This window comes from Aotus nancymaae, unplaced genomic scaffold, assembly GCF_030222135.1.
Source record: "Aotus nancymaae isolate 86718 unplaced genomic scaffold, 86718_ANA_hifiasm-v0.15.2.pri h1tg000014l, whole genome shotgun sequence".
NCBI lineage: Eukaryota > Metazoa > Chordata > Mammalia > Primates > Aotidae > Aotus > Aotus nancymaae.
Window position 1 is genome coordinate 51,255,949 of NW_026988425.1, and position 144,179 is coordinate 51,400,127.

General features: G+C 39.8%; 1 protein-coding gene and 1 long non-coding RNA gene across 3 annotated transcripts; both read left to right on the forward strand.

Annotated features, from left to right (window-relative positions):
* The first annotated feature begins 22,255 nt into the window (after nucleotides 1-22,255).
* Nucleotides 22,256-108,335, forward strand: GPBP1 (GC-rich promoter binding protein 1). 2 transcript variants are annotated; one of them, XM_012457283.3, is made up of 13 exons: nucleotides 22,256-22,410; nucleotides 23,642-24,586; nucleotides 59,653-59,772; nucleotides 70,593-70,716; nucleotides 71,105-71,328; nucleotides 75,914-75,980; nucleotides 77,025-77,084; nucleotides 91,785-91,969; nucleotides 92,502-92,642; nucleotides 94,502-94,669; nucleotides 95,748-95,935; nucleotides 105,636-105,738; nucleotides 107,153-107,482. In XM_012457283.3, exons 3-13 carry the CDS (start codon nucleotides 59,710-59,712, stop codon nucleotides 107,309-107,311), a joined length of 1,482 nt encoding a protein of 493 aa, XP_012312706.1. In that variant the 5' UTR covers nucleotides 22,256-22,410; nucleotides 23,642-24,586; nucleotides 59,653-59,709; the 3' UTR covers nucleotides 107,312-107,482. The 2 variants fall into 2 exon arrangements, with proteins under 2 accessions (XP_012312706.1, XP_012312707.1); XM_012457284.3 differs by lacking the exon at nucleotides 77,025-77,084 and having other exon boundaries at nucleotides 22,257-22,410; nucleotides 107,153-108,335.
* A 15,256-nt stretch (nucleotides 108,336-123,591) lies between these two features.
* On the forward strand, nucleotides 123,592-137,699 carry LOC105720648 (uncharacterized). Its single transcript, XR_001108201.2, has 3 exons — nucleotides 123,592-124,742; nucleotides 126,293-126,340; nucleotides 136,216-137,699. It is a non-coding gene; the product is annotated as an uncharacterized LOC105720648 (long non-coding RNA).
* The last annotated feature ends 6,480 nt before the right edge of the window (nucleotides 137,700-144,179 follow it).

Below are 144,179 nucleotides of genomic sequence, written 5' to 3' on the forward strand. Positions count from 1 at the left end.
CCAACAAGATGATGGCTCCAAGTGGGACCTCACGAGAAACTAAAAGAGTGGTTCAGAAAAGTCCTACAACACGAGGACTCATAAATGCAGGAAGCTCATGATCTAAGGTTTAGGGCCTAATACCACTGCTGACACTGTAGGAGCATGAGGGGGCTCCTCTGAATTTGGATTCTGGGTTTGCTTGACCAATAGAATATAACAGAAGTGGGCTGGGTACGGTGGCTCATGCCTGTAATCCCAACACTTTGGGAGGCCAAGGCGGGCAGATCAAGAGATCAGGAGATCGAGACCATTCTGGCTAACATGGTGAAATCCCATTTCTACTAAATATACAAAAAATTAGCCAGACATGGTGGCATGCGCGTGTAGTCCCAGCTACTCAGGAGGCCAACACGGGAGAATTGCTTGAACCCTGGAGGCAGAGGTTGCAGTGAGCTAAGATTGCACCACTGTACTCCAGCCTGGGCAACAGAGCAAGACTCCATCTCAAAAAAAAAAAAAAATATATATATATAGCAGAAGTGACGCTACAACAATTTCTACCCCCACACATTAGGACACTAGCAGGATCCACTTTCTGTCCCTCTGAGATGGTGGTCCTTGGAATCTATCTATTATGCCGTGAAGAAATTGAAGTAATTGGAAAAAGGGCTACATAGAAGGGAATTATGGCCCGGCATGGTGGTTCACGCCTGTAATCCCAGCACTCTGAGAGATGGAGGCGGGCAGATCACAAGGTTAGGAGTTCAAGATGAGACTGGCCAGCATAGTGAAACCCCATCTCTATGGGGTTTCACTAAAATTAGCCTGGCATGGTGGTGCATGCCTGTAGTCCTAGCTATTCAGGAGGCTGAGGCAGGAGAATCACTTGAACCTAGGAGGTGGAGGTTGCAGTGAGCCAAGATTGCACCACCTCACTCCAGCGTGTGTGCCAGAGTGAGACTCCATCAAAAAAAGAAAGGAAGGAAGAGAGGGAGGGAGGGAGGAAGGGAGGGAGGGAAATAAAGGAATTATGTCCCCCAGTTCATCTCTGGCTGAGTTCTCAGCAATGGTTTGTACCATATTAACAGCCATGTGAGTGAGCCATCATGGAGTGGCTCTTTCAGCTTCTGGCTGAGCTGCTCCAGCTGACACTGCATGGAACAGACATGAACCTCCCTGCTGAACCTTACTCAAACTGCAGGCTGAAGCATCAAGTTACTGATCGTTGCTTAAGGCCACTGAATTTTCACGTTTTGTTATGAGGAAACAGATAATACACTTCCCTGAATTCTACTGAGGGAAAGACAGATTTGATGTGGGGCTCGGGTTCTACAATTTCTACCTATTAGAGGTCAGTAGAGTATAGTGGTTAGGCACATAGATGCTGGAGTTATACTATCATGATTAATACCCCCAGTTCCACTACCTTCCAGTTGTATGACTGTATGCAAGCCACTTATACTCTCTATACCTCAGTTTCTTTATTGTAAAATAGGGATATAATGACAATAATATTTTGCCAAGGTTAAAGAAGATAACGACTGGGCACAGTGGCTTATGCCTGTAATCCCAGCACTTTGGGATCACAACGTCAGGAGTTCAAGACCAGCCTGGCCAATGTGGTGAAACCCTGTCTTTATTAAAAATACAAAAATTAACTGGGCATGATGGTGGACACCTGTAATCCCAGCTACTTGGGAGACTGAGGCAGAAAAATAGCTTGAACCCGAGAGGTGAAGACTGCAGTGAGCCAAGATCACGCCATTGCACTCCAACCTGGATGACGAGAGTGAAACTCCATCTCAAAAAAAAAAAAAAGAATTTGTATTATTTTGTTAATTATGAACATTACAGATGAATTCCGGATTGTGGGAACACAGGACACAGGTAGTTTACACTTTTTTCTGCACATTTCTGTATTTTAACATCTCTCAAAGTTAAAAAAGTAAAAAATGTAATATGTGTTTATTATTCAAAATCTAGGAAATATAAAACAGTGAAACAGTTACCTATAATTTCACAGCCTGGAGGTAATTAATAGTAAAATGTCAGTATCAACTTCATATTGAGGGGAAAATGTACTGATCTTCCAGAGATTTTATGAAGATTGAAACAGTGGCATCTGAAAGCACAGGAAAATATTTGTCCAAAGACAAAATTACAACAAATTTAGTTTAAAGATATTATTGGCTTTTAGTTGTAATTCTAGAAAACAGAATGAGTACTCTGAGGAGCTGAGCAGAGGAGATTGTTCTTTTTTTTTGAGACAGAGTTTCATTCTTGTTGCCCAGGCTGGAGTGCAATGGCACAATCTCGGCTCACTGTAACCTCTGCCTCCCGGGTTCAAGTGGTTCTCCTGCCTGTCTCCCAAGTAGCATGGATTACAGGAGCCCACCACCATGCCTGACTAATTTTTGTATTTTTAGTAGAGACAAGGTTTCTCCATGTTTGCCAGGCTGGTCTTGAACTCCTGACTTCAGGTGATCTGCCTGCCTCTGCCTCCCAAAGTGCTGGGATTACAGGCGTGAGCCACTGCATGTGGCTGAGATTGTTCTTAAAAGCAGAAAAGAGCTGAAGAAAAGAGAAACATAGGAAAAAAAGGAGATAGGCCATTTCAAAGTTGTTTTACTTGTAAAGGTTAAATCAGAGATAACTTTATCTTGCTAAAACTGGTTTGCTTGGGGATTCAGCACTTCTCTCGTTCCTGATTTCTCAGAAGATCAGATAAACAACTCAGTTTTGGGTTAGTGCCATGGAACTTGAGCATGAGTAACTCCATTTTGATTTGGTTTGATGGACCTAGTATGGAAGCTCAGTCCAGTCCAATGACTTCCTTTAAGTTTTATTTAATACAGGGCATGTGAAAAAAAGATATCAGATCCTTCAAATTAAGTCAGGTGACACAATGGGATAGTTAGCACAGAGGCAGAAGAGCAAAATTCTAAACAAATCACAACATTAACACAAAAGTAATAATATACATCACACTTTTAATTTCATATAAATGCTTCAGAACTTTGCCATTTGAATTAGCAGAACGATTCATTTTATGAAATACCCACTTGCATAAACAAATTAAGTTTTCCTTCAGGTGTATAGATGGCAGAACACTTTTTGTAAACTTATTTCTTCACCTTCTTTATTAGTAATAAAATTATCTCTTGGGAGGTAGAGCAAGACGGCTGAACAGAAGCCTACACTGATTGTCTTCATAGGAATACCAGCTTCTGACCAGGCACAGTGGCTCACGCATGTAATCCCAGCAATTTGGAAGGCCGAGGCAGGTAGATCACCTGAGGTCAGGGGTTCGACAACAGCCTGACCAACATGGTAAAACCCCGTCTCTACTAAAAAAAAATTTAAAAATTAGCTGGGCGTGTTGGCAGGCACCTGTAATTTACCCCAGTTACTTGGGAGGCTGAGGCAGGAGAATTGTTTGAACCCAGGAGGCAGAGGTTGCAGTGAGCCAAGATCACACCATTGCACTCCAGCCTGGGCGACAAAGTGAAACTCTGTCAAAAAAAAAAAAAGGAATACCAACTTCTACATCAGCAGTAGCCTAACAGTACTCACCCTGTGCCTGTGGTAGTTGTGGACAATGCAAAAAACCCCCATGCCTAGGGAAAGAGGAGGGATGAGTGAGAAGGACCTTGTCTCGGGCCTTGGATGCCAGCTCAGCCATAGTAGAGCAAAGCATCAGGTAGATTCCTAAATTTCTTTCCTGAAGTTTCAAACTTCAGACTCCCAGATGGCATCACTGAACCCACCCACGGCCTGGGACTGCTTGTTGCCCTGAAGGGAAGGACACAAGCCTGGCTGGCTTTGCCATATGCTGATTGTAGAGCCCTAGGGTCTTGAGCCAACATAGCCAGTAGCCAGTTAGTGGTTACAGCATGCCTTGGGCAAGATCCAGTACTATGCCGACTTTAGGTCTGACACAGTGTAGTCCCAGTGGTGCTGACCATATGGCTGCTTGTGTTATCCCAACTCCAGCTCCTGGCAGCTCAGCAAAAAGAGAGTTCTTTTTGTTTAGGGGAAAGTAAGGGCATTGAACAAGAGTCTTTGCCTGGTAATCAAGAGAATGTTTTTAGATCTTATTCAAGACCACCCAGGGGGTACCTCTACAATTCTGCAAGGATGACAGCATTACTGGGCCTGGGGTGCCCCCAATACAGATATAGCTGCAATGACCAAAACCTTAATAGCAACACCCAAGTCCCTTCAAATACCTGAAGAGAGGCCAGGCACAGTGGCTTACACCTATACTCCCAGCACTTTGGGAGGCTGAAGCAGGTGTATCCCTTGAGCCCAGGAGTTTGAGACCAGCCTAGGCAACAGAGCAAGTTCCCCAACTCTACAAATAAATTTGTAAATGAGCTGGATGTGGTGGCTTGCACCTGTGGTTCCTACTACTCAGGAGCATCTTTTAAGCCTCAGACATCCAGGCTACAGTGAGCTGTGTTCATGCCACTGCACTCCAGCTTGGGTGACAGAAGGAGACCCTGTCTCAAAAAACAAAAAAAAGAGAAAGTACACAGATCCATAAAAGCTGAAATTGGAGATTGTAAATGTGGAATAAGGCCAATCAACATGATTCTGGGATTTTCTACATAAAAAAAACCCAAATGTAGAGATAAACCTCTGAAAACAAAACCATTATTAAGGAATGGTTGAGAACAGTCATTTATAATACTAAGTTTGTGATAGACCAGGGAGTTTTAGAATATCCAAATTCAATCAAGATTTGGTTATTATGAGATAATCAGATTTAGTTATCTTCTCAATTCATTAGCATTTCTAAAAGAAAAATACTGTAAAGAGAGTTCTTATCAGTCTAGGAATTCCCTGCAATGAGGAAAGGTAAGAGGAAGGGATAAGCAGGAACTGAGACAGCCTGAGAGAAATAGGAACGGATGATCTCATAGACCTACCCAGTGCTGAGTGGTAGAAACTTCCCCTGAGGGTAATCTGGGAATTTGTGAGGGTGTTTTTGATTGTTACAAAGATAGGGAATCTAAATTTAGTCAACTTAATTTTGTTTAATATATAAACAGTAAGTATTTCTTGCACACCTTAAATGTACATTGAATTTTCTAAGAATGCAACTACTGAATAAAACTGAAGAATTGTACTTCCTTTTATGGGAATCTTTACCAAGAAACATTCAGAACTTTAGAAAATAATACCAGTAGGCTGAGGCAGGTAGCTTGGCTGAGGTCAGGAGTTTGAGACCAGCCTGGCTAACATGGTGAAATCCTTTCTCTACTAAAAATACAAAAATTAGCTGGGCATGGTGGTGTGTGCCTTAATCCCAGCTACTTAGGAGGCTGAAGCAGGAGAATCGCTTGAACCCAGGAGGTGGGGGTTGCAGTGACCCGAGATCATGCCACTGTACTCTAGCCTGGGCAACAAGAGCAAAACTACATCTCAAAAAAAGGAAAAAAAAAAAGGAAAGAATACCAGTAATAACATGTCACCTAATTTTATTTAAGTCAATACTGTTAGAAGCAAATGCTTGTTCCTTGGTGCCAAAAAGAACTAACGCTCAAACAAAGAATTTTCTCAGCAAGGCAATTTTACTTTCTGCAAAAAGGGTGCTTCTCAGAAGCCTGATTGTCACAAGAACACCACTAACACAAAGCAGAGGTGTTTTATCCCTGACACATTGAGTTCTTACTGCTGTGTCCTATCTCCGTTGGCAGGAGCTGGACTGCACAATCTAGACTGATTACGACTGGCTAAAAACTTAAAATTTTCCTAAATAGGTAAACTCTCGATGGAGAACAAAGAAAGGAAGGGGGTTGTTTATGGGAAACTAGGAGAATAATAACATTTCCAAATAAGGAACGGGTGTAGGCTGTAAGCCGGGAAACGCCTGACCATGTTCAGACATGTCTGAGCAGGCTATAGGCCAGAACAAGTAACTTGGTTAAAGTACAAGGACATAGAATGTAATTATTCCCTTACTGTATTTAACAGCTACATAGAGCTTAACAAAGAGTTACTAGCAAAAAGCAAGGAAGCTTGAAGGTAGCTAGTTTTTAAAATAAACTATTATTTCTAACACTTATTATTTATTCTTTAACAAAAAGGGAAACTTTGAAGAGGAACATTTTTTTACTTTTCACAGTCCAGTATACCTGCTTTTGTGAACTTGTAGCTTTTCAATGATCCACATATGTGTACAGATGTATGTCTACCCCATTATGCATTCTTTGTGTGTGTGTGTGTGTGTTGTTGTTTTTTTTTTGAGATGGAGTCTCGCTCTGTTGCCCAGGCTGGAGTGCAAAGGCATGATCTCGGCTCACTGCAACCCCTGCCTCCCGGGTTCAAGTGATTCTCCTGCCTTAGCTTCCCAAGTAGCTGGGATTTCAGGTGCCTGACACCATGCCTGGCTAATTTTTGTATTTTTAGTAGAGACGAGATTTCACCATGCTGGCCAGGCTGGTCTTGAACTCCTGACCTCAGGCAATCCACCCACCTGGCCTCCCAAAGTGCTGGGATTAGAAGCGTGAGCCACTGTGCCCAGCCCCATTATTCATTCTAGTGAAACCATGACTAAGCCTTTACACATTGAACTGTGTGTTTTATCAATCACTTCCAGTTTATTTACTATAGTAAAGGGAACAACACAAATGTTTATTATTTAAATAAAAGGGAGGTATTAGATCTGTAGAGTTGGCTGGGTCCAGTGGTTCACACCTGAAATCCTAGCACTTTAGGAGGCTGAGGCAGGTGGTCACTTGAGGCCAAGAGTTCAAAACCAGCCTGGCCAACATGGTGAAACCTTGTCTCTACTAAAAATACAAAAATTAGCCAGGCGTGGTGGCACATGCTTGTAATCCCAGCTACTCAGGTGGTTGAGGCAAGAGAATCACTTGAACCCAGGAAGCAGAGGTTGCATTGAGCTGAGATCGAGCCATTGCACTCCAGCCTAAGTGACAGAGCAAGACCATCTCAGGAAAAAAAAAAAAAAAAAAAGATCTTTTGAGTTGAGACCCACTGGCCTAGAGTAACAGCTTTTCACTTTGGGACCAATAGACTCCTTTCAGGACAGAATGAAAATTAGTAACAATCCCATCTACACATAAGCACATAAACACTGCATAAACAGTCTGTGCTTTATTATGTGCAAGTGAGCCCACTCTTAGTGGGGATATTTGGAAGATAGGGTAATGAAGGAAGGCATATAAATAGTTTAATAACAGAAAACTTTTATTTTTGAGATGGAGTCTCGCTCCTGGTTCAAGCAATTCTCCTACCTCAGCCTCCTGAGTAGCTGGGATTACAGGCACATGACACCACACCTGGCTAATTTTTGTATTTTTAGTAGAGATGGGTTTTCACCATGTTGGCCAGGCTAGTCTCCTGACTTCAAGTGATCCACCCGCCTCTGTCTCCTAAAATGCTGAGATTACAGGCATGAGCCACCAAGCCCGGCCAACTATTTCATTCTTTCTCAGTTTGTACACTTAAATCTTTTCTCTAAAATGGTTCTTGTCTGTCCCAGGACAACATCTTAGGCATTTTTCTGTAGTTTTTTTTCACTGTCAGTTTCAGACAAGAAAAAAGCCAGTCTAGTCGACTAATCCATATTCCAATCTCTCACCAATTCAAGTTCTCCTTGCCTCAAGCTCAAATATATTTCATGTTTTATTGGTTGTAAGGGAGGAAGCAGAGATAAGGAACAGAAAGGTCTTACACAGTTATAGTCTAGTATTGGTGTCCTCTAGATTGAACAGGTTTTAAATGCTGATTCTTTCCCATAAAGAGCTCTTCTAGATACTCTCCCACTTTGAAAATTCCTTTGTAGAGATGAAGTCTCTCTATGTTACCCAGGCTGGAGTGTAGTGGCTATTCATAGATGGGATCCTGGTGCTCTACAGCCTCGAACTCCTGGGCTCAAGGGATACTCCTGACTCAACCTCCCAAGTAGCTGTGGTGTTTCAGGGGTAGAGTACCACACCCAGCCACTTTGAGAATTTCTAACGTTAAAAACCTTTCTTTTTGTACCTCTCTCTGCTGGAGTCACCACATCCTTAAAAGTGGTCTTCTTGGTGCAAATCCAACTCCCTCACCGAAGTCCATATTTGACTTTGGCTTATGGGTAACTCATGCATCCTTTACTCCACCAACCACTGGGTGCAGACTGTTCCCAACACAGTTCCCACCCTTAGCTCTTTTGTCAGAAAAGCAGGTCAACACAGCCTTGCTGAGTCAGGTGCTGTGTGGCTTCCAAGCTTCAGAGGCAAATGTGAACCTACTTCACTTGTTCTTCTAAAGCCCTTTAAACAGGAGGCTTGGCTAGAGAAGGGACTAAGCTCTAGCCTCCCCTTCCCCATTGCCCAGGGCATTTGGCTAGTGGGGAGAACATCACCACACTAACATGGTGTGTGTTTGAGATTCATTTCGTTCCTTCTTAGAACCAAATTTTGACTTTTATAAACAGAGATGAGGCCATGGGTGTCTTAGTCCTTGTTGCATCCTCAGCGTTTAGCCCAGTTCCTAAGTCAGAGTAGGTTGTATATGACTAATTGTTTAATGGACGAATCACTATGCCATTAGTAACTAAGTTTTCTGCATGTAAACTAAAGCAAAAAACAACACAGAAAATCTTAGGTAATTTTTCTGTTTTCGTTTTCTTTCTCTCATCCTCTAATTTTACTTTTCATTCAAATTCTACTTTTCTCTCAACCTTTGATTCACCAACTTCGTTTCCTCAAAGTGATAGTCTTTTTTCACCCATTCATTTTACACTTCTAGAAGTCTGGCTGGATTCATCTTTTTCAGTAGAAAAGGATGCTAACTGCAAGGAGATGTGTCCCAGAGTCTTTCTCAGATTCCCTTTCATTATGCTGAAGTGAAAAGAGCTTCTGCTCTGGGCAATAGAGGAAAACTGGATAAAATAAATTGCTTCCTTTTCAATTATATTCCACAAAAGGGATCCTGCTTTTAAGGGAAACTTGTTTATAAATAGAGCAAGTGAATCTGAATCTTCTTTGGCCTAGCCATGCTGTTCACACAAAAAGAAAGAAAAACACCAGAATTGTTACACTTACCTTATGGGTTGTTTGCAACGGCCAGTTTCTTTACCAAAAGCTGAAGGTCTTCCTCAATAGACTTTGGAGATCATGGATGAAAGAAAACACTGCATTGTATCAGTCACTTTATAGGACAAAGGACTTGAATTTATAGGTACTCCTTAGAATGAAGATAACAGAAACCCAATACAAACTAGTGAAGAAGTAAAGAAAATTTATTTGCTTCCATTACTGTGAAGTCCAGAGACGATGACTGCTTCAAGAAGGAAGGACTCGATTCAATGACTAAAAGGACGTCAGGGCTCTGATTATTTTTGTTTCTGAGAGCTACATGGCAGACAGAATAGAAATCCCAGATTTTGTCCACTGGCGATCCCCAATTTACATCCTCTCAGTTTTAGTAACACCAGTAGAAAGAGAGTGTCTTCCTGCTAGCATCTGTGGCAAAGTCCCAGACAAAATTATAATTGGTCAAACTTGAGTCACATCCTCAAATTGACACCATGTCCATGAAGATGGTATATTTTCATTAGGCAGGTCTAATACATATTCAACGCCTTGAATTGGAGTGGTGGGGAAGAAATTAGTAGTCAGGTGGGGTCAGTCCCACCAATACACAAAATGGATTTCCTCAAGAAATCAGCATTCTGTTTTCAGAAGAAGCAAAGATGTACTGGTCAGCACCCCCAATTTTTTTTTATTTTGTAAAGTCTACACTTTAAACTTCTTCCAAGTTTGAGGATTTAAAAGACAGCAATTCCTCAGACTGCTCTGTTATCCATTTTTAAATTTTTACTTAATTTATTTAATTTTTTTAGATGGAGCTTTGCTCTTATTGCCAGGCTGGAGTGCAATGGTACGATTTTGGGTCACTGCAACCTCCACCTCCTGGGTTCAAGTGATTCTCCTGCCTCAGCTCTCGAGTAGCTGAGATTACAGGTGTGGGCCACCATGCCCAACTAATTATACATACACTTATTTTTTAGTAGAGACTGGTTTTCACGATGTTGGTCAGGCTGGTCTCAAACTCCTGACCTCAAGTGATTCACCTGCCTCAGCCTCCCAAAGTGCTGGGATTACAGGAATGAGCCACTGTGCCCAGCCTTATTTTAATATTTAATAAATTCCCCTTTCTTTGGAGGTCTAGACCTTTGAGAAGGCTCAAAAAAAAAAAAAGGAAAAAATATTTAATAAATTCTTTTCTATCAGAGAATCACCTCTAGGCCAGGCACGATAGCTCACATCTGTAGTCCCAGCACTTTTTGTTTTGAGATGGAGTCTGACTCTGTCATATAGACTAGAGTACTGGCTCACTGCAACCTCCACCTCCCAGGCTCAAGCAATCCTCCCACCTCAGCCTCCCGAGTAGCTAGGGCCACAGGCAAGCACCACCACGCCTGGCTAACTTGCATTTTTTGAGGGGGCAGAGACAGGGTTTCACCATGTTGCCTAGACTGGTCTTGAACTCCTGAGCTCAAGTGATCTTCCTGTCTCACCTTCCAAAGTGCTGGGATTATAGGTGTGAGCCACTGTGCCCAGCCTAATTCTTCAAATTTTAAGGTGGAAAATCACTTGAGCCAGGTGTTTGAGATCAGCCTGGGCAACTTAGGAAGACCTCACCTCAAAAATAAATAAATAAATTAATTAATTAATTAACCAAAGCCGCCTTCTCTTGTACAGAAAAAAAGTCAAAATAACTTCTAATAGCATAAAGATCCCTTAAGACCAGGACCTCACCCACACTGTTTTACCTTCCTTTTATCACCATCCATGTTGTAAGCTATTACTGATTGTGTCTCTCCTCTGTTCTTTCTTCTCTCTCTAGACTCAACCTCCTACTGCTGTTCTCTCTTTCAAGTTTTTCCACTGTATGTTATTGGAATCTTAATTTCCTGGGCCATTATGAAGGGATGACTCAAGAGTGGAACTTTTTTTTTTTTGAGATGGATTCTTGCTCTGTCACCCAGGCTGGAGTGCAGTGTCACAAACTCGGCTCACTGCAACCTCCGCCTCCGGGGTTCAAGCGATTGTCCTGCCTCAGCCTCCTGAGTAGCTGAGATGACAGGTGCCTGCCACCGCACCCGGCTAATTTTTGTATTTTTAGTAGAGATGGGGTTTCACCATATTAGCCAGGCTGGTCTCCAACTCCTGACCTTGTGATCCACCCGCCTTGGCCTGGCCTTACAGGCATGCTGGGATTACAGGCGTAAACCACCTCAACCAGCCAAGGGTAGAACTTTTTTGAGCCAATGATCAGCATTAATTCAGCAGAAAGATCTCTCAGCAGATTCCAACACTGACTCCAAGATGAAGTGAAACCTTATCCTTTCCTGAATTATTAGCACTACATAAGCTACCTATTTCCAAATAAGACAACTGGAGGCAAAAGGGAAACCTAAAATTGACTGAGGTTAACACTGGAGTATACAGCTTACTGTGAAAATTTCGCCGAGTTTCATTTCTTGCTGACTTCAGTTTGTGATCTGAGATTCATACTATGTGTCTCCATAGATATAGGAAAACAAAATAAACAAAACCAAGGTGTTTTTTTCTACTGTCTCACTCAACATGACTAGACTAAAGACTTCTGTGACCTCTGGTCATGAAAAAGTGTGTGGAGATTTCTCCCTACCAACAACCAATCAATTCTGTCGTGGAATCTTCAGCGGACACCAGTACCCTTCCATTCAATTCTCACCCTGTCTACCTGGTTGTTTTATCTGTGCTTCTCACCTCCTGGCTGGCTATAAATCTGAGTTCCCATGGCCCTCTCCTTGAGTTTGATTAATTTGCCAGAGTGGTTCACAGAACTCAGAGAAACACTTACTTATGTTTACTGGTTTATTATAAAGGATATTACATGGGAATCAGTAAGGGGGAAGAAGCTTCTGAGACCTCTTTGAACACACCACTCTCCAGGAGCCTCCACGTGTTAAGCTGTTCAGAAGCTTTTAAAAACTTGTCCTTTTGGATAAAACAAATAAAAACAACAAACGAAAAACTTGTCAGCCAGGCATGGTGGCTCATGCCTGTAATCCCAGCACTTTGGGCGGCTGAGGCAGGTGGATTATCTGAGATCAGGAGTTTGAGACCAGGTTGGCCAATATGGTGAAACCCCATCTCTACTAAAAATACAAAAATTAGCTGGGCATGGTGGCAAGCGCCTGTAATCCCAGCTACTTGGGAGGCTGAGGCAAGAAACTCACTTGAACCCAGGAGGTGGAGGTTGCAGTGAGCCAAAACCGAGGTGCCACTGCACTCCAGCCTGGGCAACAGAGTGAGACTTTGGGTTTTTATGGAGGCCTCATTGGTGGGCATGATTAAATCATTGGCTTTTGGTGTTTTGTTGATCAACTTAACCTCTAGCCTCCCTGGAGGTTGAAGGATGAGGCTGGAAAATCTCAACCTTCTAATTACAAGGTGGGTTCTCTCTGCAACCAATCCTATCCTAAGGCTATCCAGGAATACCCAGCCATTAGTCAATTTACTAGTATACAAAAAGTCACTTACAAGTTTAGAGATTTCAAGGATTTTTAGAGTTGCATGCCAGGAAGCTGGGACAAGACCAAATATGTATTTCATAATATCACAATGTCCCAAACTGAACTCATGATTTCTGTCTTCCATCTAACTTGTTTTTGGGCCTCAGTTAACTCACCATTAACAGCCACCCAAGTGCCTAAATTAGAAACTGAGTGTCATCACTGACATTTTTTTTCTGCCTTGCCTTCACAAATGTTTGAAACATCACATTTTCTGAGTTCTATATCCTATTCTTGAATCGATCCATGTTGCTCCACTACTCTCTGCTCATTCATTTATTCACTCATTCAATTCCCATGAAACCTAGAGTGCAGTGGATGAGGCAGGTATTAAATAAATAATCTTATTTTATTTTATTTTACTTAATTTTGAGATGGAGGTTCACCATTTTGGCCAGGCTGCTCTTGAACTCCTGACCTCAGGTGATCTGTCTGCCTCGGCCTCTCAAAGTGGTAGGATTACAGGCGTGAGCCACCTTGCCCGGTCAATAATCTTATTTTAAGATGTTTTTTTTTTTTTTGAGAAGGAGCTTTCTCTTGTTCCCCAGGCTGGAGTGCAATGGCTCGATCTGCCTTCCAAGTTCAAGCAGTTCTCCTGCCTCAGCCTCCTGAGTAGCTGGGATTACAGGCACCCACAACCACACCACAATTGTTGTATTTTTAGTAGAGACAGGATTTCATCATGTTGGCCAGGCTGGTCTTGAACTCCTGACCTCTGGTAATCTGTCTGCCTTGGCCTCCCAAAGTGCTGGGTTACAGGTGTGAACAACCATGCCTGGCTAAGTAAACTTACAAATTATTAATAACTTTAATTTATAATTATGATCAGTGCTATAATGGAGAGCAGGGGAACTAGGTAGTCATTACAGCTGTCTATAAAAGAAGTGACATTTAGGCTGAGACCTAAAAGCTTGTAAGAGCTGGTGACACAAAGTGGAAGAGCACAAGTGTTTCAGACAGAAGCAACGGTGTGTGGATCTTTTTCATCAGGGATAATCATGGTGTGTGGGAAAAACTGAAAGGAGGCCAGGGCAGTTCCAGCCACTATCATCTTTCACCTGGATTACTGCAATAGGTTCTTAGTTTCTTTCTCTTCATGTAGTCTCATTTTTCCAGGGGAACAAGAAGACTCTTTTGAAAGCATGAATCCAGTCATGTCTTTCTCCTGCATAAAGACTTTCCAAAGCCTTCAGGATAAACATCTAATCTTCCAAGCACAGTGTTGAGGCCCTTGTGATGCTATCTCAACCCTCTCTGGGTTCCCAGCAGCCTGGGTAGTAACAGTTACTTTTCATCTTTGGAAATGCCTTGCTGTGGGGTTTTTTTTTTTTGAGAGAGTCTCACTCTGTCACCCAGGCTGGAGTGCAGTGGTATGATCTTGGCTCACTGTAATCTCCACCTCCCAGGTTCAAGTGATTCTTCTGACTCAGCTTCCCAAGTAGCTGGAATTACAGGAGCACACCACTACACCCAGCTAATAATTTTTGTATTTTTAGTGGAGATGGGATTTCTCCATGTTAGGCTGGTCTCCAATTCCCTATCTCAGGCGATTCGCCTGCCTCGGCCTCCCAAAGTGCTGGGATTACAGGCGTAAGCCACCTCGTCCAGCCCCTTTGTGGCATACTTTCATCCTTGTGCTTCTAGTTATGCAACAGTTTCTACCTGGAAGGCCCCTGCCTCCTGGAATTCTGTTTAATTTGCCAGACTTAGCTTTTAAAGCTTTTTCTTGAAAAGACATCCCACAGTACCCTGTACATGCCTCTATAATATCACCTAACAAAACATCTTGAAATGTATTCACTTGACAAATATTTATTGAGTGGCTACGATTGCTATGTACTGTAGGGTACAGCAGTGAATATAGATATTATGTCAGTTTTATCCCTCAGGTGGTAGCAATTTGGAGGCAGGAACTATATCCTAATCATTTCTGTATCCACAACAGATAGCATAGCAACAGCACCTAACATGAAATAAATCTGAACTGAAGTGAGATAGGATTCAAGCCTAGGTCTGTTTAACTCCAAAGCCCATGCTGTTTCCACTACTATGTGGAAACCATATTAATCTAAGTCTATTGAAGTGAAAATAGTAGCATTCTTAAGACAAACAGTAGGGTAGCTTGAGCAGTGGGTCACTTGAGCCCAGAAGTTTGAGATCAGCCTGGGCAGGTGAAAGTACGGTGAAACCCAGACTTTATAAAAAATGCAAAAACCACTGTATTCTAGCCTGGGCCACAGAGTGAAACTCTGTCTCAAAATAATAATAATTTAAAAAGTTTAATTTTGAAGTAGAATAGGATCTTACTTCTAACATACACTTTTTCTTGATTTTTTTTTTGAGACAGGGTCTAACTTTGTCACTTAGGCCACAGTGCAGAGGCGTGATATCCACTCACTGCAGCTTCCTTGACCTCTGAGGTTCAAGCAATCCTTCTGTTTCTGTCCGCCAAGTAGCTGGGACTCCAGGCACAGGCCACCATGCCCTGTTAATTTTTGTATTTTGTGTAAAGACAGGGTTTTGCCATGTTGCCCAGGGTGGTCTCAAACTCCTGAGCTTGTCATCCACCAGCCTCGGCCTCCCAAAGTGCTGGGATTACAAGCATGAGCCACCACATCTGGACTGAATTTTTTAAAAAGCTGGTTAGTGTGAAAACAAGTCCTAGTCTCACTAAAGTTGAAGTGGTCTATGACAATACTAGTTCTGAAACTTAAACCTCAATACTAGATACCAAAATGAGAAATCTTTTTAAAAAGAATATTTCTTAGAGGCCAGGTGCGGTGTCTCATGCTTGTAATCCCAGCACTTTGGAAGGCTGAGGCGGGCGGATCACGAGGTCAAGAGATCAAGGCCATCCTGGCCAACATGGTGAAAACCCATCTCTACTAGAAATACAAAAAATTAGCCAGGTGTGGTGGTGCTTGCCTGTAGTCCTAGCTACTAGGGATTGCTTTAAACTAGAAAATGGAAGTTGCAGTGAGCTGGGATCCTGCCACTGCACTCCAGCCTGGCAATAGAGTGAGACTCTGTCTCAAAAGAAAAAAAGTTTCTTAGAATAGAGATGGGGTCTTATTATGTTGCCCAGGCTGATGTCAAACTCCTGGACTCAAGGGATTCTCCTGTCTCAGCCTCCCAAAGTGCTGGGATTGTAGGTGTGAGCCACCCAGCCCACCTCAAAATGAGAAATCTTTAGTTTTAATTTGATCTCTATTTTCTTTGATTGGCTTTTGACTATGTCATTTAGCTTGTCTGTATCCCTATATGCTCATTAGGCAATTAGACTCAATATTTTAAGAAATATTAATTCATTTAAGTAGAGTCGTTGGGAGGGTTGCCATTTAGTTGCACTGGGAAGCTACTAATTTAATCAAGTTTCTGAAAGATATGATGGATTTCCTTTCCTAAAATGGGTAACCAAAGTTAAAAGTGGAGGATGCTATGCAAAACTGAACTTGGAAACCTAAGAGAATAAATAATAGGGAAATTCCACTACCTGTGTTTGCCCTTCTCTTCAATCATTCATTGGCCATACTTCATTCCTTTCACTCCAGAGTATATTAGACAGAAACAGGAAGTTGGAGTTGCAGTGTATGTTGCCATATCTAGAGGACATAACAAACAGAATACTCCTAAGACCTGCCCTACATGTTTATTGTACACAGAGTCAGGAAGGAGCAAAGCAGCCCAGTGCTGGACTGGGTTTCTCCTTGTGTCACCCAGTCTTTAACAAGGTTCAGGGAGTCAACTACATCTCCAGGGTTCCCTGTATTCTTTTCCATTTCCAGAGATGCAAGATATTACCTATTGAAATAGACCACAACTATTTTTAAACACTATAAAATGTATTCTTCACCTTGCCTACAAGAATTTACATGTTTATATTCTTGCTGTAGGTTCAAAATAATAAATCCACTTACAGAGGCAGTGTTTTGAAAGTAATATATTAGAAAGAAAATTTAAAAATTGTTGCTGGTAATTGTGAACATGTTGTGTGTTCTTGCATACCTCCTAGTACAGAGGGAGAGGCACAGAGGTGGAAGTGCCAATTAGGGAAACTGGGCCACCCATAACTGGAGCAGGGAGGAATATTTGTCAACCCATGCATCTCTTTGGATTAAGAAGCATGTAGTAAATCTGGGTGTGGTGGGTGACACCTTTAGTCCTAGCACTTTGGGAGGCTGAGGCAGGAGGATTATTTGAGCTCAGGAGTTTGAGCTGGTCAACAAGACCCTGTTTCTACAAAAAAAAAAAAAAAAAAAAAAAAAAAAAAAAAATGATCGCTTCAGCCTGGGAAGTCAAGGCTGCCATGAGTTGTGATCGTGCCACTACACTCTAGCCTGGTTTACAGAATGAGACCCTGTATAAATAAAAAACAAACAAACAAAAATTCATTGGCTAAAGCAATGTTAGTTCTCTTCCCTTAAACTACTATAATGCTATGTGCATTAACAGATTAAAATAATATATTATGTGATAAGTCCCTTGTTTAGATTTCACTAAATGAATAAAATAAAATAATGGAAAACATGTTACTGGTTGGAGACAGGTCCTTGTATTTATTAAGTAGCTTTTTTTTTCTTTTGTTTTTTTTGAGATGGAGTCTAGCTCTGTCACCCAGGCTGGAGTTAAGTGGCGTGATCTTGGCTCACTGCAACCTCCACCTCCTGGGTTCAAGTGATTCTCCTGCCTTACCCTCCTGAGTAGCTGGGATTACAGGCACACGCCACCATGCCCGGCTAATTTGTGTATTTTTAGTAAAGACGATGTTTCACCACGCTAGTCAGGCTGATCTCAAACTCCCAACCTTCTGATCCACCCTCCTCGGCCTCCTAAAGTGCTGGGATTACAGGTGTGCTTTGTTTCTTAAATTTTTTTTTTTTAGTCCCCTCAGAGTGGACACAGATATAGCTTTTTTTTTTTTCTATAATTAGAAAAGTAGGCCAGGCACAGTGGCTCACGCCTGTAATCCTAGCACTTTGAGAGGCCACGGTGGGCGGATCACCTGATCCTGGATTGAGTCCAGGAAGCAGAGGTTGCAGTGAGACAAGATCACGCCACTGCACTCCAGCCTGGGTGACAGCAAGACTCCATTTTTAAAAAAAGTAATACATGCTTTTAGCGAGTATGAAGAATAAAGAACTTCTATTAGTCTGCCACCTAGAAATAAGCATTGTTAACATTTTGTGTCTAGTCTGTCAAAACTTTTCCTTTGATAATACTTTTTTATTTGACAATAATGGGAGGTTATATACACAGTTTTGTAGTCTATCTCTTTTTTCTTTCTTTTTTTCTTTTTTTTTGAGATGGAGTCTTGCTTTGTCACCCAGGCTGGAGTGCAGTTGCTCGATCTTGGCTCACTACAATCTCCAACTCCGGGGTTCAAGCGATTCTCTTGCCTCAGCCTCCAGAGTAGCTGAGATTATAGGCGCGCACCACCATGCCTGGCTAATTATTGTATTTTTGGTAGAGACAGGGTTTCAGCATGTTGGTCAGGCTGGTCTTGAACTCCTGACCTCGTGATCTGCCCGCCTTGACCTCCCAAAGCATTGGGATTATGGGCGTGAGCGTCTGCGCCTGGCCCATTTTTCTTAATAGCATGTTGCAAACATCTTTTCATGTGACCATCTTTTTATAAATATCATTGTTGACAGCTTCATATTCCACTCTATGGATGTAATATAATTTACTTTGTCAATTTCTTTATTTATAGACATTTAGGTTGTTTCTTTTTTTGTGTGTGGTTTTCTTCTTTCATTTTCTTTTTTTTTTTTAAGGCTAGTCAAGTGAAATAGTGGGAGTGGAGAAGGAGCAAAAAAATCTGTAACCAGTTGTGATTAATTAGTTGAAAACACCAGTGCACTTGGACCAGCCTATTTTTTGTGTCAGATTTTAAACAAGTTATCAATGAACAGCTTCATACATTCTTGGACACCTTTCCTATTATTTTATTAAAATAAACTCCAAGATGTAAAATAACTGCTTACAGGGTATCTTAAAGACTTTAACATTTTTATGAAAGCCAAATTATCTTCCAGAAAGGCATGCTCATATCAAGAGTTTCATTCTTGATATAAATAAGTGCCTAGTCCTTATATCCTTTTTTTTTTTTTTGAGACAGAGTCTCACATTGTCACCCGGGCTGGAGTGTAATGGTGTGATCTTGGCTCACTGCAACCTCCACCTCCTAGGTTCAAGTGATTTTCCTGTTTCAGCCTCCCGAGTAGCTGGGATTAGGCGCCAACCACCATGCCTGGCTAATGTTTTGTATTTTTTCTTTTTTTGAGATAGAGTTTGAGAAGTAGAGAAAGTCTTCTTCAAAGTTTCCATCTTAAGGTCTGAAAGGATAATAATTTCTCACTCCAAAACTCTCTATCCACTATTAGCCCCTAAAAACCCCTATACTTTTCCAGTTAGCTGCTTTAGCCTACTCAGGCAAGCCTCAACAGTCCCGGGCAAGTCCCAGCCCATAGTTCATGCCATTCCTTGTTTGGAAGCACTTCCCTGATCATCTAGTGAGCAACTTCCTTTTTCTTTGTTCTCTCTTTCCCTAGCCTATTTAGGAAAGTCTTAAGCTGTTAGCCAGTGGGGTCAAGTATAGAATGTGAGGTCCCATTCCAGTCAATGGAAACCAGACACAACAGCAGGGTGGACGTGTCAGATTATAAATAATCCTGACTTCTTTGTCCAAGTGTGCTGTCATGCTCTTGTGGCAAGGCTGCTATCAGGGGCTACTCTTTCTGCATAAAGTAAAACTGGCCCCTTTGTCTCAGTGTTGATCCTTTTTGTAATACCGAGAACCCATTTCCAACACGGAGTTTCACTCTTGTTGCCCAGGCTGGAGTGCAATGGCACCATCTCAGCACACTGCAACCATCTTGGCACACTGTAACCTCCGCCTCTTGGGTTCAAGCGATTTTTCTGCCTCAGCTTCCTGAGTAGCTGGGATTACAGGCATGCGCCAAGCCACCATGTCCAGCTAATTTGGTATTTTTTGTTTCTTTTTCTTTGAGACTGAGTCTTACTCTGTCGCCCAGGCTGGAATGCAGTGGCGCAATCTCAGCTCACTGCAACCTCTGCCTCCCAGTTTCAAGCAATACTCATGCCTCAGCACCCTGAGTAGCTGGGATTACAGCTGTGCGCCACCATGCCCAGCTAACTTTTGTATTTTTAGTAGAGATGAGGTTTCACTATGTTGGTAGGGCTGGTCTTGAGCTCCTGACCTCAGGTGATCCGTCTGCCTCGGTCTCCCAAAGTGCTGAGATTAGAGCTGTGAGCCACTGCATCCAGCCTAATTTTGTATTTTTAGTAATTTTATTTCTCCGTGTTGGTCAGGCTGGTCTGGAACTCCCAACCTCATGTGATCCACCGGCTTTGGCCTCCCCAAGTGCTGGGATTACAGGCGTGAGCCACTGCGCCTGGCTGACTTTGTATTGAGACAAGGTCTCCTCTGTTACCCAGGCTGGAGTGCAGTGGAGACTGAGGTATGAGAATTACTTGAACCCAGGAGGCAGAAGTTGCAGTGAACCCAGATCGCACCTCCGGAGTAGCTGGGACTACAGGGGCCTGCCACTACGCCCAGCTAACTTTTGTATTTTTAGTAGAGAGGGGGTTTTGCAGTGTTGGTCACCTGACCTCAAGTGATCCTCCTGCCTCAGCGTCCTGAAGTGTTGGGATTACGAGTGTGAGCCAACGTGCCTGGCCTGCCCTTAACTTTTTAAGAATGGGTGTTGGTTATCTTTTCCTTAATAATTTGTAAGAGCTCTTTATATTTTATTATGCAAATAAAATATACACTAAAGATAATAACTGAATATATATATATAAACTTGCTTGTGATATATTACAATTGTTTCTCTGTTTCACTATTAGTTGTTCTACTTTATAGTGTCTTCTGTCACATGAAAGGCACAAATTGTGGGTCCAAGTTAGCAGTTTTATCCTTGTTTTGTTTCCTTTATTTTTTCTTGGTTTGACATCATGCTTACAAATAAAAGCATAAGCAGTTCCTCTCCTAACACATAAGTTGCTTCTACGGAAACAATGTGGTGTAGAGAAAAGAAAGTGGATCAAGCCCCTAACAGACTTGAGTTTAAATGGTACAGCCAAGTTGTGACGCCCAACTTCCATATTCTGTAAGTTAAATACGTCAATCCCAACCAGTTTCCTTACCTGCAAACTGAGCAAAATAGTACCCACCTCAGAGGTGCTATAAGGATTAAAATGCCTGGCTTGGGCAAGGCATCCAGCAAGTGTTAATTCCCTTTCCTTTGCTCCCCAGAGGAGCATTATTAATTGCTCAAAGTGGCCAACTCCCGATAAAGATTAAAACAAAAGGTTGGGGACAGTAAATTTTGGTGAGTTTACATCCCACCAGTTTTTCCGGTATCTCTTAGAAACATTCCATTAAACTACAAACCCGATAATGCATGTACAGGTACCATGAAGTTTCTATGTTACGAAGTCCTTGTGGCTTAGGGGAGCCAAAATCCAAATATTTTTTATTTTCCAGACTTTCCCTCTTTGAGACAACCCCCCCACACCTTCCCTCTAAACAAATACGACTTTCCTTTCTCCTGAAATGCCAACTTCCCAGGTTTAAAGGGAGGCTACGGTTGGTTATAAGGTGAAAAGGTGTCACAATTAGAATTAGAGAAACAACTGTGAACATTATTATATTATTGATTATTTTAGAGACTCGAATGGGCTATGTGCTGGTCTGAGACTCTGGCCGTCGAAATAATTAACCTACGTGGAGATGTAGTAGAAAGAAAAATAGCACGATTATATCTAGCAGCCATTTCTACCCTCGGAGAGTCTGGGTTTGGCTCCCAGCAGGTCGGCTTTCCCCCGCTGCAGGCCTCCCGTGTGGCCCTCTCACGCCAGACACAGTCCGCGTTCGCTTGCCACGGTGGAGCGTCCCCTCAGCTCGCCCGATCGCTCCGGCGCCGGCCTGACCGACGTTCCGCTGGCGCACGGCTAGGCGTAGACGCCGTGTGAGCGCAGATTCACCCAGGCCCGAGCGCGCTACCCGGCGAGGGGCGCTCGCCGCAGCGTCTTCCGCAGCTCAAAGCTCGGAGGAGCTGCAGCGCGGCTTCGGGAGCTTAGACCTGGGGGAAGACGTTGCGGCGCGCGCCACCCAAGCCCGTGCGGCGGCCTTCCGGCGCAGCGCCCCGCTCCCGCCCTCCTCACGGCCCCACCAGCCCGGGCTCTGAGGCGGTCCGGGCGGGGGGAAGTGCGGGAGGAGGGGCTCCTCAGGGAGCGGCGGGGAATTCCCCCTTCCACCGAACGTTCCCGATTGTTCACCGTCCTCACGTCAGCAGCAGGGGGTAATCCCCGACTCCAGCTGCTCCTGACGTCACCGCGCGGAGCCACCGCCCCCCGCGCGCCCCTGCTCCGGGGCCTCCTCGAAGCCCCGCCCCCAGGTATAGCCACGCCTTCTCCCCCCTCCCCCCAGGCGCCCGACGTAGAGGGCGGAGCTTCTTTGATCGGGGCGTGAGCGGTTACTTGGGCCAGAAGGTTCTCTGGTGGAGGCGCTCTTCCTGCTGTCCCGCCCAGTAGATTCGTTCGCACCGCTTCTTCCACACCCTTTCTCCCTCCTTCTTCTCCTCGCCCCGCCTTCCCCCGTTCTCAACCCCTCTAGTTCCTTCCCCGCCTCGCCACCTTCCACGATCTCGCGAGACCTGGCCCAGAACATTGCGGATCGGGTCGGCGCCATTTTGGGACTGAGACTGGTTGTGGGGGAGGGAAAAGCGGCAAAAGGGGATTATTCAAAGTACCGAAAACCTTCTCCCGGGATCGAGCGCGGCGGCACCCCCAGGCCAGGGGCACCTCTGGTGCGGCAGAAGGTAACAGCGTCCTCTAGGCTCCACGCCCGAGTCCGGGGGAGGAGGGGGGTGCCCGTGTCCGTGTTGGGGTTTGAGGGTTCGGGAGCGGCGTTGGCGGCGCGAGGTATGAGGCTGCCCGCGGACGGAGGGGCGGCGGGGAGCAGGGAGTGAGAGGGGAGGGAGGCGCAGATAGGCCCCTGTAGCTATTGCCTCGGCCCGGGTGGAGCGGAGGTGGCGGTTGTGAGGAGGGGGTGGGTGGCTTAGCCCCGGCGGCTGGGTGGGGGGGTGTTTGGCGTTTGGCGGAGACTGGGAGCGTGTCCGACGCCCTCCGTGCTCGGCCTTCCTTCCCTCAGCCTCTCGCACACGCTCGCCTGCGCTTGCACCTCTCAGGGCTGAGGGAGTCGAGGCCGAGTTGTGGCCTTCGGCGGTTTCTTCAGCAGCGCCTCAGCTTTCCCCGCCTCTCCCAGGTCCGTGGCACTTGCCTTGGACTGAGGCGAAGGCTACTTTGTTTCTCCGAGTCCTGTGGGGTCTGAGGGGGACCTGGGCTTTTTTGGGAAAGAACCATTCTTTCTGTGGTTTATGAAAAGGGCCCGGTACCTTCCACCCCCACAGTTTGGGGGGGAGAAATCTGTTTTCTGTATTCGAGGAAGTGGGAACTTACACCTTTTAGCCCCCCTGCTCCCTCAGAGGTGGGGAAGTCTCCTCAGGAGCATTTAAGAAGCGGGTTTGCCCTACTTCTCGTTCACCTTACTGGCCTTACTGGGGGAAATATGCCTCCTCTTGGAGACGTTTTCATTTGGAGGGAGCGTCTCTATGCTTCTCATTCTCTGAGTTACGTTTACTAATGCTCCGTGGCAGCACACCTGTCTATTGGTTTTCCTTTGGTACATCGAATAGGGTTGGAGAAGGTCTTTTGTAAGATTGTGTGCCAGTTTCATAGTTTTAATGTTTATCAAGAAGTCTAAGACGGTTTGCTCATATAATCCCACAATATTGGGTCTACACCCCTTCCCAGGTGAAGTCAGCCCTTGCCCTCCATAATACTGTCACCTACCGTTTTCCCTCCCTCTACTCCGATGTCTTGTTCATTCAGTAGACTTTTATCGTGTTTGCTTGGGCAAAGCGCTTTTCCCTCCTGCAGGATTGTACAGAAGTGATTTTCTTTCCAGAGGTTGACTTTTTAAGGTGGGTATTGATTTTTTTTAGCTCAAAATCAAAACTCAATATATAATTTTTTTTGTAACTTTTACAGGTGATTGAATTACTCCGATATGAAGATCATCTTCTAGGTTTTGTGTAAAAGGCCCCGGATATTTTAAGTGGCCATTTTGGATTTACAATGTTTTTGGATAATTTTGCCCCAGAAGTTTATTAAAATTGGCAAGAATCGTCTATGAAGTGAATTGATAGTAGTGAACAATTCAGCAAGCCACTTAAAAAGAGACCCAGGCAGCATTTCTTCAGTATTTTGGTTCAAACGGATTATATAACTGGTTACAGTATTTCAGCTGGTGATAATTTTTTGCCTTCCCCCTCCCCCACTCCGTTGTTGGGGTTCTTCATCCGAAACGTTGATTTGTGTACTGAGTAGTTGCAGCAGTTTCAAATGACTAAGTATTGCTGAAGTTTCATGGCAGTTTATTTTTACCTTTATTGAAAGTTTTAGGAATTTTTGACTTCAGTTCTGTCATATCACAATGGGACACTTTTTCTAAATGAAGACATTGAAAGAATCTACAGTTTTTTTCCTTTTATCTTTTACTTGCGTGGAAATTTAAGATGTTGCAGTTTCCCAACAGCATGGTAGTAGTGAGATAGCTATGTGTGTCTCTGTAAATGCTGATGTTTAGGAATGCTCTTCAGATGTGAAATTTTCTTTTTGTTTCTGCTTTTTGGCTCATAAATTGGATATTTCATCCAGAGTGGACAAGTACAACAGTGGCAAGTACATGGAATAATACAGAAGACTGATCTTAAATCTAAAGAACTTGGCTAATTCGGGAAATAGCCATATGAAAGCTTTAAAACAGAAGTATGGGTAGCTGACTTGAAGTAACTCTATGTCAAATAGTCATAGGTTAAATATCTTGAAAGAACTTCGATATTATTTCAGAGGATACAAAATAAAAATACAAACTGGAAAACAAAGATTACAGAGAAAAAACCAACACCTTCCTGTGCAGTCCTGTTGGAATTTGTAAGTACTATTATGGTGAGCAAATCAAATGTTCATTTGTAAACTGTAATGAGAGTCTAGTTTATCCTGTGTTATTCTTGGAAGCCTTTCAGTTTCTTGCAAGAGTATTGCTTGGTTTCAGTTTCCTGGACAGTCTGAAAACAGCTATTAACCATTGTCTGAGTAAACTGAAATTCAGAAAAAACATTTAAGGCTTAGGAATATTTCAGATTGAAACAGTCCTAAGCTACAAGTTTTTGTGCTTTTTAAGTAAAAAGCTAAATTCATATGGCCAGTATTCGTTAGGCTTTGATGATTCATTCATAGTGGTAGAAAGGTAGAAAAAATCCAACAAATAATTCACCACGTGTCTTCCTAGCCAATTTGCATTCTAAATATACGAGTCTTGATAACCAGTTTACTTTTCAAATGTGAATTTAGCCTGCATTCCAAATGCAGTGTAGTGTTGCGTTTGGAGTCACATAGTTGGTTATATTACAGGTAGTGGCTTTTAATATATTTCATGAACCAGCTTGTTTTAAGGCATAACTGTTCCTAACATATTAATCCATTATAGAAATTAAGCTTTTGAAACAGTTTGTTGAAATGGTTTTGTATTTCAAATTATTCCTTAAAATATTACTTTCAAAAAAAGAGGGTATTACCAGGACTAGAAGCTGAGAGGAACTGAGCAACTAAATTAAGAACCTTTAAGATAACTTAAAATAGGAGTATACTTTTTTTTTCACTCAAGTGGTAATGGTGGCCTAAGTTTATAAACAAATCTTTTTTTTAAAAAAGTGTGAATATTAATTGCTGTAATAGAAATTGTTTTGACAGGTGAGAGAGTTATCTTTAGTGTTTGTATTTTTCAGGATTAAATGGTGTTTTCAGTTACCGTTAATTACGACATTTAATTTTTCAGTGAATCACAGGCATTCAGGAGTGTTTTTTAAAGAGATACACTAAAATTTATTTTTTTCCTCTAATGACAAAATTTAATTTTTAGGCAGTTAATGCTAGTGAACACATCAGTATAACTAAAATTAGAGTATATTTCAATTAATTATCTTTCTGAGATGAAAGATTGTAATTTTTTATTTTTTCGGGGGGATGGAGTTTTATTCTTGTTGCTCAGGCTGGAGTGCAGTGGCACAATCTCTGCTTATGGCAACTTCTGCCTCCTGGGTTCAAGTGATTCTCCTGCCTCAGCCTCCCCAGTAGCTGGGATTACAGGCATTGCACCACCACATCCGGCTAATTCTGTGTTTTTGGCAGGGTTTCTCTGTGTTAGTCAGATTGGTCTCAAACTCCCGACCTCAGGTGATCCCCCTGCCTTGGCCTCCCAAAGTCTGGGATTACAGGTGTGAGCCACTGCTCCTGGCCAAGATTATAATTTTTGAACCTTTGCCAAGGTGGCCTAACATAGTAACTTGTCAGTTGCTTATTTTGAATTTTTTTTTTTTTTTTGCTTTAACTGTTGAAATTCTGCTAGCAATAGAGCCAAAGGAGGTGGTAGTGTAAAATAGAGCATTTTTCTTCTCTGAAATTGATATTAGAGAGTTCAGTAATTTCCTTTGTCATAATAGACTAGGTATTATGTGTTTTCTCTGTCAGACCTGTGTGTAGTAATTCTGAATGTCTTCCTTGATTTATAAAATTCATGAGAAGATTCTACTCCCCTTCATTTGGGAGAGCCTGTATGTTGTGCATTCCTCAATTCAATGAGTTTTCAAGTCACTTGTCTTAAGACTGCATCTTAAATATGATTAAGAAGTTGAACTGGAGTCAAATGATCATTATTCCTAGAAAACCATATAGCATTTATTATTTGTGATTGTTCTTTTTTTTTTTTTTTTTTGAGATGGAGTCTGACTCTGTCGTGCCCAGGCTGGAGTGCAGTGACGCAGTCTCTGCTCATTGCAACCTCCGCCTGTGTTCAAGTGATTCTCCTGCCTCAGCCTCCCAAGTAGCTGGGATTACAGGTGCCTGCCACCACACCCGGCTACTTTTTTGTATTTTTAGTACAGCCGGGGTTTCACCATGTTGGTCAGACTGGTCTCAAACTCCAGACCTCAGGTGATTTGCCTGCCTCAGCCTCCCAAAGTGCTGGGATTACAGGCATGAGCCTCTACGTCCGACCTTCTTTTCTTCTAAATTGCTATTACTGAAATTGTTACCTTAAGCAGTAGTGTCAGGATAAAGATTACTCCAGAGATACTTTTTTTTTTTGAGATGGAGTTTCCCTCTTGTTGCCCAGGCTAGAGTGCAATGGTGCGATCTCAGATCACCGCAACCTCTGCCTCCCAGGTTCAAGCGATTCTCCTGCTTCAGCCTCCTGATTATTTGGGATTACAGGCGTGTGCCGTCATGTCTGGCTAATTTTTCAGTATTTTTTTTTAGTAGAGACAGGGTTTCTCCATGTTGATCAGTCTGGTCTCAAACTCCCAACTCAAGTGATCTGCCTGCCTGTGCTTCCCAAAGTGCTGCAATTACAGGCTTGAGCCACCATGCCCAGCCGAGATCAGAGTTTTTAACAAATTTAATCCGTAAATAGTCCATAACATTTGTGAACAGTTCTTCAAGGACAGATTTACTTGAACATTTCGACAGATTATTTTCAGTATTTTATTTTCTGGAGATTGAAATAAATAATTCCACCCGTTAGTAATTAGAACTATTGCGGGACTGCTGCTTTTCCCCAAAAGTCACACCTACTCTTTATATTTTCCTTTTTTCTCCTTTTCTAAATGGTAGGTCTAAAAATAATAGTGGCCAACATTTATAGATGATGATGGTGTCATATGTTTTGCTGTGTAATTTATGTGGCATGTTTTACTTAATTCCTAATCCTATGAGGAAAGTACTGTTAGAGTCACTGTGATATGGATGAGAAAATGAGGATTTAGGGAGGTGGAGACTGGGAGAAAGTTAACTTTGTTAGAATTGTCATCTTGACCAAATAAATGTTCAAGCAGTCTGACTCCAGAGCACATTACTCAGCACTATGCTGTACTTAACGCTGCTTTCTTTAGGATTTTACTTTATTAATTCGTTGATTTGAACATTATCTTTGATTTTTTTTTTTTTTTTTTTTTTCATGTACTGCTCTCTGGTTGATGTTGATTACAGACTACTAATGGAGTTTGGAAATAGTTTAGGAGATACTGCTGTTTTGCTGTTTGCTCTAGTAACTTTGGGTGCTATCTGGTTAGCTAAAATTAAATGTGGATGTGTGTGTGTGTGTTTATGTTTGAGACAGGGTCTGACTCTCTTACCCAGATTGGAGTGTAATGGCGTGATTGTAGCTCAGGCAGTCTTAAACTCCTGGGGTCAAGGATTCCTCCTGCTTTGACCTCCCAGAGTGCTGGGATTACAGGCGTGAGCCACAGTGCCTGGCCTTGCTGTATTTTTCTTTCACCCGTAGCCTCTTTCCACAGGCATGGAGTATATGCATAGCTTTGTTTTACTGTGTCTCTGTTTTTTGTCTTTTTTTTTTTTTTTTTTTGAGATGGAGTTTTACACTTCTTGCCCAGGCTGGAGTGCAGTGGCTTGATCTTGGCTCACTGCAACCTCTGCCTCCCCAGTTCAAGCGATTCTCCTGCCTTAGCCTCCTAAGTAGCTGGGATTACCGGCATGTGCCACCAGGCCCAGCTAATAATTGTATTTTTAGTAGAGAAGGGGTTTTACCATGTTGGTCAGGCTGGTCTCAAACTTCTGACCTCAGGTGTCTGCCTACCTCGGCCTCCCAAAGTGCTGAGATTATGGGTGTGAGCCACTGTACCTGGCCCCTTATGTCTGTTTTTGAATTGAAATAGTTACATGAATTTTTTTGCTTTAAGCTGCTGATATGTTAAAATTGACGAAGAGAGGAATAACGGAGAAAGAACAGGAAGACTGAGCAGAAAGAAAAAATTTGGGCGAGCTGCAAGAAAGGGATAATTGAGGAGGACTTCTAATCTGAAAGTAAAATAAGCAAGTGAGGAAATACTCTAAAACCAGGCCAGATTATTTAACTTTTTTTTTTTTTAAGACAGAGTCACTGTCATCCAGGCTGGAGTGTGGTGGCATTGTCTCGGCTCACTGCAACCTCTGCGTCCCAGGTTCAAGCGATTCTCGTGCCTCAGCCTCCCGATAACTGGGATTATAGGTACTCACCACCACGCCCAGCTAATTTTTTGTATTTTTTGTAGAGACGGGAGTTTTGCCATTTTGGCCAGGCTGATCTTGAACTCCTGACCTCAGGTGATCACCTGCCTCAGCCTCACAAAGTGCTGGGATTATAGGTGTAAGCCATTGCACCTGGTCAGATTATTTAACTTTGTTTAACCAAACCATCTTTTCTGTTTCTTTTTTGATAAAAATGTTTATCAAATGCTTAGGTATTTTAGATCTATCAGTGTTGAGGTAACAGTTTAGATCCAGGTAAGGTAGTGACGTAGGAAAAGGGTAATGGCTTAGGGTTTGAAAGGGGACTTGGTTTAGGATATGGAATATCTAGAAAAAGGCCTGTGTGACTATATATTGACCTAACCTCTTTTGGCCTTGATTTCTTCATTAAACTGATGGAAATGTATATGGAGGATTTTTGTAAATTGTAAAGTGTAATACAGAGGTAAAGATTTTTTTTGTTTTTTGTTCTGAGACAATGTCTCACTCTATCGCTCAGGCTGGAGTGCAGTGGCACAATCTCATCTCACTGCAACCTTCGCCTCCTGGGTTCAAGTGATTATCCTGCCTCAGCCTCCCGAGTAGCTGGGATTACAGGTGCCCACCACCATGCCTAGCTAATTTTTGTATTTTTTAGTATAGACAGGGTTTCTCCATGTTGGTCAGGCTGGTCTTGAACTCCTGACCTCAGGTGATCCACCCACCTTGGCCTCCCAAAGTGCTGGAATTACAGGTGTGAGCCACCATGTCCGGCCAGATGTAAAGTTTTAATTGTGTATTAAGATTCTGTTTAATACATTTTACATGTCAGACCAATACTTACCATACTCTCTCAAACGAGTTCTTCCTTTTTGAGACGGAGTCTTGCTAACTGTTGCCCAGGCTGGAGTACAGTGGCCAATCTTGACTCACTGCTGCCTGCCTCCAGGGTTCAAGCGATCCTCCTACCTCAGCCTTCCTAGTAGTTGGGACCACAGGCATACACCACCATGCCCAGCTGTTATTTTGTATTTTTGGTAGAGATGGGGTTTCATCATGTTGCCCAGGCTGGTCTTGAACTACTGAGGTCAAGCAATCTGTCTGCTTCAGCCTACTAAGGTGCTGGGATTACAGGTGTGAACCACTGTGTCAGGCTTGATTTCTTCCTTCTGTATCATTTCTGCTATTGGCATTACCTTCATCCCATTTATGCCAACCTGAAGATTGCTTTGTTGACTTCTTCTCTTTTATGTTTATGACATAACATCTATGCCTTCCCATTTCTAGTTTCATTTATTATACTAGCTTGGTCCTTGATTCAGGAAGCAAGTTATTAACTCACTTCCTTGCCCTCAGTCCCATTCTCCCCTTTCCAAAGTCTCTTCCACGGCCAGAGAAACCTGCCTACAATATAGATCTTGATTGTGTTATTTAACAGCCCATAGGCTCACATATTTGGCATATTTAGAGCAGGTTGAAAAGAGGTGTATTCCCTGCCCCTCACCCTCTTTTTAAAATGTTCTCTAGGCTGTTTTAAACCCCTGCCTTAGGTGAGTCTTGTGCCTCAGGCTCCCAAAGTGTTAGGATAATAGGCATGAGCCACTATGGCCTGTCGCCCTCCTTTTTAAAAATAATGTTTTGTATGTTAGAGGTTCTTTTTTTTAATTTTTTATTTTTGAGACAGAGTTTTGCTCTGTCGCCCCGGCTGGAGTGCAGTGGCACGATCTCAGGTCACTTCAACCTCTGCCTCCCGGGTTCAAGCAATTCTCCTGTTTCAGCCTTCTGAGTAGCTGAGACTACAGGTGCCTTCCACCATGCCTGGCTAATTTTTGTATTTTTAGTAGAGGAAGGGTTTCACCACATTGGCCAGGCTGGTCTTGAACTCCTGACCTCAGGTGATATACCTACTTCGGCCTCCCAGTGTGTTGGCATCACGTGCGTGACCCACCTCGCCCAGCTGGTTCTTTTTTCTTCCTCCTCAGCCTCTTAAGTAGCTGGAACTATAGGTGTGCGCCACCACGCCTGGCTAATTTTTGTATTTTTAGTAGAGATGGGGTTTTCCCATGTTGGCTAGGCTGGTATTGAACTCCTGAGCTCAGGTGATCCACCTGCCTCGGCCTCCCAAAGTGCTGGGATTACAGGAGTGAGCCACCGTTCCCGGCTTGTCAGAGGTTCTTAGCACAGATTCTTTTTGGTGATATGGAATGGGAGACAGTGGTTTCTTTTTTTATTTGTTTGTTTGTTTGTTTTTTTTTTTTGAGTCTGAGTATCACTCTGTTCCCAGTCTGGAGTTCAGTGCCATTCCTGGCTTGTCAAAGGTTCTTAACACAAATTCTTTTTGGTTTTATGGAATGGGAGACAGTGGTTTCTTTTTTGTTTTCTTTTTGTTTTTTGAGATGGAGTCTCACTCTTTTGCCCAGTCTGGAGTTCAGTGGCATGATCTTGGCTCACTGCAATCTCTACCTCCCAGGCTTAACCGATTCTCCTGCCTCAGCCTCCCAAGTAGCTGGGATTATAGGCGTGCACCACCATGCCTGGCCAATTTTGTGTTTTTAATAGAGACGGGATTTCACCATGTTGGCCAGGCCGGTCTTGAACTCCTGACCTCGGTGATACACCCGCCTCAGCCTCCCAAAGTGCTGGAATTACAGGTGTGAGTCATCACGCCCGACCGAGACAGTGGTTTATGAGAGTTCTTTGAAATTGGTACTTTTGTGGGCATTTCAATGCATTTTTTGGAAAGTAGGTCCATTACCTTCAACAGAAATGTTGAACAACAAAATGTTAATAGTTACTGATAAACTGTTTTATGGTTGTGACTGTTTTTCCGTTTTACCTGCTGCTTGCTTTTCCCATTTTGTCAGCTCCCCACCAATCAGAATAGTTAACAGACTTTTTGCTGTATAGCCCTGCAAATAATTGCTAGTTTTTGCATCTTTCTTTTTTTGAGACAGTCTTGTTGCCCATGCTGGAGTGCAGTGGCACGATCTCAGCTCACTGCAGCCTCTGCCTTCTGGGTTCAAGTGATTCGACTGCCTCAGCCTCCAGAGTAGGTGGGCTTACAGGCATGTGCTTCCACGCCTGGCTAATTTTTGTATTTTTAGTAGAGACCCGGTTTTGCCATATTGGCCAGGCTGGTCTCAAACTCCTGACCTGGTGATCCACCCGCCTCCACCTTCCAAAGTGTTGGGATTACAGGCATGAGCCACTGCGCCCAGTCCTTTCTGCATCTTTCTATATACAAGATACGTCATTCAGTTTCTTGTTCTTTACTTTTTCTTTTTTTCATAGCCTGGTGGGTGCAGTGCTTTTGATCTTTTCATTTTCTTCCCTTTAATTATTTTATTAGTTTTTTGAGACGGAGTTTCCCTCTTGCTCAGGCCGGAGTGCAGTGGCATGGTGTCAGCTCACTGCAGCCTCTGCTTCCTAGGTTCAAGCGATTCTCCTGCCTCAGCCTCCTGAGTAGCTGAGATTACAGGCGCCTGTCCTCATGACCCCGGCTAAGTTTCATGTTTTTAGTAGAGATGGGGTTTCACTGCGTTGGCCAGGCTGGTCTCGATCTCCTGATCTGAAGTGATCTGCCTGCCTCGGCCTCCCAGAGTGCTGGGATTACAGGCATGAGCCTTTGTGCTGGCCTCTTCTCTTTAATTCTTATTTGTTTGTTTATTTTTGAGCCAGGATGTCACTCTGGCACCCAGGCTGGAGTGCAGAGGTGCAATCATGTCCCACTGCAACCCCGACCTCCTAGGCCCAAGCAGTCCTCCTGCCTCAGCCTCCCCAAGTAGTGGGACTACAGGTACATGTCACCATGCTCAGCTAATTTTTTTTTCTTAATGTTTTATAGAGACAGAGTTTTGCTGTGTTTACCAGGCTAGTCTTGAACTCCTAGGTTCATGTGTTCCTCCTGCCTTGGCCTCCCAAACTGTTGGGATTACAGGCATGAGCCACTGTGTCCAGCCTCCTTTAATTCTTAATTCAGTTTTCAAATTATATTTTAAAGACATATTTAAATTTTTTTGTACGCTTTTTGTGCAAAAATAAGTTTTTAAGACTCTTATTTTTTTTTTGAAAGTGAGAACCTGGGCTTGGCTTGTGGCTCATACCTGTAATCCAGCACAAAAAATTTAAAAATTAGCCCAGTTCTTTCTTGCAATCCCAGCTACCTGGGAGGCTGAGGTGGGATGGTCACTTGAGTCCAGAAATTTAAGGTGGCAGTGAGCCATGATTGTACCACTGCACTCTAGTCTATGCACCAAATGAGAACTTCCCATCTCAAAAAATAATTATGATCAAAGTAGTATAAGGGAAATACTATTCTATGCTTTGATACTAAAGATTAACATTTCAAGAGTTGATGTCTGCTTGCTAATATTTTTTAATATGGGGGGATATGAATTCAATTTTTTTTTCTTTTTTTTTTTTGGAGATTGGTCCTCACTCTGCCACCCAGGTTGGAGTGCAGTGGTGCCATCACAGCTCACTGCAGCCTCAACCACCCAGATACAGGTGATCCTTTCTTTCACCTCAGCCTTCTAAGTAGCTGGGACCACAGGTGAATGCCACCATGTGCAGCTGATTTTTTATTTTTTGTAGAGATGTGTTTCCGCCGTATTGCCTTGAACTGGGTTCAAGTGATCCGCCTGCCTTGGCCTCTCAAATTGTTGGGATTACAGGTATGAGCCACTGAGCCTGGCCTTGAATTTATTTTAAAATTAAGTTTATTGGTCGGGTGCGGTAGCTCTTGCCTGTAATCCCAGCACTTTGGGAGGCCGAGGTGGGCAGATCATCTGAGGTTGGGAGTTTGAGACCAGCCTGACTAACATGGAGAAACCCCGTATCTACTAAAAAATAAAAAATTAGCCTGATATGGTGGTGCCTGCCTGTAATCCCAGCTATTGGGAAGGCTAAGGCAGGAGAATCCCTTGAACCCAGGAGATGGAGGTTGTGATGAGCCAAGATTGCACCATTTCACTCCAGCCTGGGCAACGAGAGTGAAACTCCGTCTCAAAAAAAAGAAAACCCCAAAAAAAACCAAAAACACAAAAACCAATTAAGTTTATTGAATTGAAAGCTCATGTGGTGGTTCATGCCTGTAATCTCAGAATTTTGAGAGGCCAAGGCTCAGATCACTTGAACCCAGGAGTTCAAGACAAGCCTGGCTAACATGGTAAAACCCTGTCTTTACTAAAAATACAAAAATTAGTTGGGCATGGTGGTGTGTACCTGCTGTAATCCTAGCTGCTTGGGAGACTGAGGCAGGGGAATCACTTAAATCTGGCAGGTGGAGGTTGCAGTGAGCCGATAGCATGCCACTGCATTCCATCCTGGGTGACAGATTGAGACATTGTCTCAAGGTAAAAACAAATTAAGTTTATTGGGGTATGATGTACATAACTGTATGTTGCTGTGAAGAAATACCTGAGACTGGGTAATTTATAGAAAAAATGGTTTTATTGGCTCTTAGTTCAGCAGGCTGTGTAAGAAGCTTGGTATTGGCATCTGCTTGGCTTCTAGTCAAGCTTCAGGGAGCTTACAATAATGGCAGAGGTGGAGCAGGCATGTCACATGGTGAGAAGGAGCAGAAGTGAGGGAGGATGTACCACACACTCTTTAAACAGCTCTTTGGTGAACCAACAGCAAGAACTCATCACCAAGAAGATGGTGCTAAGCCTTTCAGGAGGGATCTGCTCCCACAATTCAATACCTGGCAATAGGTGCTGCCTTCAGCATTGGAGATCAAATTGTATGTATTAATGGGACAGACATCCAAACTGCATCAGTAACAAGAAAATTCCTTTTTTTTTTTTTTTTGAGACAGAGTCTTACTCTGTTGGCCCAGGCTGAAATGCAGTGGCGTGATTTCGGCTCACTGCAACCTCTGCTCTCTAGGTTCAAGCAATTATCTGCCTCAGCCTCCTGAGTAGCTGGGATTACAGGTGCCTGCCACCACGCCGGGCTAAGTTTTGTATTTTAAGTAGAGACGGAGTTTCACCATCTTGGCCAGGCTGGTCTCGAACTCCTGACCTTGTGATCCACCCACCTCAGCCTCCCAAAGTGCTGGAATTACAGGTGTGAGCCACTGTGCCCGGCCAAGAAAATTCTTTAAAGTTTATACAGTTGTATAGCTCCAAAATCAAAATATAGAATATTTTCATCACCCTAAAAAGTTACCTTGTGTTCTCACCCTTCATCCTCAGTCCCTGTCAACTCCCAGTCTGTTTAGTGTTGAAGTTTTTTCATATTGCGTATTATCAGGAATGCCAAAGGAATGATACAGTGGATTAGCCTTTCTTTTCTGGCTTCTTTCATGCATGTTGTTGCATGTATTGTAATTGATCTTTTTATTTATAACTCCCTGTGGGAACACCTGTAAAATGTAGTTGATTTTTATTATTGCTAAATAGTATTCTCTTGTGTGGTTGTACTGGTGTAACCAAGTGAGTTGTAAGAAAAGCGCCACACTCTTGAGATTGAATCAGGAGTCCTTTATTGACGGCGACTGGACCGAGAGATGGCTAAGGCTCAAAATTCTCTCAGCCCCGATGAAGGGGGTATGATTTCTTTTTATTCCTATTCTAGGAGAGAGGGGAGGGGGAGCCTAGCTGAAGCGGAATTTTACAGAGGCAGAACAAGCAAGTTAGATAAGGAAGCTGGTAACCAGGAGGCAGGAGGTTCCCAGGATTGTTGGTTACCAAGCGGGGGTATACACAAGCGGTTCCATGATTGCTGGTTACCAAGGGGGGAGGTATTCACAATAGCCGGTGAACTTGCCAAGCAGGATGTGGTTACAACGGTTACAAGGTACTGGGTACAGCATGACCCAGCTGTGTACCCGAAGGAGAAATGGCAGGGAGAGACTAAGATGGAGTTTGTCAGACTTATATCTAAAATAGTCTGTTAGACTATCACAGTACCACGATTTATTTACCTGTCTTCTCGTTCAGAGACATATTATTTCCAGTTTTTGGCTGCTGTGAATAAAGTGAATAGGAGTGCTTGTGCATAGGCCTTGGTGAGGACTTAGGTTTACATTTCTCATATGAAAATACCTAGCAGTAGGACTGCCCGGGTTATGTGAATTTTGTGCCTTCCCACTAGCAATGCATGTTAGTTATTATTGCCAGCATTCTTTTAAATTTTTTTTTGGCACCCATCTTTGGTTAGGTCTTTTTTTAGTTTTGAGACGGAGTCTTGCTCTCTCACCCAGGCTGGAGTGCAGTGGTGCAATCTCGGCTCACTGCAACCTCTGCCTCCAGGGCTCAAGTGATTCTCCTACCTCAGCCTCCTGAGTAGCTGGGATTACAGGTGCACACCATCATGCCTAACTGCTTTTTGTATTTTTAGTAGAGATGGTGTTTCACTGTGTTGGCCAGGCTGGTCTCGAACTCCTGACCTCAGGTGATCTGCCTGCTTCAGCCTCCCAAAGTGCTGGGATTACAGGCGTGAGCCACTGTACCCTGCTGGTTAGGTCTTTTAAATTTTAACCATTGTGTTAGAATTAGTTAGAATTAGCATTTTGTCTTTAATTTGTGTTTCCTTAATGATAGCATCTTTTCGTGTGTTTTGGTAAAGTGTCTGTTCAAATATTTTGCCTGTTTAAAAAAAAAACAAAAAACAAACTGGGGCCTGAGCACAGTGCCTCATACCTGTAATGCCATCACTTTGCGAGGTTGAGACAGGTGGATTGCTTCAGCCCAGGAGTTCGAGACCAGCCTGGGTAACGTGGTGAAACCCTGTCTCTACAAAAAATATAAAAGTTAGCTGTGCACAGTGGCGTGCCCCTTGCAGTCCCAGATACTCTGGAGGCTGAGGCAGGAGGCTTGAGCCCAGGAGGTGGCGGTTTCAGTGAGTGAAGAGGACGCCATTGCACTCCAGCCTAAGTGACAAGAGCAAACCCTGCCTTAAAAAGAATGGGGCTGTGTTAATGGATTGTAAGAATCTTTGTGTATTTTGGATGCATGTTGGGTAAATAATTTCTTTCAAGACTGTGGTTTGTTTTCATTTTCTTAATACAGTGTCTTTTGAAGAGCAAAAATTTTAAGTACTGAAATAAAATGCCTGGTGGCTCATGCCTTTAATCTCAGTACTTTAGGAGGCTAAGGCTGGAGAATCCTTTATGCCGGAAGTTCAGAACCAGCCTGGGCAATGTACTAAGACCCTTATTCTCCAAAAAATTTAAATTAGGTGGGCATGGTGGCATACCTCAGCTACTTGAGGGACTGAGGTGGCAGGATTGCTTGAGCCCAGGAGTTCAAGGCTGTAGTGAGCTATGATTGTGGCACTGCACTCTGGTTTGGGTGACAGAGAGAGACCCTGCCTCTTTAAAAAATAATTCTTTTGAAATTTTTTTATTTTTTATGATTTGTGCTTTTGTGTCTTAAGAAATCATTACCAAATCCAAGATTGTAGGGTTTTCTCCTATCTTGTAGAAGTTTTGTAATTTCGTTCTTAGGTTTTAGGTCTTTAATTCATTTTGAATTTTTTGCATGTGGGTGATAAAAGGGTATTGTTCAGTTTTTTGGGGGTGAGGTACACAGGGTCTTACTTTGTCGCCCAGGCTGGAATGCAGTGGCGTGATTATAGCTCCCTGCAGCCTTCACTTCCTGGGCTCAAATGATTCTCTTGCCTCAGCCTCCTGAGTAGTTGAGACTATAGGTGTGTGTCACCACGCCTGGCTAATTAAAAATTTTTTTTTGTGGAAACGGCGTCTCATTGTGTTGCCCAGACAGGTCTCAAATTCCTGGACTCATGGGGTCCTCCTGCATTGACCTCCTAAAGTATTGTGATTACAGTTGAGAGCTACTGTGCCCAGGCCCCATTTTTTTCATATAAATGTCCAGTTGTGCAAGTTTCATTTGTTGAAAAGATTTCGTTTCTCACTGAAAAACGAAATTCTCACCTTGAAATTCCTGTTATGAAAATGAATTGTGTGTCTATTTCTGTACTCATTGAGAGAGAGAAGTGTGTGTGTGTGTGTGTGTGTGTGTGTGTGTGTGTGTGTGTGTTATGCTAACTCCATGGAATACTAGTCCATAAATAAAATAGTATTTGACATTTTCTTCTTTAACATCGAATGTCTTACATTTTCTAAAATCTTATATAGGAAATTTGTAGTAATAGGGAAATTGTTTTTGTGGGTGTGTGAAGTAAGACTTGCAAAATAACGTCATCTTGAATTCATATATCAATCTTCTTTTGAGTGGCTTGAAATGTTAGATATCTAATACTTGCACGTACTTAGAAAATGACAACATTTCTATATTGGAAATGAGAAAGTAGGATGTAAAGTATCAACTTATTTACCGTAATATATTATCTCAACAGCGGATTTGGGACTCTTCTCTCTTGAGTGCTAATTATGTGCTAGAGATTTCCTTTGCCTCAGCAAATGTTTGAGTGTCTGTGGTATTATTGGTGCTAGGCATTTTCTAGTGAAGAAGACAAAAATGTAAGATTCCTTTGTCCATGTAGTTTGCTGTGAAGTTCTGTGAATAGAGAATAAAAAGAGTCCTTGAATTTGAATTATGATTTCATGCCATCTGTTACATAATATAATGGCAATGTGATATTGATTAACATAGTCTTTATGATTTAATTCTTACTCTTTAAAACGGTGCTTCACAGAGTTAATATTATTAAAATCAAGTGAAATAATGAATGCTAAATGTTTTGAAATTGTAAAACAATACAGATAGTGGCGTTGTGGCTGGTCACAGGTGGTAGTGGTTGAAGACTAACTATATGATCAACCAGGAGGGAGAGATTATGAATTGGAGGATAGGTAAATATAAATTGAAGGGACAGAAGAAGCAGAAACATATGCATTATATATGTAACATATATGTATAGATATAATGTGTATGTACATATGTATATATGATTTAAAATTATTGAGGCTGGGCTCAGTGGCTCATGCCTGTAATCTCAGCACTTTGGGAGGCTAAGGTGGGTGGATCACTTGAGGTCAGGAGTTTGAGACCAGCCTGGCCAATATAATGAAACCCCATCTTGACCAAAAAATACAAGAAAAAAAAATCCAAATTATTTGTTCTGCCTTCAAAATCTCCCAAATATTTATTTCTATCTCACTGCTACTAGACTGTCCAAGCCTTTTTTTTTTGAGACGGAGTTTCACTCTTGTTACCCAGGCTGGAGTGCAATGGTGCGATCTCGGCTCACTGTAACCTCCGCCTCCTGGGTTCAGGCAATTCTCCTGCCTCAGCCTCCTGAGTAGCTGGGATTACAGGCACGTGCCACCATGCCCAGCTAATTTTTTGTATTTTTAGTAGAGATGGAGTTTCACCATGTTGACCAGGATGGTCTCGATCTCTTGACCTCGTGATCCACCCGCCTTGGCCTCCCAAAGTGCTGGGATTACAGGCGTGAGCCACCGCGCCCGGCCCCCAAGCCTTTTGTTTTCTGGTTTTTTTTTTTGAGGCGAAGCTTTGCTCTTGTTGCCCAGGCTGGAGTGCAATGGTGTGATCTTGGCTTACTGCAACCTCTACCTCCTGGTTCAAGTAATTCTCCTGCTTCAGCCTCCCAAGTAGTTGGGATTACAGGCATGCACCACCATACGTGGCTAATTTTTTTTTTTTGAAGACAGTCTTGCTGGACTGTATATCCCCCAGGCTGGAGTGTAGTGATGCTATCTTGGTTCACTGCAACCTCTGCCTCCCGGTTCAAGTGATTCTCATGCCTCAGCCTCCTGAGTAACAGGTGCCTGCCACCGCGCCCAGCTAATTTTTGTATTTTTGGTAGAGATGGGGTTTTGTCATCTTGCCCAGGCTGGTCTCGACCTCCTGACCTCAGGTGATCTGCCCACTTTGGCTTCCCAAATTGCTGGGATTATAGGTGTGAACCATCATGCCCAGACCAGCTAATTTTGTATTTTTAGTAGAGGCAGGGTTTCACTCTGTTGGTCAGGGAGGTCTCGAACTCCTGGCCTCAGGTGATCCAGCCACCTTGGCCTTCCAAAGTGCTGGGATTAGAGGCATGAGCCACCATGCCTGGCCCAACTTTCTTTTTTCACTAGAACTACTGTGGTAGCCTTTAACTTTTTATTCCTGTACCATCATGTACTCCAGTTCATTATTACAGAGCAGAGTGATCCTTTAAAAATGATATTCAGGGGTTCGAGACCAGCCTGACCAACATGGAGAAACCCTGTCTCTACTAAAAATACAAAATTAGCTGGGCGTGGTGGTGCATGCCTGTAATTCCAGCTAATCAGGAGGCTGAGGCAGGAGAATCACTTGAACCTGGGAGGTGGAGATTGCTGTGAGCCAAGATTGCACCATTGCCCTCCAGCCTGGGCAACAAGAAACTCCATCTCAAAAAAAAAAGATTCAATATTGTTTCATTTTTGTGCGTAAAATGTTTTAATGTCTTTCTATTGGTTCTAAAAATAACATGCATACTCTGTAGCCCACCAGGATCTGCATTGTTTATTTGTTCCTTCTCTTTCTCTGGAACATTGCTTACTGTCTTCCTGGCCCGTTGGTGTTTGGCTTTCTTTCTGTTGAACACACAAAGCATTTTTCTTTATATTTGTTCCCTCTTCCTCTGTTCATCCCTTGTTAGCTCAATTTTAGCTCAAACCTTACCTTATTTGAGATTTCTCTAATCGTTCTGTATAAAGTGGGCAACTCTATTCAATACTCTTTGATTTCTTTTACTATTCTGTATCATCCTATTTCATTTAAAGCACAGTCTATAATTATCTTGTTTACTCTGCGCCTGTCTTATCGCATAAGCTCATTGAGAACAGGGACCTTGTCTTATTTGTTTACTGTTGTGGTCTCAGTGCACTTATTTGCATAGTAAAAGAGAACTATTAACATCTTTAAATAATTTAACCTTGCGTTTTTTTAAGGAGGGTATTGGGTATATGTGGTTGTTTTTATTATAGAGCTATTTTTAACTGCTTGGGGACTAGGTGGAATTTGCTATTGAATTATAGGAGAGTTGATTTATTGTCATTTAGAAGCTGTTTTATCGGCTGGGCATGGTGGCTCACGCCTGTAATCCCAGCACTTTGGGAGGCCTAGTGGGAGGCTGAGGCAGGTGAATCACCTGAGGTCAGGAGTTCGAGCCTACCAGGCCAACATGGGGAAACCCTGTCTCTACTAAAAATACAAAAGTTAGCTGAGTGTGGTGGCAAGCGCCTGTAATCCCAACTACTGGGAGGCTGAGGTGGGAGAACCACTTGAACTCAGGAGATGGAGGTTGTAGTTAGCTGAGATCCTGCCACTGCACTTCAGCCTAGGTGACAGAATGAGACTCCATCTCAATTAAAAAAAAAAAAAGAAGCTATTTAATGTACCTAGACTTAAATAATTTGTTATATGAGCTTTTTGTCTGCTAGATTCAAGACTGGCTTTGGATTTTTTTTTTTTTTCTGAGACTAGGTCTTGCTCTGTCACCCAGGCTAGAGTGCAGTGCAGTCTGTGATCATGGCTCACTGCAATCTTGACCTCCTGGGCTCAAGCAATCTTCCTGCCTTAGCCTCCTGGGTAGCTGCGAGCAGGTACATACCACCATGCTTGGTTAATTTTTGTAGTTTTTGGTAGAGGTAGGGTTTTGCCATGTTGCCTAGACTGGTCTCGAACTCTTAGGTTCAAGTGATCTGTCTGCCTTGGCCTTCAAGTGCTGGGGTTACAGGTGCGAGCCACTGTGCCAGGCTGCTGTTTTTTTTTTTTTTTTTGAGGCAGAATCTCACTTTTTTACCCAGGCTGGAGTGCCGTGGTGTGACCTTGGCTTACTGCAACCTCTGCATCCTCAGTTCAAGTGATTGTTGTGGCTCAGCTTCCCAAGTAGCTGGAATTACAGGTGCTTGCTACCATGCCTAGCTAAGTTTTGTATTTTTAGTAGAGGCGGGGTTTTGCCATGTTGGCTAGGCTGGTCTTGAACTCCTGACTTCAAGTGATTTGCCTGCCTCAACTGTCCAAAGTGCTTGAATTACAGGTGTGAATCTCCTCGCCTGGGCTTGCTCTTAGCTTTTTGAAGGGACTGCCTGATAATGACTTGTTTGCTGTGACTCTTGCCTTTTAAAAATTCTCCCCAATTTTGAAGTGTGGAGTCAGAAGTCTTGTAACCTAGGTAATTTTTCCTCTCAGGTTTGAAGAAACAAGATACATTTATCTTTAAGTTTTAAGGAGTGTTTTTGAAATACATGAGTGAACAGAATTTAAGACTTCTAATTATCAGAAAGGCCATGGTAGTTCATTCGTAGTATGTCTTTATTTGAGGAGGGAACTAATTCAGATAAATGCCCACAGAGCTTTAATTATTTTTGGTGTTAGAAAGTTTACCTGTGTGATCTTGTTTTGGTACTGTGTAAGAAAAACATGCCACAGATCCTTTGCAAGGACCTTATTTACTAAAGCTCTTAGAAGGATGCTAAACTTGAGGCAATTACAGGTTGAGTAGCCTCAGGAGAGTGATGAAATTGTTTCTGGAACACTGGCTAGATTGAAAACTACTTGAAAAATGCACTCACCTGAGCTGGGTGCCTTAATTTTTTTCCCTTTAACTTGACTGGTAGTTCCACATTTTTCACATGAATTATTCTTGTGTCTATCTTTGGTTGAAATGAGTTCCTTTTCTAGGAACAAATGGAAATGGTGAAAGTGAATGCAAATGTTTTCACTTTAGTCCTATTAAGTACTTCTGAGTACTTAATTTGCCTAGAGGACAGTAGTCTGTTTGAGGATAGCACTGGATTGTCATGATAGCTCACACTGACACTGCTCATCTTTTACCTGTCTAGGTGATTGAGACCTGTATTTTGTACTGTTTGACATAGGAGTAGCACAAGCTAGTGCCTGAGTAAAACTTAAAATTTAGGAGTTACTTACATGTCTATTATGAAGGCTCATGTTTTGTATTAGGTAAGATCTCTGTCTAATGTATCCTATGTTATTTATAGTATGCATATGTATGCATAGTGGTTAAGAGTGTCAGTTACTACTGACTAGTACTGTGACCTTGGGAACTTTAAAATGGACTTTATATAGACACTTTTCTTGTTTTGAAAAGAAGGTAGTACCAACTTTCTGGGGATGGGATGAGAGGACTAAATGAGATGAATTCAAAAGAAACTGCTGGCCTGTAATCCCAGCACTTTGGGAGGCAAAGGTGGGTGGATCACCTAAGGTCAGGAGTTCGAGACCAGCCTGGCCAACTTGGTGAAACCCTGTCTCTACTAAAAATACAAAAATTAGGTGGGTGCGGTGACGGGCGCCTGTAATCTCAGCTACTTTGGAGGCTGAGGCAGGAGAATCGCTTGAACTGGGAGGTGGAGGTTACAGTGAGCTGAGATGATGCCATTGCACTCCAGCCTGGGTGACAAGAGTGAAACTTTCTTAAAAAAAAAAAAAGAAACTGCCTAAGCTGAGTGCCATGGCTCACTCCTGTAATCCCAACACTTTGGGAGGTCAAGGTAGATCACTTGAGTTCAGGAATTTGAGACCAGCCTAGGCAACATGGTGAAACCCCATCTCTACAAAAAAATATAAAAACTACCTGGGTGTGATGGTATGCGCCTGTAGTCCCAGCTGCTTGGGCTGAGACAGGAAGATTGCTTGAGCCCAGTAGGTGGAGGTTGCAGTGAGCCAAGATCATGCCACTGCACTCAAGCCTGGGCAACAGAGTGAGACCCTGTCTTAAAAAACAAAAATGTTCCATTGCACTCCAGCCTGGGTAACGAGCGAAACTCCGCCTCAAAAAAAAAAAAAACAAAAACAAAAAAAACAAAACAAAACAAAAAACAAAAATGTTCTGTCTGTGTGGTTCATAGGACTAGGCTCATTTAAAAAATTAATTGGTTGAAACTTGTTTCCTGCTATTGGATGATTGGTCTTCAGTTTCGGTGGGCGGGGGCGGGGGGGGTTGTGGGTTGGGTCGAGGGAAGCTGGGTATGATGGCTCACACCTGTAATCCCAGCACTTTGGGAGGCCAAGGCAGGCGGATCACCTGAGGTCAGGAGTTCGAGACCAGCCTGACCAACATGGAGAAACCCCTTCTCTACTAAAAATAAAAAATTAGCCTGGCGAGGTGGCGTATGCCTGTAATCCCAGCTATTCAGGAGGCTGAGTCAGGAGAATTGCTTGAACCCAGTAGGTGAGGTTGCGGTGAGCTGAGATTGTGTCATTGCACTCCAACCTGGGCAACAAGAGTGAAACTCCTTCTCAAAAAAACCCGCCCAAAACAGTATAAGTATTCAGGAAACGGTAAAATGGAGTCAGACTAAAAAGATTTAAAATTGTTTTGAATTTATGCACGCAGTACAAATAAGAAAAAGTGTACTACAGGAGGTTTAGGTAAAAGTCACCCCTTTAATCCTGTTGCTCAGCAGTTGTTCCCTTCTGAGAAGATTGTTGTTAGTTACTTATGTGTTGTAGAGATAAATGTAAAAACACATTCTTTTGCTTTCTAATACAAGTTATAGCATCATGTCTATTTTGCTCTACAGTCTTTTTTTACTTAAGGAACTTAGAAACTTATTCCATATTAATATGTGTAAAGTTACGTCATTCTTTTTACCGGCTGCATGGTAGTCTGACTAGACCTCTATTGATGTACATTTGGCTGTTTCTTGTTTTTGTTTCTTTTTTGCTATTATGAGTAGCGCTAGTGAATAGTTCTTGTAAATAAAAGGCAAATTCCTGTAAGTGAATTTCTCAGTGTAATTTGGGGAGGTATACCAATGTAAATTTCTAGTACTAATGAGGTATCAGACTTTTTTCTTTGGCATTTTGCGTTTTGTAAAAAAAAATATTTTTTACTTATGGATGCATAATAGTTACACATTTAAGGAGCACCTCTGATTTTGATACAGACATACAGTGTGTAATGATCAAATCAGGGTAATTGGAATATCACCTCAAGCATTCATAATTTTTTATATTAGGAACATTCCAACTCCATTATTTTAATTATTCTGGAATATATAATTATTGTTAATTGTAGTTGCCCTGTTGTGCTACTAAATACTAGGTCTTATTCCTTCTATCTAACTGTATTTTTGTACCCACTTTGTCTCTCCAACCTTCCCACTCCCCAGCCTCTGGTAACCATCATTCTACTCCATCTCTGTGAGTTCAGTGTTGTTTTTTTTTTTTTAACCTCCTACATATGAGAATGTGGCAGTATTTGTTTTTCTGTGTCTGGCTTATTTCATTTAACATAATGTCCTCTGGTTCCATCCTTGTTGTTGGAAGTGACAGGATTTCATTCTTTTTTTATGGCTGAATAATATTCCATTGCCATATACATACCATGTTTTCAGTGTCCATTCATTCTTTGATTGACAGTAAGGTTGATTCTCTATCTTGGCCGTTGTGAATATTACTGCAGTAAACATGGGAATACAGATGTCTTTTCCATATACTGATGTCCTTTCTTTTGGATATATACCCAGTAGTGGGCTTGCTGGATTATATGGTAGTTCTGTTTTTAGGATTTTGAAGATGATTTTTTTTTGGCGGCGGGGGGGGATGAGAATGAAAATTTAAAGATCCGTTTCTTTGAACTTTATTTGTATCCTTTGCCTATTTTTCTAGTGAGTTCTTTTTTTCTTTTTGAGACAGGGTCTGTTGCCCTGGCTAGAGTGCAGTGACACAGTCACAGCTCACTAACCTTCCGGGCTCGAGTGATCCTCCCACCTCAGCCTCTTGAGCAGCTGGGACTATATGCACATGCCACCATGCTTGGCTAATTTCTTGTATATTTTATGGAGATGGGATCTTTTTATGTTGCCCAGGCTGGTCTCCAACTTTTGGGCATGAATGATCTTTCTGCTTTGGCTTCCCAAAGTGTACCACATCTGGCCTAGAAAATTAATTAATTAATTAATTAATATTTATTTATTTATTGACTGAGTTTCGCTCTTTGTTTCCCAGGCTAGAGTGCAGTGGCGTGATTTTGGCTCACTACAACCTCTGCCTCCTGAGTTCAAGCAATTCTCCTGCCTCATCCTCCCAAGTAGCTGGGATTACAGGCACACACCACCACACCTGGCAAATATTTTGTAGTAGAGACGGGGTTTCATCATGCTGAGCAGGCTGTTCACAAACTCCTGACCTCAGGTGATTCACCTGCCTTGGCCTCCCAAAAGTGCTGGAATTAAAATTATGAGCCACCATGCCCAGCAGAAATTTTATTCTTAACAGTTTGTTTAAGTAATGATTTTTTAATTCTAGGAAGTTGATTAGCCTTGGACATGCAAATTATAAAGCCTATTTTGTTGTTGTTACTGAAGTTACAGTTTTAAAACTGAATTTTGTACCATAATGTAGATGAAGAAAGACTGGAGTAAGATGTATTTGCTTGTATTTGAATTGAAACTCATTAGGAGCTAGCTGTGATGACTTAGCCACAACCAGTTTAACAAAGGTTTTTTATTTGTGAAATAAATATTAAAATAAGCTTTTCAGCTGTGCATGGTGGCTCACGCCTGTAATCCCAGCAGTTTGGGAGGCCGAGGTGGGCAGATCACCTGAGGTCAGGAGTTTGAGACCCTCCTGGCCAATGTGGTGTAAACCCCATCTCTACTAAAAATAAAAAAATTAGCTGGGTGTGGTGGTACACGCCTGTAGTCCCAGCTACTTGAGAGGCTGAGGCAGAAGAATCTCTTGAACCAGGGAGGCAGAGGTTGCAGTGAGCTGAGATTGCACCATTGCACTTCAGCCTGGGTGACAGAGCAAAACTGTCTTCCTCCTCCCCCGCCAAAAAAAGGCTTTTCTTGCAACGGTTGAGATATGTAAAAGTCAATACGACATCTGCACATAGGCTCTCAGTATTTCCTTTTCCTTCTATATGATGGTTACTTTTTGTCAGCATTTTCTCTCTCTGTCTACCCACTATTGTTTTCAAAGTCAAGATTTATTTTTTTATTTACATAATTTTTTTTTTAGAGCCAAGGGCTCTCTGTTTGCCCAGGCTGGTCTCAAACTCCTGGCCTCAAGTGATCCTCCTGTCTTGACCTTCCCGAAAGTGCTGGGATTACAGGTGTAAGCCACCATGCCTGGCTTCAGAGTCAAGATTTCTTTAGACTGTTCTTTACTGTTGTGGAGTTTCAACAGAAAGTAACCAGTTATGAAATTAATTTGTTATCAAATTCATAGTAGAGCAAACTTAATCTTGTGGATTTCACATTTGATAATTTCAGGATAAGCACTACCTTAGTGCACCTTTGCTTTTCTACCTATTTTGTGTTGTATAGTATCAGATGCTATAAATGACAACCACTGACAAATTTGCCTTCATGGTGCTAAAAGGACTAGGATTTTAACAAAATTGTCATAATCATTTTTTTTATTTTTGGCGATAGGGTTACACTCTGTCCCCCAGGCTGCAGTGGTACAGTGGAACAATCAGAGATCACTGCAACCTTGATTTACCAGGCTCAAGCCATTCTCCTGCCTCAGCCCCCCAAGTAGCTGGGACCACAGGCATGTGCCACCATGCCTGGCTAATTGTTTTGAATTTTATTATTTTATATATATTTTTGAGACGAAGTCTCGCTCTGTTGCCCAGACTAGAGTGCAGTGGCGCAATCTTGGCTCACTGCAACCTCTGCCTCCTGGGTTCATGTGATTCTCCTGCCTCAGCTTCTCGAGTAGCTGGGATTACAGGCATGCACCACCGCACCCAGCTAATTTTTGTAGTTTTAGTAAAGATGGGGTTTCACTGTGTTGGCCAGGCTGGTCTCGAACTCCTGGCCTCAAGTGATTCACCTTGGCCTCAGACTCTTCACAGAGCTGGTATAGAGGTGTGACTCACCAAACCCTGCCTGTTTTGAATTTTAGTAGAGACAAGGTTTCACTATGTTGCCCAGGCTGATCTTGAATTCGTGACCTCAAGTGAGCCTGGCCATCACCCCCTGTTCATTTTTTTTTTTTAAAGTAATTTACATAGTAGCCTTACAGTTTACAAGGCTTCCCTATACATTATCCTCCTCCATTTGAGGAGAAGGAATCATTTTAGAATCTTTGTTTCCATGCTCAGAGTAGGAACTTCTGAAGCAGTCCAGTGGGCTTTTTGAAGGTGGTGATGAGGCTTCACAAAATGGTAAAAACAAACAAACAAAAAAACACATCTTTTTGCTTCAATTTTTTTTTTTTTTTTTTTTTTTTAAATACAGAGTCTTGCTCCGTCGCCCATGCTGGAGTGCAGTGGCGCCATCTCAGCTCACTGCAACCTCCGCTTCCTGGGTTCAAGCAGTTTTTCTGCCTCTGCTTCCCAAGCAGCTGGGATTACAGGTGCCCACCACCATGACTGGCCAATTTTTTGTATTTTTAGTAGAGATGGGGTTTTGCCATGTTGGCCAGGCTGGTCTCGAACTCCTGACCTCAGGTATCTGCCCGTATCAGCCTCCCAAAGTGCTGGGATTACAAGTGGGAGCCACCACGCCTGGCCTGCTTCAGTTTTTTTGCTTTAAATTTTTTTTTTTTGCTTGATGTCTCATTTTTTTCTTCATTTGTAGGCAGGTGTTTTCTTTCTAGAAGTTGTTCTTTGTCCTTGGTTCTGAAGAATACATTTATCTTGCTATTTCTTAAATTCTTTGTTTCCTTTTTGTTTATAGTTTTTAAAAATGATCTTTCATTTGCTACTTTTCTTAAAATGTTTGATTATTAATATTTAAGAATGAGGCAATAAAAAGTTGTTTGAGAGTTATGTGTATATGAACAGTGCTTATTGAACGGCTGTTAATGTTGTAGGACCCTGAAAAACCAGTATCTTTTGGTGCCAGAACCCATATTTGCTCCTTATTTATGTTTTTCAGAGAATATACCTTTCCTTTTTGTTTTGGTGTTGTTATGTTTGTGTGTTAGTTCTTATTCATGTAGACTAGTGTACATTCAGATTTTTCAGCTACTTCTTTTCAATCCCAGTTCCCACTCTGCCGTTCTTTGTATCTGCAGTTTTACAGTCCTAGATCATTTCAGCATTCTAGGGAGCAGATCAGTTTCCCACTGTATTCTACCTCTCACGTATATTCTAGGCCTTGGCTTTCATTGTCTTGTTTTATCAGTTATGCTTCCATTTACCTCATTCCAGAAATTTCATGAAGTTGCTTATGGCCTTTTCATTATCACAGTTTTATTCCTTTATTATCCTTTAACTCCATTGTTCTTTTTTGACTTTTTAAAAATTAACATTAATTAATACTTTTTTGCCTTTTTAATAGGATCTTTCAAGTCAGGATGCCATCATGAACTTGAAATCCTGTTATATTTGAAATGAATACTAATGAACAGAATAAGCAAGTTTAGTATCTTGTGTAAATCGAGTATTTTTTTTTATTTCTATTGTGGTAGTAATCGTCATAGTTTGCTTAGTTTTCTATAGTTGTTTACAGATATTTATTAGGCCAGGCGCGGTGGCTCACACCTGTAATCCCAACACTTTGGGAGGCCGATAAGGCAGATTGCTTGAGGTCAGGAGTTTGAGACCAGCCTGGCTAACATGGTGAAATCTCATCTCTACTAAAAATACAGAAATTAGCCGGGTGCGGTAGCATATGCCTGTAATCGCAGCTACTTGGGAGGCTGAGGCAGGAGAATTGTTTGAACTTGGGAGGCGGAGGTTGCAGTGAGCTGAGGTTGTGCCACTGCACTTCATCCTGGGTGACAGAGCGAGACTCTGTCTCAAAGTACATAAATAAATACTAGTAATTATATAACTCTTTTTGATACTCCAAATGTCAGTTGCTTCACATTTTGGTTTTTATCCAGTCATCAATATATTGTTTGGCTTTGCGCTTGCGACAATCTTATGCTTAAAGTATTTGTTTCTTTAGGTAATAGGCATCTGTTAAACAGGAAAAATCTTACTTTATCTCATGATGATAAAGTGGGATTTGATATGAATTGATCATGATTTGGACTCCAACAAACATTTCTCAAACAAAATGAATGAGTACATTTACAATGGCAGGGTACATTTAGTACAGTTCTTTTCTGTGTTCTTTCAGAATACTATGTTAATTCCACAGTATTTATGTTCTTTTAACATATAGAATACTTGTATGTAACCATACTCCTTCCTGTGTTATAGATAAAACAAAACTCCGCTGAGTCATAGTATTTATTTGGTTTCTGACTTTTTTTTTTACAGTTTTATTTATAGTTTTATATTACTAGTGTTAGAACTAGGGCTAGACATTGGGATATATGAATAATAGGGATGGGCAGAACCTGATGAAACTGAGGAGGAGTAGCCATAGGGATATAGGGGAAACCAGTAATGTGGTACATTGGGTTAGTGCTGGAAAGGAAAGTGGCCATAGGTGTCAAATATTATTCAGTGAACTTCAAATATTATTCAGTGAACTGAATGAGATAAGAATTTAAAGCTGATACTTCCCCTTCATTTCACACATTGCTATCAGATTTATTTTCTGAAAGCATACTTCCTGACATGTAATTGTAACTTTAAAACTCCTAAATACTTCCCTTGCCTGCTGCATTAAGTTTTGATTTCTCATACTGCTGTGTGCTGTTCAAGACTCTGTACTGTTCAAGACTCTGTACTGTCCAAGACTCATACTGCTTTCTCTACTTGAATTTAGATATACCTGGATTGTATTATTAAATGATGTTTGGTTGACATATTTGTTCCTAGCTTGATGATACATTGAGAGTTTAGTGACTAGACCTAGTGGTTATAGATGTATTTGTAACAGAATGGTATTTTTTTTGGAACTCCTGACTTCAAGTGTTCTACCTGCCTCTGCCTCCCAAAGTGCTAGGACTGCAGGCATGAGCCACTGAGCCAGGCCCTTAGTTGAAATTCTTAAGACAAAGTGACTGTTTGTTGCCTGCCTGCCTTCCTTCCTGCCTTTCTCCCTTCCTCTTTGCCCTTTCCTCCTCTATTCCCTCTCCTCTCCTTTCTCTTCTTTTCTTTTTTTCATTTTAGAATTATGCTGCTGGCCAAGGCATGGATGCAGGCAGGGAGAAACAGTGATAAATTCCATGGTCTTTCTTTGTTAGCGCTTGAGAAGGTAATTTCATTTTCTGCTTAATTAACACAAAATAAAAAGCATTGTAGTTTTTGTGTCTTGAGCAAATATATTTGATTTTTTTTTTTTTTTTTTGAGACGGAATTTCGCTCTTGTTACCCAGGCTGGAGTGCAATGGCACGATCTTGGCTCACCGCAGCCTCCACCTCCTGGGTTCAGGCAATTCTCCTGCCTCAGCCTCCTGAGTAGCTGGGATTACAGGCACGCACCACCATGCCCAGCTAATTTTTTGTATTTTTAGTAGAGACGGGGTTTCACCATGTTGACCAGGATGGTCTCGATCTCTTGACCCCGTGATCCACCTGCCTTGGCCTCCCAAAGTGCTGGGATTACAGGCGTGAGCCACCGCGCCCGGCCCTGATTTTTTTTTTTTTTTGATTAGACAGAATCTTGTTCTGTTGCCCAGGCTAGAGTGCAATGGCGTAATCTTGGCTCACTGCAACCTCCACCTCCTGGGTTCATGCAATTCTCCTGCCTCAGACTCCTGAGTAGCTGGGATTACTAGTGAGTGCCACCATGCCTGGCTAATTTTCTTTTTTTTTTTTTTTTTTTTTTGAGAGAGAGAATAGGAAGGAGGAAAAAGGAAGAGAAAGAGAGAGAGAGAATGGGGAGGAGGGAGAAGGAAAAGAAAGAGGGAGAGAGAATGGGAGTATTGCTTTCTTGCCCAGGCTAGAATGCAATTTAGTAATGGGTATTGAAAAGCTCTTTTATACTGATAATTATACTTAGTGATGTAGTCAGGAAGGAATAAGGGAAGAAGATAACAAACAAACAGCCAACCAATATTTAATTTAAACCTATGAAATGCTATGCGATTACTGAGGAGTGATTTACTTCCAATTATATAGTCACCTTTGGAATAGGTGTGAGGTGGTAATGTATGTTTTGTGTATTTGAAGTGGAGAGTTCTATAAATGTTTATTAAGTTTACTTGTTCCGGGTCTGAGTTCAAGTTCTGAATATCCTTGTTAATTTTCTATCTCGTTGATCTATAGAATCGTTAGCTCTTCTTGTTACATTGATCCTTTTGCCATTATGTAATGTCATTCCTCGCCTCTTTTGTTCTTTGTTGCTTTAAAGTCTACTTTATCAGAGGCAAGAATTGCATCTCCTGCTTTTTGTTTATTAGTTTATTTTTACTCTCTGTTTGATTGGTAAATCTTCCTCCTTCTCTCTGAGTCTTTGTGTATTGTTGCATGTAAGATGGGCCCGGATGCAGCATACCGATGGGTTTTGGCTTTTTATCCAATTAAAATATATATAGGTTTAATACCGGCGTTTGATGCTAGCTGGCTGTTTTGCCCATTAGTTGATGTAAATTTTTTATTGTGTTAAAGTTCTTTGCTTTTTGATATATTTTTGGAAAGGCTGATATTGGTTGTTCCTTTATATGTATAGTGCTTCTTTCAGAAGCTCTTGTAAAGCAGGCCTGGTGGTGGTGAACTCTCTAAGTACTTGTTTGTTCGCAAAAGATTTAATTTTTCCTTCGCTCATAAAGTTTAGTTTGGCTGGATAGGAAATTCTGGGTTGAAAGTTCTTTTCTTTAAGGATGTTAAATATTGGTCCCCACTCTTTTCTGGCTTGTAGGGTTTCTGCTGAGAGATCTGCTGTAAGTCTGATAGGTTTCCCTTTATGGGTAACCTGACCTTTCTCTCTGGCTGCCCTTAGTATTTTCTCCTTCATTTCAACCCTAATAAATCTGGCGATTATGTGCCTTGGGGTTGGTCTTCTTGAAGAATATCTTTGTGGTGTTCTCTGTATTACCTGGAGTTGAATATTACCCTGCCTAGCCAGGTTGGGGAAATTTTCCTGAATGATATCCTGAAGAGTATTTTCCAACTTGGATTCATTCTCTTCATCACATTCAGGTACACCTATCAAACGTAAATTAGGTCTTTTCACATAGTCCCATATTTCCTGGAGACTTTGCTCATTCCTTTTCATCCTTTTTTCTGCATTCTTGTCTTCTCGTTTCATTTCACTGAGCTGGTCCTCGACTTCTGATATCCTTCCTTCTGCTTGATCAATTCGACTGTTTAAACTTGTGCATGCTTCGCGAAGTTCTCGTGTTGTGTTTTTCAGCTCCATCAATTCACTTATATTCTTCTCTAAATTGTCCATTCTCGTTAACAGTTCGTCAAACCTTTTTTCAAGGTTCTTAGTTTCTTTGCATTGGGTTAGAACAAGTTCTTTTAATTCACAGAAGTTTCTTATCACCCACGTTTTGAAACCTGCTTCTGTTATTGGAACACACGTGTAATCTATTAAGCCTTGTTCCGTTACTGATGAGGAATTGCAATCCCCTGTAGAGGGAGAGGCATTCTGATTTTGAGTATTCTCTACCTTTTTACGCTGGTTTCTTCCCTTCATTATATATTTGTCCATCTGTCGTCTTTATAATTACTGGCTTTCTAACTGGGTCTCTGACGTCCAACTTGTTGATTCCCTGCGCCGAGATCTGAGCAATCCACTGAGCCGGCCAAAACAGTGGTGTTAAGATTGATGGTGCTTTTCTGCCCAGGAATCTCCGGACTCTGCACCAAGAACTGGCGTGCTAAGGCACCAGCAAAACCACCACGCCGGCCACAAGAGTCGCCCTGGCGACCCGTGGGGCTCCTCCACTGGGAATCTCCTGGTCCGTGAGCAACAAATATTCGTCTGAAAGTGTGGCGTCCTCTCGTTCTTTGCGCTTTCACTGGGAGGTACATGCCCGAGCTGCTAATCATCAGCCATCTTGGATCTCTCTCCCAATTTTCTGTATCTTTAGTAGAGATGGGGTTTCACCACGTTGGCCAGGCTGGTCTCGAACTCGTGACCTTGTGATCTGCCTGCATTGGCCTCCCAGGGTGCTGGGATTACAGGTGTGAGCCACTGCGCTCAGCCTTAATTTTTGTATCTTTAGTAGAGATGTGGTTTCACCATTTTGGTCAGGCTGGTCTTGAACTCCTGACCTGCAGTGATCTGCCCACCTTGGCCTCCCAGAGTTGCTGGCATTGCAGGCGTGAGCCACTGTTCCTGGCAGCATTTTTTTTAAAGCTCATCATTTATATCATTTGAACCCTTGGAGTGATGACTTTTGGTAAATATTTCAGAGAAAATGTTGCTTGTGTCTACATTTCTAAGAGGATTTGAGGCAGCAACCTTGTGTTACATTTATTTTTTATTTTTTATTTTTTATTTTTATTTTTTGAGATGCTAGTCTCGCTCTGTCACCAGGCTGGAGTGCAGTGGGGCGATCTTGGCTCACTGCAACCTTCTCCTCCTGGGTTCAAGCAGTTCTTCTGCCCTTAGCCTCCTGAGTAGCTGGGATTACAGGCGTGTGCCACCACGCCTGTAGAGAACAGGGTTTTACCATGTTGGTCAGGCTGGTCTCAAACTCCTGGCTTGAAGTCATCACCCCCTCCGCCTCAGCCTCCCAAAATTCTGGGATTACAGGCATGAGCTATTTTGCCTGGCCTACATTTACTTGTTAACTCTTAGATAGTAAGCTGTTAGAGGCAGCACTGCCCTCTCTTGAGCCTTGTATCAAGCTTCCAGTGCATAGGCCATATTACTCATATTATTATTAGCTGTTCAATAAATGAGTTGATTTAAATTTTATCCCAATGCGTTCATATTGTTTGCAGTGTATTTCCAAACTAAAACTTAACCAATCTTTAAAACAAAAAAGGATTTCATAGGCTGATTAGAATAAATTTCAGGAGTGACTCAGCCTGCTTCAGTGTTGTGAGGAAAGAGCAGCTCAGTAAGTAGATATTTGTTTACCTTATGGAGGGTCAAGCTTACTTTTTTGTGGTAGTGAAGTTTATATGAAAGTTAAGTTCATTGTAAGTTTTGAATTTCAATTGTATTTTGTGTTGCATCTTTAATGTGTCTCAAAAATTGAGATTTAAAAGCATCTCATTTCCAGAATATAATACTTTTTTCAGCTTAATTTTTTTCTTTTTAGGAGGCTGAACATACCATATTTATGTATATGTATGTATGCACTTACATATATAGCAATTCCATATGGAATAATTTAACAAATAGAATAATTTTTTTAACTTCCTGTTTTGATTTTTGTGATAAAAGTATAAGTAAAGCATAGAAAGGGTCTGGTGCTGTGGCTCACACCTGTACTTTTCATACTTTGAGAGGCTGAGGCGGGCAGATCACTTGAGGCCAGGAGTTCAAGACCTGCCTGGGCAACATGGCAAAACCCTGACTCTATTAAAAATACAAAAAAATTAGCCAGGCATGGTAGCATGTACCTGTAATCCCAGCTACTTGGGAGGCTGAGACATGAGAACTGCTTGAACCTAGGAGGGAGAAGTTGCAGTGACCCAAGATTGCACCACTATACACCAGCCTGGGTGATAGAGCAAGATTCTGTCTCAAAAAAGAAAAAGAAAGCATAGAAGGGTCCTGACAACTTAAGAGGTGAACTGAAGAGGATGGGGTCTAACAAATTTCAGATAAAGAGGAACATTAAAATGGAAGTTTTTAAATCTTGGGAATTTCTGATAACCTAGATTTCTTAAAAATTTATGAATGCAGTTTCATATTTCAGATAATCTGACCTGCATCTAAGCAGATAGTTTGATAACTAACAGATAAGACATTGGACCAAAAATCTAAAACATAGGGAAGCAGTAGAATTTTTTTACTACCTTTAGAGGCTGTGTTCCTTAGTCGGGTGTTTTTTTCTTTTTTAAATAGTAGGGCATTTACCATCCTTATCTGATGACCATAACTTTTAGTATTTATTTGAAGACAGATTTCTATGCAATGCTTAAGTACTATTGAAGCAGAATCAACAAGGGAAGTCTGTAAATCACTTAGCACTCCGTAGATGTCTACTACATATTAATAAAGTTTTGTTAATAAACAGTGAAGTAGACAATTCAGTGGAATAAAATGTTTTTAAAAGTTAAAAACCTCAAAGAGTTTGCTTTTGTTTCATCTATTCTTTTGAAAACAAGCAATTCAAGAGGAGCGGGAGGGAACAAATTGCTTCTTCTTTTCCAATTTGGATGCCTTTAAAAAAAAAAACAAACCAGTCTCACTGTGTTCCCCAGGTTGGAGTGCAGTGCTCTTCACAGGTACCGTTATAGCACTCTACAACCTCAAACTGCAGGGCTCTCGCAGTCCTCCCGTCCCAGCCTCCTAAGTATCTGGGACTACAGGTCCTTTGCACTGTGCTGACTCAGGATGCGTTTCATTTCTTTTCTTGCCTAGTTGCTTTGCTTAGAACGTCTACTACAGTGTTGAATAGAGCATGTGAAAGCAGGCATTCTTGTTCCTGATCTTAAGGGGAAAGCTTTCAGTCTTTCACCATTGAGGATGATGTGCTGGGGGGTTTTTTGTAGATGCTATTTATCAGGTTGGGCAAGTTTCCTTCTTGTTTTTTGAGTATTTTTATAATGAAAGGGTGCTGGATTTTGTCTAATGCTTTTTCTACATCAATTAAGATGAGTATTTAGTATTTTTCATGTTATTAGTGTAGTGTATTATTGATTTTTGTATGTTGAATCATTCTTGCATTCCGGGGAAAAGACTACTTTGTATAGTGTTTGATCCTTTTAATATGCTGCTAGATTTGATTTCCTAGTATTTTATTGAGGATTTTTACTCTGTACTCTGGGTATATTCCTTAGTTTATTGAGGTTAGAATTCCTTAGCTGTTGGTTGATTTGGGGTGTTTTTGATGGCCTTTGTGATTTTAAAGCTTTAAGTTTTCTGATATAAAGACAGTTTGTTATTCATTCTGATGGAATAAATTTGAGTAAGTTTTTTTTTAAAATGTGGCACAGTTTGGTAGGGTCAGAAATAAAAAAATAGAAAATATAACTAGAAAATAAAAAATAGAAAATATAACAAGACATAGAAAATGTCCCATGTATTTGTGTGTTTTTTGTCAAAGTGTATTCTTTTTCAGTCTGAAGAATCTTTTTTTTTTTTTTTTAAATTAAAAGTTAGGCATGTGCACTTAAAGATGTACACTTAGGTTTTATTTTTTTCAGAACCATCTCTCTCCTGGGGAAATTTTTATTCTCCATGGATGTCATGAACAAATTGTCAATTGGGTGACAGAAAAAAATTAGGATTTTCATACTAGCAGTATTTATGTATCTTAAACTCTATGTCTACATGGGATCTTCAAATAGAATTCAGTAGATTTATTTATTTTTAATTTTTAATTTTTTTTAAGCTAGTCAAATTTAGCAGTAGGCAACCAGTAGAAGATTTTTAATAAGCTGTGGAATCCTGACTCCTGGATTGTTAGTGGGACTGGTGATTTTGCCTTTTTTGGGGTGGAAGGTAGTTGTCTCCTGTATGTACCTGGTTGTTAGATGTGTAAAGGAAATATTTAATACATAAACATTTTATTTCTGAAGTTGTTTGTATTAGTTTTAGTTGTTTGTATTAGGGCTGCCAGAACCGAATACCACAGACTGGATGGCTTAAACAACAAATTTGTTTTTCAGTTTTGGAGGTTCTAAGTTCAGCATAAGAGGCATCAGCAGAGGGTTGGTTGCTTCTGATACCTCCCTCCTTGGCTTGCAAATGACTGCATGCTTGCCGGCTCTTCACATGATCCTTTTATCTGCATGTGTCCAGATTTCTTCTTACGAGGGCCCAGTCTGCTGGGAATAGAACTCACTCTAATTGTCTCATTTGTAATCACTTCTTTAAAAACCTTATCTGCAAATATGCTACATTTGAGGTATTGGGGGTTATGAGTTCAACATACAAATCTTGTTGATTGGGACACAGTTCAAACCATAACATACACAGGGAAAGGAAGATGAGACAAAACTGGATGGCACAATGCAGTTAAGATGAGTGGTGTGGAACTTGTGGAACTTTAATTTGCCTTTATATACTTGTGTAAGTGCCGTAAAAATTAATACTGCATTTTTACCTTTTTTCAGAACATGCATTAACTTCTTTTTTTTTTTTTGAGATAGGGTTTTCTCTGTCACCTGGGCTGGAGTGCAGTGGTGTGAACATAGCTCACTGCAGCCTAAAACTCCTGGGCTCAAGCAGTCCTCTTCCCTCAGGCTCCTCCCTACTTAGCTGGGACTGCAGGCATGGACCACCACACCCAGCTAATTAAAAAAATTTCTTTTGTAGAGATGGGAGTCTTACTGTGCTGCCTACTCTGGCCTTGAACTCCTGGGCTTGCCTCGAACTCTTGGGCTCAAGGATCCCTCCACCTCACCTCCGAAAGTGCTGGGATTACAGGTGTGAGCCTCCATACCAGGCCCATACTTTAGGAACTAGATTTAAATTAAAGTTAACATAAAGGCATTGCAGAAATGAATAGGTGATTTTAGTGATTTACCTCCAGGGATAATTTTTGTTACATAACTGTTTACTTAATCATTTTGTATAATACCTTTTTGAAAAGTGATCAACTTTAAAAATTTTGGTTAAGCTCTCAAGTTTCTTATGAATTTTTATTTGGTACAAGCTTTTCATTCCCACTGAATTACTGAAACTACAATTTTAAGGGTTTTCAACATAAAGTTGTTGGAAAAGTGTATCACAAAGCACCATTTAGTTTTCATTTTTATTCCACAGGACTTTGAAATTTAATGCAAATAGGAATAAATAGAACTCTGAATACCTGAACTTCTGTGATGTGCAGTATATTTTGGTTAACATAGTCTTAAAACTTGTATTTTGTTCATGAGTGTTGTTTTGGAATTTCTCTTAAGGTTTTCAGGTTGTATCAGGTTTTCTCCCTCGTCCCATAGGAGCATTTAAACATTGTCAATTTTACACTAGTTGTATTTACTTTTTATATCTGGTGACAAGATCTTAACATTTCTACATTTCTTTCTTTTCTTTCTTTCTTTTTTTTTTTTTTTGGAGACGATGTTTTTCTTTTGTTGCTCAGGCTGGAGTGTAGTGGCGGAATCTTGGCTCATTGTAACCTCCGTCTCCCAGGTTCAAATGATTCTTCTGCCTCAGCCTCCTGGGTAGCTGGGATTACAGGCACATGCCACCTTGCCCAGCTAACTTTTTTTTTTTTTTTTTAATTTTTAGTAGAGACAGGGTTTCACTATGTTGGCCAGGCTGGTCTCGAACTCCTGACCTCAGGTGATCTGCCCACCTTGGCCTCCCAAAGTACTAGATTACAAGCATGAGTGAGCCATTGTGCCCGGCCTGTGTCTTCCTTTTAAAACATCATAACCACCATACCATTATTACATCTAAAGTGACTATTCCTTAGTACCATTTAGTAATATCCAGCTTATGTTCAAAGTTCTGATTGTTTCATAATTTTCTTTTCTTTTTTATAAGATTGGCTTGTTCACATAAAGGATTCATACTAGGTCCAGGATGTATTTAGTTCATCTGCTCACTAAAAGCCACTATCTGTTGTAGAAGCCAGCTCATTTAACTTTTAGATTACCCAGTGATCTGGATTTGGTGTATTACTTCCCCTAGATGTTTTTTGGCTTGTTCCCCATCTTGAATGTCCTGGTAATGGGTAGTTAAATCAGATTTCAAATTTTGTTTTGGGTGGGCACAAGACTACATCATAGATGGTACTCTGTATTTCATTTTGGGTTATATCAGGAAACACTTAATGTCTAGTCATCTGTTTGATTTTTTTAGTAAAAAGCTACACTGAGGTATACTTTATGAAAACACCAGTTTTAAGTTTATAATTTGAGGTTTGACAAATGTGTACAGTTGTAATAACCACCACAATCAAGATAATAGTTACCCAGAAAATTCCCTCGTTTCTTACAGTCATTCCCCTTCCAAGCTGATCTATTTTCTGTCACTTATAGTTTTGTCTTTTCTAGATTTTCATTACAAATGGAATCCTATAGTAGTATGATCATTGTAATGTAAAAGCGATACTTTTTGGCCAGGAGCTGCAGGTCTAATTCCTTCCATTTTTATGTGACAGGGACTTGCCATGAGGTGTTGAAGCCTTGTTTCACTGAGTTGGAGAGACTGGACCTAAATGGCGCAGCATGACTTTGCTCCAGCCTGGCTTAATTTCCCTACTCCACCATCATCAACAAAGGTACTCTTTTTTGCATCTCTCTTTTTGTCTTTCTGTCTGCTTCTCTTGCATTCATTTTCTATACAAATGTAATTAAGTCATGGAGGAGTAATAATATCTTTGCAGAGAAGTACTTTTTATGGCCAGGTGTGGTGGCTCACGCCTGTAATTCCAGCACTTTGGGAGGCCAAGGCAGGCGGATCACCTGAGGTCAGGAGTTCCAGACCAGCCTGACCAACATGGAAAAATCCCATCTCTGCTGAAAATACAAAATTAGCTGGGTATGGTGGCACATGCCTGTAATCCCAGCTACTCAGGAGGCTGAGGCAGGAGAATTGCTTGAACCCGGGAGGTGGAGGTTGCGGTGAGCTGAGATTGTTGTGCCATTGCACTCCAGCCGGGGCAACAAGAGCAAAACTCCATCTCAAACAAAAACAAAAAAACCCCAACATTTATATTACCATCTAAGTAATTTGATTTGTTGGTTCTGTTAAATTTTTTTTTGAGGCGGAGCTTTGCACAATGTCGGCTCACTGCAGCCTACACCTGCTGGGTTCAAGTGATTGGTGTGCCTCAGCCTCCCGAGTAGCTGGGATTAATAGGTGTGGGCCACCATGCCTGACTAATTTTTGTATATTTATTAATAGTAGAGGTGAGGCTTTGCCGTGTTGGCTAGGTTGGTCTTGAACTCGTGATGTCAAGTGATTCGCCCAAGTTGTGGGATTACAGGCTTGCGCCACCATGCCCAGCTTGTTCTATTAGTTAAAAAGGCAGTTTTTTTTTTTTTTATTATACCATCAGTGTACTAAGCCATTTATTTCAAAGTTGTCTTTGGTAGTAATCAGACTTTCACAAATTTTAGTTTATAACAGTCACATACTTTGAACAGAGCATCTTACCTTTTTCTATACTGTTTTTTACTCTTATATGGATTGCCTTGTTAATAATGATAACATACATGGTGTACTTCAGTTCGCAAAGTGCTTTGCTGAACATTAATTTGTTCATAATTCCATGCATGTGGTGATTTAGAATTATTCTTAGTTCCTGCTGTACTCATTTTAAATATTGACCTCCTTTATCTATGATGTAAAGTAAAATGATTGAGGTGCAGAGTATAAAGGGTTTGTGCACAGTCACTTTGGGATGAGAGTGATTTATCTGAGTTCTCTGTCTTTCCTCATCTTTCTGTAAAGCTGTTTGCCTCATTTGGTATCAAACCTATCTGTTAGTCTCCATTAAATTCCCAGCTGATTACTCTATTTTTTCATTAATGCCTGGGGGCTTAAATTGATCTATGCTGTGATCCACTTTAGTTATGGCAGGAGAGGTTTTTGGGCCCAGTCTCCTGAGGTTGGTTCTGACCCTAGTGGGACTCTTCTTTCCCAGGTTCATTCAGAACTAGCTGGCCTGTTATTCAGCTTACTGCTTTTCATGGAGAGAAGCTACCTGCCTCTTATTTTCTTACTACCGGTATCTCTATTGTTTTTGAGAGGGCTCTTAGTGTTTGAATAAAGCTAGTTCCTTTGAGAGACTGCTTCTCACTCTTGGCAAAATCTTGAGTCACTACTCCACGCACTAGGTGATGCAGTAGCCTGAGTCTTCTCGGTTTGTTAAAGTGCCAAACTACTGCCCTATTAGATAGCTGGAGCAAGACCATTTGGGGCCTCAGTGTTCTTGTACTTATGAACCTGGGGTAGAGCCTTTATTCTATGAGTGGGGTTTGGGTGAAATAAAGGAGCCCTAGATTTCTTGACTGTAGTTATCAGGAATGTAACTTCTTCAGTTGGAATTAGAGAGGGTGAGAAATGTTGGCAGCCTGCCTCTTCTAGTAAGGGGTACCCCTTGTTTAGAAGATTGAGGGGAGGGAAACCTGTCTTCTTGATCACAGCTGCCCAGATTAGATGGGGGAAGGGTAGTGAGTTGTAGCTCAAGTGCTGCAGACTCTTGGAATTGGGTTTTAGTAGTTCTAAACAAGTACAGCTGGCAAAAATAAAAAATAAAACACTGTGGCCGGGTGCGGTGGCTCACACCTGTAGTCCCAGCACGTTGGGAGGCAGACGCGGGCAGATCACTTGAGGTCATGAATAAAAGACCAGCCTGGCCAACATGGCCAAACCCCATCTTTACTAAAATACAAAAATTAGCCAGGTGTGGTGGCCTGTAATCCCAGCTACTCAGGAGACTGAGACATGAGAATTGCTTGAACCCGGGAGGCCGAGGTTGCAGGGAGCCGAGATTGCGCCACTGCAGTCCACGCCTGGTGAAGGAGAGAGACTGTCTCAGAAACAAAATAAAACTAAAAACACTAAAAGTCTGAAATTATTCTAGGGCACATAGCAAAGGAAGAAACATGTATTCAAGAAAATCTGAAAACTTTGTATTTCTGTACTAATTTTTTTTTGATAACCTGCTTTACTTTTTCCCTATTAAGATTTTTTCAAAGCCTTTTCATACATCTGGAACCCTTTTTTCCCCTGCGTAAATAAGGCTTTTGAATGACTCATGACTAAAATTTCAGGAATAATGTGAACTTTGTAATATCATTATATGTTAGGACTCACTAAGGAATGTTCATTTTACTTATATACATAAAAATAGAATAGTTTTTTACAGATTTACAGATATTCAGGGTGTTTGATTGCAAAGTATTAAAATTGTCTGTTTTTAAGATGTGCTAAGAAAATTTTGAAGCAGATGCTAGAAATGGGCTTTTTTGATAGATTATATGCCACTAGTGATTTCTTTTCTTGGTTGTACCTGAGTGAGTCAAGGAATGCTCCACACTCAGAGATTGAATTATGAGTCGTTTATTATGCCAGCGACCAAGAGGCGGCTAACGCCCAAAATCCTCTTGACCCCTAAGAAAAAATTAGGTGGTCTTTCATACCCTAGTTAAAGGGGAGGAGGAACCTAGCTGAAGCAAATTTTTCACAAAAGCAGAATAAGCAAAAAGTCCAAAGATAAACTAGGACATGAGAAATAAAACAGTGCCAGGTGCAAGGGGTAAAGTTGTCATAAAAGACATACAAGTTATAGATAATGGAGGGCTCTGGGCACTCAACAGCACCTGCATTCCCGGGCTCTGTTGGTAACTCGGCCTTTTATCAACAAATGCATTCCTGGAGGTGCCCAGTGTCAGCCTGCCCCAGCTATGTACTATAGTTACATACTTAATGGTGGGAAAATAACTAAAATGAAGAAGCTAAGACGGAATCTGTCCAGCTCAAGAAGCTAACATAAAGCCTGAACAGCTGTTAGTCTGAGTTAGTTTTAGCTGGCAAAAAAGCAGGCTATCACATTTTTTTTTTTTTTTTTTTTTTTTTGGGAGATGGTTTGCTCTTGTTGCACAGGCTGGAGTGCAATGGTGAGATCTTGGCTCACTGCAGCCTCCACCTTCTGAGTAGCTAAGATTACAGATGTCCTCTACCACACCTAGCTAATTTTTGTATTTTTAGTAGAGAGGAGGTTTAACCACGTTGTCCAGGCTGATCTGGAACTCCTGACCTCAGGTGACCCGCCTGCTTTGGCCTCCTGAAGTGCTGAGATGACAGGTGTGAGTTAATAGTCTGATTGCAAAGTGGAAAATAGTGGCATATTCTGATAAAAAGTCATAACTTTTTGATTAAATCATTTTGTTAGTAGGGAATCTTTATGATGGACCTTCCTTCCACCATTATCTAGTGTGTAGACGTAAAACACCTACAGATGTTCAGAGATCCACCTGTAACTGTCTAAATATTTGCTTCTACATAATGAGACAAGAATACAAAGAGCCAGTATAATAATAATTATTTTCAGAAATAGCATATTAATTTTCTTGGGCCAGATGTGATGGCTCACACCTATAATCCCAGTGCTTTGGGAGGCTGAGACTGGAATCTCTTGAGGCCAGGAGTTTGAGAGCAGCCTGGGCAACATGATGAAACCCTGCCTCTCTACAAAAGTAAATAACTAAATAAAATAAATAAATGAATATTTTCATACAGATTGAGTTTATTAAAGATTATCTTTCTTATAAATACTAGTTAATTTCTTATCACTTATGAAATTTTTTATAGTAATTTATACTTTCGGTTCAGTCATGATGGAAGGTAATTTCTGTAGGTGTTTTGGCTTTTCTAGACTATAAGACCTATGCAAAAGGAAAAAAAAACCACCAAAAACTGTTTTTCTTCTCTACTCTCAACACAGAACATATCTGTGACCAAATATTTTGGAGTTCCCCCCCACCCCCCACCCAAAGCAGTAGCAGACATTACCTGGGTATCCTATAATTAATTTCAGTTCTGACTGACACTGTCTGCTTGGCATAGTGTCAGATCCCACAGTCCCACAAGACTGCCTTCACTTCAGATGCTAATAGCCAGTCCCAGTCACCACTACTTCTCACTGGTTTCAAACCAGGGTTTCTGCAACCACCGCATTGGGTCTGAACAATTTGCTAGGATGGCTCAAAGAATTCAGGGAAACAACTTTTGCTGGTTTATTATAAAGAATACAGGTGAATAGATTGATATAGTGAGGTATTGGGTGACGGGAGGTAGTGTGTGGACCGTCCATGCCCTGGGTGTACCACCCTCCCAGTACTTTCATGTGTTCAGCAATTGGTCTGTGGTTGGGCTGAAAGTTTATGCCCTCTAATCCCTTGATTTTTCCTGTTACTGCCCTATGCTGAGACTATCAGGGGCTCCAGTCTAAGTGACCATTAACATAAACTTGAGTTATCACAGGGACTTGATAATTTGGTTTTAGCTCAAGTGATCTGCCTGCCTCTGCCTCCCAGAGTGCTGGGATAACAGGTGTGAGCCATGGCGCCTGGCCTGGAAACAGTTATAATTTGGAATTTTTTTCCCCAATAAGGACTTACCAGGTCCTAATAAATTTTGGCCATGTGTTGAAAAGATATATTGAAATGACAAAATTCTTTAATAGAATAGAATTTTAGGGTTTGAAGATCTTAGCAATCATCGAAACCTTCTTATTTTTTTTTACAGATTTTGGAAGGTTAGCTAACTCAATTGACGGTCTTTACATAGCTGATTAGTGTGAGCTCAGATTCGAATCCAGAATGCATCTGCTATTCCGTGATCTTTCCGTAGGACTCATTTTGGAATTCTGTAAAATAAGTAAAAATTCATTGACTGTATGTAAAAAAGGGACTTGAGACCAGACGTGGTGGCTCACACCTGTAATCTCAGCACTTACGGAGGCCACGGTGGGTGGATCACCTGAGGTCAGGAGTTCGAGACCAGCCTGGCCAACATGGAGAAACCCTGTCTCTACTAAAAATGCAAAATTAGCCAGATGTCCTGGTGTGTGCCTGTAATCCTAGTTACTTGGAAGGCTGAGGCAGGAGAATCGCTTGAATCTGGGAGTCCGAGGTTACGATGAGCTGAGATTGTGCCATTGCACTCCAGCTTGGGCAACAACAAGAGCGAGATTCCGTCTCAAAAAAAAAAAAAAAAATCTGGAAAGATAAATAAAACATAAAAAAAATTGTAAATATTTCTTGTCTTCATTTAAATGTTAACTTGAGGTTAAAATTAATAATTTAAAAAATTAAAAAAAAAATAGAGACAGGGTTTCACTATCTTGCCCAGGCTGGTCTCGAATTCCTGAGCTTAGGAGATCATTCTGCCTTGGCCTCCCAAAGTGTTGAGATTACAGATGTGAGCCATTGAGCCTGGCCGATAATTGTTAATGTGCGTTGAACTTCTTAGTGCTTTTTGGAACCTGACTCTTAATTTGTATAGTTCCTCATAATGATGATGATTTTGATTCTTAGAATTTGGAACTACCAAGTCTAAATTCTGAATTTTTCTAATTGAAAATTGTCTTTAGAAAATAGTTGACAATTCAAACTCTTTTTTCTTTTTTTTTTTTTTTGAGATGGAGTCTTGCTCTGTCACCTAGGCTGGAATGCAGGGGCCTGATCGTGGTTCACTGCAACCTCTGCCTCCTGGCTTCAAACTATTCTCCTGCCTCATCCTTCTGAGTAGCTAGGATTACAGGTGCCCGCCATCACACCCAGCTGATTTTTGTATTTTTGGTAGAGATGCTGTTTCACCATGCTGTCCAGGCTGGTCTTGAACTCCTGACCTCAGGTGATCGACCTACCTTGGCCTCCCAAAGTGCTAGGATTATAGGCATGAGCCATTGTGCCTGGTTCAATTTAAACTCTTAACTAGCAGTATTTGAGATTTGTTTCTTTGCCCAGAGTGGTTTTGACAAACACATACCTTCTAGTGATACTTTTATTATACCTTCTCATCTTATTCTTTCCTCTTTCAGAATCATGGCTTATGAATTCTATTTGTAATTAACCTCATTTTCTTCCATAGACTTGTTTACCCACATCATTTCTCTTTAATCTTGTCCTGAGTAACTGGAACAGACATTAATTACTATTGCATTCTCTATTTAAATTAAATGGCGGTATTTATTTTTTGTTTGAAAAGATGACATGAAGACCTGAAATAAGGGTAAAAATGTTTTCAGAACTGTACGGCAGTAGTTTTGAGATGTGTGGAACTTTAGCCCCATCATGTGGTAAAATTTTGAACTGCATGGGGCTGATTATAAATCTTTGATTTAGAGCAGTGACTTTTAAACTGTTGTGACCTGTAGTGAGAAGGATATTTTACACGATACAAATTTCATATACCTATGGTGCAATAATGTTTTCTGTGGTTTTCTGTTTTTCTATTCCGTTAAAAAAATGCCAGTCGTGACTGATCTCATAATTTGTTGATAAGTCCTGACCAGCAGTTTGAAAGTATTGCTGAAAAAATACTGAACAAAAGCAGTTACAGATACTGAAAAATTTAGATAAGTAGCAAATTCCATTTGTTATGCTGGGAAGGATGACAAAATAATCCCTGTAAACAGGATGCTGTATTTTCATAATTATTTGATGTAAGGTTTCAGAGGTGTAGTATTGAAAGGGTAGATGAATGATACGAAATAGAAATTTCGATAATTTTTTTCTTTTTAAACAGAACAACAGAACAAATTAAAAAATGTGTTATGGTGAAACTTTACTATGATGAATGCATTTTCATATTTGCATTCACTAATCTGTAGTTATCTCTGTAACTAGTGTGTAGTAGCAGCATTTTTTTATTCTTTTATGGCAGTGTTAAAAAAATTAGTATTATTGTACCAAAACTTTTCTTTGACAATGTAAGCAATGTCAGCTTGCGATGAAAATGTATGCTATTTATACTTTTAGGCTAAAAGGATCAGAAAATTCAATCAGATTGCTAGTTGAGTTCATTGAAACTTTTATTTTGATTTTTGCTGTTCTGAAGGCACATAGATGGTGTTCATTGAAACTTCTATGGAGGTTTACTATTATTTGGGTATTCTGGACTTTAGAGAAAATTTTAAAACTTTTTTTCTCCAATTTTAATTTAAAACATTTTTATTAATTTTTTAAAATTAGGATTTTTTAATTTTTAATTTTTTAAATTAAAACATTTTTTAAATTTTATTTTTAATTTTTTATTTAATTTTTAAAATTAAATAAATTTTTTTAATTTGATTTTTTTATTTAATTTTTTAAATTTTTGCAGAAACAGGTTCTCACTATGTTGCCCAGGCTGGGATTATAGGCTTGAGACACTGCACCTGGCCTTAAAACTATTTTTAAAAACAGTTCAGAAAGACAGACAATGTAAGAGGGAAGATGGTCTCTGCCTTACTTGTTGTAATAAAACACTATATAAAGGTAACAAAAATCTTAACTTGGTAGACACTCTTATCTCCCTCTACCCCACCATTTACAGGTGGGGGAACTCAGGTTGAGAGATTAAGAAATTTGCTGAAAAGTACTAGAGCTGGAATAGGAAGCTGAATGTGTCAGACTTGAAAATTCATCAGTTTGATAACTTTCTTTTCTTGATTATTAGGATAGTAGACTAGGTTTCAGAAGTGAAATATTAGGATGCTTTTATGCATATGTCAGAATATATTTTTATCCTAGTTTGGATAAACAGATGAAATAGCTGTTTATTTTTTCCTTTTCTTCAAGAATACCATCTCTAGTGTCTTTCTATAGTCAGTCATAGGGAATTCATCTCTTTTCAGTGGCTGTATAAACTATTGAGTGGATTTATATGAATTATATAATTAATTACCTGTTAATGGACTCAGCTGTAGAAATACCTGGGCATTTCTTGAGTATAATGGTAAGGTAAATATCTAGCAGCAGAATTGCCGGGTCAGAATGTTTGTACATTTTGGTAGGTAACGCCCAATTGCTCTCCAAAAAGTTTGAATCTACTTAAAATCCCATTACAATTTTGTTTTTTTCAGTCTCAACAACCCTGGATGTTTTCATTTTTACATTTTTTGTGAAATTAGATGAATGATGGTATTTCGTTTTGATTTGCATCACTTAATTACAATTGAGCATGTTTTTGTGTTAGAAACTTTCTCAGAATTGCTTGTTAATTTAGTAGTATCTTTTCTCTTCTTTTCTTTTTTCTTTCTTTTCTTTCCCTTTCCTTTTTTCTTTTTCCTTTCCTGAGACAGTCTCCTTCTGTCGCCAGGCTGGAGCGCAATGGCTCAATCTTGGCTTACTGCAACCTCTGCTTCCTGAGTTCAAGTGATTCTCCTGCCTCACCCTCCCAGGTAGCTGGGACTGTAAGCACACACCACCACACTTGGCTGATTTTTGTATTTTTAGTAGAGATGGGGTTTCACCATGTTGGCCAGGATGGTCTCTGTCTCCTGACCTTGTGATCCGCCTGCCTTGGCCTCCAAAGTGCTGGGATTACAGGCATGAGCCACCATGCCCGGCCCATGATGTAGTCTGTTTTATAGTGATTTATATCTCCTTTCATGTTAGGGGTTATGTTTAACTTTTATATTTTTTAGTTAAATTTTTTGTATGGCACCCCAGAACTGAGCAGATGCCGTTTATATTGCAAATATTTCTCTGTCTCTAAGGGGAAAAACACCACCCCCCCCAAGTCATTCTTTATTTTACCCAGATTTCAACAAGAGAAATTTCTTTAAGGAAATAAAAAAAAAATCAAGCTGTAGAAAAATATTTGCAGTATAAATGGCATCTGCTTATTTCTGGGGCATAATACAAAAAAACTTAAAAATACTATATGGTGCTAGAATCCATTGAAATACATGCAAGACTGAAAAAAAACTATGTAACTATAAAGACTTTAAAGATGACATAAGTACAGATACACATTTGCATTTCAGTCCCTACTGAGTGAGAGAGAAGTTAAGTGTACATATACATATGAGTGTGTTTTCTAATCTAGTAATAAATAATTGTCTGGCCCTGGCATGGTGGCTCACGTCTGTAATCCCAGCACTTTAGGAAACCAAGGTGGGTGATCACTTGAAGTCAGGAGTTCAAGACAAGCCTGGCCAATATGGTGTAATCCCATTTCTACTAAAAATACAAAAATTAACTGGGTGTGGTGGTGGTGCCTGTAATTCAAGCTACTCCTCAAGGCTGAGGCACAAGAATCACTTGAACCTGGGAGGGGGAGGTTGCAGTGAGCCATGATCGTGCCACTGCACTCCAGCCTGGGCAACAGAGTGAGACTCCATCTCCAAAAAAAAAAAAAACGAATTATCTGTCTTTTTCAACCCTTACTATCATTGTATTTTTCCCAGTGGGCAAGAGATGCCAACTATCATTGTATTTTTCCCAATGGGCAAGAGATGCCAACTTTGTTCTAATTTTGCATTTTGATTACAAGAGAACCTGACTATGTTTTCATGTGATTGGTGACTCTTCATATTTTTGAGAATTACCTTTTTGTATCCTTTACTCATTTTTCCCATTGGGTTGTCTTTATTTGTATTGATTTATAGAGCTCTGTTTTCTTTTCTTTTTGAGACAGTCTTTCTCTGTCTCGCCCAGGCTGGAGTGCAGTGGTGTGATCTTAGCTCACTGCAGCCTCCACCTCCTGGGTTCGAGCAAATTCTCCTGTCTCAGCCTCCCGAGCAGCTGGGACAACAGGCGTGTGCCACCACATATGGCTAATTTTAGTAGAGACGGGGTTTCGCCATGTTGGCCAGACTGGTCTTGAACTCCTGACCTGAGGTGAGCTGCCTGCCTCAGCCTCCCAAAGTTCTGGGATTACAGGTGTGTGTCACCATTCCCGGCCCTTTTCAAACATTTTTTGATAATTTTCATGTATTTTCTTTTTAGATTTATGAGTCTACCTGTTTAAATTCTTAAACTGTTGGCAGTTTTGATTGTGGCTTTTATCAGATTAATAGATTAATATTGGGGCGAGTGACTTTTATACATTGTTAGAACTTTTCTGTATTTCTAATTTTTTGGAATAGCATTGTACGTTCTTTTATTTTGATACCTTTTTAAATACATTTGGTTTGGGGAAAAGGAATATGGAAATAACTTTAAGGGACTTAAAACTGAAGATTCATTTGACAATTTATCTCTGATGTAGAAGAGAACTTTGAGCTGTAGTGGAAATGTTTATATCAAGTAGTGTGTGATACACTACACTTAACGTTTTGTTATACAAGAAGCATATCATATTTTAACTTGTTTTCCATTGTAATGGCATTTTACCTTTATGTTTTTTGGAAAAAAAGATGTTGAGCTCTTTCTAAGAACGCGTGCTTGTTTCCATTAGGTAGAAGAAAATGGACCAACATTGAATCCATCATACATATTTAGAGTTACCCAGTTATCAAATACCTTGAAAATAACTGGAAAATGTTTCTCTTAACCATTTAAAATTCTTGGAAATAAGTGAAACTGGAGTATTACTGGTTTTTAAAGTTATATTTAGGTTTTGTAAATACTTACCTGTATTTTTTATAATTTGTTTCAGTCGTCATTGAATTTTGAGAAACATTCTGAAAACTTTGCTTGGACAGAGAATCGTTATGATGTGAATCGTCGACGACACAACTCTTCAGATGGCTTTGATTCTGCTATTGGACGTCCTAATGGAGGTAAAATTTGCTAAGGAATGATGTTTATGGCTAACTTTATGATTTTTAGCACTTTGGGAGGCCGAGGCGGGTGGATCACGAGGTCAAGAGATCGAGACCATCCTGGTCAACATGGTGAAACCTTGTCTCTACTTAAAATACAAAAAATTAGCTGGGCATGGTGGCACGTGCCTGTAATCCCAGCTACTCAAGAGGCTGAGGCAGGAGAATTGCCTGAACCCAGGAGGCGGAGGTTGCAGTGAGCCGAGATCGCGCCATTGCACTCCAACCTGGGTAACGAGTGAAACTCCGTCTCAAAAAAAAAAAAAAAGAAGAGTTTGATGTGATTAACTCCTTAAGCCTAATTCTCTTCTTTGAATTTATATTACTTTACTGTTATCAAATAAAGGTAACTTTGGAAGGAAAGAAAAAAATGGATGGCGTACACATGGAAGAAATGGTACGGAAAACGTAAATCATCGTGGGGGATACCATGGTGGGAGTTCCCGTTCTCGTAGCAGTATTTTCCATTCTGGAAAAAGCCAAGGACTACATGAAAACAACATACCTGACAATGAAACCGGGAGGAAAGAAGACAAGAGAGAACGCAAACAGTTTGAAGCTGAGGATTTTGTAAGTTTCCTGTAACTTTTATACAAATGAAGTTTCTGTAAATGCTATTATAGCATCAAGGCACTATTATGGTATTTTATCAGTACAGCTCATTTTCTGCAGGGATCACACTCCCATATGTATTTGTCCTATATGTATATTTTTATGTATTTATGTATGTATGTTTGTATGTTTTTGAGATGGAGTCTTGCTCTGTTGCCCAGACTAGACTGCAGTGGCTCAATCTCGGCTCACTGCAACCTCTGCCTCCTGGCTTCAAGTGATCCTCCTGCCTCAGCCCACCAACTAGCTGGGATTACAGGTACCCACCACCGGGCCCAGCTAAATTTTGTATTTTTGTAGTGACAGGGTTTCACCACGTTGATCAGGCTGGTCTTGAACTCCTGACCTCAGGTGATCCGCCTGCCTTGGCTTCCCAAAGTGTTGGGATTATAGTCATGAGCCACCACACCTGGCCGTTTGTCCAATTTTTAATCCTTGTATTTTGTGAGGGCTTTTTGTTTATTAGCCTCCTAACCCTCATACTCCATTTTCTGTATCCCATTCTTTCTTTTTAAGCCTTGTGTTGCTGTTTATTCCAGAGTCTTAACCATGTGGGTTTAAAAAGTTTTTGGTGTATTTATGTTGTGTTACTCTTCATAGAAATTTGAACAGTTTTTCTTAGAACTAGTAGGTGAGCTTAGTGCCGTATTTTCAAGTGCCTCATATCTCTAAAAACTGTCAAGATTTAGAAAGGAGATTTTACCAGTACATTTTATTTTAGACTGTTGCTTTTAAATAATACTTGGTTATTTGTGTATGACTCTTAAGTTCATCCCAAGATTGTTCTCCTTGTCTTTTCAGCTATTTCTTTATTCAGACTTTCTTTCTTTCTTTCTTTCTTTTTTTTTTTGTGCTCAGGAAGGCAAAGAAATTGTTATTCCAGGTCAGATACATTATGAATGTTAAGTCTACTACTAAAAATAAGTATGAAAACAAAATCTTTTTTTTCCTATGCCTAAGTCTCACATATGACTTATCTAAATACTGTTTTTTTTTTTTTTTTTTTTTTAAGATGGAGTTTTGTTCTTGTCGCCCATGCTGGAGTGCAGTGGCATGATCTCAGCTCACTGCAACCTCCGCCTCCTGGGTTCAAGCAATTCTCCTGCCTCAGCCTCCTGAGTAGCTAGGATTACAAGTGCCTGCCACCATGCCCAGCTAATTTTTATATTTTTAGTAGAGACAGGGTTTTACCATGTTGGCCAGGCCGGTCTTGAACTCCTGACCTTAGGTGATCCCCACCCCTGCCTCAGCCTCCCAAAGTGCTGGGATTACAGGCATGAGCCACTGCACCTGGCCAAAATATTATATTTCTTAAATTACAGAAAAATTGATCTAGTGTACTGTCATATTTATCTAGATTGTATGATTCATGAAATTTAAAAGCTAGATAGAATTTGCACTTTATCTTTTTATATATTGTCAATTCTTATTCAGTATATTTGAGTGATTCTTGAGTCAGTTGGTGTTCTTGCACTCAGAATACATACCAGATTAAAATAGGCAAAGTCCTTACTGAGTTTCTGTTCTCTAAGCAAGTCATATTTTGTAGCGAATTTAGACAGGAAGTGACAATAAATTTAGGACATAATAAGGAGCAAGCTTTTGTTAAGGAAGAGAGGGAGAGCTCATGCCAAGATGGGAGCATCCTTGGTTTATCTTATTTTTTTCATGTTTGTGTGTGTGTGTTGGGGTAGGGGTGGTGGCGGTAGTATTGAGACAGGGCAGGGTCTGTATTCTTTTGCCTAGGCTGGAGTGCAGTGGCACAGTTATAGCTCACTGTATTGTCAAACTTCTGGGCTCATGCAGTCCTCTTGCCTCAGCCTCTCGAGTAGCTCCCTCTAGGGCTACAGATGCACACCACCACACCCAGCTCACTATGTTGGCCTGGCTGGTCGTGAACTTTTGGCCTCAAGCAGTCCTCCCACCCCTGCCTCCCAAAGGACTGGGATTATAGGCATGAGCCATCATAGCTAGCCAACTTGTTATGTTCAAGGGATAAAAGTTAGGATAGAGAGATAGGAAAGGATTTAAATTGAATGGAATTTTTGCAGGTCATCAAAGTACAGAATTTTAGTTTGATTACAAGGTTAATGAGAAGCTTGTTTAGAGAGGAGTCATGATGTGATGTTAGTTTTTACAGTTCTTAGGTCTTGAATGGATTATGGTAGGAGAGGAGAGAATGATTCAGGAAAAAATATTGGCTTGAACTGGGTAGTTGAGATAAATGAAAACTGATAGTTTTTGGATATGATTTAGCAGTAGTTTGGATGGAAGGTTTCAGAGCAAAAATTTGATAGATTGGATTAGGGCAGGAAATGGTGAGGGATAGAAAAATAAAAGATTACTCTTAGGTCCTATTATCAAGTAACTATGTAATTACTCTGTATTCCCATGTTAGTGATCTGCTTTTTCCAGTCAGTAATCACCATAGCATTGAAATTTTACAATACAGTTGACCCTTGGATAACACAGAGGTTAGGGGTACTGATCTCCCCTCGGAGTCTAATCTGTATAAAACTTGACTGCCCCAAAAACTTAACTGCTAGTGGCTTACTGCTGACCGAACTCTTGATGGTAATATAAAGTTGATCAGTACTTATTTTTTATATGTAATATATACTGTATTCTTACAGTAAGCTAGAGAAAAACATTAAAATCATAAGAGGAAATGTATTTATTATTCATTAAGTGGAAATGCGTCATCATAAAGGTCTTGATCCTTGTCTTCATGTTCAGTAGGCTAAGGAGAAAGAAGGGGTTGGTCTTGCTGTTTCAGGTGGCACAGTTGGAAGAAAATCTAGATATAAGGGGATTTGCACAGTTCAAACCTGTGTTGTTCAAGGGTCAACTGTGTAAACAAACTGGAAATGGTAATAGTACTCTCATAATGTTGTGAGGGTTAAATTAGTAATACAATTAAATTAAAACTGTGTGACACATAGTAAGTACTCAGTAAAAACAAATTGCTGCTATTATTTTTTGTATCCCAGCCCCATTCTCAAGATGTGGTTATCATTATTATAATCCTAGACTTGGCAGAGTATAATTTTTAATAATATACTTTAAAGATGCTATGTACATGTAACCACCACCAAAATCTTCTGTTTAGTTTGTATCTCTGAAGAAATCATAGAGGTATGCATGTATACTTGCTTTATAATAATCTCAGTACAGTGTTACTAATCATTTTTAGGTGATTAAAATATTTATATTAGAATTTATTTTATTTAATATATATTAAGTACCTTCTTTAAATGTGGCAGTTTGTGTGCTAGGAATATGAAAAATACCTGATAGAATGCTGGAAAGTTAGGATTTTGGAGGATAAACGCATCTAGCAAGATTAGCTTTTAGAGTACTCATTCAGTACTCATCTCACTTTTCTTTTTAGTAATCCTGAACATTGCTTGTTGAAATACAAATTTGGACTTGGCTTTGATAGTGAGTGTGTTAACTAGTGATGAAAACTTTTAAGAACTGGGGACTGTTCATGCCTGTTATCTCAGTACTTTAGGAGGCTGAGGTGGGGGGATCAAGTGAGGCCATGAATTTGAGACCAGGCTGGGCAACATAGCAAGACCCCACATCTACAGAATTATTAAAAAATTAAAATTCTTATTAGGCCGGGTGTAGCGGCTTACTCCTGTAATCCCAGCACTTTGGGAGGCTGCATCAGGTGGATCACTTGAGGCCAGGAGTTCGAGATCGGCCTGGCCAATGTGGTGAAACCCCATCTGTACTAAAAATACAAAAGTTAGTTGGGCGTGGTGCTGCTCGCCTGTAATCTCAGCTACTTGGGAGGCTGAGACAGGAGAATCGCTTGAACCCGGGAGGTGGAAGTTGCAGTGAGCTGAGATCACATCGCTTTACTCCATCCAGACTGGTTGATAGAGTGAGACTGCATCTCAAAAAAAAGAGAAAATTGATCTGATTTTCCTCTTCTCTGATCTCAACCTTGTGCTAAGGAGGGATTTTTTCTCAGACTGATGCAAAGACCTCCATTCTTTTGAGTGTGTATGTTTAAGTCAAGTTTATTAAGAATGTTAAGGAATAAGACAATGGCTACTCCATAGACAGAGAAGCCTGTTTTTTAATTCTGACTTATTTCTTAGTTATGGATAAGGAAAATATTAAACACTCTAGTTTTCTCTGACTGGCAATGAGTATAGATAGTAACTATTTTAACGGTTAGCAGAGTAAGCTGAGAGTAAGGTTTATGAGTAATTCATCTTTAATACAGGCTGAATGTCCTTTATCTGCAATGCTTGGGACCAGAAATGTTTTGGATTTTTGATCTTTTCAGATTTTATATTTAGTAGTTCAACATTCTTTATCTGAAAATCCAAAATCCAAGTGCTTCAGTAAGTAGGCAGAGTGTCACAGGTACTCAAAAAGTTTCAGATTTTATAGCTTTTCTGTACTAAGAACCTGTAGCTAAGAGTTGGTCATATTTGATTCATCAGTTACAGCATGTATGATTTTGAGATTGCTTTTAAAGGATTTATTTTTAAAATGTGGAATGTTTATTCCAACTTTCTTCCAGCCATCTTTAAATCCTGAATATGAGAGAGAACCAAATCACAATAAATCTTTAGCTGCAGGTGTGTGGGGTAAGTAATTTTTTATCTGTATTTGAGGGGCACAAAATGTTAATATTTATAGATTTCACTTTTTTGTGTTTTTAAAAATAGCAGGCTAGAATAAAACTTTATTTTTAATATATTTGTATTGGATGTGCTTAGCTACAAAAAAGGTAACACATCTTTAAAAAGGAGGTTTGGAATAGAAGAATTTAATTTGAAGTAGTTGCTTTGCACATGTTAGTATCATTAAACATACTTGAATATGACTTTTAAAAAATGATTATAAGTTTTGAGAGCAGCCAGATAATCCTAAAGAAACAAAAACTTAGTTTAAATTAATTTTTAGTTGTTTGAAGTTGAAAATTTTAACTGTCAAAGTACTTTTGATCATAGTGTGACATGAAGTTAATGTTTTTACCTGTGAAAATGGTTGTATGTATATTATAGACTGTTAAAGATAATTGAATAAATTTGCTTGTGGAGCTAGTTTATATTTGAAATTATTTGCCTCTGATTTTCAGAGCTTAATGAGAGTTCTTCTGGTAATAACCCACCCCCCATTTAGAAAAAAAGAGTGCTGACAGTTCAATTTGATAGCATTTTAAAGAAGATTACACTGAATTCGTAGTACAATTTAGACAGCTTTTTAAAGATTCAAGTGAAGTTTAAAATAATGGAAAATTTTTTTAATACTAAGATTTGACATCTCAAAAATAAATTTAATTATTTGATACTAAATTCAGAGGTGCTCAATCCATGTTGGAACTTAAACACATATTCATTTGTATTTTTCTATTGAAAATCAACAACTCACTAAAATGAAAGGATTGTGGCTTATGACAGCGTATTAGTCGTAACAGTAAAGGCATTATTTTAAACTTTGCCACTTCCTGTGCTGTATTGTATGTATGAGGCGAAACTCGGGAATTATTTTGTTTTCTTTTGCTCTCCCTCTTTATTTAAGGGCTTTTTGAGGGTGGGGGTGGGGGTGGTCAGACACTTTTGTTAGAACCATGTAAATGGCATTGTTTTTTCTGTATTGCAAATTAGTATTTCTGCCACTCTCCCCAGGCCTACACGCCCAGACACACACATACCCAACCAAAAAAATCTCCCAAGCTCCTCTCTTAGGTATGTTTCCTTATTATTCAGTTTTTCTGGGAACAGCTGATTGCATAAGAATATAGAACCACCTGGAAGGTGTTAAATAGAATCTCTTAAGGAATTAGGAATAATTTGGATTTGATTAGAATGAAAGTAAATTTTAAAAATCAAGAATGCCAGTGAGTGTTTGTCATATAAAACTATAGCTACTATTGATACTGATCCTGGGTTGATTTAATAATCTTAGAAATGATTTAGAGACAAAGACATATTTGAAAATAATAAGAATAAAATGTATTAATATAAAGATTTTGGTTCTACTGTTTCAGGGTTGGTCTAAGGATTTTGAGTACTAGTTGAAAAGATGTTCAAAAGGAAGATGTACTCTTTACTGTGTTTAGGTAAACTAAGAAATGTGTCTGCATAAACAAAAAAAGAAATGGTTAATTGTGGAATGGTTAATGGTTAAATTCCCAGTACTTCCCATAGGAATACAATGAAACTCTCATTGTATCACACTTTACTATTCCTCTCTCACTTTCCCCCCTGGGTTCCCAAGTATTGTTTTCCCTATTGCAACATTTAAAATAGCTATGTTCCTGAGGAAGACAAGAGAATTTTAGGAAAGACTTCAATAGAACTTTTCTAGTGCTACTTCCTTCCAGGTAAGTAAACATTTACTAACGAAAATATACTATTTATAAAAAGAAAAAGTAATTTGTCCCTGAAACTATAATTTTGTAGATCAAAAACTGGCAGACTTAAACATGATACCCCAATTTGAGAAATACCCTGTGGGGAAAGTAATTAAGCCATTTATAGTATAGCTACATAAATTGAATTCTGCTTAGAACCTAGTTGGGTTTACTGGAAACACCTTCATGCAGCTTATATCTGTGATTTCTAGTGTTTTTATCTTAACCAGGATCATCTGTTCGATGCATAAGATTAATGGTCATTAAATAGTCCATCTCCATGCTCTTAATAATTTAAAACAGGAATTCAAGCTGCCAGAAGAATTTAATATAATTGTTTGATTGATTCATTTTTTGGGTGAGGAAGAATGAGTGATGTACGTTCAAGTGTTTGTTTACAATTGAGTTGAGTTGCATTAATAATTAGTGGCTACTGATCGTGTGTTTTCAGAAGTCCTATAGGCTTTTTGTGTTAGTGAGTATGTTGGCAACGTATTACTGGCAGAGCTTAACATTTACTTACGATATTAAGTAATGAGAAATTTTAGTGACTAATAATTAACTTAAGCATGGTCTTCTTCCAGCTCAGGATTTGTATTTTTTTCAGCTCCTTGGTAGTTTGATGAGCTTTCTCAATTTTAGCTCATATTTGATAGACTACTTAAGAGCATAAAGGTTCATTGTTCAGAGTTCTTTTGGTTTGTTGAGCATTCTAAATCAAAGCAAATTAGTGAACAGTTAATATAGATGGGTTGTTTTCTAGAGAATTCTGATGATATTTGCCACAAGCATGCAGATTGAGTGAAATAATTGCATTCAATGAAGTAAATTATAATGAAAGCCAATGGGGTTGATTTTACTAATAGGAACTTTGATAAACAGAATTAAGGGAGGGGAAAATTCTTCATTGAGTTTCTTCGACAGTATTCTGTTGATGAATTGCTTTGTTTTTATATTGAAACGACTTCCACTTTTTAAAATATCTTATGAAAGCGGTGTTTTAAGAAGAAAAAAGTCATGCAACATGTGTTCAGGGTTGAAAGGGAAAATTAATAGGATTTGAATAGACAACTTGATACAACTAGACACAAGTACATTTTATTTGGTCTAAGTTAGAATTACTACTTGTTCACCATGGACATTGTTTATATTTGTGAAGTGCATTTCTTTAAGTGTGTTCTTTATGTTAATGTTGGGAACCCCCATTAAAGGGAAAATACCATATTGATTGTTACTGATATAAATTATAACAGTGAAACTCATTTGACTAAAACTCATAGTATTGTGAACTGAAATAGGTTTGCCAATTAAATGAGAACATTAAAAACCTTTCAGGTGTGGTTGCTCATGCCTGTAATCCCAGCACTTTGGGAGGCCAAGGCGGGTGGATCATCAGAGGTCAGGAGTTCAAGACCAGCCTGGCCAACACAGTAAAACTGGTTTCTACTAAAAATACAAAAATTAGCCGGGCATGGTGGCATGTCTGTAATCCCAGCTACTTTGGAGCCTGAGGCATGAGAATCGCTTGAACTGGGGAGGCAGAGGTTGCAATTGCAGTGAGCCAAGATTGCACCACTGCACTCCAGCCTGGGTGACAAAGCAATGCCTGTGTCCAAAACAAAAACAAAAACCCACACATTAAAAATGAACAAAATTCAAATAGCACCAATCGTTATAAAAATGATCTTAAACAGATTATGTATTTTTTGATATTAAAATTAGTGTTCACAATAGGAACTTGTTTAAATTGCTATGGTATAGATTCATTGCATTTGGTCTGTGTATACTATTGTCTTCTGTGAGCCAAGTTTTCAAATTATTTGAAAGCTTGCTGGGTGCAGTGGCTCACACCTGTAATCCCAGCATTTTTGGAGCATGGAATGGTAGGATCACTTGAGACCACGAGCTCAAATAGTAAGACCCTCATCTCTACAAAAGTTAAAAAAAAAAATTAACTGGACATGGTTGTGTATGTCTATAGTCCTAGTTAACTTGGGAAGCTGAGGTGGGAGGATTGCTTGACCCCATGATTTCCAGGTTGGCTGTAAGCTATGATTAATGCTGCTGCACTGCATCCTGGGCAACAGAGCAAGACCCTTTCTCCAAAGAAAGAAAAGAGAAAACTTGATTAATTCAGATATTAATTACCCTTGACTTGGCTACGTGCTTTTGTTTATACTTTAAATTTGTCTCTTGTGTCAATAGGAAACTAAATTAGTAACTGGCATCAATGTGATGGTGACTCTTGATGTCACTTGATGTAGTGCACACTTAAAAGCCTCTTATCCCAACCATTCATTGTAGGTTTATTAGTATTTTTAGTTGGAATGATAAACATTTTGAAATATGTGGCACAAGAATAATTTCCATTTTCTTCATTAATATAATGGTTAAGAGTATTGAGTTTAGAATCAGATGTGGCCCTAACATTAAATCTTTTGCTTATTGATTATTTAGATTTTGGGCAGATTTCTTAATATGAGTGAATTTACTTACCTGTGAGGTAAGGATGACCACAAAAATCATAATGAGAAAAGCATTGTTAAGGTTAAATTGTATACTATGTAAAAATCTTTGGTTATGTCACAGGCGTTTAATAAATATCAGCTAATTATGTTGTTCAAATCCAATAAATGAAAGAGATTCTAGTTGTAGAATTGTTAAAAGGCAAAAAATGGATTTTTAGGTAATGGACCAAAGAATGAGGTAGTTAAATATAGTGATTGAGTTAGAAACTTCATGTATGTAGAAGGTATAAGGAGAGTGTAGTGGGCCGGGCGTGGTGGCTCACGCCTGTAATCCCAGCACTTTGGGAGGCCGAGGCGGATGGATCACGAGGTCAAGAGATCGAGACCATCCTGGTCAACATGGTGAAACCCCGTCTCTACTAAAAATACAAAAAATTAGCTGGGCATGGTGGTGCATGCCTGTAATCCCAGCTACTCAGGAGGCTGAGGCAGGAGAATTGCCTGAACCCAGGAGGCGGAGGTTGCGGTGAGCCGAGATCGCGCCATTGCACTCCAGCCTGGGAAACGAGTGAAACTCCGTCTCAAAAAAAAAAAAAAAAAAAAGGAGAGCGTAGTGAAAGAAAAGAGATGAAGAATTGAAATGTTAGCTCTGAATTATCTGTGTGGCCAATTTACTTTGTATTATATGTGGCACTATTTTGATTCTAATTTGTCATCCTGAGAATTGGGCCAGTTCCCTGTCACCGCTGCAGTTATAGAAGAAAACTAATTCTTACATTCATAGCTGTGGGGAGAGCATGAATAACAAGACATTAAAGTTATATTTACTATTTAAAGTCAGTTATAGGGCCAGGAGTGGTGGCTCAGGCTTTGAATCCTGGCCCTTTGGGAGACTGAGGTGGAAAGATCATTTAAAGCCAAGAGTTCGAGACCAGCCTGGGCAGCTAGTGAGACCTTGTCTCTACAAAAATAAAAAGATCGGTTATTGTCAGGCTACAGTTACTTGTGAGGATATCATATTTGCCTTCAGTTGTTCTGAACTTAAATTTGAACATGAGAACACCTGTGTAGGTGAGCTTTAGGTATTAAGTACATGAAACTTATAGAAGGAATTCACGTATTTTCTCATTCTTTGATATAAGTGTTGAGGTCCTTCATCAATATATAAGTTTTCTCTTTTAAAGTAAAAGCATTGAGGGTCTTGTTCATATAGTTAACCAAGTGACAAAGCAAATATTGGATAATGTTTGACTCTAAGACCCTAAATATTTGGCAAGGTTTTTCCAGGAGAATTTGTGGAGAAAATCTATGAATGGGTGAGCCAATTTATAAATAATATAAAATTGGTATAAGTGATGCAAATTAAGTCTTACCTTTTAGTGACACATCACTTCTTCCATTACTGACAGGTTATTGTTACCATTAAGAACACTTCTTTTTCTTTTCTTTTCTTTTTTTTTTAAATTGCATTTTAGGTTTTGGGGTACGTGTGAAAAACATGCAAGATTGTTGCACAGATGCATACGTGACAGTGTGATTTGCTGCCTTCCTCCCCATCACCGATATGTGGCATTTCTCTCTATGCTATCTCTCCCCAACTCTCCACCCCCTGCTGTCTCCCCCCACTCCCCCCCAACAGACCGCAGTGTATAGTGCTCCCCTCCCTGTGTCCATGTGTTCCCATTGTTTAACACCTGTCTATGAGTGAGAACATGCAGTGTTTGATTTTGTGTTCTTGTGTCAGTTTGCTGAGAATGATGGTTTCCAGGTTCATCCATGTCCCTACAAAGGATGCGAACTCATAGTTTTTGATGGCTGCATAATATTCCATGGTGTATATGTGCCACATTTTCCCTGTCCAGTCTATCATCGATGAGCATTTGGGTTGGTTCCAGGTCTTTGCTATTGTAAACTGTGCTGCAATGAACATTCGTGTGCATGTGTCCTTACAGTAGAACGATTTATAATCCTTTGGATATATATCCAGTAATGGGATTGCTGGGTCAAATGGAATTTCTATTTCTAGGTCCTTGAGGAATCGCCACACTGTCTTCCACAATAGTTGAACTAATTTACACTCCCACCAACAGTGTAAAAGTGTTCCTATTTCTCCACATCCTCTCCAGCATCTGTTTTCTCCAGATTTTTTAATGATCGCCATTCTAACTGGCGTGAGATGGTATCTCAATGTAGTTTTGATTTGCATTTCTCTAATGACCAGTGATGATGAGCATTTTTTCATAAGTTTGCTGGCCTCATGTATGTCTTCTTTTGTAAAGTATCTGTTCATATCCTTTGCCCATTTTTGAATGGGCTTGTTGTTTTCTTGTAAATCTGTTTTAGTTCGTTGTAAATTCTGGATATCAGCCCTTTATCAGATGGGTGGCTGCAAAAATTTTTTCCCATTCTGTTGGTTGCCGATTCACTTTACTGACCGTTTCTTTTGCCGTGCAGAAGCTGTGGACTTTGATTAGGTCCCATTTGTCTATTTTGGCTTTTGTTGCCAATGCTTTTGGTGTTTTGGTCATGAAGTCCTTGCCTACGCCTATGTCCAGAATGGTTTTGCCTAGGTTTTCTTCTAGGGTTTTTATGGTTTTAGGTCTTATGTTTAAGTCTTTAATCCATCTGGAGTCAATTTTAGTGTAAGGTGTCAGGAAGGGGGTTGAGTTTCTGCTTTCTGCATATGGCTAGCCAGTTTTCCCAACACCACTTATTAAACAGGGACTCCTTTCCCCATTGCTTGTTTTTATCAGGTTTGTCAAAGATCGGATGGTTGTAGATATGTTGTGTTGCCTCCAAGGCCTCTGTTTTGTTCCATTGGTCTATATCTCTGTTTTGGTACCAGTACCATGCTGTTTTGATTACTGTAGCCTTGTAGTAGAGTTTGATGTCCGGTAGTGTGATGTCTCCCGCTTTGTTCTTTTTGCTTAAAATTGACTTGGCTATGTGGGCTCTCTTTTGGTTCCATATGAAGTTTAAGGTGGTTTTTTCCAGTTCTGTGAAGAAGGTCATTGGTAGCTTGATGGGGATAGCGTTGAATCTGTAAATTACTTTGGGCAGTATGGCCATTTTCACGATATTAATTCTTCCTAACCATGAACATGGAATGTTTCTCCATCTGTTTGTGTCCTCTCTTATTTCGTTGAGCAGTGGTTTGTAGTTCTCCTTGAAGAGGTCCTTTACGTTCCTTGTTAGTTGTATTCCTAGGTATTTTATTCTCTTTGTAGCAATTGTGAATGGCAGTTCATTCTTGATTTGGCTCTCTTTAAGTCTGTTATTGGTGTATAGGAATGCTTGTGATTTTTGCACATTGATTTTGTATCCTGAGACTTTGCTGAAGTTGCTTATCAGTTTCAGGAGATTTTGGGCTGAGATGATGGGGTCTTCTAGATATACAATCATGTCGTCTGCAAATAGAGACAATTTGACTTCCTCCTTTCCTAATTGAATACGCTTTATTTCTTTTTCTTGCCTGATTGCTCTGGCTAGAACTTCCAGTACTATATTGAATAGGAGTGGTGAGGGAGGGCATCCTTGTCTAGTGCCAGATTTCAAAGGGAATGCTTCTAGTTTTTGCCCATTCAGTATGATATTGGCTGTTGGTTTGTCGTAAATAGCTTTTATTATTTTGACATACGTTCTGTCAATACCTAGTTTATTGAGGGTTTTTAGCATAAAGGGCTGTTGAATTTTGTCGAAGGCCTTCTCCACATCAATTGAGATAATCATGTGGTTTTTGTCTTTGGTTCTGTTTATGTGGTTAATTATATTTATAGACTTGCGTATGTTGAACCAGTCTTGCATCTCCGGGATGAATCCTACTTGATCATGGTGGATAAGCTTTTTGATGTGCTTTTGCAATCGGCTTGCCAGTATTTTATTGAAGATTTTTGCATCTATGTTCATCATGGATATTGGCCTGTAGTTTTCTTTTGTTGTCGAGTCTCTGCCGGGTTTTGGTATCAGTATGATGTTGGTCTCATAAAATGATTTCGGATGAATTCCCTCTTTTTGGATTACTTGGAATAGTTTCAGAAGGAATGGTACCAGTTCCTCTTTGTATGTCTGGTAGAATTCGGCTGTGAACCCATCTGGACCTGGGCTTTTTTTGGGTGGTAGGCTCTTAATTGCTGCCTCGACTTCAGACCTTGTTATTGGTCTATTCAGGGTTTCGACTTCTTCCTGGTTTATGCTTGGGAGGAGGCAGCTGTCCAGGAATTTATCCATTTCTTCCAGGTTTTCTAGTTTATGTGCATAGAGTTGTTTGTAATAATCTCTGATGATGGTTTGAATTTCTGTGGAATCTGTGGTGATATCTCCTTTATTGTTTTTTATTGCATGTATTTGGTTATTCTCTCTTTTCTTTTTTATTAATCTGGCTAGTGGTCTATTTTGTTTATCTTTTCAAAAAACCAGCTCCTGGATTTATTGATTTTTTGAAAGGTTTTTCATGTCTCTATCTCCTTGAGTTCTGCTCTGATCTTAGTTATTTCTTGTCTTCTGCTAGGTTTTGAGTTTTTTTGATCTTGCTCCTCTAGCTCTTTCAAGTTTGACGATAGGGTGTCAATTTTAGATCTCTCCTTTCTTCTCATGTGGGCACTTATTGCTATATATTTTCCTCTAGAGATTGCTTTAAATGTGTCCCAGAGATTCTTTTATGTGGTGTCTTCGTTCTCGTTGGTTTTGAAGAACATCTTTATTTCTGCCTTCATTTCATTGTTTATCCAGTCAACATTCAAGAGAAAGTTGTTCAGTTTCCATGAAGCTGTGCGTTTCTGGGTTGGTTTCTGAATTGTGAGTTCTAACTTGATTGCACTGTGGTCTGAGAGACTGTTTGTTATGGTTTCCGTTCTTTTGCATTTGCTGAGGAGTGATTTACTTCCAATTATGTGGTCAATTTTAGAGTAGGTGTGATGTGGTGCTGAGAAGAATATATATTCTGTGGATTTGGGGTGGAGAGTTCTATAAATGTCTGTTAGGTTTGCTTGTTCCAGGTCTGAGTTCAAGTCCTGGATATCCTTGTTAATTTTCTGTCTCGTTGATCTGTCTAATATTGACAATGGTGTGTTGAAGTCTCCCACTATTATTGTGTGGGAGTCTAAGTCTCTTTGTAAGTCATTAAGAACTTGCCTTATGTATCTGGGTGCTCCTGTATTAGGTGCATATATATTTAGGATCGTTAGCTCTTCTTGTTGCATTGATCCTTTTACCATTATGTAATGCTCTTCTTTGTCTCTTTTGATCTTTGTTGCTTTAAAGTCTATTTTATCAGAGATGAGAATTGCAACTCCTGCTTTTTTTTGCTCTCCATTTGCTTGGTAAATGTTCCTCCATCCCTTTATTTTGAGCCTTTGTGTATCCTTGCATGTGAGATGGGTTTCCTGGATACAGCACACTGATGAGTTTTGGCTTTTTATCCAATTTGCCAGTCTGTGTCTTTTGATTGGGGCATTTAGTCCATTTACGTTTAGGGTTAATATTGTTATGTGTGAATTTGATCCTGCCATTTTGATGCTAGCCAGCTGTTTTGCCCATTGGTTGATGCAGATTCTTCATTGTGTTGATGCTCTTTACCATTTGGTATGTTTTTGGAGTGGCTGGTACTGGTTGTTCCTTTCTATGTGTAGTGTCTCTTTCAGGAGCTCTTGTAAAGCTGGTCTGGTGGTGATGAAATCTCTGAGTACTTGCTTGATCACAAAAGATTATTTTTCCTTCACTTATGAAGCTTAGTTTGGCTGGATATGAAATTCTAGGTTGAAAGTTCTTTTCTTTAAGGATGTTGAATATTGGCCCCCACTCTCTTCTGGCTTGTAGGGTTTCTGCTGAGAGATCTGCTGGGAGTCTGATGGGCTTCCCTTTGTGGGTAACCTGACCTTTCTCTCTGGCTGCCCTTAGCATTTTCTCCTTCATTTCAACCCTGGTGAATCTGACGATTATGTACCTTGGGGTTGCTCTTCTTGAGGAATATCTTTGTGGTGTTCTCTGTATTTCCTGGACTTGAATATTAGCCTGCCTTGCTAGGTTGGGGAGGTTTTCCTGGATAATATCCTGAAGAGTATTTTCCAGCTTGGATTCATGCTCTCCGTCACATTCAGGTACACCTATCAAACGTAGATTAGGTCTTTTCACATAGTCTCATATTTCTTGTTGACTTTGTTCATTCCTTTTTACCCTGTTTTCTCTAATCTGGCCTTCTCGTTTTATTTCATTGAGTTGATCTTTGACCCCTGATATCCTTACTTCTGCTTGGTCAATTCGGCTGTTGAAACTTGTGTATGCTTCGTGAAGGTCTCGTGTTGTGTTTTTCAGCTCCATCAATTCACTCATATTCCTCTCTAAGTTGTCCATTCTCGTTAGCATTTCATCAAATCTTTTTTCAAGGTTCTTAGTTTCTTTGCATTGGGTTAGAACATGTTCTTTTAGCTCACGGAAGTTTCCTATTACCCACCTTCTGAAGCCTGATTCTGTCATTTCATCACACTCATTCTCCATCCAGTCTTGTTCCCTTGCTGGTGAGGAGTTGTGATCCCTTGTAGGAGGAGAGGTGTTCTGGTTTCGGGTGTTTTCATCCTTTTTGCACTGGTTTCTTCCCATCTTTGTGGATTTATCCACCTGTCGACTTTGTTGTTGCTGACTTTCTGATTGGCTCTCTGAGTGGACGTCCTGTTTGTTGATGATGAAGTTATTTCTGTTTCTTAGTTTTCCTTTTAACTGTCTGGCCTCTCTGCTGTAGGACTGCTGAGGTCCACTCCAGGCCCTGCTTGCCTGGGGATCACTTGCAGCAGCTGACGAGCAGTAAAGGTTGCTACCAGTTTCTTCTTCTGCTTTGTCCCAGAAGGATACCCACCAAATGTCAGTCTGAGCTCTCCTTTATGAGGTGACTCTTTGGATATATGGGGGTCAGGGAGCTGCTTGAGGAAACAGTCTGTCCTTTATAGTAGCTCAGGTGCTGAGCTGTGAGCTCCGTTGTTCATTCAGAGCTGCCAGGCTGGTAAGTTTAAGTCTGCAGCAGCAGAACTCATAAACCCCTTTTTTTCCCCAGGTGTTCTGTCCCAGGGAGTTAGGGCTTTATGAGTTTCCGCTGTGCCTCTGCCCTTTTTTTTTTTCCTTCAGGGCTGCCCTGCCCACAAGGAGGCAGCCTAGTCACTCTCTGCCTGCGGATGCTTTGCTGAGCTGCTGTGGGCTCTGCCCAGCTGCCATGTGAACTTCCCTGCAGTCCTGTTTATATGGGTGTAGTTAGAACTGCCTCAGCAATGGTGGCCCGCCTCTGTAATGACGGACTCTCTCTGTAATGGCGGGTTGCCTCGGTAATGGCAGGCTGCCTCAGGAATGGCGGACTGCCTCCTTAATGGTGGAGTGCCTTGGTAATGGCGGACACCCCTCCCCCACAGAGCTGGACCGTCCCGGGTTCAGCTGTGCTTGCTGTGAAACTCTCAACCCAGAGCGTTTTCAATTGCTGTTTTTTTGTTTTTGTTTTTGTTTTTGTGGGAGTGGGGCCAGCCGGGCCTGATCACCTGGCTCCCTGCCTCAGAGCCTTTTGTTTTTTAGTTGAACGGTCGGCTCTCTCCCAGGTGTCCTGGTCACCTGTTGAATAGGCGCCGGGATCTGTGTGATTTTCCGTGCGGTGACCCACCGCGCCGTCTGCAACCGCGGCTCAGGTTCATGGCGCTTTTTTGCCTGGGAATCTCCTGGCCTGGCTCCCTGTTTCAGCTCCCCTTGCTGGCTAAGTGGGAACACAGTCCTGTTTATTCTGCACTAGGAGCCGCTGCGCCGGGGCGCAGGCAAAACAGCCGCCCTAAACAGCTGCCCTGGCGATCCATGTGGCTCCTCTGCCTGCAAATCTCCTGGTCTGTGGGTAATAAAAATCCGTTTGGAAATGCGGTGTCCACTCACCCTCTGCACTTTCACTGGGAGCTGCAATCCTGAGCTGCACCTAACTGGCCATCTTGGAACTTCCTTCTTTTTCTTAAATAAGCAGGTTTATGTCAATTATTCAAAGTTGTTATACAGGACATAGATTGTTTTCTATCATGTCTATCTTAAGTTTTTCTTATTCTTACAGGTCAACCTAAAATTCTTTTTTTCCCCTTGCTGTCTAATTCCAGGTTAAGCAACCTGAAATTCTTGCAAAAGGGCACCTTTAATTTGAATTGTAATTGCAATTCTATGTTAGTGACAGTGTATGGCTTTTCTGTATTTTTTTCCTAGTAATTATTTGAATGTGAAACATTTCACAGCAAATCTCAGACAAGAGCGATTGTTTTTCATTTTGTAGGTGAGAGATTAAGTAACTCATGTAAGGTTATACAGCTCATAGGGTCGGAGCTAGTATTCAAATTCTGATGATCTGATACAAAAGTAGGTATTCTTCTGTGCTGTAATATTTAAATGTGAATTCTTTTTGTTGTTTTTGAGGCAGGGTCTTGCTCTGTCCCCCAGGTGGGAGTGCAGTGGTGCAATCATGGCTCATTGCAACTCCAATCTCCTACCTAGGCTCAAGCGATCTTCCTGCCTCATTTTAAAATTTTTTGTGGAGATGAGGTCACATTATGTTGCCCAGCCTAACCTTGAACTCCTGGGCTCAAGTAATCCATCCTGCCTCCAGAAGTGTTGGGATTACAGGTGTGAGCCACCATGCCTGGCCTATATATGAATTTTTTTTTTTTTAGGTGGAGTCTTGCACTGTCGCCCGGGCTGCAGTGCAATGGCATGATCTCGACTCAGTGCAACCTCCACTTAACTGGATTCAATCTTTTCTCCTGCCTCAGTCGCCCCAGTAGCTGGGATTACAGGTGCCCGCCACCATGACTGAGTAATTTTTTGTATTTTTAGTAGAGACGGGGTTTCATTATGTTGGCCACACTGGTCTCGAACACTTGACTTCGTAATCAGCTCACCTCGGCCTCCTAAAGTGCTGGGATTACAAGCCTGAGCCACTGTGCCCAGCCTAATATGAATTCTTAATAAATATAATATTGGCTTATCTCTCCGCTTCCCTCTCAGTCTCTGTCATCTTTCTTCAGGGACCTTTGTCATCTCTTACTCTGCTACCTACTCTTCTGTGAGTGATTTCTTAGGTTTCACTTTTCTTCTTTATAGGATATTTCGTCATTCTTTGCACCGAAGACCTCATTGAGGAACCAGCCAGAATATTTCTTATTCCTAGGTGTCTAGGAATCCAGTTTAAGGGAAGGTGAAATTTGTACTCAGGAACTATATTGAGGCTTAAAGACAGTATTTCTACATGCCTATCTAGTTTCTCTTTTGCTTCCTTGTTTTTGTTTTGAGACAGGGTCCCACTCAGTGGCCCAGACTGGAGTACAGTGATGCCATCACAGCTCACTGCAGCCTCAACCTCCTGGGCTCAAGCAGTCCTCCTGTCAGCCCCCCTAGTACCTGAGACTACAGGTGCACATCACTATGTCTGGCTAATTAAAAAAAATTTTTTTGTAGAAACGGAGTTTCACTATATTGCTCAGGCTGGTGGACTCCTGGCCTTAAGCAGTCCTCTCACCCTGGTCTCCCAAAGTGCTGGGATTACAGGCATGAGCCACCACACCAGGCTGCTTCTCATTGATTGCATATGTATAAAAATTTTTTTTATCTTGTATCTTCAACCTTCCACAGGGGATCATTTTCCTTCTGCCTAAAGTACATTCTTTAGAATTTATAAGGATCTTTTCTTGAATTATTTAATTTTTATTTGTCAAAGTTGCATTTCTGCCCTCTGCCGTATCTGTCATTTTCAAGTCCCAATCTCAAGGTTGTACATGGTAGATTAGATCCTTCCTCGGCTGTTAGGTTCTTTTGTGTAAATTGAAACTTGTTACTTACTTCTCTAGAAATGTGTGTTGAAATTATTTTTTTGGATTTGACTACTGTTATTTTGTATAGTTGTGTTTGGTTTCCTCTCTTGTAGTAATTTTAACAAAATAATTTAGAAGAAGATAAACTTATGTGCTTAGTCAGCCACATTGAACTAGAAGTCTCTGTTGGCCGTGTTTAGACTTACTTGTGTACAGTGATAGAACTGCCTCTGCTTTAATACCTTGATTCCTCACAGATGAGATTACCTCTCTCCATTTTGTTAGCATTGATCATTCTTCGGATTCCTGGGTTTTACTTTAGATTTTGAGTTACATGCTATAATTTTCTCTTACAGTTTATTTATTAATTTCAAGAATCTTTTTTTTTGTACTTTATCCATGCCACCATCATCTGTTTACCAAAAATAATTGGAAATCTTACATTGTATAGTACAATTCTTGACTGTCCTTTTGTTTAAGATCTTTATTTGTTTTGTTAATTTTATTGTGTAATATCATTAGAAAAGCTATACTTTGGTGATAAGACTTTTTGTGTTTTTATGTGCCACAGATGTCTTTTTTTAACCTGTGATACTGGGCTTTTTTTTTTTTTGACTGTTGGGATGTTTGAATCTTTAACCTATTAAGTCAACATGTGTTTAGTTTTTGGAAATACGAACCTTTTCTCAGGTTATTTTTAGCTCTTGTTCTTTTTATCCTTTAGCATTTCAAGTAGGTGAAGCACCATACCAGCTTTATCTTTTGGAGAGGTTGAATTCTCCCATGAACTGTAAAGTCCCTCTGGGTTTCCCTAGGAGTTCATATTTAGTTTTGGGTTTTGAGATGATGCATTAGGAAGCTTGATTTAGGTTTTGGGGAAGGAATCATTACAGATATCTACCCAGTCCACTAATACATATGATCTTATTTAATGTGCAGAACTCATTTTAATTTAGAATTTCTGGGATTTCTCTCTTTAATTCTAAGCATTCCAACTGTGAAACTGATGCTTTCAAAGTTTTTGTAAGGGAAGACATTCTTCACTGCAACATCTGTTTGATTACATTCCCACGTTGATTAAATTATAGGAATAGTGTTTATTTTTAGCAACTGCAGTAGTCTTGAGAAAAGTCTGCCTTTAGCAATTATTTGTATTACAGTCTTCAGAAACAGGATTGAGTTGGTTCTCTATATTCATATAATGCTTTGAATGTAGATAAATGGTCAATAAATACATGAATGAGTTTATATCGTGAAATACAATTCTCTTTTTTCTTAGTCATAACTGAAGTATTTAGCACAAAAGGAATATAATTTCTTGCTTATTGGCAATAACTTTGTAAGTTGAGTATAAAAATGAAAAAATTGAAATTTTAATCCTCTTTTCAAATGGGGAAGGGAAAAATAGAAATGTATTTTATATTCTAAGTCATAAGAGTCAAATTTGCAATTTTTTATAGTGAATACAAGGCATGATAGAATGTAATTTGTCTTGGTTTTGACATTTTGGGCCACTGTCTAGCAGAATTTATCTGTATTACTTGACATTGCCCAATTCTTCCTATACTCTGGGATAATGTTTTAGCTTTACTTCTTAAGTTTGAATATAGTTTGTACTTATTTAGTTTAATTATTTTACCCAGGGGACAGCTATTAGTTAAAAAAAAAAAGTTTGGAATATACTGTTCTTTGGGTGGTTTTATTCAGTACTAAAATTTGAAATTGTGAGTGACTCTTGGTCGTGCTTTATTTATGCAGAATATCCTCCGAATCCTAAATCTAGAGCTCCAAGGATGCTGGTCATTAAGAAAGGTAATACAAAAGACTTACAGCTGTCTGGATTCCCAGTAGTAGGAAATCTTCAGTCACAGCCAGTTAAGAATGGAACTGGTCCAAGTGTTTATAAAGGTTTAGTCCCTAAACCTGCTGCTCCACCTACAAAAGTAAGTTCTAAATTACCACAAATGTAAGTTTTGAGTTGATACCAAATTATATACTATAGGGGAAAATGTTAAAGAATTTAAAGTGTGTATGGAGGTACTTCATGGGGTGCTGAGTTCTAGGTGGCAAGAGTTGACCCATATGTGCTCTTAATTATCTTTGATGTGGTTTGTGTGTTTCTATTGTTCAGTAGTATAAGTGAAACTTACAATTTCTTTTTTTGCTAGATGTATTGGTGATGTATTAATGATAATAGATAACGTTGTTTTAACTGGTGCTCAGTTTTAGGTTTTGAAAACTTAATGTTTATGTAGCTTTGGAAAAAACAGTTTAGTTATCTAAATGCTCAGTTTTGATTTTACTTGTAGAAAAAGAAAGGGACAGAGAACTATGTAGGAATAATGCAGTGTGATACAAAAATAATTGTTTTTATGAGTCTAGTGTAGTCGTTTTTGTTTTATAGTAGTCACTGTTTTTGTCTTTCTCCTATAGCCTGTTTTTGATAGCCATTAATGTTTGTGTGTTTTTCTTTAGCCTACACAATGGAAAAGCCAAACAAAAGAAAATAAAGTTGGAACTTCTTTCCCTCATGAGTCTACATATGGTGTTGGCAACTTTAATGCTTTTAAATCAACTGCCAAGAATTTTAGTCCATCAACAAATTCAGTGAAAGAGGTATGGCATTAAAAATTACTCTTGAGGAATGTAATATTTTAATCATGATAATTTAACAAAGATTAAAAGTTAGAAATTCATTAAATGAATACATTAAAATGAGATAGTTTCATTCCTTCAGAACACTGGATTCATATACTTCATTTGTTAACCAGTTTTGCACTTTGGGAAAGTAGGAATCATTTAAAATATTTTAAATGAAAATTCCCAGCTGGGTGTGGTAGCCCATGCCTATAATCCCAACACTTTGGAAAGTGGGACAGGAAGATCACTTGGGCCCAGGTATTTGAGACCAGCCTGGTGAAACCCTGACTGTACTTTAAAAAAAGAAATGCACTGTTGGTCCCAGATCTTGGGAGGCTGAGGTGGGAGGAACACCTGAGCCTTGGAATGTCAAGGATGCAGCAAGCTGTGATCGTACCACTGCACTCCAGGCTGGGTAACAGAGTAAGACCCTGTCTCAAAAGGAGGGGGTGGGGAGGAATTTCAAAACATCTAAAAAACATAAAGAATAATTTTTGGAGGGGTGGTGGGAGGGATAGCATCTCTGTTGCTCAGACTGGAGAACAGTGGTTCAGTTGTGGCTCACTGCAGCCTCGATCTCCTGGGCTTAAACAATCCCCCCATCTCAGCCTCCTGATCTTCTAGGACTACAGTTGCTTGCCACTGGGCTGGCTAATTTTCTACTTTTTGTAGAGATGAAGGTCTCCCTGTGTTGTCCAGGCTGGTCTCAAACTCCTGGCATCAAATGATCCTCTCTCCTCAGCTTCTCAAAGTTGCTGGAATTACAGGCATGAGCCACCACACCTGGACCAAGAGTAATTTTAAAGAAAATAATTATGAAGATTGCAATGTTATTTGATACTTGTGATAGTTATGCTGTAGGAGTGAACTTAATAATGAGGATTTGTATTGTATAATGTCTTTTGGGGATGATGGACACTTTATTAGTGTTAACATTGAAGTGGGGAGAGAGGAGGAACAAGAGAGAAAGGTGTGTATTGTTATGGTACTGACTGAATACCTGAAGTTCAGTATTTCTTTTTCATTTGATCAAGGTTTTGAAATTCCCAGAACAGGGAGTTCCCTGACCAGTCTAGTGTTAAAGGACACCTGGAATACTTACATTATTATACCCGAAGTTGCTTTGGGTACCATATTGGAACATCATAACCCCTCATATACTACTTTTTATTTATGATCTCAGACACAGAATTTTTGAACTTTGAGGGAAGGACTAGCATTCCTAGCTGGTTAATTCTGCTGAGATTAGTTATAATATACAAACATTAATGCCAGCAAGTAAGCATTATTATGGTTTGTTTCCGTGACTAATAATTCCTGTGACACAGAGTTCTAACTTTGTTTCTGTTCCACTGTCAAAACACCAAAGAACCAAAAACAAAAGGATTCTCTCTTTCTCCTCCCCTCTCACAAGCATCTTTCCAGGTGAGATCCACTCTGATAAACCCTATGTATGTGTATAAATAATTATAAAATAGATCTTATTGGAGCTGTTACTGAACTCTAGAACTCTGAGTAACACAGTTTGAAAAGCTGCTCTTTTATGTATTATAGAAAAGTTTAAATAATTCTAGGATGTATTTATAAAATAATGATGCCTAATTTAGAATCATAGTTCTGAGTATTATCAGACATTCATTGTGGGATAAGAAAATTCTTTTGTTGACTCATTCAGTAGGGGAAAAAATAGGAATAGAGAGAACTAGACTTTGACATGGACAATCAATTTTGTATTGTGAATAAAGGTAAAATAGGAAGCTGTGGTAGTGGTGAATTTTATGTTGACATTGATTCCTTGACTACATATTTATCATTATTTTTGAATTTCCTCTTAGTGTAATCGTTCAAATTCCTCTTCTCCTGTCGATAAACTTAATCAGCAGCCTCGTCTAACCAAACTGACACGAATGCGCACTGATAAGAAGAGTGAATTTTTGAAAGCATTGAAAAGAGACAGAGTAGAAGAAGAACATGAAGATGAAAGCCGTGCTGGCTCAGAGAAGGTAACTGAATTTATAGCAATATGTGATATTGAGATGTCATTGAAATACTTGAGCATATATTTGGACCTTGGAATACATTAGAATCATCTCCTTGGAAAGAAGATTGGAAAGCCATTTGCATAAATGATGACTTATCTTCTCCCCTCGACCACCCCTTGTTTGATTTGCTTGAGACGAAGTCTCACTCTGTCACCCAAGCTGGAGTGCAATGGCATATCTTGGCCTACTGCAACTTCCGCTTCCCAGGTTCAAGTGATTTTTACACCTCAGCCTTCCCAGTAGCAGGGACTACAGGCATGTGTCACCAGGCCTGGCTAATTTTTGTATTTTTTGTAGAGACGATGTTTCACCATGTTGGCCAGACTGCTCTTGAACTTTTGACCTCAGGTGATCCACCTGCCTCAGCCTCCCAAAGTGTTGGGATTACAGGCATGAGCCACTGTGCCTGGTTATGACTTCCTTTCTAAAGTAGATTTGTTTCATTCTATAGTTCCTATGGAAAAGTAAATTTAAAAAACATTCTTGTTTATATCTGTTTTCTTTTGCTTCTCCCATCTTACCTGCCTTCATGCTTTTAGTTTTGTCATTGTTGTATAGCTATGAATCCTTAGGGCAAGAAAGCTTTGGATATCCATCCCAGCTTAGTTTTTCATTTCTAAACTTAATAATTAAAAGTATTATATTGATTGATTCATTGAGATAAAGTTTCACTCTTGTCACCCAGGATGGAGTGCAATGGCATGATCTCGGCTCACTGCAACCTTTACCTCCTGGGTTCAAGCGATTCTTCTGCCTCCGCCTCCCAAGCAGCTGGGACTACAGGCGTTGTCACCATGCCCAGCTAATTTTTTTGTATTTTTAGTAGAGATGGGATTTCACCATTTTGGCCAGGCTGATTTCGAACTCCTGACCTCAGGTGATCTGCCCACCTCGGCTTCCCAAAGTGGCTTACAGGCGTTAGCCATTGCCCCCGACCATGTTTATGTATTTTCAATGGAAGCTTAGTTAGGAAAAAGTTTATAATAACTGTATTCTTTAGAACTCATTCTTTTTTTTTTTTAACTCTCTAAAAAATCAGGATGACGACTCATTTAATTTACATAACAGCAATAGTACTCACCAAGAAAGGGATATAAACCGAAACTTCGATGAACATGAAATTCCGCAAGAGAATGGCAATGCCTCGGTGATTTCCCAACAGATCATTCGATCTTCAACCTTCCCACAAACTGATGTTCTTTCAAGTTCGCTTGAGGCAGAACACAGGCTAGTATTTGTTTTTACTTTTTCCTCAACATTTTCTGTATTCAGGATTTTGATATAGAGTTTTTGTTTGATTTAACAGGTTTATTGAGATATATCTTATGACAAAAATTTCACCCATTTTGATGTACAGATGATTTTTTAATATATTCAAAGTAGCCCTTTGTTCATTTGCATTTACTTTTCATTTGCACTCTATCCTAGGCAGCTACTCTTTTTTCTCTTTCTATAGATTTGCCTTCTATAGGTATTTTATATAGGTGGTAAAATATAGTATGTGATGTTTGATGTCTAGCTTCTTTCACTAAGTATAATATTTTCAAGGTTTATTTGCATTGTAAGCACATGTGAGTACTTTGAGTTTTTTTTAATTGTTGAATAGTTTATTGTATGACTATACTGCTTTTTTGTTCATCAGTTGAATATCAGTTGTTTCCACCTCTTTTTTTAAACAGTAGGCTCTAGTCTAGTATAATCTACTCTGACTGTTTTGGATAATGCCACTATGAACATTCATACATAAGTTCTTGTGTGGATACGTTTTTATTTCTGTTGGGTAGATACCTAGGAGTTGAATTGCTGGGGCTTATGTTAGCTCTGTGTTTCACATTTTTAGAAACTGCCAAACTATTTTCCAAGATGACTGTGTCATTTTACTTCCTCATTAGCAATTTCTCCACATTTGTACCAACATTTGGTACCATCTGTCTTTGATTACAGTCATTCTAGTGGGTATGAAGTATGATTTCTTTTTATGTTTTTTAGTGTACATTTCCCTAATGACTAATAGTGTTGAGTATCTTTTTATGTGCTTATTTGCCATTTATCCTCTTTGGAGAGAAATACCTATTTAAATACTTTGCCCATTTAAAAATTACATTTTCTTATTACTAAAGTTGTAAGAGTTCTTTATGTATTTGCGTATAAGTCTCTCATATATATGATTGGCAGATAATTTCTCCCATTCTGTGAGTTTTTTCATTCTCTCAGTAGTGCAACCACCTCCTACCCACAGGTGCCTTTTAAAATGAGGTCTTTCTATGTTGCCCAGACTGGAGCGATCCTCCTTAGTAACTGGGATTACAGGCTTGTACCACCACACTCAGCCTCAGTGGTGCCTTTTGAAGGGCAGGAAGTTTTAATTTTGATGAAGTCCAGTTCATCATTTTTTTCCTTGTATGGTTTATGCAAGTTTTCTGGATGATGTGAGGTAGGAGTCCAAATTTATTCTTTCTTATGTGTTTCCCACGTGGATAGCTAATTGTCCCAATATGTGATTTATTTTTTGAGACAGTGTCTCAATCTGTCATCCAGACTGAATGGAGTACAGTGGTGCGATATCAGCTTACTGTAATCCTTGCCTCCCAGACTCCAGTGATCCCCCCACCTCAGCCTACCACGTAGCTGGGACCACTGGTGTGTACCACCATACCCAGCTCATTTTTGTGTTTTTTTTTTGTAGAGATGAACATTTTGCTGTGTTCCGTAGGCCAGCCTCAAACTCCTGAGCGGAACTGATCCTCCTGCCTTGCCCTCCCAAAGTGCTAGGAGTACAGGCATGAGCTGTAGTGACCAGCCTGTGGTTTAGTTTTTATTGTAAACTTTTTTTGTTTGTTTGTTTGAAATGGAGTTTTGCTCTTGTTGCCCAGGCCGGAGTGCAATGGCGTGATCTTGGCTCACCGCAACCTCTGCCTCCCAGGTTCAAGCGATTCTCCTGCCTCAGCCTCCCAAGTAGCTGGGACTTATAGGCATGCACAACCACACCCAGTTAATTTTTGTATTTTTAGTAGAGATGGGGTTTCACCACTTTGGCCTGGATGGTCTTGATCTCCTGACCTCGTGATTTGCCTGCCTCGGCCTCCCAAAGTGCTGAGATTACAGGCATGAGCCACCATGTGCAGCCAAGGCCAGACATTTTGTCTATTTTGTTCACTATTGTATCTAGCACCTAGAATGGTGCTTGGCACATTATTTTGCTTAAATTTGTTAAATGAATGAGTGAAGTAAACATTGCAGTATTTTTCTACTTGTTTTGTAAATCTGTACTTATTTTGAGGGAATATTTTACTTTTGCTTTTTATCTCCAATTTTTTCAAATGCTTAATAGTTTAGTTTATATTTCTACTGCCAAAGGTTATACCCACCCCATTAAAAAAAAAAATCAGGTCTCACTGTGTTTCTCAGGCTGGTCTCAAACTCCTGAAGTCAAGTGATACTCCTGCCTCGGCCTCCTAGAGTGCTGAGATTAGAGACATAAGCCACCTGACTAGATCTTCTTTCATTCCTTTCTGTTTTTGAGGCAGGGTCTTATTCCTTTGTCCAGCCTGGAGTGGCACAATGATGGTTCACTGATACTGCTCAAGCGATGGTCCCTCCTCAGCCATTCGAATAGCTGGTACTACGGGTGCATACCACCATGCCTGGCTAACTTTTTTTGTAGAGATGGGGTTACGCCATGTTGCCCAGGCTGGTCTCAAACTCTTGGGCTCAAGCGATCCTCCTGGCTCAGCCTCCCAAAGTGCTGGGATTAAAGCCATCATGACCAGCCCTTCCCCCTCCCCCCTTGTTTTTCTTAGATCGTTCCTTCAGAATAAATTCCTTATCTTTCTGTCTTTAATCATACATTATTATATTATCTGTGTGATCATTTTTGTTCCCCCTCTCCAAATCATGTCCTGTTTTGCTTCTTAAATATAACTGTAACTACTGTATGTGAATTTGTAGGTATTTGTTTTAAGTTTGTAGGGTGGGTGTGGTGGCTCATGCCTGCAAACTCAGCACTTTGGGAGGCCAAGGTGGGTGGGTTACTTGAGGTTAGAAGTTTGAGAGCAGCCTGGCCAACATGGTGAAACCCTGTCTTTACTAACAATACAAAAATTAGCTGGGCATGGTGACACATGCCTGTAATACCAGCTATTCAGATGACTGAGGCACAAGAATCACCTGAACCTGGGAGGCAGAGGCTGCAATGAGCCGAGATCGTGCCACTGCACTCTAGCCTGGGCGACAGAGCGAGACTGTCTCAAAAAAGAAAGAAAAATTGTAATCTTTGTATTTTTATATTTGGACTTAATTTTCTCCTAAAATAATTTATTTGGGCTGTTGATAAAGGTGCTTGAAAATTAATTTAGCTAGACTAATTTATAACTAACTTAACCAGATGTCTATAAATTCACTTGTTTAGATAAAATATAATTTCTTACTGTACATTTAATGTGAATGGATGAATAAGTAACCACACTATTTTTATTGCCTCCTAAATTGTGGAACTTCAGGCTACCACATAATACAGTTTATGACTTGTGACTGATAGGCTGAGTGATGGCTGAAATGTCAAATACAGAAAAAATTTAGTAAACGTGAATTCTTTTTTAAAAAGATTAGCAGTAATTGAAATTTCCGGGTGATTTCATCATTCTATGAGTCAAATACAGAAAAAATTTAGTAAACATGAATTCTTTTTTAAAAAGATTAACAGTAATTGAAATTTCAGAATGATTTCATCATTCTATGAATCATCTTGTTTCTCTCCCTCCCCCATTTGAATCCACTATATAGTACGGATATAAATTGTGAAACTATTTTTCTGTATCAAGGTTTACGTGTGTTCACATCCTCTCTCTTTTGTCTCCTTTTCTCTTTCCCTTCCCCTCTCTTCCTCTTTTTCCCTCTTCCCCTCTTCTTTTTCTTCCCTCTTCCCCCTCTTATTCCAAATAATGCTGTTATCAGAAGAGGAAAGAAAAGTATAAGTATTTATGTTGTTGAATATATGTATAAATGTGTAGGTAACAGTTTACTAGGAGTGAATTTCATTGGTCAAATGACATACATATTTAAAATAATCAGTTACTGACATCCAAAAACATTCTGGTAATTTGCACTCTCACCAATGATCATTGAAACAATTCTAGTCACACAGTTGGTAGAAAAGGAAAAGGCCTGTGTGTAGAAAGCAGAATAATACACAAATCAGATATTCTAATGATAGTAAAAGATGAGTTACCGCTTAGGGAGGTAGAGATTAGACAATGAAATAATACAGTTAGAAGATTTTTTAACCCACAGAATCTATTCATTAAGGCCATAGTGAGAAAGTTGACACCTAATATCTTCATATTTCCCTTCAGTATTTAGTAGCAAAAAACAGTTGGCCCATACCTTTAGAAAATATTTATTTCAACCTCTAATAGACATATCGAATGCTTTAACTATTTTACTTTTTAGTCTGCAGAGCAGAATTTAGTGTAGGAAGCATTTTGGTAGCTTCTTGTTTCATTCAAGAAGATTTAGGAAAGAGAGACTTTAGTTTCGTAACTTAACAGAATTTGGTTCTCTGTGACTACTAACAGGAGAAAATGGAGAGGATGAGATTTAGAAACTAAGGCAAATCAAGATGAAAACATCTGGCTGGGCACGGTGGCTCACACCTCTATCCCAGCACTTTGGGAGGCTGAGGCAGGTGGGTCACTTGAGGCCAGGAGTGTGAGATCAGACTGGGTGAAACACCATCTCCACTAAAAATTCAAAAATTAGCCAGGCTTGGTGGTGTGTGTCTGTATTTTCAGCTACTGAGGAGGCTGGGGCACAAGAATCTCTAGAACCCAGAAGGTGGAAGTTGTGGTGAGCTGAGATCACGTTACTGCACTCTCTAAGCCTGGACGACAGAGCAAGACTCTATCTCAAAAAATAAAAAAGACCAAAACATCCTAAATTGGAGTAAGCTCTAGAGCGAGGGAAAGAAACCCATACTGCATGAAGAGATAATATCAGTTATAACCTACTTGGTTATTTTGGTATATGTGTTTTAAATTTTTTTAAGACTTTATGGATTATTTTGTTTTTGTCTTTTTGAAACAATGGATACTTCTCTTTATTTAGGTTACTCTGAAAGTTTTAACCAAGTTTTTTGCTCCCCCCACCACCTATTCCTGTTTTGTTATAAAATTAGGCAATCATATTTATATATTTAATTTTATTATATCTAATCTAAATTAGATAATGTAATTTTATAACAAAACAGGTATAGTTTAGGGGAAAAAACTTGGTTAAAGAGAGAAAATTAGTTATGCTTAGGAATACCATTATCTAGTATGGACATGAAGATGAAGGGGACAGACGATAAGAACATTTTGTTATTTGCCAAGAATAGAATAAAATTGTGGATTCAAGATTTCAGATTTGGTAGCAGCTAGTTGGAATAGAGGGATACTTTTGTAGAAATGTTGCACATGCTGAAAAAGATCCTAAGACAGTAAAGGGAGGAGGTCAAGGTGTTAGTTGATATGGAACTGTTTTTATTTAAATTTCTTAGCTTGAGTTTTCTTGATGTTTAAGTAGAGTATGTGTTTGTAAATGTTTCAAAGACATCTATCAATACCTTTTTCCCCATTCTAAGCTAAGAGAGTTCATGGCTTTTAGATTTTAGGGGTTTTTTTTTTTATGTCAAAATGCAATGATATTTCTTTTCCATTGCTTTATATTTTTTGTAAACTTTAATTGTGATTTCTTAAGTTATATACATATAAATACTAATATTAGCTGAGTTTAACAATCATGGGGCAGTGATAGGTTTTTTAAAGATAGTCGTTTTCCAACATTAAAATACAAAATACTCATTCTTAATTTTATTGTCAAGTTTAGCAACTTTATCAGGGTATTGAGGGTAGCCTCAACATCAAAGGGATATGGTTGTAGGCTTGTTTAAGCAAGCACCAAATGAATTAGTGGAAATAAATGCCAAAGAAATTCAGTGGGTTTAGGGATAGAGATCATTATGACTTGGGTACCAGTCAGAGGTTTCTTTCTTTCCTTCCTTCCTTTTTCCCTTTTTTCTTTTCTTCCTTTCCTTTCCTTCTTTCCCTCCCTCCATCCTTCCTTTCCTTTCTTTCTCCCACCCACTCATATAAATATTTGTTTTTTAGAGACACGGTCTCATTATATTGCCCAGACTGGTCTTGAACGCCTAGTGTCAAGCAATCCTCCTGCCTTGGCCTCATGAATTGCTGGGATTAGCATGAACCATCATGCTTGGCCCTAGTCAGAAAGACCTAAATTAAGTCTTGAAAGGGTTAGACATAAATAAGGGCAAGGGTGCTAGATACTTTTTTGGAAAAAGAAAGGATGTAAAGACATGGTTCGAGTGGTGTATATACCTAGTTTGTTTTAAGGGTATTGAGTGGAATATTTTGACAGGAGTAGGCAGTTTACTTACTGAAGTTAAAGATCATATTGAAAAGGCAGGACTTACAAGAGTATATAAGTATAGGAGATATCTTATACTTGGCTTGTGGTAGAGTAGGAACTGTGGCCTAGGTCTTCTAACTTCTAATCCTAGATTTTCTCTACTGAGGAATTTGTATTTGTGACCATGGCACAAACACAATTAAGGAGTTTGTTCTCTAGAAAATGAGAAGACACTGAAAATATTTATCAAAGTATGGTAATTGTGAAACGGGTATCAGGATGATTTGGCAATAGTTTGAAGGAGAGTGGGAAAGAATAATTTAAATGAAAAAGCGAAGTACAGATGAATGTTACAGTAATATAGTCAGTCATGCATTGCTTAATGATAGGGATATATTCTGATAAATGTGTCATTAGGTGATTTTGTCATGGTGTGAAAAATCATAGAGTGTACTTATGATATCTTACTTATCTTACTCTATGAAATCATAGAGTAAACTAGATGGTATAACCTACTACACACCTAGGCTATATGGTAGACTGTTATTTCTAGACTGCAAACCTGTATAGCATGTTACTGTACTGAATATTGTACATTATTTGTAATTATAATGCTTTGGTATATATTTGTATATCTAAGCATATCTAAACATATACAGAAGTACAGTAAAAAAATGGCATTACAATCTCATGGGATTATGCATCATATGTGCAGTTATCTGACTGAAACGTAGATATGTGGCACATGTTTGTATGTTTATGGGGGAAAGGGAAACACCCAAATTTTTGTTTTTATTTTTATTTTTATTTTTGTAGAAATGAGGTCTCACTTTGTTGCTTAGGCTGGTCTTACTCGTGGACTCAAGCGATCCTCCCACCTCAGTTTCTTAAAGAGACTGGAATTACAGACATGAGCCGCCCTGACTGGTTAGATTATTTTGAAAGCTGTCTCAGGAACAGTTAAAAGCTGCAGCCTCTGGTGGAGAATTAGAAATACTTGCGTTCTGTTATATTCTCTTTCATAATAGTTCATAGTTTTTTCCACCTGCATTATTGCTTAGTTACCATTCAGTTTAAAACAGGTAAAAGTTTGGATCCTGCAAAAGAGCAGTTAGATTGTTTGGCTAGTCTAGTATATTCTCTGTGTCAGGTGTCAGTGAATGGAAATGCTATTCCAAAATGAGGCCATCCAGATTAAAGAGTAAAGACAGTGCATTGGAAGAAGTCGTGGCTAAAAGAAATGGAAGAAGAAATGATTAATGCTGACTGTGACATTTTGGTTCAGAAGCAACAAGGTGCTGTGCAATACATACTAATTTGGGAGGCAGAAAACCAAAATTCTGTTTCTCTTTGCCATCAAGTAGGCATCACATTTTACTTATGTGATCTTCATTCTTCATCTGTAATATGTGAATATCATGTTATGTTTTATTCAGGGTCTCAGATACTGTGAGAGACTCTTTGAAAAAAGGCATAAAAGTCTGCAAGGGGGCTGAGTGCAGTGGCTCACACCTGTAATCTCACCACTTTGGGAGGCCGAGGCAGGTGGATCATAAGGTCAGGAGTTTAAGACCAGCCTGGCCAAGATAGTGAAACCCCATCTCTACTTAAAATATAAAAAATTGGCTGGGCGTGGTGGTATTTGTCTGTAATCCCAGGTACTCGGGAGGCTGAGGCAGAGAATTGCTTAAACCTGGGTGGTGAAGGTTGCAGTGAGCTGAGATCGTGCCACTGTACTCTGTCTCAAAAAAAAAAAAAAAATCTATAAGCCGATAATGTGTAGCAGGCACAAATTAAAGATGAGCAGCTGTAAATAAGAGGGGAATTAAAAGTTTGTGGAACAATGTAATTAAATGATAAAACCAAAAAATATTAACTGTTTCTCAACATAACTCCATCAAGTTCAAGACTCTTTTTCAAGCAATGATACCAGTCATTTAGATCATCCCTGAAGAACTGAGGGCCCTGGCAATTTAACCATATCAGTGCTGTCTTTTTTACAATAACTGAAGAAAAATGGGCCCCCTCTAAAACTTGTTTTAAGATTAGGAAACCAGGAAGTCAAAAGGAGCCAAAGTAGGACTGAAAGGTTCATGCCTAATGATTTATTGAAACTTTGCAGAAGTGCCCTTGTTTGATGAGAGGAATGAGCAGGAGTATTGTTGTGGTTAAGGACTCTCTGGTGAAGCTTTTCTAGGCATTTTTCTGCTAAAGCTTTAGCTTTTCTTCTCAAAACACTCTCATACTCTTTTGCTTTGAGTGGATCACTTCCACTTCTTGGTAGCTAGTGCTTTGATTGTGATTTGTCTTCTGAATCATACTGGTAAAACCATGTGTAATTCTTTGAAGAAATGCTGCAGAGTCTTGATTCCAGTTGTTTAAACTTTCCATTGAAAGCTCTATTTTTGTCTGCAGATGACGTGGGCACATATTGAGTGGAAAGTTTGCTCAACTTTAATTTTCAGTCAGAATTATGTAAGCCGAACCAAGTGAGATGTCTTGTCTGTGGTGTTGGCTATTTCTGTTGTTAAATCGTTGGTCCTCTTCAGTTAGGATATTAACAAGATTAAATTTTTCCTTGCCAATTAATGTGGATGGTCTGCTGCTGCTGCTTTGAGGCCTTCATCTTCAGAATTACCTCATCTCTTCTTAAAATGGGTTATCTATTTGAAATTTCTGGTTTCCTTGGGGTATTGTCCCCATAAACTTTTAATAAAGCATCAACGATTTCACCATTCTTCTACCCAAGTTTCACCATAAATTTGATGTTTGTTCTTGCCTTGGCAGAATTCATGTTGATCTGATAGGGGCTTTTCTCAAACTGATGTCTTCTTACACTTTGTGGTGCCTTAAACTAGATCCTGTTGAAACATGTTATCACAAGTTAGCACAAATGTATTTTGGTGCAGAATTTTTTCTTGAAATTCTTTTATAATTTTTCCGTGATACATATTTTTAAATGAACTTTTTGAAGACTCTTCCTAGGAGTAACATAAGTACTTAGGGGTTTCATTTTTAAGAAACAAACCCTTTCATATCAATATAAGATATGTGGCCATATAAGAAACAAGCTTGGAGGTTTCCCAGTCAAATGCAGTAGGTATTGCTTCAGTGTTTATGATTACCCAAGTAGAAAACCTAATGAGTAACCAGAAATACGGTGGATTTTGGTGGTACTGAAGAAAAGAGAAAGGGGTATTGCTGTTACTTTTAGTGTAAGAATTTAGCAGACTTGCTTCAGGTCTGTTATAAGTGTCCAGCCTGAGAAGAGCCTTTGACATCAAAGATTAAGCAGTCAAGGAGTTCATTCTAATTTTACTATCAAAGTTTACTAGACTTAATCTTACTTGTTTATTCATATTCAGAAAGATATTCAAAACCTGAGCTCAAAAATCCTTTTGATGTGTCTTGGGGACTTTGTATAATGGTTCTTGGATCATGTTTTCTTATACCTAATATAGGTGAAACTGTCCTGCTCAGGGTAAGCTTTAAATTAAACTTAATATCCTCTCCTTTTCAGATTGTTAAAGGAAATGGGCTGGCAGGAAGACAGTGAAAATGATGAAACATGTGCTCCCTTAACTGAGGATGAAATGAGAGAATTCCAAGTTATTAGTGAACAGGTAAGAAAACCTGAATCATACAATTTCAGTTTTAAATTGCCCTTATTTAGAACAACATAATGACATGTAAGCATGGAGTGAGGGAGATTATAAAATTTCTATTTAGTCATTTATCACAATAGGTCAGAATTGCCTTAAAAAAAAAAAAAAGAGAGACAGACAAGCTTTTTTGCTGTGTTGTCCAGCTGGCCTCTAGAACTCCTGGGTGCCAAGTGTTCCTCCAACCTTAGCCTCTGGAATAACTGAGACTACAGGCACCAACCATTGTGCCCGATTGAATTGATTTTTACAAGTCTGCAATAGTGACTTTAAACTGTTGAGTGTGCATAGGAATTAGTGTAAGTGATGTCCATGATAGTCATTTTCCAGACGTTTTGTGTTTTGTTTTGGCTTTTTGTGTGTGTGTGTGTGTGTTTGGGTCAGGGAGGAGCAAGAGTGATAAGAAGTAGAGAGTGTTAGTAGCTTCCTAAGTAACTTTACCTTTTATCCTTTTCTTGCACAAGGGCATTTCATATTCTAAAACATCTTGCTTAATGTCTCCCTAGTTACCTTTCTGAAAGAGTATTAGGGAAGGTTTGTTAGAGCATTAGGAAGTTGAAATGTTTTTTTCCAAATCCATTATTTTATTTATTTATTTATTGATTGATTGATTGATTGATTTATTTTGGTCTTTTTTTGTTTTCTTTTTTTGTTTGTTTGTTTTCTTTATTTTATTTATTTAAAGAGTTGGTGTCTCACTCTGTCATCCAGGCTGGGGTGCAGTGACCAATCATAGCTCATTGCATCCCCAAACTTACAGGCTCAAGCAAACTCTTGCCTCAGCCTCCTGAGTAGCTAGGACTACTGGCTTGTGCCACTACTCTGGGCTTATTATCTATCTTTAAATCGTTTCTAATTTGGGCCAACTATCTTTTTTCCTCTTTGATGATCTTTTGACCGAATTCTTATTACCAACTAACCTTTTAGTTATGATTTCTCATTTTCAGAACTGTATTTTTTCTAGTATCTATGTCTCTGGTTAAGTAAGAGGTGATTTTGTAACTTTGTATACCTCATTCTACTTTACAAACTGTGAATAAAGCAGATTGTGGGGGTGTATTAATTTAGATTAGAATAATAAAAATAACAGATACAGCTTAATGGTTTCTGATTTTATTCTGTGCAGTCCCTGAAGGTATTTATTAGTTTTCACTTGAGGTAATAAAAATGTGGAAAAGTTTAGTACCTTAATCACTGTGACAATTACTACTCATATCTACTTTGTCTAGATCCAGAATGTTTTTTGGAAATACCATTACTTGTGAAATTTTTGGGATATGATGCAATTTTATTATATTTATACTTATATTTAATTATGACAGTAGATACGCAACTCTTGAGGGATAATGTATTTATTTTGCTTTTAACATTTTAGTTACAGAAGAATGGTCTTAGAAAAAATGGTATTTTGAAAAATGGCCTGATCTGTGACTTCAAGTTTGGACCCTGGAAGAACAGCACTTTCAAACCCACAGTTGAGAATGATGACACAGAAACAAGTAGCAGTGACACATCAGATGACGACGATGTGTGAAAGATTTTCTGACAGCTTTAGAAATCTTAGTGTGATACATCTCTCATACAGTTTGGGGTGAATTGTAAAAATGAAGAACTATAATTTATGTAGTGAAATACCCCATTAGAAGAGGATTTTTTGGGGGACTTCAATATGAAGAAAACCAAGAATGTTTTGTTGGGCTTGTTGAACATTATTTCTTTGTAAATGAATGTTGTAGGAATGAGGACTTTGGTTGGTCCAGCATTGACTTTCTTCATCACTGCAACATTTCTCTGACTAGCAATGTGACGATGTAACAAATGAGATTTTCTCATTTAATAATAAAAAATTGTGTAATGTTTTGCAAAGCTTCTGTCTTAAAATGTCCAGGTCTTAAGAAAAAAGGCAGCTTACACTGTTTTGCTTGCAGAGTCTTATCTTTTTCGTACAATGGAAATCCTCAAGTCCACTTTGTGCGGTCCCCCTCTCCTCCCCCTACAAAAAACAGAAAAACAAAAAACCAAAAAGGAAAATGTAGCATGTTGGCTAAAACTGGAGCAGAGTGCACTAAAACAATTTCCTGAACTCAGCTGTTGTACTGTTCACCTTTTAAAACATAATGCTCTTTAGCCATTTGTAGTCCAGTAAATGTTACAGGAAAGACTTGCCACATTTTCTTCCAAATTTTAAGAGATGATTTTCAAAAGCTTTATTTGGGTATGTTGTCAGACCAGGGTTTTCAGAGTTGGTGGAAAAGAGCCTTGTGGGAAAACTTATTTTGATAAATTATTACACATACAGAAAAACTGATCACACTGACTGGATCTGTCCACGACATGGAAAATAAACTGGATTTTCAGAATATTGTTGTTTAGTGTTCAAGGTATTGTTTCTAAACATAAACACACTCTAAACATGCTTTATTCACTTGTTAAAGTCATAACTTTTAAAAGTAATACCTTATTAAAGAAGATGATTACTTTCTGAGGTTAGAAAAGGAAAGCTAAGCCTTTTCATTATGAAATAGACAAGTTTATTAAATGAATGACTGTTAACCAACTCTTTTCATTTGCACATTAATTTTGGAATTATTTCTGTTTTGCTGCTGACTGAAAGAATATTTTGGCTCTGTGTATATTTGTATTTTGATTTTTCTGGTTTTGTTTACCTTCATTTGCTTTTAGCTCCCCCTCATGTTTAAATATATTCTAATTGTAAAGAGCATTATCTTAGAGCAAACATGTTTGAGGTTTTATGTCAGATCTAATCCTAAGTGTTTGTTGTTTTTTAAAATGGTATTTTCTCAGATGGTTGCAGTGTTTTTTTGCTATTTCTACATAAATACCCTACCTGGACTCCCCAGCTTCACCAGAAGCTGTATTTTTTTTGTTCCCTCTGAGACTGGTGGTGATGGGGAAATTAAAACAAAAACAACACACTAGCACACTCCCACAAAACTTGAGGAAGTGTTAGAATGGTAATAAAATATTAAATACACCTTATTCTTAAAATAAACTTTTACTATATAATTTGCCACAATTCAATCTAATCAGCTAAAGTTAAATGTAGTTAGTATTAGCCATAGGAGAATGTAAAGCATGCTTTCACAAAGCTGTCAGTATCACATATTGAATGTCTTTGAGACTCTTAGATTGTACTATTTGCTTAATAGATTAATGAAATCTATCAGATACAACCTGTATTTGCAAAGACAAGCTAGAAGGAACCTGAGGAATGTGGTCTACATTTGAGATCTTCCTTACTGTTTTCTACTTTCAGAAAAGATTCTGTAATTTTGGTTTTTGGCATCTTTCTTATATTCAGACAATTTTGTTTCTGCCTTAATTCCCATTTACCAGCAGTTAACTCATGTTTATTGTGCTTTCATGCACTGTGATATGGAATGTGTTTAGTAATTTACTCTTTATAAATATGGTAAAGTACAGTGGTATGGTTATTCTATGCATTAAGCTAATGACATTAACAAGCTTGGTTATGAGGGGTTGGAGCCATGCATGTAGTTTAAGAGAACAGTTAAAGTTTAATGTTAATTTTAGCTTGCTGTCTAATGGGCAGCTGATAAAGGCCTTGGACCATATTGTTTGAAAAGGAGCCTACAAGTACAGAAACTAGTTAAATTAGATACAGTGTGGGCTTGATGAACTCAGAACTAGGCCATGGAAGTCTGAAAAGCAATTTTGGCTGTTTAAAGCTCATTTTTTCTGTAGCTTTTTTTTTTTTTTTTTTCCTTAACACTATTGAGGTATAAGTTGACTTAAACAGGTAAAGCATACAATTTACAGTGTTTTCACCTACAACTAAGTGAACATAATTTATTCCCCCGAATTTCTTGGTTCTTTTTAAGTCCCTGTCACTAATTCCTCTACCCAACCCCCTTATTTTGGTATAAAATGTAATTGAGCAAAATTCTTAGGGTTAATGATTTAAAGTAGCATTTAAAAAATTATTTGCTTGATTTTAGTATAAGGATTAGAATATTAATTTCCACAGATAATTTGTTAGAATTGAAATAAACTTAGTAGTGTTAATCTAAAAAATCAGATTGACTTAGTAAAATCAGATTTGTATTAATGAAATTCAGTATGTCGAAGGATCTGGTTCCCCCTAAAATACTTTTAGTCCTTTTTTTTGCTAGTGTTTATATATACCGTTATAATGTGGTTATATAAACATTTTAAATTTAGGAATATGTTAAATAACTTGTTTTTAATACCCCATCTTTAATCTGATATTAGATACTTGAATGTTCCATAATGATGTAAACTAAGTTGATGCAGATAATGAGGGTAGTCCAGGCATGGTAGCTCATGCCTGTAATCCTAGCACTTTGGGAGGCAAAGTCCAGCAGATCATCTGAAGTCAGAAGTTTGGGACCATCCTGGCCAACATGGTGAAACCCTATCTCTACTAAAAATACAAAATTTAGCGGGGTGTGGTGGCACATGCCTGTGATCCCAGCTACTCAGGAGGCTGAGGCAGGAGAATCGCTTGAACCTGGGAGGTGGAGGTTGCCGTGAGCCAAGATTGTACCACGGCATTCCAGCCTGGGTGACAGAGCGAGACTCTGTCTCAAAAGGAAAAAAAAAATTGTATATATTTATGTAATTGTAGGACATGTGGACCTGAAAAATTTGTACTTCAGGACTTGAGAATGTATTGTTAATTTCCAAGTTTAACAGGTTTTGTAATTGTGGATTTTTGTTCACTTACACAGTTAACTTAGAAACTAAATCCATTCCACCTACCCTTATGGAGTATTTGTTTTGTAGAACTACTCTCGCACAATAATTGAAGCTACAGTGTATTATATCATTAGGTCTGGTTGAAGGACACTGCTGAAGCATGTTCAGTGCAACAGTGTCCCAACTTGCAATATATAAGGGCATATGTAGTGAAGGGGCCCACACTTACCTACACCATTGGTATCATTGGGGACCTTCAAAAAATACTTGTGTTTATGTTGACTTTGTAATATTTAAAAATCCTGTCCCTCACAATGCTTTTTTTTTGAGACGGAGCCTCGCTCTTGCCCAGACTGGAGTGCAGTGGCCTGATCTTGGCTCACTGCAGCCTCTGCCTCCCGGATTTGAGTGATTCTCATGCATCAGCCTCCCAAGTAGCTTGGATTACAGGCACTCACCACCATGCCCAGCTAAATTTCATATTTTTAGAGATGGGGTTTTGCCACATTGGCCAGGTTGGTCTCAAACTCCTGATCTCAAGTGAGATCTGCCCGCTCAGGCTTCCCATAGTGCTAGGATTATAGGCATGAGTCACTGTGCCCAGCAACCGGTTGTATTAACATACAGTATAGTGGAAGTAGTCACACCTGGGTTTGAAAACACACTTTGCCCCTTATTAGCTATGACTTTTTTTTTTGAAAGTCTTGCTCTGTCACCCAGGCTAGAGTGCAGTGGTGCAATCTCTGTTTACTGCAAAGTCTGCTTTCTAGGTTCAAGCAATTGTCATGCCTCAGCCTCTTAAGTAGCTGGGATTATAGGTGCACACCACCACGCCCAACCTAAGTTTTGTATTTTTAGTAGAGATGGGGTTTCGCCATGTTGGCCAGGTTGGTCTCAAACTTGGCCTCACATGATCTACCTGCTTTGGCTTCCAAAAGTGCTGGGATTACAGGCGTGAACTGCTGTGCCCAGCTTTAGCTGTGACTTTAGATACGCAACTTAATATATTCCACAGTGTTACTGTGAGGATGAAAAGAATAATGAAAAGCACCTGGTGTAAATCCTGGTTCATAATACATGTTCCATAAATTTAGCTGTTAATTCGCTACTAGTGACACTTAGTTCAACTGGACCTTTACCTCCCCCCAGTAGCAGGTAGTACATATTTTTTAAAAATTAACTGTTGTTAAATGGGTAGCTACTCATCTAAGTGGTTGTAAATAGTGTGAAATATCTGTTTGAGTTCTCACAGTAAATTACAACTGTTTTATCTGTGCTTCATTTGGCATTATGCTCAGTTATGACCTAAGCTTGATTTTATTCAACTGTTAAAATGAGTTTTACCAGAGGTCTGAAATGTAATCATTGAAATGGTAAGTCACAGTCCTGTGAACTAATTGCAAGAATCGGTTTTTCTGCTTTCAAATCTTTCAAAATAGAATTGCCTTTGTTAGTCATGTCACTTCATGCTTTTTGTGGGAATAAGGTAGGTAAGCACATTAATTAAGCAAGGGTTTAATTTTATACTTGCACTCCATTTCTCTCAAGGTTTTCCCTCATTTTCTGGAATGCTAAAGGTGAACAAAGGTAATGAGCTGGAGAATTGTGACAACAGTATGTAGCCCCCGCCCCCTTTTTAATTTTATTAAAGAGACAGGGTCGGGTGGATGTGGTGGCTCACACCTGTAATCCCAGCAGTTTGGGAGGCCAAGGCAGGTGGATCACGAGGTCAGGAGTTCAAGACCAGCCTGGCCAACACAGTGAAACCCCGTCTCTACTAAAAATATAAAAATTAGCCAGGCATGGCAGCACATGCCTGTAGTCCCAGCTACTCAGGAGGCTGAGGCAAGAGAATCACCTGAACCTGGGTGACGGAAGTTGCAGTGAGCCGAGATCGCTCCACTGCACTCCAGCCTACACTGCTTGACAGAGTGAGACTCTGTCTCAAAAAAAAAAAAAAAAAATAGTGACCAGGTCTTGCTATGTTGCCCAAGCTGGTCTCAAACTCTCCTGGGCTCAAGCGATCCTCCTATCTTGGCCTCCCAAAATGCTGGGATTGCAGGCATGAGCCACTGTGCCTGGCAAGAGTATATAACTCTTTTGCCTTACTTCAGTTTCTTAATCTTTTAAAAACTGGGCACTTGATAACCTAAAACTAGTTGTCTAGTAGACACTGATACCTTGAGAAAATTAGATTGTATGTTTGTATGTGTCAGCTTTTGTGTAAGAGGTTTATGATTCTGTAATGTAATTTTTACTTAGATGCCAGAGTGTACCTTTCCTCTGTAGGGAATATAATTTTGTTACAGTCTTAGTGCCATTTTAATTTTAATTTTTTTTTTTTTTTTGAGATAGTTTCACTCTTGCTCAGGCTGGAGTGCAGTTGTGTGAACATGGCTCACTGCAACCTCCGCCTCCGGGTTCAAGCAATTCTCGTGCCTCAGCCTCCCGAGTAGGTGGGATTACAGGTATGTGCCACCATGCCTGGCTAGTTTTTGTATTTTTAGTAGAGATGAGGGTGTCACCATGTTGGTCAGGCTGGCCTTGAACTCCTGGCCTCAAGTGATCTGCTTGACTTAGCCTTCCAAAGTGCTGGAAGTACAGATGTGAGCCACCGCGCCTGGCCCTAATGTGGTTTTCTTTAATGGCTGTAAAGAAGGGAAAACTAGCAGAAGGGAAAACAATGAAATGTCAATCTGGGTATTGTAATAAGCAGGTACAGTTGCATTATGAGACGTTGACTTGGTGAGGTGAAGAGGTATTTATTCTCCCTCAAATCTGGCCTTATGTCCTGACATTGTTTAGCTTTTTAAAAGTTATTTTGGTTTATTGAATGTTAGAGTGTCATTTGACAGAATGAAAAGAACCTGGCTACTGAGAAGTGAGTCTAGGAAATTCTGTATCTCCAAATAGACACGTAGGGGCTCATGTCATCTATTAAGATGTCTGCAATTTCTTTTTTGAAGATTATTTTCTAAATTGAGTGTTGTCAAACTTTTTCTGTAAAAGGCTAGATGGTAAATATTTTAGGCCATGTGATTTTTGTTTCTACTCAACTAATAGTACCAAAATAGCCACAGACACTAAACAAGTAGGTGTCTTTTCCAATAAAACCAACTAGGTAGAGACAGTAGTTTGTTGGTCCTTGTTCTAAATATTAAAAACTAGTCCTTTGGAAACTTAAGGAAAGTGAAAGTTGGGTTGTCATATTTGATCTTTACACCATTACCTTTGTGATTTTTTCAGTCTAGCAACATGCTTTCCCCCATCCCACCCAGTTCTGGGGCAATATTTGGAAGCCTTCAATTTTTAAATTTTAATACAGACATTCTGAATGTAAGGAAGCTTAACTTTTAAGACAATATTTTTCCCATTTGTAAAACATGATTGTAATGTGTCCACACAGGATGAAATATAGTGTGTCCTAAATCAGAAGGAAGGAAGTGCAAATTTATCAGTGCAATATAGAGAATTTTACTGAGAAAGTGAGAAAACTTGTGAAACATGGAGACAGTTTTCAAAGGACAGACCTACTTCCCTTTCTCCTCTAAAAGTGATGTAATTTATTCTGTCACTCTGCCAGCATTCTCCTGCTTTGAGTATTTATGAAGATAAAAACTCTTTTTTCCTCAATTGGATTGTGCTAACACTAATAAGGACCACTTATTTTAACAGAAGACCCTTGCCTTCTTTTGGTGGAAATTATAGCTTATTTTTCTCCAAAGTGCAGACATTGTTGGAGAACATGAATTGAGAACTAGAGGCATCACTTTACCAGCAGCAGGAAACAATAAAATAGGATAAGAGCTTTGAAACGAGGGTAGGGTTTGATACTGAAGTTGCTGTGATAAGGCATCAGGTTGCCATAATTTTAGGGTCTGTACTCAAAGTTGAGTAGGTGCTGGTGAGACATAATAGCTCGGATAGCAGAGAGCTTTAGGTGATGAAGTTAATATCTTATCCTTAACACATGCTTCAGACTAACAGAACTAGGCATAGAGGGCAGTACTCAAATTCTTTCTAGGGTGGGGATGAGGGAATAATTTCTGTGATGGGGCAAAGATGTGAAGTCAGTCTATTGGACCTGAGATCTGGGAATTAGGAAACACCTTCCTCAGCCAGTGAAACCACTCCAGAGGTACCACATGGTATCTAAATCCATAGAAAAGAATAAAGAACAAGTTGCTGCAGGAAGCACCGAGAACCCTCCTAGACCTAGCTAGAGGCAGGGCTAAACCAAGTTGAAATAGCCCAGTCTGTCTAACCTCCAGGAGAAGGGATCTGATCCATGATGATGAGTAAATAGAGAAGGCCTTCATTAGTTACATTAAAATGTGATCAATGATTTCTTTGGTAGTAAATATTTCTTGTAACTGCAACTTTCCAAATTAGAACAATATTTTGCTTTCTCTTTAGATTGTATAAATTTTTCTCCTTTTACTAAATTAAAGCAATAAAGTCAGTAAATAAGGGCCTGCTAGGCTAGGCCTTGTACTGAGTGTACAAAGAAGAAAGATAACCCTTGTGCTGAAATTGATCACAACCTTGTAGAACAGACTACTGCAAATGAGCTTTTCAGTATGTACTGTGTACAGAGCATAGGGAAGAGTAGGACAGCTCAGGGAAAGCTTTCCAGAGGATGTCATCATTTGGTTTTAATGATTGATTGACAATAGGCATGCTATAACCCGTTGGGTTCAGGAAACCTTTTGGAATTCAGTATAGGTATAAAGGGAGGAAAGGGAAATGAGGCTGGTGACACAGCAGGAGCCATGTCATGAAGGATCCTCTATCATTTTGACCAAATGTTGATTTTATCCTGCAAGCAGTGGGGAGCCATCAAAGATGTCAGAACTGGAATGTCAGACTTAGTGTTTCTTCCATTTAAAGACCCTTAAGTAACACTAAGATCCATACATATGATTTCTTAAAACTGCAGGATAAGGCAGGAGGGAAACCTTGTAAATAGGTCATTCAGCTGTCACTTTAAGTGAAGAGTCATCTAGAGGAGTATATGTAAGTAATGAAAGAGGCAAACTTCTGGCGTGTTGGGATGGGGGAAAGGTTGAACAAGGATCTGGCCTGAATTAGAGAAATTGCCTTGTAAACAAAGTTGCTGGGAAGTTTACACAGAAAAAAAAAAAAAAAAAAAAAAAAAATTTGCCTATGGCAGTCCCTCAATAATACTCTATCACATAATGACCTCATAAATAAATAGGTTCTAATAAGTAATTTGTGTCTCTTTTAATAAGCCTATTCCAAATTCCAAAGTAATTTATACTAAAAATTAGTTGAGTAATTATTGAGCAATTACTATAAACAAAATGTAGTGCTAGTGAATGAAGAGACCCAAAGATATAAAAAATGTGGTCCTGCCTCAAGAAACATGTTCTATTTCATCTACATCTGTTTCCATATATAACTAAGTCCAGGGAAGACAAGCCTTGGATTTTCTGTATAGCTAGGCACATTCTCAGAACCTGAAAATGTGTGTCCAGAAAAGCAAAATACTTCTTTTTGAATAGGTGCTTTTGGCATTTCTAAAAATGTAATAAATTTATATGTTTAATGTAGTTTTCTGTGGTTTGTTTCACATTGGGAGAAAGAATTTTATAATTTGCCAAGCCATGTCCGCTAAGGTCAAGAACTGCTACCATTAAAGATATTTAAGATATAACAAAAGAAAAAAAAATAACTAAAAAACCTCGAAAATAAACAAGATATTTAAAATGTTTTGACTTCATAAGACATAGCAAAAGAATAATTCCAAAAATGCTCCAAGCAATGGCAGCATTACCAGAATCATTCCTACATTGGCTGAATGCCTTCTATGTGCCTGGTACTATGCTGAGTTTTATTAAATAAATGCAGAGCCCACCAAAGTGACTACTATGAAGATAGTCATCCAGTAGTCATTTGGATGATCCAGTTTTAGTGTGTTAAAAAATAAAAATCACACTTGTTTATTAAGATGTGACTTTAATGAGAAATTCTAAAGTAACACTAAGGCTGGGCGTGGTGGCTCACGAAGGTGGAGACAAGTGGATCACCTGAGGTCAGGAGTTTGACACCAGCCTGGCCAACAGAGTGAAACCTCATCTCTACTAAAAATACTAAATTTAGCTGGACGTGGTGGTGGGTGCCTGTAGTCCCAGCTACTCAGGAGGCTGAGGCAGGAGAATCACTTGAACCTGGGAGGCAAAGGTTGCAGTGAGCCAAGATCATGCCACTGCATTTCAGCCTGGGTGACAGAGCAAGACTCCGAATCAAAAAAAAAAAAAAAAAAAAGTAGCAAAAAGCACTGGTTGTTAGTCTTGATCTTTAGCTCTTTGGTGTACAAGTGTTCTGCTGAAATTGCAGTTGCTAACTTTGACAAATTTTCAAGCTGTTCCATTCTTTTTGACTTGGAGGTAGTTATGAAGAGAGGTTAGATTGTCCTAGCATATCTCTTAATGCAGGCTGAGTTGCATTTATTTCACAGACATTTGTCTTGCTGAACCTGATTAGCATAGGCATCCTTGGGTCTCAAAAGGTCCAGTGACCAACTGACTCCAGGATTCTGAGCCAGGCTTCTGGCCAGGCTGTTCTGAGCAAAAGATAAATGTGTGTGTAGGAGTCCCCAAAGATAAAGCAAGTAGACAATAGGTAGGAAAGCTGACTTCCAGTATTTGAAGGGCTGTTAGGAAAAGAGGGATCAACTAGGTAGTTTTTGTGTGACTTGGGTTAAGTTACCTAGCTTGTATGTGCCTCAATTTCCTTAGATATAAAATGGTATACTATTTCGAGCTATCCCATTAAATTGTTGGAAAGAACTGAAAAAAAGGTGAAACCATGAATGAGACATTGGCACATAGTCAATGTTCAGCAATAGTAGCTTTAAACAATTCTCCCGTATGGCTCCGTGGAAAGAAATCTAGCAAGGTGTCTTTCAAATAAATGTGTTTTGCATGGATGAACACTAGTTTTATGTTTTCCAAGAAGTTTTAAACATTCTCCAGTGATCTTTGCACCAGTTGCTGGGATGTGGTTGAAAGAATTATTATTCTTCCTTTTTGTTTCTTTTTCTTTTTTTTTTTTTTTCTGAGATGGAGTTTTGCTCTTGTTGCCCAGGCTGGAGTGCAATGGCGTGATATCGGCTCACTGCAACCTCCGCCTCCCAGGTTCAAGTGATTCTTCTGCCTCAGCCTTCCCAGCAGCTGGGATTACAGGCGCATGCCACCATGCCCGGCTAATTTTTGTATTTTTAGTAGAGATGGGGTTTTGCCATGTTGGCCAGGATGGTGTCAAACTCCTGACCTCAGGTGATCTGCCTGTGTTGGCCTCCCAAAGTGTTGGGATTAAAGGCGTGAGCCACTGCACCCAGCCTATTCTCCATTTTCACAAACTGAAACTCAAGGAAGTTAGTAATTTGCCCATCGTCACCTTGCAGGTGTGAGTGTACTGGAACTTGAATGAGGTCTGATTTCCTAATTTAGTGTTTGTCTTAGTCCATTCAGGCTGCTATTACAAAAATTCCATAACATCTGGGTCTTATAAACAGCAGAATTTTATTTCTCACAGTTCTGGAGGCTGGAAAGTCTAAGATCAAGACTTCAGCAGATTTAGTGTCCAAAGAGGACTCACTTTCTCACATCATGGAAGGGTGAAGGAAGCACTCCAAAGTCTTTTTTATTAAAAAGGCACTAATTCCTCTCAAAGGGATTAGTCACCTCAGTCACCTGTCAAAGGCTCTGCTTCCAACTACTATCACATTAGGGGAATAGGTTTCAATGTATGAATTTTGGGTGGACGTAAACATTCAGTCTATAGCAATGTTCTTTCCACTATATCAAATCAAGAAATTTCGACTTGGAGGTTGTTATAGGGAGAAGTTACATTCTCTGCCTATCTCTCAGTGCAGGGTGGGTTGCATTGAAGAGGAATGCAATGAGGGCTGATCCAAGCATGTTGAAAGGATGCAGATTCCTGTTCGCTGAGGGAAAAATACTCTTTCTACCAGAATGCTTAAAAAGATTTGCTTAAAAGGGAATGAGTAGTGGTAATGTTTGAGCAGGAGATGTGTGACCAATCTTTGTAGATATTGTGGAGAATCTTGCATTTGGGAAAATCTTGACCAAGATGACTGTAATGGCCTTTTAAATTTTGGTTTTATAGTTTTAAGTACATGAAATTTGTTGACTCATACTTTTTTGTTGTTTGTTTTGAGACAGGGTCTTGCTTTGTCACCCAGGCTGGAGTGCAGTGGCACAATCTCAGCTCACTGCAACCTCTACCTCCTGTGTTCAAGCGATCCTCGTGCCTCAGCCTCCTGAGTAGCTGGGATTACAGGTGTGTATCACCATGTCCAGCTAATTTTTTTGTGTATTTGTAGTAGGGATAAGGTTTCACTACATTGCCTAGGCTGGTCTCAAACTCCTGGCCTCAGGTGATCCACCCGCCTCAGTCTCCCAACGTGCTGGGATTACAGGTGTGAACAACTGTGCCCGGCCATGTTGACTCATGGTTTTAAGATTGTCATTTTTTAATTGCAGCTCATCAAAATGTCATGTCATGTAAACTACTTTTCCCTTAGATATTCTAGTGTAATTTGTTTGCTTCATGCTTTCTAAATAGCAAAATATGAGTAGTATGACCTGGAATATTTAGCTTTAGGTGTATGTCCCATTGCAATCACACAGAATATGAAAAAGATGTTCTCAAAGTTTGAAACTTAATAAAATTAACAATTTTTACTGTTTTATACAGAACATCTGTAAGTAAAGCTGGCATTTTCCCCCTTTACTATTAAAAACCTTGGAGCTAAGAAATATAATGATTACTAATACTCTTTGGTGCCATCATGAATATTCTTGATTCATGTTAAGATACCAGCAGTTTTATCCATTTCTTGTGCACCATCAGTGCAAGTGTTTGACATAATTGTTTCAGTAAAAATTGTGTAATTCAAAAAGGTTATTTAGTGCTTTGACTATTTCAGCATCACTTATGTTTGTTGGCAAGTATTTGCATAAAATAAGATATTCTTTGATAATTGGTTGGTGCTGGTATCACATGAATACATGTAAAACAGCAGGTTCAGCCACATCTGTAGATTTGCCCATTTGTAAAGCAAGTACAAGTCTGCAGATAAGCTGTTAAATTGAGTCTTCATGTTTGCAACTAAATTTTCAAATTGACAAATTATCAAAATTAACTATCACAGTAGCTTTCTTCATACTTTTTGTTTATTTATAATTTTTCCCAGTTTATTTGAAGTAAATTTTTCTTTTTCCATGAGTTAGAAAATACTTTGGTGTCAATTTCATTCTTTGAACATTTTTAGATATTGATGGTGCAGCTATTGATTGAGAAACCAAGTCTTCTAATCTTTATTTTTAGCCAGCTTATCTTCTTAACTATAAGAAAAATAAAAATATATTTTTTCTAATTATACTTTTTGTTTTTAACTTTTTTTTGAGATGGAGTCTTGCTTGCTTTGTCACCCAGGCTGGAGTGCAGTGGCGCAATCTTGGCTCACTGCAACCTCTGCTTCCCAGGTTCAAGTGGTTCTCCTACCTCACCTTCTGAGTATCTGGGACTACAGGCATACACCACCATGCCCAGCTAAGTTTTGTATTTTTAATAGAGATGGGTTTCACCATGTTTGCCAGGCTGGTCTTGAATTCCTGACCTCAAGTGATCCACCTGCCTTGATCTCCCAAAGTGCTGGGATTACAGGTGTGAGCCACTGTTCCTGGCCGCTAATTTTAGTATAAAATATTAAACTGAAATAGTTTAGGTAAAAATTAAAAATTTAGAAAAGTTCTAAAGAATTTAAAAATATTGCAAAATAAGACATCAAAGTCTATTTAATAGTGTTATTCTACAGAGGTATAAGAAAAATTTCTGAGTTTCAAAACAATTTATTGGACAGAAAGTGATATTACTATCACTTAAATAAATTACTAATTTATTGGCATAGTGATATTACTAAAAATAGTTTGTAAGAGCCCTATGGAAGTACAGAAAACAGAGCTAATCTCTAAAAGTGCACAAATTTATGTCCTAAACTTACTCTTTTGACGATTTCTTTAAAAACACAATTTATAAGCATACATTCCATTAGTCAGCTGTATTAGTCCATTCTCATGCTGCTATGAAGAAATACCCAAGATTGGGTAATTTGTAAATAAAACAGGTTTAATTGACTCACAGTTCTGCATGGCTGGGGAGGCCTCAGGAAACTTAACAATCATGGTAGAAGGCAACTTTTCACAGGGTGGCAGGAGAATCAGTGCCCAGCAAAGGGTGAAGCCCCTTATAAAACCATCAGATCTCATTAGAATGCACTCACTATCACAAGAACAGCATGGGGGGAAAACTGCCTCATGATTCACTTACCTCCCACCAGGTCCCTCCAATGACGTGGGGATTACAAGATTACAATTTAAGATGAGATTTGGGTGGGGACACAAAAAAACCATACCTCAGCATAGCAATGGCATTGTCACATGTCATATAGCCTTTGGAAAATACCTCTCTACATGCATTAAAAAAAAAGCAAAAACATTTTACTACTATAATGAAAAATATTTTTGACCTTAATCAACCCCAGGAAGATCTCAGAGACTCCTGGGAGTCTGGGCCCTACTTAGAGAACAACTGTCAATGAGATTGGATGTGCTCATATCTGATATCAATAAGTAACTCAAACCATGACATTCTCCTCTGTATCTCTAAGGCCACCCCCTTCAGATCTTGAGCTCACTGACCAGCGACCATGATTCATTTATCTTTGTGTCCTTATTACAGCCTCTTGTCCATAAAACATGTAGCAGTGGCTGGGTGTGGTGTCTCATGCCTTTAATCCCAGCTCTTTGGGAAGCTGAGGCAGGAGGATTACTTGAGGTCAGGAGTTTGTGACCAGTCTGGGCCACCTCGTGTCTACAAAACCAAAAAATATACAACTGCTTAGTAAATGTTAATTGAAAGAGTTTGAACTTTTTATTTCAGCAGAAAGTATGATTTAAAAAGATTTTTAACGCTCTGGTGCCCTCAGGTGGCATTATATTGCAAAGCAACTTAGAAAAAAAACAATGCATGTGTTAGTTTAAAATCTTGAGCCCAGTTTGGATTTTGGTTGTCATTTTGTATTAAAAAGACTTTTCTTCTGATTCAAATTATCTTGCACATATCAAACAAATTGTTTGGATGAATTTCATCTCCATCTCCTATTTTATTTTCATACAGGTTGAAATTATGGTGTTAATTACTATATAATTTTTTACTAGATTCATTGAGCTGGCCATTCTATCATACTTTTTCATTTCTTTCCCATTGCCATAAAATGTCAAGTGGTTCTCATTGTTAGTTTTTAGGTAAGAGAAATGAGTTATATACCTGGCAGGGTTCTTAAGCTATCTCCAACCTTTAACTCAAGTCTTTACATACTTTACTTCCTTATGGATCTGCATTTCTTTTGAGAGCAGATACTTATGTTGTATTAGAAATGTGAAACATATTTTTGTATTTTCTATTTGCATTTAGTTTAACTTTTTTTTTGTTATACCTCTTCCAAAATAGATATTTTTTTTCTTACTTTGTTAATTTGTAGGTTCATGTACTTGTAATCAAAAGAGTGAAGGTGACCAGATTCAAAGGGAACTCTTAGATACATGAAAAATGTGAGTGCTCTTCCCAATTATGATTAGGAATTTGGCAAATATGATGACATACTGCAGATGTATTGAGTTCCTTTTACTCTCCAAACTGTTAAAAGTCTTTCAGGCTGGACATGGTGGCTCACACCTGTAATCTCAGCAATTTGGGAGGCCAAGACAGGCAGATCATTTGAGGTCAGGAGTTCGAGACCAGCCTGGCCAACATGGTGAAACCCTGTTTGTTAATACAAAAATTAGCCAGGCGTGGTGGTGTGTGCCTGTAATCTCAGGTACTTGGGAGGCTGAGGCAGGAGAATCATTTGAACCTGGGAGGTAGAAGTTGCAGTGAGCCAAGATTGTGCCACTGCAGTCCAGCCTGGTGACAGAGTGAGACTCTGTCTCAAAAAATAAAAGTAAAAAAATCTTTCAGATGACTCAATCGATGGCCACTATATTAGAATGAACCATGAGTGAAATACTTGCTTTAGGGATGTCCGATTTAGGTTCAAGGATATGTGAAGAACCTGGGGGTGTGTATATATATATATGAGGTTTACCAAAGTAAAGGTTGGAAGAACTAAAATTCTGTAACCAAGGAAAAGTCTGGGGTAGAGGCATCCACCAAGGAAGTAGATTTATAATATGGCCAATCTTCCATTATTTAAACATTTGTTTCATTCATTTGCCCAACAAATATTTATGGACTCTAATACATAATTTCAGCTGTTGTGTATCTGGGAATATTTTTGTATTTGGGAACACAGATACTGTAAAAGGAGGCCTATCCTCCACGACGCTCTTCATCTAGTGAGGAGACAGCAAAGTTAACAAGGCAGCATCATGAGTGTTATGACATGCATAAAAGCAAGTCGATAGAAGAATCTGATTCATGCTAGTACAGTGGTATGCGCTTGTAATGCTGAGATGAGAGGATTGCTTGAGTTAGAGGCTGCAGTTGCACCACTGCACTCCAACCTGGGTAACAGAGTGAGACCCCATCTCAAAAAAAAAAAAAAAAAAGAAAAGGAGAAAAGGAAAGGAAAATAATTTGATTTTTGTTTTGAAGAACAATTCGGTGTTAGCTGTATGGTGGAAGAAAAGGTGTTTCAATAGAGGGGCTAGTGTGCGAATGGCATTGGAGAAGTGCATATGGAGGAATAGATAAAGGTTAGAAAGGCTGGTTGTGGTGGCTCATGCCTGTAATCCTAACACTTTGGGAGGCCAATATGGGAGGATCACTTGAGGTCAGGAGTTCAAGACCAGCCCAGCCAACATGGCGAAACCCTGTCTCTACTAAAAATACAAATATTCACTAGGTGTGGTGGCACATGTTTGTAGCCCCAGCTACTCAGAAGGCTGAGGCACAAGAATTGAACCCTGGGAGTGGAGGTTGCCGTGAGTTGAGATTGCACCCCTGCACTCTAGTCTGGGTGACAGAGTGAGACTCTGTCTCAAAAAAAAAAAAAAAAAAAAAAAAAAGGCTTAAAAAAATAAAAGGCTAGAAAGGAGGTAAAGATCTTGAGAATCTAACTAAACATCTGGAATGCTTTCCTGGAGGCCAAGGAACTACTGAAGGCTACACTTTGGCCACAGTATAAAGAAAAGATTGGGCCGGGCACAGTGGCTCACACCTGTACTCCTACCACTTTGGGAAACCAAAGTGGGAGGATTGCTTGAGGCCAAGAGTTCAAGATCAACCTGGCCAACATAGTGAGACCCCATCTCTATTATTTTTAAAAATTAAAAAAGAAAAAGATTGGTGGGGGTAAGCTGAGAAATAGGGAGGCAGTTAAAATGTTGCAGTAATACTAGAAAGGAATGAAAAAGAAGTAAGTTAATTGTCATGGGAATACATTGAGATGTTAAGGAGAAATTCAAAAGGAAGAGTGTGTTTTTCAGGGGCAGGGGAAAAGAGAGTTCATCTTTAGATGTTGAATTTAAGACATTCAAATTGTAGTTTGTCATACAGATTGAGAAGTCAGAAGAGGTGTACTGGAGAGAGGCCACCCAGCAAAATTGGGAGGGGAGTTGGCCCTGTAAGAAATGAATGCAACTGGCTGAGTTTCCTGTTTTCATGGCTTCTAAGTCAAGCCTTAATCAGGAACAGCTAAAAACCCAACAGAAAACCTGCAATCTTTTTGGCTTAAAGAAGGAGAGGACAGACCTTGAGGCAACCACAGTCGCTGAAGCGCGAGTGGAGGACTTCTAGAAATAAGAAACCTACAGAGGAGGAGCTTCGTTTTCAATATCCTTCCTTGATATCCATGGGAGATTGGTTCCAGGACCCCCATGGATACCAAGATCCTAAGATGCTCAAGTAACTCATGTAAAATGGCATAGTATTTGCATATTACATATATACATCCTCCCATATACTTTAAATCACCTCTGGATTACTTATAATACTTAATACAATATAAATGCTATGTAAATAGTTGTTATGTTATTCTTTTTAATTTATATTATTTTTTATTGTTTCTTCATTGGCTTTTAAATAATATTTTTGATCCATGGTTGGTTGAATTAGCAGATGCAGAACTCAAGGATAGTGAGAGCCAACTGTATAAACTCTGCCAACATCCTTTGGGAAGACTTAGTGAACCTTAGTGGATGACCTGGGGCAAGGTACTTCACCCTCAGTTTCTTTATTTTTAAAATGTAAAAAATAATATTTTTCAGAGTGATTATGAGCATTAAAAACAACAAGTACTTGTAAGTTATTTCACACAGTCTTGCCACATAGCAGTCTCTTAGTAAATAACTGCCGTATTAATCAGGACTTTGCTGGTGGCAAGTGACAGGAACTGAACTCGAGTTGGCCCAAATGGCAAAGGAAGTTGATTGATCAACAGCAAGGTAGAGCAGGAGGTGGAGTCAGGGACTCAGTGTCATCAGGTCTCTCTCTCACGCAGTCATACTTGGCCTTATCTCCTAAAGTTTATCCTTATCTTCTGTTGATGGCCTCTTTGTTTGGGAGTGGGTGTGGGTACAGGTGCAGGTGTGGGTGTGAGATGCCCGATCCAGGATCATACCCTCCATGATAGGCAGAAGAAAAGCCCCTGAAAAAGCTAATATCTTAATCTCAGAAACTTGTAAATGCATTTCCTTACAGGGCAAAAGGGAATTAAGACTACAGATGAAATTAAAATGATTAATCAACTGATTTTAAAATAGAGAGATTATCCTGGATCATCTCGGATGGCTCAATGTTATCACTAGGGTCCTTAGGAGCAGAAGAGGGAGGCAGAAGAGAGTCAGAGGAAAATGTAATCACAGAAGGCCAGAGTGATATGATGTGAGGAGTCAACTTCTGTGGCTGGCTTTGAAGATGGAGAAAGGGGCCACAAGCCAAGGAATGGGGGAAACCTCTAGAATCTGGAAAAAGCAAGGAAACCAATTTTCCCCTAGAGGCTCCAGAAGGAACGTGGCCCTGCCGCTAATTTTAGCCCAGTGAGACTCATGTTGGACTTTTGAGCTACACAACTGTGAGATAATACATATGTATTGTTTAAGCCTCTAAGTTGTGGTAGTTCGTTAAAGCAACTATATAAAATGATATGCCATCCCTGCTTTGTTGGAGTGATTTGTGTTTTGTGGAGCCTAAAACGTATGCATTTTGGGGATCTCTCTTTAAGGAAAATTCACAACCATGAAAGAAAGAGAATATTTAGAATGAGAAAGATCACAAAAAATTGCAAAATTTAAAAAGATGACAGGCAAGACGTCAGAATAGATGGCTCCACCTATCATTTCCCCAACAAGGGCACCAATTTAACAACTATCTGTATAAAAAAAACCACCTTCATAAGAACAAAAAATCAGGTGAGCACTCACGATACCTGGTTTTAACTTCATATTACTTAAAGGGGCACTGAAAACACAGGAAAAACGGTCTTGAATCATTAATGCCACTGATATTAGTGGCATCTGTGTGCCCACCCGAATCTCATGTTGAATTGTAATCCCCAGTGTTGGAGGTGGGGCCTGATGGGAGGTGATTGGATCATGGGGGTGGTTTCTAATGGTTTAGAATATTTCCACTAGTGCTGTCTCAGATAGCATTCTCATAAGATTTGGTTGTTTAAAAGTGAGTAGCACCTCCCCTTCACTCTCTTCTTCCTCCTCTGGCATGTAAAATGTGTCTGCTTCCCCTTTTCCTTCTACCATGATTGTAGGTTTCCTGAGGCCTCTCCAGCCATGCTTCCTGTACAGCCTGCAGAACCGTGAGTCAATTAAACCTTTTTTCTTTATAAATTACCCAGTCTCAGGTTCATAGCAATGCAAGAATGGACTAATACAGCCACCCACCCCTTCCCCAACCCCTGGCAGTGGTGGCATGGTGTGGGGAGTGTTTTGATGCACTTGGGAGAGGGAGATTGAAGCATTTGTAAGGCATTGAACTCAGTGCTGCCCTATTATAACAGAAAACAAAACTGGACCAAACTCAGCTGACGCCTGCCACAGAGGCAGTATTTAAACCAGCCCTAGCCAGAGAGGAATTGCTGATCCCAGTGATCTGAACTTGAGTTCCTGAAAGCCTCACCACTGTGGACTAAAGTGTTCTGGGGCCCTAAATAAACTTGAAAGGCAGTCTAGGCCACAAGGACTGAAACTCATAGTGCTGAACTGGGCCCGGAGACAGTGGACTAAGGGGGCATGTGACCTACTGAGACCCCAGCCAGAGCAGCTAAGGGAGTATTGGTATCACCCTCTGCTAACCCCAGGCTGCATAGTTGGCAGTTCCAAAAGAGACCACTTCCCTCCACTTGAGGAAAGGAGAGGGAAGAATGGGGAGGACTTTGTCTTGCATCTTGGATACCAACTCAGCCATAGCAGGATAGGGTACTAGTCAGAGTCATGAGGCCTCCTTTCCAGACTTTAGTTCCTGGATGACATTTCTAGACACATCCTGGGCCAGAAGAGAACGTGTTGTCTTGAAGGGAAGGATCTAATCCTGGGAGTATTTATCACCTGTTAACTGAAGAGCCCTTGTGCCCTAAATTAGGGCGATGCCCAGATACTACATCAAGGGCCTTTGGTGAGCCTCTGAGACTTGCTGGCTTCAGGTAAGACTGAGCACATTCCAAGCTATGGTTGATACAGGGCAAGATTTCTTTCACTTGAGAAAAGTATTGCGAAAAGCAAAGCAGGCTTTGTCTTGCACCTCACATACCAGCTCAGCCACAGGGGAGTAGAACACAAATGGGTTCTTGGAGGTCTCTGATTTCAGGACTTAACTCTTAGATGGCATTTCTGGACCTACCCTGGACCAGAGTGGAGCCCACTGCCATGAAGGTGAGCCCCAGGCCAGGCAGTATTCACCACAAGCTGACTGAAATGCACTTGGATCTTAGGACATTGGTGGTGGCCTGGCAGTACTCCATGTGGGCCAATGTTGGTGGTGGTCATGGGCTGAGGCTTCCCTGCCTTTGAAAAGGGGAGGGAAGCATGGGAAGAACTGCATCTTGTGGTTTGAGTGCCATCTTAGCCACAGTACAGTAAAATACCAGGTAGACACCTAATGTTTTTGACTCTAGTCCTTGGCTCCTGGATGGCACCTCTGGAACTACCTGGGGCCTGTGGGACTTTGCTGCAGTGAAAAGAACATAGGCCTGGCTGGCTTTGCCATCTGGTGTTTGTAGAGCCCCAGAGCCTTGAGCTCCAGGGCCTTGAACATAGGCCATAGCCAGGGAGTGGTTACAGCAGGCCTTGGGTGAGACCTCCTACTGTGCTGTCTTTAGGTCTGACCCAGTGCAGTACTGGTGGTGGTGGCCACAGGGGTGCTGTGTCACATCACCCACAGCTGCAGGTGGCTCATAGCAAAAAGAGAGGTATTGTATTCATTTGGAAGAAAGCAAGAGAAGAGAACAAGAGTCTCTGCTTGTAATCAAGAGAATTCTTCTGGATCTTATCCAAAACCATCAAGGTAATACTTCTATGAGTCTGCAAGAACCACAGTGTTACTGGGCTGGGGTAGCCCCTAAATCAGATACAGCTTATATTACAACACTCAAGTCCTTTAGAATATCTGGAAAGCCTTTTCAAGAAGGACAGGTACAAACAAACTCAGACTACAAAGACTACAATAAATACCTAATTTCAATGCTCAGACACTGAAGAACATCTACCAGCATCAACACCATCCAGGAAAATCTGACCTCCTCACCAAGTGAACTAAATAAGGTACCAGGGACCAATCCTGGAGAAATAGAGATATACGACCTTTCAGAGAATTCAAAATAGCTGTGTTGAGAAAATTCAAATGCAAGATAACACAGATAAGGAATTAATGCAGAATGTTATCAGGCAAATTTAACAAAGAGATTGAAATAATTAAAAATAAACAAAAATTCTAGAGCTGAAAAATGTAACTGGCATACTGAAGAATGCATCAGAGTCTCTTAATAGCAGAATTGATCAAGCAGAAGAAAGAATTAGTGAGCTTGAAGACAGGCTATTTGAAAATACACAGTCAGAGGAGATGAAAGAAAAAATAATTAAAAAAAAAGAAGCATGCCTACAAGATCTAAAAAAAAATAAGCCTCAAAAGGGCAAAAAGTTATTGACTTTAAAGAGGAAGTAGAATTAAGTTTAATATATAGAATTTAAAAACCAAGTAACTAACAAATTTTTGTACAGTTAAACTTGAGATACATACACTTCTTATCCTAATATTGGATATATTCTTTTGACATTTAATTTGTTATTCCTATTGGTAGGTTTGCCTTTTTAAAGTTTTCCTAGGAGAAAGTATAAGAAAAAAGTATCTAGATTACCTACCATTTTTGGACATTACAGGAATAGCAGTTTTGAGATAGCTCAATTTTGAAAAACAATGACAAAATGCTGAAGTGTGAATTTAATTTTCAGGATCTCTTTTTTGAAAAGGATTTTTTTTCAAAAAAAAAAAATAAAGAGAAGGTAGATAAAGAGACAGGGGTAGAAAGTTTATTCAAAAAGATAGTAACAGAGAACCTTCCAAACCTAGAGGAAAATATCAATATCCAAGTACAAGAAGGTTATAGAACACTAAACAGATTTAACACAAGGCTACCTCCATTTAAAAATGAAACTCTCAAAGGTCAAGGATAAAGAGAGGATTTTAAAGCAGCAAAGGAAAAGAAACAAATAACAAAAAATGGAGTTCCAGTATGTCTGGTGGCAGACTTTTCAGTAGAAACCTTACAGGCCAGGGGAGATTGGCATGACATATTCAAAGTGCTGAAGGAAAAAACCTTTTATCCTAGAATAGTATATCTGGGGAAAATATTCTTCAGATATGAAGGAGAAATAAAGACTTTCCTAGATAAACAAAAGCTGAGAGATTTGATCAACACCAGACCTGTCCCACAAGAAATGCTAAAGAGAGTACTTCAGTTGTTGGGGGGAACCCCACAAGAGCCGAGGCAAGGGTCTGAAGCCTCAGCATGTTCTCATATAAACATAGAATTAGAAAAGAATTAGAGATATAGTTACATAGTTATTCCTATATATAATCATATATAATCACATGGCTATTCATATGTAATCACAAATATATACATCTATGTAATCATATAATCTTTATTCTTACTAATAAGTCTCAAGTCAAGAAGCATGGGACTGAAGTGGCATTGGAAAAGAGATGACCCTAAGGCAAAATGCTCTAAGTCCTCTGTCACACGTGCATAAGGGCTGCTGGAGGACACCTTGGCTATGCGACAATGTCAGCGCTGTGAAAGCACCCACTGTTTAGCCAGCTAGGGAAGGAGACGTCCGAGATGGCTGAGATGTCTCCTTGCTTGGGAGAGTGAGGAGAAAACTCTGCTTCTCCAGGCTCTTGTGGTAAGCCTGACGGCTGTCAGGGAAGCCCACGGACATCTGGGGACTTAATTGTCTCTATGTGGTGCTGTGCTTCAGCAGTCATGTTCCATGGCTACTTTCAAGTTCTGCTTCTGCACCTGGTTCTTCTTTTTCTTAGAGGATAAGAATTAGTAATAGTAACATAAATCTTAGTGACCTTGTTATTTCTTGACAAGTATGAAAAAAGTGCTGATGCCTTAGGTTTTCTTCTAACCTGGGCTACTTCAAAGTCCTGGGCCCCCTATCTCCAAGACACGTGATTTACCTGACCCTACCACTGACCACTATTACCTCATCCTACCTGTCCTTCCCCCTGCTTTGTACTCAATAGAAGTCAGAGTGTCCAGGTACTCGGGGCCACTGCTGGTCTTCATGATTTGGGTAGTGGAGCCCTGGGCCCAAACTCTCTTTTCTCCATCTATGTATCTTGTGTCTTTTATTTCTACAGTTTCTCCTCTCCCCACCAGCAGAGAGGAACTCACGGGACCCTGTAGGGCTGTACTCTATATTCAATCAGAAAGAAACACATGTTAATATTAATAAGAAATCATCTGAAGGTACTAAACTCACTGGTAATTGTGACTACACAGAAAAACACAGAATATTATAACACTGTAATTGTGGTGTATAAACTATACTTATCTTAGGTAGAAAGACTGAACAATGAACCAACAAAAATAACTACAGCAGTATTTCAATATAGACAGTACAATAAGATGTAAATAGAAACAGCAAAATGTTAAAAGGTGGAACAATGAAGTTAAGGCATACAGTCTTTATTAGTTAGTTTTTTTTTTTTTTTGCTTGCTTGTTTGTTTATGCAAATGGTGTTAAGTTGTTAGCTTAAAATAATTGCTTATAAGATAGTATTTGCAAGCCTCTTGGTAACCTTAAGCCAAAAAACATACAATGGAGACAAAAAAAATAAAAAAACAGGAAACTAAAACATATCACCAGAGAAAATCACCTTCACTAAAAGGAAGTCAGAAAGGAAAGAGAAAGGAAGAGAAGACCACAAAACAACCAGAAGACAAATAACAAAATGGCAGGAGTAAGTCCTTACTTACCAAAATAACATTGAATGTAAATGGACTAAACTCTCAAATTAAAGGACATAGAGTAACTGAATTGATTTAAAAAAAAAAAAAAAAAGACCCAGTGATCTGTCACCTACAAGAAACACACTTAACCTATAAAGACATAAATAGCCTGAAAATAAAGGGATGTAAAAAGATATTCCATGCCAATAGAAATAAAAAAAGAGCAAGAGTAGCTATACTTATATCAGATAAAATAGATTTTAAGACAAAATTATAAGAAGAGACAAAGAAGGTTGCTATATCATGATAAAGAGGTCAGTGTAACAAGAGGATATAAGAATTTCGAATCTGTATGCACTGAACACTGGAGCACCCAGATATATAAAGCAAATATTATTAGAGCTAAAGACAGACATAGGCTCCATTACAATAATAGCTGGAGACTTCAACTCCCCACTTTCAGCATTGGATACATCTTCCAGACAGAAAAACAAAACATAAACATTGGACTTAATCTGCACTATAGACCTAATGGATCTAATAGTTATTTACAGAGTATTTCATCCAGTGGCTGCAGAATACACTTTCTTTTCCTAAGCACAGTGATCATTCTCAAGGATAGATCATATATTAGGTCACAAAACAAGTCTTTTGTTTGTTTGTTTGTTTTTGAAAAAGAGTCTTGCTCTGTCATCCAGGCTGGAGTGCAGTGGTGTGATCTTGGCTCACTGCAACCTCCACCTCCCAGGTTCAAGTGATTCTCCTGCCTCAGCCTGCCAAGTAGCTGGGACTACAGGCATGCGCCAGCATGCTCGGCTAATTTTTGTACTTCTAGTAAAGATGAGATTTCACCATACTGGCCAGGCTGGTCTCAAACTCCTGACCTCAAGTGATCCACTTGCCTTAGCCTCCTAAACTGTTAGGATTACAGGCATGAGCACTGTGCCTGGCACAAAACAAGTCTTAAAACATCCAAGAAAATTAAACTAATTTTTTTTTAGACAGAGTCTTGTTCTGTTGCTCAGGCTGGAGTGCAATGGCATGATCTCAGCTCAGTGCAAATTTTGCCTCCCGGGTTCAAGCAATTCTCCCTGTCTCAGCCTCCCAAGTGGCTGGGATTACAGATGCCTGCCAACACGTCCAACTAATTATTTTGTGTTTTTAGTAGAGATGGGGTTTTACCATGTTGGCCAGGCTGGTCTCGAATTTCCCAATCTGCCTGCCTCAGCCTCCCAAAGTGCTGGGATTACAGGTGTGAGCAACTGCACCTGGCCAAAATTAAACTAAGCATTTTCTCTGACCACAATGGAATAAAACTAGAAATTAATAACAAGAGGAATTTTGGAAACTACAAACACATGGAAATTAAACAATATGCCCCTAATGACCAGTGGGTCAATGAAGAAATTAAGAAGAAAACTGGAAAATTTCTTGAAACACATGATAACAGAAACACAACATGCTAATATCTATAGGATACAGCAGAAGCAGTACTAAGCAGTATTAAGGGGGTCATTTATAGCTATTTAAGTGTCTACATCAAAAAAGAAGAACCTCAAATAAACAATCTAACAATGCATCTTAAAGAACTAAAAAGCAATAACAAACCATAATCCAATTAGAAGAAAAAAAAATAAAGAATAGAGCAGAAATAAATGAAATTGAAATGAAGAAAATACAAAAGATCAATGAAACAAGCAGTTGGTTTTTTGAAAAGTTAAACAAAACTGACAAACTTTTAGTCTAACTAACTAAGAAAAAAGAGGATCCAATAAAGTCAGAGATGAAAAAGGAGACATTACAATCAATATTGCAGAAATTCAAAGGATCGTTATTGGCTACCATGAGCAACTATATGCAAATAAATTAAAAAATCTAGAAGAAATGGACAAATTCCTAGACACATACAACCTACCAGGATTGAACCATGAAGAAATAAAAAAGCTGAACAGACCAATAACAAGTAACAAGATTGAAACTGTAAAAAAAGTCTCCCAGTAAAGAAAAGCTTGGGACCTGATGGCTTTACTGCTGGGTTTCACCAACCATTTAAAGAAGAAATAATACCAATACTACTCAAACTATTCTGAAAAACAGAGGAGGAAGGAACACTTCCAAACTCATTCTACAAGGCCAGTTTTACCCTGAAACCAAACCCAGACAAAGACATAACAATATAGGAAAAACTACAGGCCGATATCTTTGATGAATAGTGATGCAAAAATCCTCAACAAAGTACTAACAAACTGAATGTAATAATACATTTAAAACATCATTCATTATGACCAAGTGGGGTTTATTTCTGGGATGCAAGGACGGTTAAATATACACATACCAATCAGTGCAATACATCATATCAACAGAATGAAGGACAAAAACCATATGATTCATTATGACCAAGTGGGGTTTATTTCTGGGATGCAAGGACGGTTAAATATACACATATCAATCAGTGCAACATCATATCAACAGAATGAAGGACAAAAACCATATGATCATTTTGATAGATGCTAAAAAAGGCATTTGATAAAATTCAACATCCTTTTATGATAAAATCCTCAAAAAACTGAGTATGGAAGAAACATATTTTAACATAACAAAAGCCATATATGACAGACCTACAGTTAGTATCATACTGAATGGGGAAAAACTGAAAGCCTTTCCTTTAAGATCTGAAACATGACAAGAATGCTCATTTTTCACCACTGTTATTCAACAGTACTGGAAGTCCTAGCTAGAGAAATCAGAAGGGGGAAAGAAAGTATATCCAAATTAGAAAAGAAGAAGTCAGATTATCCTTGTTTGCAGATAATATGATCTTGTATTTGGGAAAACCTAAACACTCGACCAAAACTAATTCGGTAAAGTTGCAGGATACAAAATCAATGTACAAAAATAAGTAGCATAAAAAAGCTAGTCTCATTTATAAGAGCCATAAACAAAATTCGATACCTAGAAATTAACCAAAGAAGTGAAAGAGCACTATAACGAAACTATAGAACACTACTACTAATAAAATAAATTGAAGAAGACATGAAGAAAGAGAAAGCTATTCCATGTTCATAGACTGGAAGAATTAGCATTGTTAAAATGTTCATACTACTCATAGCAATCTACAGATTCAACGCAATTCTTATAAAAATACTGATGACATTCTTCACAGAAATAGAAAAAAATCCTAAAATTTATATGTATCAACATAGCCAAAGCTATCCTAAGCAAAAAGATCTAAACCGGAGGAATCACATTATCTAACATCAAATTGTATTACAGGGCTATAGTCACCAACACAGCATGGTACTGGCATAAAAACAGACACATAGACCAATGGAGCAGAACAGGGAACCCAGAAGCAAATACACACACCTACAGTGAACTCATTTTCAACAAAGGCGCTAATAACACATGCTGGGGAAAAGACAGTCTCTTTTGAGAGAATACATAGTGTTGGGAAAACTGGATATCCGAATGCAGAAGAATAAAACTAGACCCCTATCACCATATCAAAAATCAAATAAAAAGAGATTACAGACCTAAATCTAAGACCTCATACTATGAAACTATTACAAGAGAACATTGGGGAAACTCCAACAATTTCTTGAGCGATACCTCATAAGCACAGGCAATCAAAGCAAAAATGGACAAATGGGATCACATCAAATTAAAAAGCTTCTGCACACTAAAGGAAACAATCAACAAAGTGAAGAAACAACCCACGGAATGGGAGAAAATGTTTGCAAACTACCCATCTGACAAGGGATTAATAACCAGAATATAGAAGGAGCTCAAACAACTCTACAGGAAAAAATCTAATAATTTGATTAAAAACTGGGCAAAAGGTCTCAATTTCTCAAAAGAAGATACACAAATGGCAAAAAGGCATATGAAAAGGTCTTCAACATCACTGATGATCAGAGAAATGCAAATCAAAACTGCAATGATGTATCATCTTATCCCAATTAAAATGGCTTATATCCAAAAGACAGGCAATAACAAATGCTGGCAAGGATGTGGAGAAAAGGGAACCCTTATAAACTGTTGGTGAGAATGTAAATTAGTACAACCACTATGGAGAACAGTTGAGAGATTCCTCAAAAAACTAAAAATAGGGCCAGGCACGGTGGCTCACGCCTGTAATACCAGCACTTTGGGAAGCGGAGGCAGGTGGATCACCTGAGGTTAGGAGTTCGAGACCAGCCTGACCAACATGCTGAAACCCTATCTCTACTAATAATACAAAAATTAGCTGGGCATGGGGGAGGGCACCTATAATCCCAGCTAATCGGGAGGCTGAGGCAGGAGAATTGCTTGAACCCAGGAGGCGGAGGTTGCAGTGAGTCAGGATCGCGCTATTGCACTCCAGCCTGGGCAACAAGAGCGAAACTCCATTTCAAACCAACCAACCAACCAGCCAACCTAAAAATAAAACTGTCACATGATCCAGCAATTCTACTGCTGGGTATATACCCCAAAGAAAAGAAATCAATCTATCAAGAGACATCTGCACTCCCATGTTTGTTGCAGCACTGTTCACAATAGCCAAGATTTGGAAGCAACCCCTAAGTGTCCATCATCAGATGAATAAAGAAAATGTGGTAGTACTTACACACAATGAAACACTACTCAGCCACAAAAAGAATGAGATTCCATCAATTACAACAACATGGTTGGGACTGGGGGTCATTATGCTAAGTGAAGTAAGCCAGGCACAGAAAGATGAACACCACATGTTCTCACTTATTTGTGGCATCTAAAAATCAAAACGATTGAACTGATGGAGCTAGAGAGCAGAAGGATGGTTACCAGAGGCTGGGAAGGATAGTGGGAGAGGGGAGGGCAGTGGGGATGGTTAATGGGTATAAAAAAATAGTTTAGCAGCTCCAGGATGATTTTAGTCTTCCAAAATCATCAAGGACTAGACATATTAAAAGCAGCACAGGGAGAAATTTGTTTAGTTTTAGATGAAAAATGTTGCTTTTGAGTAAATCAATCAGAAAAACCGTGAGACAACATCAGATAACTCCTGAATTAAGGCTCCAGTTAACAGGAATGAGCCTCTCAGGGTTGGTTAGATTGGAAAGGAACCTGCAGATGGTTCTCCTGGGTTTTTCCATTTTAGTCCCACTTGTTAGTTTCCTACTTTGCTCTTTGGTCCATGTCTTTTAAATCTAATAACCCCATCTGTTTCTTCTCACCTTCATGCCATCAAACTCCAGATGATCCTCAGTGAGGGATGCTGTCCTCTCAATATTCAAGAGTCACCTGTCTACAGGGGACCCCTAGACTTCCCATCAGAGAAACACAACAGAGGTGAAATCCTGTCCATCTCCCTTGGACCTGACTGGATACCACTTTCACCAACCCATGGAGCCACCCTGACCTGACAGCTAGCAAGAGGCCAAGACTCACAGAACAACTACCACCATCCCTCTGTCAGCAGGTAGCAGTTACAGAAGACTGACCTTCATTCATTTTCCCAAAGAATTGGGTCTTTGATTCTTGGAGGGGGGAATATTAGAGTAGGTAGCCAGGCAGACATGAGCAGAGCAGGAAAGTTCCCCTCTACCCTACCAAGGAATTGACATGGAGACCATCAGGTGATGATCAGGTGGTTGTTAAACTATTTCTCTACAATAAGAATTGATAACAGCAGTGCCAGGGGAAGGCAGTCTTCCAACAGATAGAAAATACCTGAAGCTAGTGATCAGCAGTTCCTAATAAGATCTTGGGAATTGGAAGAGTGGGCTCAAGCATGTGCACTAAGAGGCAAAATGGCAGAGTTTAACTGGTAGATGACCTTCCTCCAGGAGCAATTGATTGGTAAGGGAAAAATGCCTCAAATGAGCATGTGTACAACATCAGTAAACACATTGCCCATGCAGGCCCTTCCAAGTGCTTGCAGGATACTATACATGCAGACAGCCCAACCCAAGGAAAAATCAAAGGAGGAGAGACACAAAACCCCAGAAGCATGACAATATATAAAACCTCATGTCACTGGGATCTCTCAAGTTGCCCATTTGACCCGGCCTTCTTCCAAGTGTATTTTACTTCCTTTCATTCCTGCTCTAAAACTTTCATAATAGACTCTCACTCCTGCTCAAAAACCTTACCTATGCCCCTTGGATGTATTCTTTACTCTGAGGAGGCAAGAATTGAGTTGCTGTAGACCCATATGGATTCGCTGCTGCTGCCACATCTATATTTGTATATCTTTGTATGAGCATAGATCAAGTTATGAAACATCTTAAAAGTGATACTTCTGGGAAGGTGTGATTGAATGGAAGTGGAGAGATCATTACCTTTTAAAATTACTCAAGTAATTGACAAAGCCGCTACGTTTGAAAACAAAACTTTAGAGCCAAGGCTGGCCCTCTGAACTACCACTCCTGGCCCTCTTCCCTCCTTTGTTATATGTGGTTTTGTTGAGATTTTCTGTGTATTTTCATGGTTATATATGTACATGGGGAGAATTTAGAATTTTAAAAAATACACGATACCATGTTGTATGGATCTTTCTGTAATATACCTTTTCACTCCACGGTGTGTGTTGTTGTTGTTGTTGTTATGTATCCACATTAGTACATGTAAACTCTCTAACCCCTTTTTAATTGCTGCATAGGATCCCATAGCAAATAACCATCTGTTTAGCCATTCCTCTACTGATGGGCAGTTAGATTGTTTCCATTTTTTAGCTATTAGAAACAGTGCCACAGGGGCCAATTGTGTACAATCCTCCTTGAACGCATGTGTAGGTTTCTCTAGGAGAGACACCAGTAGTAAAAATGCTGAGTCACAGTGTATGATATTTGAAAAATAGTTTCAAAGTAGATTCAGGCCTGGTGTGGTGGCTCTCGCCTGTAATCCCAGCACTTTAGGAGGCTGAGGCAGCAGGATTACTCAGGCTAGGAGTTTGTGATGAGGCTGGGAAACATAGTGAGAGTTCATTTCTGCAAAAACTTAAAAAAAAATACAGTATATTCTATGTTATTATCTTTAAAAGAGTCTATGACAATTTACATTTTATAATCTGAAGGGTATTTTAAAAATTATTGTCTAATTTAAAGCATGCATGTCTTACTTATGTAATAAGTATAAAAAACATAGAAATCCATAAAAGTGCTTTGCATTCCCTTTGTTCTTCAAATGTGTGGCAGAAATACGTGGATTTTCACCTGTCCTGGCTTCCTCCAGGGAGCCCTCCCAGCTGAGCAGGAGGTGGAGAAGGTAGCTTCGGCAGCAAAGATAAACGAGAGTCTTCAGAGAGCTTGTTTCTGTCCCCTGGAACTTACCTTATAAGCAAGAAAAAGTCACAAATTTACTACATATTAAGTATGTCTAGTCTCAAAATTTGAAATCCAAAAAGGCCCCAAATATGAAAGTTTTTGAGTGCTGACCAGCATACAACAAATGCTCCTTGGGGCATTTCAGATTTTCTCACTGGGGATGCTCAGCTAGAATCCCAAAAAACCTGAAAGCCTGAAAACCTGAAAACCCAAAACCTGAAAAGTTTTGAAATCCCAAGCACTTCTGATCCCAAGCAGTCCCAATAATTTCGAATAAAGAATGCTCAACTTGTATTTGGTGTTTGATTTATAGTTCCAGCAAGAGAGAAAGGTATCTCTGAGTTTCAGAAAAGATTTTGGTTGAGCATATGAAAATATTGGCTGAGGAAAGAAAAGGCCTTTGGAATTTACAGAAACATAAAATGGAAATGGCTCTTCCTTTGACTTAGGCAGTAAACGGAGAACACACCCGGAGAGCTTAGTGCGATCTTTCATACAAATGAAACTCCTCAACAAATGCTTGCCAGCTTAGGTGCGGTTCTAAGCTAAGGCACCAGCAGTGAACTTTGATATTCTTTTACAAGTGCATCACTCACCAGCAGAGGGGGCCAAAGAGCTTTCCACAGTTTGAAAACTCCTGGCTTCAGAGAAAGCCTCAGTATCATCTTTACCTAATGCTGCAGCATATATAAAAATGTTTAAATTTGGTGTCCAAGAAGAAATATCATAGTGTTCATTTTCTTAAAGAAGTTATTTTAATTTATATATAGAATGACATATGCACATTGTTAAAATGCAAATAAAAAGAATCAATACAAGAAGGCTTTTTGTATATGAAAACACAAAATGTTATAAAAGACAGTGCTGGGGCTAAGACTCAGGATTCTGTATTTTAGACACTGCTCCCTCAATACCCAGTTTGGAAACCTCCGGGGTAGCTAATGGCTTCCCTCAGGTAAGGAGTTGCCTTCTCCTTAAAAAGACCCTGCTGGAGGGTCAGAAAGGGTGACTTTCGTTGTTCTGGCTTTGTCCTGGTCCTTCGGATTCCTTCCTACCTTAGTGATCATGGCAGTGGAGTGGGTAGTGGCTGGAGAGATAAAAATAGCATGTTTCTGTCCTAAACAACTGTCATGTAGGGGCTCTATGTTGATAAGAACACCCATAGCCTTTAATTTAACATAATTTGTGATTTAATTTGGCTATTGCAGTGACAGTCAAGAGATGATTTTCTTTGGAGAGGCTGAGAGGGAAAGGAAAGAGACTCCAATCAGGGTGTATTAAACTTTTTAAATAAAAATGAACACTAGGGGGCAGCAAACTACTGTTTGGAGGAGGGTCTGCACAAAATTTAATAAGGCCGAAAGATTGTTTTCTTGAAAACGTGATGTGTTTGTTAAACATCCTCTAAAAAGGGATGTCTGATGTCAGGCTGCTTTTACCTGAAGGGTAGTTTCAATCTTTGGGTTGTCTTTATTTTTCAGTTTCCTCCACACAGTTCCGATATATGCCATCTTCTCATGGAGCACATTCACATGCCACACTCAGTGTTTCTTACAGGACTTCTTACAGGGAGCCCTCCTAGTGCCTCCCACAAACACTGCTAACACTGATCCTCCAAAAAGATGCATGTCGTTGGAGAACAGGCGGCTTGAGCAGCTCACTTCCTGCATCTTGAGAGATGAGGAGCTGGAGGTCTCTTCCTGCTGGGTCTCTGTATCAGTCTGTTTTCCCACTGCTGATAAAGACGTACCCGAGACTGGGTAATTTATAAAGAAAAGAACTTTAATGGACTCACAATTCCATGTGGCTAGGGAGTCCTCACAATCATGGCGGAAGGCTAAAGGCACACAAGAGAGAAAAGAGAACCAAGTGAAAGGGATTTCCCCTTATAAAACCAACACATCTCGTGAGACTTACTCACTACCATGAGAACAGTATGGGGGAAACTGCCCCCATGATCCAGTTATCTCCCACTCGGTTCCTCCTACAACATGTGGGAATGACAGGAGCTACGATTCAAGATGAGATTTGGGTGGGGACACTGCCAAACCGTATCAGTCTCTAAGTTAATATAGATTCTACTAAGACCGCCTCCTGCCCCCAGGTGATAGGAGATCTGTCAAGTGAGCATGTTCACAGGGGTGACCTTGCACTGTCCCGAGGGACGTTCGACATAGGCAAAGGCTAAATTGTGTTTGGCTAGATATTTTATTCTAAATCACCCAAGCCTATTTTCTCTGCTGACTCTGGGAATTAGTGCCCAGGAGATATATATATATATATATACACACACACACACACATATATATACACACACACATATATATATATTTTAATAAGATCAATTTTCGTTAATTATTCATTTTAAATTTCAACTTTTATTTTAGATTCAGGAGGTGCCTGTGCAAGTTTTTATGTGGGTGTATTGCACCCCAGGAGTGAACATAGTAGGTAGCTTTTCAACCGATACCCCTCTTCTCTCCCCCTCTAGCAGTCTATTGTTTTCATGTTATGTTCATGTATGTTCAATGTTTAACTCCCACTTCTAAGTGAGAACATGCAGCATTTCGTTTTCTGTTCCTGTGTTAATTCACTTAGGATTATGGCCTCCAGCTCCATCCATGTTGCTGCAAAGGATATGATGTCCTTCTTTTATATGGCCATGTAGTATTCCATGGTGTATATGTACTGCATTTTATTTACAGAACATCTTCATAATTAACACTTTGCATAATTTATTCAAGTTGGAGGGGGTAAGAAGGCATGTTGCATTTTGCTTGTATAAAGTGGCCAAATATAGCGGTTATTGCGAAGAGGATGGTACTTTTCAGCTAGGACTCATATAAGCCTTGGTACCATGTGATGTTTTCAGGTAAGTGCTCCTGAGGTGCCATCAGAGCCCAGAGTATTGGGTTATGGTGTTGTTTAGCCATGAGTTGTGTGGCCTTGAACAGACCATGTAACCTGTTTTCTTCATTTGTAAAATGAAGAAGTGAGCCTGGAAGTGAGCCTAGAAGTGCACCTCTGAATCTGATTTGAAGCAAGTAGATCCCTAAGCCCCATGTTCTTTTACAGGATCACATTTGTAATTACCTGTGATAGTTAATATTGAGTGTCAACTTAACTGGATTGAAGGATGCAAAGTATTGCTCCTGGCTGTGTCTGTGAGGAGGTTGTCAAAGGAGATGAACATTTGAGTCAGTGGACTGGGAGAGGCAGACCCACCCTCAATCTGGATGGGCACCATCTAATCAGCTGCCAGTGCGGCTAGAATAAAGCAGGCAGAAGAACATGGAAGGGCTAGACTGGCTGAGTCTTCCAGTCTTCATCTTTCTCCTGTGCTGGTTGCTTCCTGCCCTCGAACATTGGACTCCAAGTTTTTCAACTACCGGACTCTTGGACTTATATCAGTGGTTTGCCAGGGGCTTTCAGGCCTTCGGCCATACACCGAAAGCTGCACTGTCAGCTTCCCTAGTTTTGAGGTTTAGGGACTTGGACTGGCTTCCTTGCTCCCCAGCTTGCAGAGGGCCTACTGTGGGACTTCATCTTGTGATCATGTGCATCAGCACTCCTTAATAAACTCTATTTCATATGTACATCTATCTTATTAGTCCTGTCTCTCTAGAGAACCCTGACTAATTGCACTGCTCAATGCGTTCTTCTTACTTACTGCCTAGATGAGTTGATTTACTAAGACAGGGAAATTATGATAGAGAAAGAGTTTAATACACGTAGAGCTGGCTAAATGGGAGACTGGAATCGGCCTTCCTGCAAAGTTGGAGGCTAGGGTTTTTTAAAGATAGTTTGGTGAGCAGGGTGAGGTATGTTGATTGGTTAGGGATGCAATCATGGGAGTGTGGAAAACAGTCCTCATGCGCTGAATCCACTTCTGGGTGGGGGCCACAGAGGAGATGCTGGTCCAGGTGGAGTCATCCAGTTGTCAGAAATACAAAAGGCTAAAAAGACATCTTAAAAGGCCAATTTTAGTTTCTAGTAATTGGAGAAACTGCTATTCTTGTGACCTTTGGAACAATGACTGGTAATCATTTAACTACGCCTACATTTAGCAGAATTTAGGCCCCTCTCATAATCCTAAACTTGTGGCCTTTTATTAGTTTAACAAAGGTAGTTTAATTTTTGGAAGCGCTATTATCATTTAAACTATAAACTAAATTTCTCCCAAAGTTAGTTCAGCCCATGCCCAGGAATGACCAAGGGCAGCTTGGAGGTTAAAGGCAAGATGGAGTTGGTTAGGTCAGATCTCTTTTACTGTCATGATTTTCTCAATGTTGTAACTTTTGCAAAGGTAGTTTCACAGTCTCTAGTGGTGGGCCCCTGGTGTGCATTGCATGTGGTGGTGGTGGTGGTAGTGGGGGGACCCCCAGGTAATTCTAGTTTGCTCCTCAGGATGTGAATATCCAGGTTAGATCATTGCTAGTATTCCATCTGACATTCATTCATTCATTCATCAGATATTCATCAAAAATATGTTGATATAAAGGCCTTTGTGAGTCAATTTTGAACTCTAATCCAGTAAAAAGTTGCCAGATAGATTATACGGACTATGGCAAGCACACCTACACAGACACACAGACACACACACATGCACACACACACAATTTTTGGTGTGTTCCAATTAGTATAGTAATAGGTACATGGTTAGGTTACATTCATATCATTATTTGTTTATTTTCCAAGTCAGAGTGACTTCATAGTAGTTGACAAAATGGGATCTTCTAGGACACATAAGCCAAGAAATGAGTAAAATTGAATTAAGTGGTTGTATTAGTCCATTCTCATGCTACTAATAAACACATACCTGAGACTGGGTAATTTATAAAGCAAAGAGTTTTAATTGACTCACAGTTCAGCATGGCTGGGGAGGCCTCGGGAAACTTACAATCATGGCAGAAGGGGAAGCAAACCCATCCTTTGTCACATGGGGGCAGCAAGGAGAAGTGTAGAGCAAAGCAGGGAAAAGCCCCTTATAAAGCCATCACATCTCATGAGAACTTACTATCATGATAGCAGCATGGAGGTAACCACCCCCATTCAATTCGATTACCTCCCATCAGGTATCTCCCATGACCCTTGAGGATTATGGAAACCACCATTCAAGATGAGATTTGGGTGGGAACACAGCCAAACTGTATCAATAGCTGACTCATAAATTGCCCCGGGAGGAGAATCTGGCGTCCTAGTGCTAGCTGCCACTCTGCCACCTACTGACTGTGATCTTGGTAAAGAACAGTTGGCAAAATGCCTTACGTTTCCTCATCTTTACTAATTATTACTTTTCAAAGAGGATTAATCAAACTCACTGCTTGTTTTTTTTTTGATGAATATTAGGATTAATGAGATAATGTGTGCAAAAACACTCTGTGAATTATAAAGAGCTGTAAGCGTAATATTAATCTTGCCTTATTGCTATCACTACTCTATCAAGCAGGGGCAGTAATATTTTCCTTTTGGGCTATGACTCTTAAAGGTAGCAATAGATGATCTTAGTTTTAGCTTGTAAGTGGTGAATAATCTCTCTGGGTTTTCTCTGTCACTTTCCATAAACCATGACAACTCATGTCTTCATATTATTGGCCTTAGCAGACTCCTCTCTAAAGCTTCCTCCTGCCTCATCCACTAAAAAATGCAGCCTGTGAGCCACAGTGCCTCAGCTGAAATCTTTTCCACCCTGGTTCTATACATGTAAGGCTGTGGTAAGCTGTGGCTGTGGAGATACAAAAGCTACATCTTGGTTTATCTGGGATTGGGTTTCTAGGAAAACAGAGTGGGAGAGATGCTGGCTTCAGTGTGTCTGTGCATCCTTATCCTTCCCCTGGGGTGCAGGGGACTTTTGCAGACCCATTTTGGGCCTCAAATTAAGCCTTTCCTGCTTC

Excerpts from the sequence above, each read along its gene's own strand:
- GPBP1 (XM_012457283.3), top strand. The coding sequence starts at position 59,710 with ATGGCGCAGCATGACTTTGCTCCAGCCTGGCTTAATTTCCCTACTCCA. Across the intron at positions 71,329-75,913 it reads AGTTTGAAGCTGAGGATTTT|CCATCTTTAAATCCTGAATA; the intron begins GTAAGTTTCCTG and ends ACTTTCTTCCAG. Across the intron at positions 105,739-107,152 it reads TCCAAGTTATTAGTGAACAG|TTACAGAAGAATGGTCTTAG; the intron begins GTAAGAAAACCT and ends TTAACATTTTAG.